The following is a 144,179-nucleotide window of genomic DNA, read 5'->3' as shown; positions in this document are numbered from 1 at the left end:
AAGTGCAAGGCCCTGAGTTCAAGTCCCAGTACTACCAATATGTAAATAATAAAGTCACTATAGAGTGACAGGAAAATCAAGAGATGATATTTTTAACACATAATTAAGAGAAGTTTAATAGCCAGAACAGACACATATGAGCATGGGCGCACTCAAGCACACATACAGATCAATTCAAAAGAAAAATGTACAAAACATTAGTTACTTCACCAAAATGGCCAATAAGCCTCTGCAAAACTTTCTACCTTTACTAGTATTCTGAACAAAGTAGTCTTCTTTTTTTGTGGTGCTGGAGACCAACCTAGAGCCTCCAGCATTTTAAGCACACGTTCTGCCACAGCGCTACATCCGAGCCCTACAAATTTCAAGTTACAGTCGTTTCATACCATACCGGTAAAACACTTGAAATCTGACAGTATCAAGTACTGCTGGAATTTTGGGCATCCCTTCTGTTGATGCTGCAGTTTGGCATCATCCGGTGAAATTACTTACACCTCCTGTGACCCTGCAATTCCACTACTAGGTGGACAGTACCCTGGAGACTCCGCCTGTCACAACAGGAGACAAGACAGACGCGCTGAGGGCACCGCTTAAAACCGCCACGGTCGCTAAGAGCAGAATGACAAATTGTGTTCCAGTCTCTAAATGCAATCCCAAGAGCAACGAATAAATTCCACTACACAACAACATGGCTGAACCTCAGCCTAATGCTGAACCTAAAATACCAGCTGCAGAAGACACACTGCAGGTTTACAGTTTTAAAACATGCAAGCTTTATATATATATATATCATTATTTATTTGGTGAGAGGGTGATGTTTAAACTCAGAGCCTTGTACTTGCTAGGCAGGTATTCTACCACGTGAGCCATGCCCTAAAACATGCAAATATGTATGTATGTACTTACTCATTTTTGGCAGTACTGGAGTTTGAACACAAGACCTTGTGCTTGGTTATGCAGGCGCTCTACTGCCATAGCCATGTGTCCAACCTGGAATATTTTTATATATTAAAAAAATGAAAGCGACAGGCTGGGCATGTGGCTTACGTGGTGAGGCCCTTGTCTGTCCCCCATGGCAAATGTTTTTCATTAGAGAGCAAAAGCTATGTTTTTGGAAAACTGCTGGTGACTCTGGCATCCAGTGTGAAACAGTGGCGCTGAAAGTCCCTGCAGCCTAATGGAAAGAGTCCTGCTCTTTACCGCAGCCCCTGTGCTCTCTGGGTCTGGACTACATCAGCGCCTGAGTCTCACCTCTGCTGCCAAGTAAATGGCTAATAGGCCAACCCTGGCTGTCTTGGCTTAAGAATGGAGCTGATGAGCCCAAGTCAGGGGTTCAGGCCCCTGTGGGCCAGTTGACTTGGCTATTTCATACTCACGCTGTATCACTATCCTACAAATGTCACAAGAGGGAGTGGACAAAGGAATAATTGATCTATCAACTCTATGAGAAAATCAACTAAGCCCATCACTCTGCTCAGTGTATAAATCACCGCCTGGCTATTCAGACGCAGTTGTGAAAATGTCAGCTCACTCTTCTGAGACCACCCAGGCCACGGCTGAGGACTCAAGGAACCTACTTGATAACCTTCAGGTTTTGCTGAACGCGATCACATAATGAAGAGTAAATGCCTTCCACTCATCCTTAGCTAGAAGTCAGAACTGAATTCCCTACAATGCCCCGTCCAGACCTTGCTGTCCTATACACAGGGGCCTACTCTGGGAACTTGACCTCTGTCACATGCCCAAAATTCCTCCTATGAAGATCTGTAGAAGGAACTGGACAGATGTTTTCTTTAATCTTCACTGGTGAAGACAAATCTATGGAATGTAGAACTTCAAGAGTTTTCTGTTTGTTTTTTGTTTAGGCAAATAACATGAATTCAGCAGTGTTTCCTCTGGTCCCAAGAACTGCTTGAGGTTAAACTGACCACCCCCCCCACAACAAAAATTATTTCTAAGCCTATAAGATTTGATTATAAGCCCTGTTCTTATTTTATATTCTGAGCAGTTTATCTGTGTTCCAGCAAAGCCACAGGCGTACATAGTCTTTTGCAATTTGTTAGGCAGCTATTTTTTGGGTTTTTGTTTTGTTTTTTGGCAGAACTGGGGATTGAACTCAGGTGTCATGCTCTACTACTTGAGTCACTCCACCAGCCCTGTTTTGTGTTGGGTATTTTGGAGATAGGGTTTTTACAAACTATTTGCCCAGGCTGGCTTGGAATGATGATTCTCCTAATCTCTGCTAAGATACAGGAGTGAGCCACCTCAGTCATGGGCCACTCTGCCAGCTAGGCAGCTGTTTTTTCTAAAGGGAGGAGTGTATAATAAGAAATTGTTTGGCAACTAGTTAATTGCGTGCTGTCTCTAAGAGGTCACAGCTCACTGGGGTGTCAGTTAGCTTTTTGTTCCCAAAGATCCTCGCATTCAGATGTGTTCCTCAGCCTGGCAGTAAAGCTGAGAACAAAAGAAACTTTCCTCGTGGATCAGGAGACTCCTGCAAGTCACTAAAGCTGAGGGTGGAGAAGTAGAAAGCAAGAACCTGTTATATTTTAATAACTAAATCTAATTCTGTGCTGCTCAGAGGGGGAGAATACTATATAACCCACCAAAGTGCTCAGCCATGAAAAGCTTCCTGGAGCCAACACCTGAGAAGGCTGACACATGTCACATGGCCATTAATGACTAACTGCTAAGTGAGTGATGGAGGTGATAAGTGTTCACAGGCAGAGTGAAAGCTTTGGGCCAGCATGACAGGGAAAACTGCCTGACCAAGGGGACACAGCAGGGCTCAGAAGGACATGGAGGGAAGGAAGCCCAGAGGGGAGGACACAGAGGCAGGAGCGCAGGAAACAAGGGTCCAGCTAAGTGAGAAAACCCAAACCCTGACACAGGAAAAGGTACAGCCTCAAAAAATATTTGTGAAAGCCTCAAAGAGAGATTTCAAAAGAAAAACAAACTGGTTAAAAATCTCAGAGAAACCATGTGGAGTGATGTGGTACATTCTGAATTACACAAACGAGCTAAATTTAGCTGGCTATTTCTGAAGTACAGATGGGAAAACCAAAATGTGAGAGAGAGAAATCATTAAAAATTATCCTTGGAAAATAATGCCTTCATGTGAAGCATCAGCTAGAACCAAAGTTAATTTAAATACCTGTATTTTTAAAAAACAGTGGTGAAACAAGGACAAGAAAGAAACCAAAAAGTTCTTAGGAAAATGGAAAATGAAGGAGTGTTGCACAATGAAGCTTCACACCCACGATGTCACGGAGGGGACATGTGAAGGCCAGCTTGCATTTTAAAAGATGCCCCTTGCATTTATGATAAGGAGCAAAATGGGCCAAAAACAGACATGCGCATCCTCAGGAGGCCAGAGCGGAAGGGAGCCATAGCAGACCTCCAGCTGGACAGCTGCAGCGTGGGAACGGCCTGTGACATGGCGAGGGGTGTGCAGAGACCTTAGACTCGGAGCAGATGTGCCAAACTCTGCTCTTCTAAAACAGGATGTGCTGTGGTGCTCAGAGAAACTTTTGAGAAGGGATTCAGAAAGACTAGTGCCACAAATAAGTCTTCAAAGGCAACAATTTCTGGCACATTCCATGTAGGTCTTCTACAGAAAAATGCCACCAACAAAACCACTCTGTAAGGCAGGAAAAGGACACAAGTGGAGCCCTTCTCACCTGACAGGCTCTGTGCTCATGATATCTTGGAGAGGCCTTCACTGACAAGCCTCTCTAAGGTGTCCCCACAAGCATCTGTCTCTCAGCATGGGAACGAGGAGAGCCGTGCTCCTCTTTGGGTGCCCAGTGGCTAGCAGGCGGGGCATGGAAAAGCCACTCAGAACAAACTCCTTGAGTGAAGGAAGAGACGCATTCCAGACACAAAGGGAAGGATTAGCTTTTAACACTATGAAAGCACAAAGTGCAAGTTACTTATAAAAGAAACTATGGGTTGGATAGTGGTGGAGCGTCTGCCTAGCACGCATGAGGCCCCAAGTTCCATCCCCAGCACTGAAAAAAGAAAATTGCAAAAGAAAGTCAGAGGGGGCTGTATGTATTACATGCCTGAGATTGAATATGATTTTATACTTGTTTTCTTTTTTAGCTACATTTTTTTCTGCTATTTTTAAGTCCAAAAATCTTAGCCTTCTCTCCTTACTATTAGTTGTTTTGAAGCCAGGAAATACAGCCATTTTAACTATCAGTCCAGTCAAAACAACCCAAGACAGGTATTCTCAAGAGAATAAACAACTAAGTGCAAATTCAAAACCCAAACAATAAAAAAATCAGGATCGTCACATGTTGTCCTTTTATGTGTTTTGTGTTAAAAATATGGTCTCATGGAAATAAAGTTATTAGTTCTCAAGTTAAATTTGAAATAGAAGCATCTACTACAAACCCCTTTTTAACTTCTTCTTAGCCAGTTCTTCAAGTATCACAAAAGGATTTTTCCAAAGCTAATTAAGAACACATTTTTTTAAAGATTAAACATGGCTGAAGAGAGAAGTCCAAAATTTACCACCTCCTTCACAAGGAAGAAAAGTAGCAGGTGTCCAGCTGCATTTTCAGGTCAGTGACAGAGAACACTGGAAATCAGGAGAGACTGGATCTTGTGAGATCCAGAGACGTGGGACAACAGCATAGAAAGACAAAATAGCCCACCATCTGCCACCCTGGCTCCACAGTCAGGAACTGAGCTAGTATCTGAGATTAGACAGTTCTAGGGGCCAGAAACCCTCACATGTTCCCATCTCTGTGACTCCACAGACACTCTACTGCACTGGCTTAGGGGCAGCTGCCTTGAGAACTACCTTGGTATAGCAGAGTAACTGTGACCTAAGCCCACTTGGTGTCCTGCTCTGTAGGGGACAGTTGCTATGACAAGGAGGGTAATAGAGGGCACTTCTCTTAAGAACCAGGAGATCAGGGGGCACTTGCCCTCCAAGACCAGGGCATGGTCAGCTGTCTATGACTCCCACAGTGCCAGAAGGCTGGTGCCCTTATAGTTCCTGCCACCCCTATGGCAGGCTCAGGTGCTACAGTTCTTGCTGCTACCTCACCCACAGGGGTAAGCTGAGGAGACCCTTTTTTTTTTTTTCTTGGTGGGACTGGGTTTGAACTCAGAGCTTCACACTTGCAAAGCAGGCACTCTACTGTTTGAGACACACCTCCAGTCCATTTTACTCTATTTGGCCAGGCTGGCCTTAACCTCAATCCTCCCAATCTCAGCCTCCCAAATACCTTAGATTACAGGTGTGAGCCACTGGCACCCAGCATTGAGGGAGTCTTGACCAGTTCAGTGGCTACAGCTGTCCCCTGTCCCTGGACATGCACTAGAGGGCAGCTGGGAGCACTGAGGGCAACTTTGCCCAGTGTGTCAGCTCCTATTAGCTCCCAGGCAGGTACTATACCTGAAAGAGTCGGGGGAGGGAGAGAAACTCAGGCTTAGCCCTGGCCCAGGGCCAAAGAAGGCCTCAAGAGGAACTTTGCTAGGCTCTAGTCTGGGCCTGAACCTGTGCAGGTATTGTCACCAAAATGTCAGAGAGGAGCACCATGGTTCCTTCTGCCACATTTCTGTGGTTCCTTCTGCCCTGCCTGCCTCTGATCTGACCACACACTGCTTGTGAGGCTTGTGTATGAGCTCCACAAGAGAGATGCAGTTCTTACCACCACCTTTCCAAGTACATGATTCGGAGTACCACAAACCAGTCAGAGGTCAAGTGCTTCAAGCCCCTTATCAGTGCTGGGGCAATAGGGCTGGAGACCCTTCTAACAGTACCTGAAGAAACCCTCACTACCCAACAGGAGCCACCACTCCATTGCAGGAGTAGCCACAGAGTGAACACTCATAAACTGCTGTCTATACCACACCTTCCTGAACTGCTAGAGTGTCTCCACACTTGCATGGCCCACAGAGAAGAGTAAGTCTCTCCAACTCCACATTACACACTATGCTCAAACTCACTAATGACAGCCAAAGAAGCTATAAGGAGACTGCATATCAAAAATGATATTCCAAGACACAACTTCGTGAGGGAGCCACTTACTATAAGAGGGCCACCCCAAAAGTGATAGAGATATCAGAGTCAACAGATGCACAAATCTCAATGTAGGAGCACAATATGAAATACAAGGTAATATGAGATCTCCAGAAGTATATAAAAACTCTCTAGCACAGGAATCCCCTCTCAAAAAACACTAAGATGGAAAAATACCTGATAAACTGTTAAAGGAAATTGAGACGACAACACAGGATATGAATGAGAAGTTCAACAAAAAGATACTGATTTTGTTTTTTTTTTCTTTTATTCATATGTGCATACAATGTTTGGGTCATTTCTCCCCCCTTCCCCCAACACCTCCCTTACCTACCCCACCCCCAAAAGATACTGATTTTAAAAAAGAAGTAGAAATGTTGGAAATGAGGCATTCAATAAATCCCATAAAAATATAGCCAGGCGCAGGTGGTTCTTGCCTATAATCCTAGCTACTCAGGAGTCAGGGATCAGGAGGATCATGGCTCAAAGCCAGTCCAGGCAAATAATTCTGCAAGACCCTATCTCGAAAAAAATCCATCACAAAAAAGGGGCTGGTGGAGTGACTCAAGGTGTAGGCCCTGGATTCCAGTACTGAAAAAAAAAAAAAAAAAATATATATATATATATATATATATATGAAAACCTCAACAAACCAGATCAAGCTTTAGAAGGACTCTCTCAACTTGAAAGCAAAGCATTTGAAGTATCCCATCTACAGAAAGAGAGAGAGAGGAGAGGGAAAGAGCGAGAGAAAGAAAGAGGGAAAGAGGGACAGGGGGGAGAGGGAGAGAGAAGGAATGGGATAAGGAGAGAGAAGGAATGGGATAAGGGGAGAGAGGGAGAAGGGAGAAAGGGGGAGAGAGAGAGGGAGGGAAGGGAAGAGAAGAAGGAAGGAAGGAAGGAAGGAAGGAAGAAAGGAAGGAAGGAAGGAAGGAAGGACATCTGCATTTTCAAAGTGTCTGAAGGTAAGGAAAAATAAAGGTATGTTAAGAAAACCCAATTGCGGGGGGCGGGGGGAGGTAGCCCAAACAATGTATACACATGTGAGTAGATGTAAAAACAATAAAAATTTAAAAAAAGAAAACCTAATAAATGAAATAATACCAGAAACATTCCCTAATCTTGAGAAAGATATGGGCCTCCATATATAGGAACCATATAGAACCCTAAATAGATCCAACCAGAAAATATCTTCACCATGACATGTTATAGTCATGGTGAAGACCAAAGCACCAAAGAAAAATTCTAAAACCTATAAGAGAAAAGTTCTAAGTTACATTTAAGGATATTCCTATTAGATTGACAGATTTATTAGCACAAACCTTATGGGCCAGGAATTAAATGATGTATTCAAAGCCCTGAAACAGAATAACTGCCAAAAAGAAATACTATACCAGTAAGGCTATTCTTCAGAAATGAAGTAGAAATAAAGACCCAAGTCCTTTCAAAATATGCTTAAGGGAGTCCTGCACTCAGAAGTGAAGAAAGAAAACTATCATCATGAAATCATGTGAAAGTATAAACCCCACTCGAAGAACAGATACACAAAAGATAAATCGAAAAGAAACATTATCAATCACAAACATCAATTAAAAAAAAAAAACAAAGAATATTCAAAACAAATAGAAGATAATCAATGAAATGACAGGAATAAGTCCTTACCTATCAATTATAGTCTTGAATGTATGTTAACTAAATTCTCCAGTAAAAATACAGAATGGCTTAGTGGAAAGCAACAACAATATGCTGCCTATAAGAAATTCACTTCAAGGTGGGTGTGGTGGTACATGCATGTATCCCCAGCTACTTGGAGGCTGAGGTAGGAGGATGCCAAGTTCAAGGCCAGTCTGGGCAATTTAGCAAGATCTTGTCTCAAAATAAATAGGTCTAGGAATATAGCTCAGTAGTGGAGCACTTGCATAGCAAGTTTATGGCCCTGGGCTCACTCAGCAGTACAAGATAGGAAAGAAAGAGGACTGGCAGAGTGTTTCAAGTGGTAGAGCACCTGCCTAGCAAGTGTGAGTTCCTGAGTTCAAACCCCAGTATTACCAAGAAAAGAAGGAAGAAAGGAAGGGAGGGAGGGAAGGAAAATAAATTTACTTTACCAGTAAAGACACTGAAAGTGAAAGGGTAGAAAATGATACTCCAAGCAAATGGAAACCTAAAGCAACTAAGAATACCTGTATCTTACAAAATAGGTTAAGGCAAAAATTATAAGAGGAAACAAAGATCACTATATAATAATTAAGTGATCAATTCAACAAAAATATGTAATTATTGTAAATCTATACACATGCAATGTCAGAGCACCCAATTTATAAAACAAATACTATTAGATCTAAGGGGAGAGATAGGCTCCAATAAAATGATGGGGTGGGGGGAGGCTTCAACATCTACTTTCATCAATGGCAGATCATCCAGACTGAAAAAAATTAACAAAGAAGCATCAGATTTAAACTATACTATAGATCAAGTAGATTTAACAGACTTTTATAGAATATTCCATCTGACAGCTGAAGAATACACATTCTTTTCTTCAGTACATGGAGCCTTTTTTAGAACAGACCATATATTAGGCCACAAAATTTTTATTAGTGTAAATTAATTATACAAAGGAGTTCATTCTATCCATAGATGCATGCCATGTACTTTGATCAAATTCACCCCCTCTATTATATTCTTTCTACTCTATTATATTCTTTCTACTATCACCAATGCTCCTCAAGCTACTCCATAAAATAGAAAGGGAAGAAATGCTACCAAACTTATTCTATGAAGCCAGTATTACCCTGACACCAAAACTGGACAAGACCACAACCATAAAAGTAAATTATAGACCAATTTTCCTGATGAATATAGATGTAAAAATTCTCAATAAAAATACTTGCAAACCAAATAAAACAACACATTAAAAAGATCATACACCATGATCATGTTGGTTTCATTGCATAGATGCAAGGATGGTGCAATAAATGAAAATCAATAAACATAGTAGAGCACCTAAATAGAATCAAGAACAAAACCTACATGATCTCAAAAGATGCAGAAAAAAACCTTTGACAAAACTCAACATCCTTTCATGATAAAAGCTCTGAAGAAAGTAGGAATCGAAGAAATGTATCTTAAAATAATATGAAAAACCTGTAGCCAACATCATACTAAATGAGAAAAACCCAAAACCATTTTCTCTAAAGTCAGGAATGACACAAGGGTGTCCACTCGCCCTACACTTACTCAATATAAAGCTTGAATTCCTTGCCAGAGCAATGAGGCTAGAAAAAGAAATAAAAGGGATATAAATAGGAAAGGGAGAAGCCAAATTATCCCTATTTGCAGATTATGTGATCCTATACTTAAAAGATCCTAAAGACTCCACCAAAGAACTCCTGATAAACACATTTGACTAAGTAGCAGGATTCAAAATCAACACAAAAATCTGTAGCTTTTCTACATTATCAATAACAAGCTGAAAAAGAACTCAGGAAAACAATCCCATTCACAATAGTCACAAAAAATACCTAACCTTAATTAAGGAGGTGAAAGACCTCTACAATTATAAGTATAAAACAGAAAATATAAAAGAAAGAAATTGAAGAAGACACTAGAAGATGGAAAGACCTTTCATGTTCACGGATCGGCAGCAAAAAGCCAGCCTGTGAAAATGGCTACACTACCAAAAGCCACCTAAATATTCAATGAAATTCCCAGTATCATTCTTCACAGAAATAGAAAGATCAATCCTAAACTTCATATAGAAGCATAAAAGATCTGAAATAGCAAAAGAAATTCTGAGCAAAAAGAGCAGCACTGGAGGTATCTCTATATCAGAGACATAGTAACAAAACCAGCATGGTACTGGAGGTAAAAAACAAAATAGACATGTAGACGAATGGAACCAATGGAATAGAATAGAAGACCCAGAAATAAATACACACAGCTACAGCCATCTAATTTTTGACAAGAAGGAAAAAAACATATGTTGGAGAAAAGATAATTCTTCAATAAATGATGCTGGGAAAACTGGATATCCATATATAGAAGACTAAAACTGGACCCCTATCCTCACGCTATATAGAAATCAATTCAAACTGGATCAAAGATCTTAATGTAAGAACAAAAGTTTGAAACTACTAGATGAAAACATGGGAAAAACACTTGAAGATGTAGGCACAGACTACTGTTTTCTGAGTAGTACTCTGATGGCATAGAATAGGAGCAAGAGACAAGTAGTATTGCATCAAATTTAAAAACTTCTGTACATCAAAGGATCTGTACATCTTCTCAAAAGAAGGAGTACAAATGTTCAATAAACACATGAAGAAATGCTTGACATCCTTAACCATAAAAGGAAATGCAAATCAAAATGACACTGAGAGTCCATTCCCCTCAGTATAGATATCATCAAGAAAACAAATGACAAATGCTGGTGAGAATACAGGGAATAGGAAACCTTTACACATTGTTGTAACCCTTATAAACTAATGTAAATGAGTGCAACTACTATGGAAATCAGTATGAAGGCTTCCTCAAAAAACTAAAAATAGGGCTGGCAGAGTGGCTCAAGTGGTAGAGTGCCTACCTAGCAAGCATGAGACCCTGACTTCAAGCCCCAGTACAGTCAAAAACAAACAAACTAAACTAAAATAGACCTACTTTACGACTTGGCTCTACCACTCCCAGGCATATATCCCAAGGAGTGTAAGTCAGCACACAATAGCTATTCACAACAAAGCTATGGAATCAGCCTAGGTGCCCAATAACTGATGAATGGATACTGAAAATGTGATATATACATACATATATATATTATATTCAGTAGTAAGACAAAAATTATGACATTTGCATGAAAATGGATGGAACTGGAGATCATAAGATAAGTCAGGCTCAAGAAGCCAAATATTACATGTAATATTATATGAAAGTAATACCATTCACAAATATTACATATTTGAGCTCATATGCAAAATCTAGACCAACAATAATAATAATAAGACATCAGCATAAAAGGGGGACTATCTGACAAGGGGAGCCAGAGGGAGTAGGGAGGGGATAAACTTGATTGAAGCAATATGTATTATATATGTATTACATACTTATCATATAAAATTATACTACATTGTTGTTTTTGAGACAGGTTTCACTATATCACTCAGGCTGGCCTCAAACTCATCCTTCCCCTGCTTCTGCCTCCCAAGTTCTGGGATTATAGGCATACACCAAGTCCAGTTAAAGCAAGTCCTAAATTAAAAAAAAAAACCAAAATCATATCCTGTATATTTTCTAATCACAGTGGAATAAAACTAGAAGCCAACAGCAAAAGAAATTTTAGAAATTACACAAATGTATGGAGAATGAATAGCACTCTTTTTGAACAAACAGTGGGTCATCAAGACAGCCAAAAGGGAAATTTAAATTTTTCTTGAAACAAATTAAATGAAAATAACAACATACCCAAACTGGTGTGATATGGCAAAAGCAGTAGTAAGAAGGAAATTTTTAGAAATAAGTGCCCATATCAAAAAAAGAGATTTCAAATAATAATAATAATAAAAACCCTCAGGATACATCACAAGGACTTAGAAGGTCAAGAAAAAACCAAATGCAAAATCAGTAGAAAAAAAGAAATAAAGATCAGGGTAGAAGAAAACAAAATAGAGATTTAAAAAAACCAATAAAACAAAGAGTTGCTTCTTTGAAATGTCAAACAAAATCAACAAACCTTTAACTAGGCTGACCAAGGGGAGGTAAAAAGAGAATATACCTGAGTTGACACCAGTGACTCATGCCTGTAATCCTAGCTACTAGGAAGGTAAAGATCAGGAGGATCAAGGTTCAAGGCCAGCTCAGGCAAATAGTTCTCCAGACCTTATCTTGAAAAAACCCTTCACAAGAAAGGACTGGTGAAGTGGTTCAAGCAGCAAGGTGGAATATATAGACAGTAGAGTGTTTTTCAGTCATAAAGAAGAATGAATTATATCATTTGCAGGAAAATGGATGGAACCAGAGATCATCATGTCAAGCAAAATAAGCCAAACTCAGAAAGACAAGTATCATGTTTTCTCTCACATGTGGAATCTTGATTTTTTTTCTAAAGACATGAAATAGAAGGGAGACTGTTTTGGGAGAGGAGGGCGGAGGCAGGAATAAGAAAGCAATGGAGGATGTATATTACCAAAGAACATTATATACATTTATAAAAATATTATAAGGAGTTGGGCACCAGCGGCTAGTACTCAGAAGACAGAGATTAGAAAAACTGTGGTTCAAAGCCAGCCTGGGCAAATAAAGGATCCCAAGAGCCTATCTCAAAAATACCCAACACAAAAAGGGCTTGAAGAGTGGCTCAAGTGGTAGAGTACCTGACTAGCAAGTGTGAGACTCTGGGTTCAAACTCCAGTAACTCTCCGTCAAAAAAAATATATATATATATATACCTCATATGAAACCATCATCTTGTATAATTAATATACACTAATAAAAAATAGGAGAAAAACTTCAAGACATTAGTATAGATGATTTTCTGGATAGGACCCCAAAAGCACAGGAAACAAAAGCAAAAATTAACAAATGGGATTATAACAAGCTAAAAAATTTCTACTCAGCAAAGAAAACAATCAACAGAGTAAAGAGACAACTTACTCAGTGGGAGAAAATATTTGGCACTATTCATCTGATAGAGAATATATCCTGAATATAAAAAAACTAAAAAAGGAGGTAACCAAGAAATCCAGTTAAAAGAAAGACCAAAAAAAAAAAAAAATCAAATCACCTAAATAGGCATTTCTCAAAAGAAGAAATACAAATGGCTAACAAAATCATAGCAAAATACTATAATTAGCTATCAGGAAACTGCTATTAAAAAAAAGAGATACCATTTTTAGGATTTCTGTAAGTGGAGTCACACAGAATATACTATCATGCCTGGTTTCTTTTTTTCAGCATGTTTTCCAGCATTGTTATTAGATGTATCAGTAGTTCATTCTTTGTTTGACTACACCACAATTTATATATTCTCCTACTGAAGTCCATTGGGATGTCTCCAGCCTGGACCTATCATGAATAAAGCTACTATGGTTTGGGAAAACAAGTTTTTTAATTTTTCCTAGGAGTAGAAATTGTAATTTCACAGGCAGATGTATGTTTGATTTTTATGTAAAATTGCAAACACTTTCCAAAGTGGATATGTTACGCAGTATACTACCTTCAGTGACCTGGCTGCATTTCTAGCCATTCCTAATCTTGTTTATCTGAGGACTTGGATGCCTGAAGGCCAGAAGTTCCTTTGCAGATGGGTTAGCCAGAACCAGTTGGATGGTTGTCAGAGTGACTGCCAGATGACTTCTAAATTCATTAGAATCCAATTTCCATACTAAGTGACATACTAACAGCTGCCATGGTAGGAAGCAGCAGACCATAAAAGGAGAAAAAAGCAAAGGGCTGCATTGTGGGGAAATCACCATCTACTCCTTTCTTTTATTAGCCTAGCCTCTTTTTCATTTCTTTACCTGGTATCTTCACCTGCCCCCCTCCAACAGGTGCAGAAGTTGACTTTTCTCTATTCTTTTGCCTTATATAAACTTATGCTGTTAGTATTCAACTTCAGTTTCTCTTTCTGGCTTTTTTTTTTTTTTTTTTTTTTTGGCAATACTGGGGTTTGAACTCAGAGCCACGTTCTTGCTAGGCAGGCACTCTTACCACTTGAGCTACTCCACCAGCCCTTTTTTTGTGTTGGGCATTTTTGAAACAGGGTCTTGTGAACTATTTGCCTGGGCTGGCTTTGAACAATGAATCTCCTGATCTCTGCCTCCTGAGTAGCAAGAATTACAGGTGTGAGCCCCTAGCACCCGGCTTCTTTCTAGCTTCTTGACACCAAAAGATTCACTTCGGAGGTCTCTCCCCTATGGGGAACAACAATTTGTGGGTAACAGATATACAACCTTTTACATTTCCACTAGCAATGAATGAGAGTTCCAGTTGCTCACTGCCTTACCAACATTTGAGATTGTCATTGTTTTTAATTTTAGCCATTTTAATGGGTGTGTAGTGCTATTTCATTGTGGTTTTAATTTGCATCTTCCTGATGACTAATGATGTTGGGCACCTTTTCATGTGATATATATCTTTGTGAAATGTCTAAGACTTTTTGCCCATTTTTTTTCAAAAATGGGCTATCTTTCCTATGAAATTGTAGAGCCCTTTATCTTTGTGGATACAAGTTCTCTCTTAGCTATGTTTTGCCACCATCTTCTTCTAGGGTGGATCACTTATTTTTCTTAATGGTGTTTTCGATAACTGGAAATACTTAATTTTGAAGAATACTAATTTATAATTTTTTCTTTTATGATTATTACCTTTTTTTTGGAGGAGGGACTGGGGCTTGAATTCAGGGATTTGAGCTTACAAAGCCCTGTGTTCAAAACCCTAGTCCCAGAGCTGGGGTAGAGCGCTGGCTTAGCAAGCACATGGCCCTGAGTTCAAACCCCAGTACTGTCAAAAAAAAAAAAAATCATCTCTCAAAAAAAGAGTATAAGCAAAAATTAATGATTAATGAATGATTAATAAGATACAAATTTTGAATGCAATCATCCAAGTAACACTTCCTTTTCTGAATACAAGGGGCTCTGGAGACAACTAACCAAATTTTAAAGCTATTCTTTTCTACTATGTAGCAATTATTATGGCTAGAAACAGAGCTTAATGGACAAAAACAAGACTTTAGTAATTCAAGGAACATCCTAATTCTTGAAGTGAATAAGTGAACTATTGCAATATCTTGTAGTCCCTCAGCAATAATCATGCCTTGGATAAAGATCATTGGCTATGACACTGCCATTGTACAAAGCTTGAAATACCCCATACCCATCACAGCATATCCCAGCAGCAGTGATTCAGTCTACACTTGAAATACTTGCTATTTAGTTAAGTGCAATCAACTCAAATTGAAAGAATTATAAAATCATGACAAATCCCACAGAAAAAAGCAAAAGCGAGCGAGCTGTGTGTACGTGTATTAGAGTACGATGAGGGTCCCAGAAGGAAAATCTAGTTTGAGGTTTTTCAGTACTGTGGCCTTTTCCTTCTTCCATTTAAAGACAGACAGATAATGCCTAATAGCAATGTCGCCAGGCCTGGAAAAGTATCACTGATGCCAGAGTGAATAAAAATAAACACAAAAGGGCTGGATCCTAGACATCACGTCTGTGGATTATTCACGCTCACTTCCAGGGCCTCTCCCTGACACAGCTGTGAAGTAGGCAGAATTTATCTTTAGACTTCCCTGCTTCCTCTTCCCGGTCTTGGTCGTCTCTCACCCTGTCCTCAATGTTCACCCTGTCCAGGATGGCACCACCCCCAGTCCTGTCCTCCTTGGAATGTGTCTTGTCCCTAAAGCAGTGTTTCTTCTTCTCCTCTGTTTACTTCTCCACAACCTTCAATAAAGTTCAAGTTAATGAGAGGTTAAGGTTTGGTGGAGTGGCTTAAGTGGTAGAGTGCCTGTTTAGCAAGCATGAGGCCCTGAGTTCAAACCCTACTACCACGGGACTGGGGAGTGGGGAGGAAGGGAAGAGAGGTTGGGGCAGGAAGATTGCTTGAGGTCATGAATTCAAGAGCAACATGGACACATGACAGTGAGACCCCACCCTCATCTCTCTCTCTCTCTCTCTCTCTTTTTTTTTTTTTTTTTTTTTGTGGTACTGGGGTTTGGACTCAGGGCCTACAACTTGAGCCACTCTACCAGCCCTTTTTTGTGATGGATTGTTTTTTGATTTTTTTTTGGTTTTTTTTGAGATAGGTCTCATGAACTATTTTGCCAGGGCTGACTTCAAACCATGATCCTCCTGATCTCTGCCTCTGTGAGCCCCCAGCACCTGGCTCCACCCAATGTCAAAAAAGGGTTACAGTTCTCTTCTCATGTAATCAATGGGGAGGAAAAGAATATAAATTAATTCATACTGGCATGCACATAAGTAATATTTATTCCTTTCATATGGGCTGGCATTCTAAAAGTTTGTTAAGTTAAATGAATGTTTACTATAGGATATTGAACAAGAAACATTTGGGGAAGTCTGCGTTTCCTTAAACTATCTATATTAGTTGGTTTTCTGTTACTATAATGAAATGACTGAGGCTGAGCTCACTACTTTATTTAGAAAGAGGTTTATTAACTCACAGTTCTGGAGGTCGAGGGGTACGGTACCAGCATCAACTTGACTCTTGTGAGGACTTTATGGTGGGTGGTGTCCCAAGGGTGGGAGAGTGTGCGAAAGGGGAGGTCACTTGGCCACATGGAAGCCAAAGATCCTGCTCCTTTATAGCAACCTTTTCTCAAGAACTAACTAGGGTGTCATAGAATTACCTTAATCCCTTCTAGGACAGGCCCCTAGTAACTTAAAAACCTCCCACTAGGCTGCCTCTCTTCAAGGTCCCACTACCCCAGTCTCATAACATTGAGGACCACACTCCAACACATGTACCCTTGGGGGACACACCTAACCGATATCCACATCATAGTACCATCCAATTGCCAGCAGGATGGTAGAATTCTTCACAGGACCAGGTCGTGTCCCTTCTAAGGGAGGTGAAGTCACTAGCAACACTGACCCTTCACCAAAGAGCTAGAAAAAAACTGTGGCAGATACATAGATTTTTTTTAACTACTGAAAAGTGAAATCTGAAATCTAAATCTAAAAAGTCAGATATAATTCTAATTCTTAGTTTCCTTTTCTCAATATATTAATTTATTTAGTTAGTTTTGATGATACTGGGGTTTGAACTCAGGGCCTTGCACTTGCTAGGCAGTGTTCTACTACTTTGAGCTGTGCTACCAGCCCACTCTTATCTCAATAGTAAATAAAACTGAGTGATCAACAAAACTGCCAAGACCATTTGACAGGAGAAGGACAATCTTTTAAGAAAGAGTGCTGGGAAAACTGAATATCCACATGAATGAAACTGGACACTTACCTTACACCATATATAAAAATTGGCTCAAAATGGATCAAAGATTTAAATGTAAAAGCTAAAACTATGAAATTCTTAGAAGAAAACACAGGCAGAAAGCTGCAGAACACTGGTTTGACAATGAATTCTTAGACATAACCTCAAAAGCACAGGCAGCAAAAGGAAAATAAATATAAATAAACTGGACTTTGTCAAAATATAAAACTTTGGCATATCAATACTATCAAGAGTAAAACAGCAAGAAGATATTTGCAAGTCACATATCTGAGTGGTTTAATATCCAGAATATTAAAGAACTACTATAATTCAACTACAAAAAAATCCCCACTCAGTTAAAAAATGGGCCAAGCACTACAATAGATACTTCTCCAAATAAGATATATAAATGTCTAATAAACACATGAAAAAATGATTAATATCACTAGTCATTAGGGAAATACAAATCAAAAACCACAAATGGATACCACTTCACACCCATTAGGATGGCTATGATCAACAAAACAGAAAATAAGTGTTGGAAAACTGGTGGAGAAATTAGAATTCGTGTGCATTGCTAGTGGAGATGTAAAATGGTGTGGCCACTATGCAATACAGTATGGCAGATGTTCAAAAGTTAAACATTGTTTAAACCTCAGCCTAATGTTGCCACAATTCCATTTTTAAGTATATACCCTAAAGAACTGAAACCAGGAGACTGGCGCTGGTGACTCACAGCTGTAATCCTAGCTACTCAGGAGGCAGAGATCAGGAGGATTGCAACTCAAAGCCAGCCTGGGCAAATAGTTTGCAAGCCCCTATCTTGAATATATCCAACATAAAAAAAGACTGGGGAGTGGTAGAATACCTACCTAACAAGGATGAGGCCCTGAGTTCAAGCCCCAGTACCACTAAAGAAAAAGAAGTCATGGCCACTGCATGGCAGACCCATGTGTATTATGTCCAAGCACAAGTCTGAGGAAAGCTTTTCTCCTCTTAGAATAACTGGCCCCAGTCTTCTTGCCCTCTCTGCAGTGGACAACCAGATTCAGTGCATATGACCACCACTCTCTCCTTGCCCTTCATCTCAATTAGGGCCTGAATTGGCTCCTGTCCTTGCTGTGCCTGTGTAACCCAGTTATAATTGTAATTTCTCATTCACTGATCCCCCTTACTGTTGTCATTGGCTATAAGTCCTTGGCTGTCTTTGTTGTAGTCAGAGTTGAGCCCTATTGCTTCCCTTTTTTTTTTTTTCTGGTGGGACTGGGGTTTGAACTTGTACTTGCAAAGCAGGTGCTCTACTGCTTGAGCCACACCTCTTGTTCCTTTTCTCTGGTTATTTTAGAGATAAGGTCTGTAGAACTGTTTTCCTGGGCTTCTCTTGAACCTCCATCCTCCCCATCTCAACCTCCTAAGTAGCTAGGACTACAGGTGTGAGCCACAAACACCAAACTTCTTAAAAAAAATTATTTTTCAGTACTGGGGTTTGAACTTAGGGCCTTGAGCTTGCCAGGTAGGTGCTCTACCACCAGCCTTTTCTTCTTTTAATTATTTTCATGCTAGGGTAATCATGTAGCCTGGACCAAGAGCCTCTTAATTTATGCTTCCTATGTAACTGAGACAATAAGCACGAGCCACAGTTTTTTGTTTGGTTGGGTTTTTGGTGGTACTGGGGCTTGAATTCAAGGCCCTATGCTTGCTAGGCATGCACTCTACCACTTGAGTCACTCCGCCAATCCCATATTGTGTTTTATTGATTGAGATAGGATGTTGTGAACTTTTTTGCCCACATTGGCCTGGAACCTTAAACCTCCCAATCTCCACCTCCTGGGTACCTAGGATTATAAGCATGAGCCACCAGCCCAGCTCTTACTGTAATAGTCCTGGATAAAGTCTTCCTTACTATTTTAATAAGTGTCAAATTAATTTTTTCTTTAACACATCTCAACTTTTCAAACCTTGGAAATTAAAAAAAATTTTAGCATTTCAAAAGCAGCAGTCCCAAGGTACAAAGTAACCAGTAATTTATTCATTCATCAAAGCATGCTGTGGTAAACAAAACCCAACAGTCTTCACCCATAGGAGCCCATAGCTTTGTTACATAAAGGTAGAAAAATCTGAGCTGTCTTAGTGGAATGAGAAAGAAATCATTCATGATGATTTAAAGAGCAATGGTGAGGCTTGAAATGTTGCAAGCAATCTAAACCCCAGACCTCTTACTGTCTCCCCCAGTCTATCCCACACTAACCACACACGCGTGCACGCGCATGCACACACACACACACACACACATCTGATACTCTGTGAACCAGGGGAAACACAGCAGACATTATCCACATTCCTTTCCCACTCTGTGGGAGTCTGCAGCCTGCTCTGAGGGACTGGAGTTGCTGCCGACACTGTGGGTGACAAGATGCTGGTGCTATGCAACTCTTCTGCACCTAGCAGAGAAAATGCCCAGTCGGGCTTGGGGTGTGTGTCTGTGTGACTCACTGGAGAAGCTGTCTCCTTGGTAGGAAATGCAGGGCAGCCTCTCTGAATTCCATTTAGGTAAATTAAGGGGTAGAAAGCCACTTGCAGAAGCAGGAAGAAAAAGGCCAGGATTTAACCCTGGGCACATGGCTGCTGCTTTCTACAAACACATCCTAAAGGAAACAATTTATTCCCTTCAAACAGCCTTTGCCCCCCTGTCAAGGTGTCCCAGGGAAGCACAGTGGATCATTGACAGAAACTTAACTGCCCTTGGTCAGGTCACACCTACCCTCTGGAGCAGAGTCTGCCATGTCTAGAGACCTTTGTTTCCTTAGGGGGGCTTCACACTTAGCATCAGCAGACCTGTGTTGGCCCAGGGCCACTTGGGTTTCCAGAGCAATGTGGGGGTGACTGGATGGGGTAGCTAGGCCGTTTATCGTCATAAACTTTATTACTGACTTTCTAACTTTGGTTATAGGCCTCACAATTCATTTGTTTTGAAGTGGCAGTGGTATTTAGTTTTTTAAGTGACAATTATTTTATTCATCAAGTTTTCTAAGTAACACACACCAAAAAAAAAGCTTTCATTTTCACAAAAGTACTGTTGGCTACCTGGGGATTTTCTGACTAGCAATCAGCTAACAAGTATTCATTCCCTCCCCTACCAAATTCTAATTTAATACTCATCCTGTATGTTTGTTTGTTTTTTAAGAACTAAGTTGTTTTCACTGATCACAAGAAAATGCTTTTAAGTAAATTCTTAATTTTTAAAAATGCCTAATTCGGGCAAGGATGTAGCTCATGGCACAAGTGCTGGCCTGGCAGGCGCACATCCTGGGTTCAGTCCACAGCCCTGCAGAAGCCTAATTCAGACATAGCCTTAATGGTGTTCCTTCTGCTCTGTTATCCAAGACATTCTTCCGAAGTGACATGAACCTCCATACTCATCTGTAGCAAAACCACGCCAACACAATGAGTCAGCCAAAATGAAAATGTGACATGACACACTAAATGACTTCCATTTTTGGACCCAAATTTCCATGACAGTGATTTTAACCAGACTATTTGACAAGGCATAAAGATGTATTTCAAAATGAGGAAGTCTTTTCCTTAGTTATGTGGATGACACCCTATGATTCCTCATTCCCAATTGACTGCCCAAGGTTATCTGTCTTTGTGCATCTAATGGGTTTTTCCCCTTGAACATTATTTTCAGATGAATAGTAATTTAATCAAATGTTCCCCTCTGTGTAAAAAAAAAAAAAAACAAAAACCAACAAAAACAAAACCAGGGCTTGATATGGGCTAAGTCTATTTTAATTAATTACATTAGTTTTCTTTTCTTTTCTTTTCTTTTTTAAAGAAAACATATTAAGTAAAGCTTCAGAGAAGATATTTTGGAAAAGCCTGTTCCCAGGGACTTCGGTGTTTTCTCATTAACTTTTTTTAAAACTCACACTCTTAGTTTTCTCTTGTGTTATAAATTAGCTGAAAAACAGGTCTGGTTTTAATTCCCAAGGTCAGCTCGAATTCCTAATGGACTCTCAGTCAGAGAACCTCAGACAGGAGGCTGTCTTGCCTACTGACTGCACCCAAGGTGGAGAGGAAAAGCTAGCTCAGAAGAGCATATTAGGGAACAATGACAGGTCCAGCAGGCTTATTGAGTCAGGCATCAATAGGGTCTAGATCCTGACTGATCCTAATAAAGTCCTGGTAGGAAAATTACATCTGGTATTGGTTTACCTGATTCTGAGCTTTATGAAAACTGGCTTTAGATCAACAATGTCCCTGGAAATTTTGCATCAAAATTTGTGGCACCTATGTCATAAAAGACAGAGGAAGGCTATGGGAATGTCATAGATTAGGAAGACATAACAACCTTGTCCTGGATTAAATAAAAAAGTGTTGTAAAGAAAAACATTAGATCAATAGATTCCATTCAATTGGAACATGGATTATATAACAGATGTGTTGCATCGATGTTAACTTTGCTTTTATTTATTTTATGTATTTATTTATTTATTTATTTTGGTGGGAATGGGGTTTGAACTCAGGGCTTCATGGTTGCAAAGCAGGCGTTCTACCACTTGAGTCACACCTCCAGTCTGTTTTTGTTCTGGGTATTCTGGAGATGGGATTTCAAGAACTATTTGCTTGGGCTGGCCTCCAACTTTGATCCTCTTGATCCCAGCCTCCCAAGTAGCTAGGATTAAATTTACTTTAGTTGTTTACTGTACTGGTGTAATAAGAGAATATCCCTATGCTTAAGAAATATACACTGCAGCATTTGGAGGTAAAGAACCACGGTGTATGCCATGGAATTTCAAATGGTTGAGAAAATGGAATATACCCCAGTCCTGTGGAAAAAGAAACGTTGTGTGAAGTTGGGAGATGTAGCTCAGTTGTAGAGGGCCTGCCCAGCATGTGTGAGGCCCTGGGTTTGATCCCACCACAGAAAAAGCAAGACAAAACAATAAAACAGAGAGAGAAATAGTGTGTGTAAGGAGGGAATGAGTAAATGGAGAAACAAGCTAAAGCTGGGTAGAAGTCATGCCAGGTATTTTTTGTACTATTCTTATTTTTGAAACTTTTCTATAAATACAAAATTTTCAAATACAAACTTAAAATCAGTGACACATGATTTTAAGAAAGGAACACCGATTGATGGCTAAATAATTCTTTTTGGTTTTATTTTCTTTGCTTTTTAAGACAGGGTCTTGCTTTGTAGCCCAAGCTGGCCTGAAACTCGAGATCCTTCTGCTCAGCCCCCTGAGTGTTGAAATTCTGTAATTCCAAGAACCACCATGCCTAGCAAGGCTGTTTTGTTTTGTTTTGTTTTTAAATGCTTTTGAGACCTATCACTTTTGCAAATTGATAATTCTAGGATAGTTTCCTCAAGGGTCACTGTCAAAATCTCTTACAATCATATCTATCCTTTATTGTACATTTTCATCGCTATATTAGACTGGGTTATCCAGAGAGGCTGAACCAACACTCTAGCCCACCCCACACCACACACACTCTGACTGATGTTAAAGGAGTGCACTCACATGATGGTGAGGCTGATAAGTCTGACGACTGATGGGCCAACCAGCGGCTGGGAATTCAGGGCAGAGTGGATATTGGAGTCTGACTCCCTGAGGGAGCACTGGAGACTCAGTCAAGGTTTCTGTGCTACAGTTTGAGCAGAACTCCTTCTAGCTCAATCTCTGCTCCCAGGACGAGGCCCACTTGTTGTCAAGGGTCATCTACTTGACCCACTGTCTACTGAGGGAAATGATGCATCTAGAGAATATTTCAAAGCAATATATTGACTGGTGTTTAACCAAACAACTGGGCACCAGTGGCTTAGCCAAGTGATACAGAAAATTAACCATCACAGTGCCAAAAACAAGGCATGGTGAAGGCCCTGTGGGAAAAAGGAGCTCATACCACAATGTTCCTTGTTGTCAAGGAAAGTAAACTCCTGAGACAAACCAGGAAGTAACTACAGAACCAACAGAAATGACAGAGTGAAAGCCTCCCTGCCAAGGGGCTGACCACCAGGGTCAGAGCTGGTGAGGAGGGTCCAGAAAGGGTGGGGCCTGGAGACAAAGGAGTAGGCAGAATTCTTTCTTTTTTTCCTTCTTTTCTTCCTCCCTTCCTTCCTCTCTTCCTCCCTCCCTCCTTCCCTCCCTCTCTCCTTCTTTCCTTCCTCTCTCCCTCTCCCTCCTTAAACAACATAATGACATCTCAGTAAGCAGCATTGCATTGTGGGGCTTGATGCTCTGCTCACTGAGCATCCTGGGCTAATAAATCCAGCAGATTTACCACAGGAGCTCTCTTACTATAAAGGGCTACAGGACTGAAACCCTGCTTGACAGTTTTCTAACTGTCTTAAATATTTAAATATGTGGGAAACTTTTTGCCTTTAATATGACTGCCACATAATCCAATTTTCTAACTCAGTATTTTTTACTCAGTACAAGTTTTCAGACCTTTGAAACTTCATTAAGGACCTATTATTTTATGACTTTGGCGTGGTTTTCTTAATTGACGACTTAAGCATAATTTAAAAAGAGATTTTGATCACTAGATGTAATTACCAAAAAAGTTAACTACTGACATTATTTCATTTTACTTAAATACAACTTTTAAAAATAATGACTCCCAGATGGATAGGAAATTGCCACTAGAACAGCTGGAGTTGAAAGAAGATATGTAATGAAGGAAGCCATTTTTAAGGCTCAGTTTAATTCATGTTAACTTTCCAAATTGCATTTTTAAACTCCATCTTAAAATATCAGGAAATGTTTTGGAATCATAGGTCTTTGGATTTTTTTTTTTTTTTTGTCTTTCTTCCACAAGAGAGATAAAAATTTGTATCTGCACTGGCAATATCAAACTCCCATTAAAATCTGGAACAACTTAGAATCAGTCAACAGGACTCATTGAGAAGCCTTCCTGTTACTTTTGCCCACAAGGCACTTGGGCTACACAGTGCCTCATTTATATTCAAGAATTTATTCACTCAACAATCAATTTGTTATGTGCCTAGTAGGTGCTAAACTGTAAATTAAGTGTGTTGTACTGAAATGAGTTAAGAAAACCTTCTAAAACTGGGTAAATATGTGGAGCTTTCTGGGAGGTTTCTTTCATATGACGGTCCTAAGGTCACAATCACAATAGCCAGGCCTCATGGGATTCAGAAAGTGGCATCTTTCAGATACAAAGGCTGCATTTGACACTTTGATAACACTCTCCTTAAAATTCTCTTTCCCCTCGGCTTTTCTCATACTATCTCCCCTGGCTCTCACTTCCCTGGCTTCCCTCTCTCTGCCCATTCCTCCCTCCCCCAGGAGGAGACTATCACTAATGCTGTTGACATCACCATCTGCCCCAGACCCTACCTCAGGTCAGACCTCTCTTCTGCATGACGCCCAGGGGAGCTGGGGTCTCACTTCTCAGAAATCTCCTGAATGTCCCAAAGACATCTCAAAGGCACCAAGTCCAAAGCAGAACATGTTAAGAGCCCCGCTTTGCTCCCTCCATCTGTCAACTCCCCCCACCACGACAGTCATGATCCATCTACTTCTGGAATTCCCCCTAATAACCCCCACCCTCTCTTTCACAGCCCAAGATCACAAATACCTAGGTGGCCACCAGAGTTTTGAATTCTGCCTTGTAAATATTTCTTGATGCCTCTCACCTTTTCTATCCTGGGCCATCGTTCAGGACCTCTGCCTCCCCGGTTGGGTTACTCCCATCACCTGACACTGCTCTAACTCCAGCTGCAGCTCCTTACAATCATGTCTCTGCACTAAGGGGTCTTGTCCTTTCACTGGCTCCTGATCACTGTCAGGGCTGAGTTCTGACATACATGTAAAAGATGGTGTGTTGGGGGGTGCAAGTGTATATTATAGCATAAGCACTGGATCTCAAGATAGGCCCCCAGCTACTTCTTGAGGCAAGACAATATAGAGTTTGGATGCGCAGACTGGAGTTTGAATGCCTTGATTTACACTTCAAATTTGTAATCTATGTTTATGTGACCTTGAAGCGATTACTTAATCTGTTAATGCCTCACTGTCTGTATTGATTATCTAACACAGCATAATAAATTACCTCAAAACTTAGTACCTTAAAATAATTACATGTATTATTTCCCAAGTGTGTGTTTGTGTGTGTGTTTGTGTGTGTGTGTGTGTGTTCTGTTTGTTGAGTCAGGAATGTGTAAGCAGTTTAGCCAGGCAGTTCGGGCTCAGGATCACTCATGAATGTGGTCAAGGCTGAGACTGCATCATCTAAAGGCTTCACTGGGGTTAGAAGATCTTTCCAAAATGGCTTCAGTTCCTCAATGGCTCTTGGCAGAATGGCTTAATTTCTTACCACGTGGGTCTCTCCCCAAGGTTGCTTTTTCTAAAGTGAATGATCCAAGACAGGGACTGCAAAGGAGGAAACCTTAATGCCTTTTATGGCCTAGTTTCAGAAGTCACAACATGTCACTTCTGCCATATCCTATTAAGTAGAAGAAAGCCATTTAGTCCAGCCTGCACTCAAGTGGAAAGGAATTAAGAGCTATGTCTTAAAGAGAAAAAATATCAGAGAATTTGTGGACATATCTTAATGTTACCACAATGTCATCCTCTGTAGAAGGGAAATACAAATAGTAATCACTTCACCGAGTGAAGTGAGGATTAAATGAGCCAAAACATGCTAAGTGTTTAGAATGGTGGATGGCACACGGTGAGAATTAAGTACTAGCCACTGTATCATTTCTCTCTCTCTCATCAACTCCCCTTAGAAATTTTGTCTCCAATCTTTCTGAATGACTTGTCTTTCCTGAATTATGCAAACACCTTTGTGTATGGTCCTCTGCTCTGCCTTCCTTGAAGGTGCTTCCTCTAACCCTGTTGTCCTTCCCTGACCTTCCCAGAATCTCTCAGGCTGGACTAAGTGCTCTACAGAGAACATCCTGGGCTCCCTCCGGCACACACCACATTCACCTGTCTTTTTCCTCCTCTACATCCTGGTGGCAGTTCAAAGACAGAAGCAGGAGCTCCTTCCCTTGTGATTTCTTAGAACCTCAAGCTTATTTCTGTTTGTGTATCATCATGTTGTAATCGTCGACATCCCCCTATGATGCTGACAGGGACGATGCATATTCAACCTCCAGCTTAAGTATAATCCCTAGAACACAATGAATGGCCAACAGATATTGTGCTGAACAAACAGGTAAGTATCTAAAACTTCAGAACATGTAAAGGACAGGAGAAAGAGGAAAATCACAAAAAATCAACAGAACAGATCAAATAAATTGTGATTATCCTCAGGTAATCTGTGGCCACACCATGTTACTGCCATACAGTCTCTACCCAGAATGCTCAGAATCCCAGTTTCTCAGAATCTGCTTCTCTCTCCACCACTAACTAATTAGTTTGATGGTAAATTTATAAGATTATCACATCACTATGTTTATAAACTATAAGATGCCCTAAAACTCTGGGAAAAATAAAGCCTGTTCATTGTCTATAACTCACAAGGCCAAGGCATAGAAAATTTCCTATATATTTAAGTACATTTTCACAATGTTCTGCTCAAAAGCTGGATTATTTTACTATTAATGCCTTTAAATGTAGTTATTAAAACAAAGTACTGAGAGCCAAACATAAAAAGTTTGCCTATGAATTCAGTGATGGCCAAAAGTTGGAATATGACTCAGACCAAAAAAAAAAAACAAATCATTTTTAAAACAAGCACAGAGTGCACCTTAACCTAAAACCTATTTTCAACAGCAGGTCAGACATGTGGCCAACCAACTGAATCACAATGTTGTGACCAACCACTCAGGCATGGTACACTGATAACGCGGGAATGAACAGAGACCTGAAATATGAAGATGCTTATGTGTGCATTTGTTTCTAGTACTGGAACTGAACTCTGGGTTTCACACAGGCTAGACAAGTGCTCTACCACTTGACCTCTGCCCCCAGCACTTACAAGTGCTTTCTTTTTAATTTCTTTGTGCACTTCTTTTTCAAGTCTTGCTGTACAGCCTGGGCAAATCTCAAACTTGTGATCCTCTTGCTTCAGCTTTCCATGGGATTACAGGTGTGTACTATCACACTTGGCTAGAAATCTTTTTCTTAAAGTCCCATGGTAGCTTCACCAAACTTTTGGGTTGAACTTGACCCACTCTGTAAGTGTTCCTGTTCTCCTGAGGTTGGATTTCTTTCCACTTTTTAGCGATGCTGGGGTTTGAACTCAGGGCTTTGCACTTGCTAGACAGGCCCTTAACACTTGAGCCACTCTGCCAGCTCTCTCCACTTTTTGAAAGATGTCTTTATAATGAATTTGTGGTAGCTTTCAAAAGACAAAGTTAAACATGACAATGTTAGACTGAGAGACAGTAGGGTAAATATTTTTGGATGAAGCACCCTATCTGGTGTCCACTCAAAAAACACCTTGTAGATAGTCACCTGTGTAATCTACCTTCTTCAAGGCAGGTCCAGGATGTGGAGGGAGAGTGCAGAAATCTGGACACGAGAGCCTCTGCTACCATCACCCAGTGTAAGACAAAGGAGCATTAGTGCAGGTGACCTCAGCACCCTTCCACGTGTGTTTATTCTGTGGCTGATACGGACTTTATTTTGAGGAGTGCAGCAGTAGCTCCTGTGCCCTCTAGCAGTGTTTCCTCTGAGTCTTGGTCTGTTTGGGCTGCTTCTAGTGAAATACCATAAACTGGAGTCTTATAAATAATAAATATTTACTTCTCACAATTCTGAAGGCTGGGAACTGCAAGATCAAAGTGCTGTTGACTCATTCCACTTGTTAAAAGTCCCCTTTCTGGTTCATAGCTGGCACCTTCTAGCTGCATCCTCATGTTGTGGAAGGAGACAAAAGTGTTCTGCTGGTGCCTTTTATGAGGGCACTAATCCATTCATGAGGGCTGTGACCTTCTGACCTAACCCCCTTCCAAATGTCCCACCTCCAAAAGCCCATCATTGTGGGAATTAGGATTTCAACATAGTGAATTTTGGAGAGGATGCAAACATTCACACCCCAGCCCTAAGAAAATGGAAGCAAGCAAAGGTCTCTAAACTCTGGGGCTGGAGGCAAGCCTGAATGACAAGGGCCCAGGAGGTCTCTGCTGCTGACCTTGTCATGAAGAGACACCAAGCAGGTCAGTGTCAGAGAAAAGCATTTCAGAATCAGAAGAGACTTAACTACAGGCAGGCATAATTTCGACTCTTCTCTGCTTCTCTGTCAGGTCATGAGTCATAGGCCATCTGGGCCACCACCTTAATTTTATAGGCAAAGCAACAGGATAAATAATTTACCAAGCCTCACACAGTATTCAGTGCCAGATGGAATGCTACACTGTTAATTCCTAACTGTCCTTCTAACCAGCCCTGGGACAGAAGGCAAGGTCTCTTGCAGTCGAATTCTAGACTTGTTTCACTGTCAACACTGAATATGTTTTTCTGGGCTTTGTCACTAAGAAGACAATCCAAATTAAAAAGGGAAATTTCAGATAAGCTAACATTTTCTCTTAGAAGAATGAGTGGTTTTGAGTTTTTTGGGGTCTTTTTTGGTTTTGGTTTTTGATGGTACTTGAGTTTGAACTCAGGGCCTCACACTTGTTAGATAAACACTACCACTTGAGCTACTCCACAGTCCTTTTCATGTGTTATGCATGTGCATGTATGTGTGTGCTGAGCATTTTTGAGATAGAGTCTCACTTTTCACCCCTAGGCTGGCCTCCAACCATGATTCTCCTGACTTCTACCTCCTAAGTAGCTAGGATTACAGGTATGAGCCACCATGGCCCAGTTGGTTTTAAGTATTGAAAGTTAGCAAGAAGCTATTTCAATTAACCTGAGAACATTTTCAGTAGCCAATTTTACAATGAGCTAAGGAACAACTAACAAGGCATTTGAGTGTATGGACTTTATGTTAGAAAACATGACATGAATTACAATGCATAAAATTTAAAACTGAGTCAATAGAAACCATTAGTTAAGTGATGAAAGAAGAAAAGTGGATGGCATAGATTCTTGGAGACTTGTTCAGACATGGATTCACTTCTATCACACTTTGGGCTTGAGGGGTTAGAAATTTACTCAGTTTTAAAGAGTAAAAGGAAATGGTGGTTCACACCTGTTATCCTATTTACCTGGGAGGCTGAGATCAGGAGGACTGCAGTTCGAGGTCAGCCCTAGCAAATAGTTCTTGAGACCCCATTTCCAAAACAACCAGAGCAAAATGGACTGGAGGTGTGGCTCAAGTCCTTGGAGTGTCTACTTTGCAAGCACGAAGCCCTGAGTTCAACCCCCAGTCTCACAAAAAAATAGAGAGTGAAAGGGAAAGCAAGTCAGACCCCAGCAAGTGAAGCTACAGTTCCTCCTGTCACTCACAGGGCGAGGGAACAGCTCAGATGACTGCAGAGTGACAGGGTCTGAATCATTCCATTGTCACTTATTTCATTTAAAAGGTATCTTTTTTAATTTGTAAAAGTAATATTCCTATTTTGTAGAAAGCATGAAAAGTGGGAAAATAGAAAGAAAAGCATCCATGCCTTTATATCCAAATAATCTGCTAATATTTGGATGTTTTTCATTCTTTTCATTCTTCTTCTCCAAATAATGTGACATTTTTATATAATTAAATGTCATGTTTACAAATATTAGCCTCCTTCTTAAATTCCATAGTGCTATGAATATTTTCTTCTGTCACTTAAAATTATTTGCAAGTTTTTAAATGGCTGTCAGATAGCACAACCATCCCCTAACTAATGTAACAATTTTCTGGTTCACAAATGCTATATTTAGCACTATAGTCAATATATTTGTATATAAATAATTGTCCATATTTCTGATTATTTCCTACAGAGAGGAGACCAAGAGTTGAAGAAGTAGGTTAGCATTTGAATGATTTGACTCCTTTTTTTAAATACATAAAAATTTAATTTCTTTATCAAGCACCATCACAACCATTAAGGATATAATTAAAAAATAAATAACACCTATCCATGATATAAAAAAAGAAAAGTTCAACATGAAAAGACAAAATATTCTTTCTTGTTTCCAAAAAGGAATGCTGTGAATTACCGCCTATCTTTCTAGAAATATTACTTGTATCTAAACCCATCTAAAAGCACGGGTTTCTTTTATTCCTTATAAAATAAGTGCTTCATCAGCACACATGCAGACACACAAACAGGATGAACAACACATCTATTTGGCAGGATTTTTTCACTTATGTTTTCTAGACTCTGATACATAACCATAAATACATACTCATATAATGTGCTCTTTTTGGTGGCCATCTGGTAATCCATCCTGCACATGTACCATGACTTATTTTGATGAACATCATCTAGATTTTCCTGCTTTTTTAAAATATTAAAAACAATGGATAACAATCTTCTTTGCACATATTCATGGAATGCTAAGAGGTAAAACTGCAAGATGAAAAGGCTACATTTTCAAACCCCAGTTTTTGCCACAGCTCTAGCAAAGGGTTGTTGTCATTAACGCCACTGTACCTGCAGCCAACAATGCACAAAAGAAGCCCATTCTCGCCAGGCGCAGGTGGCTCACGCCTGTAACCCTAGCTACTCAGGAGGCAGAGATCAGAAGGATCGTGTTTCAAAGCCAGCCTGGGCAAATAGTTCCCAAGACCCTATCTCCAAAAAACCATTCACAAAAAAAAAAAAAAGTGTTGGCTGAGTAACTTAAGTGGTAAAAGCACCTGCTTAGCAAGTGTGAGGCTGAGTTCTAAACCTTAGCACCATTAAAAAAGAAAAAAGCCCATTCTTTTTGCTCTTGCATCTGAACACCAAATATTGTTTTAAAACATTAATCCCTCCTGAATTTAATCTGCAAATTCAATAAAATGCCACCATGATTATTTTCTGAACTTGAAAATTAAATTCAGCTTCTTTAATGAAAATAAGTACCAATGAGAAAGAGGAGGAACAAGTAACAGGTACAAACAGGTAGTTCACATAAAATATAAACTATTTGGCCAACAAATATGAAAAACTGCTGTGCATCAAAGATACACAGGCTGGCCTGTGACCCCAGCCTCCGCCCCTGACAAATGCCCCTGACTTTCCTGAACCTCGGAATCCACTGACCACCCAGGTCACAAGGGAGAGTATCAGTGTTTCCACTTGATGAGGAAACTGAGGCAGGAGTTTGAGTGAAACAACAAGGTCTCAGGACTAGGAGTGGGAAGCCAGGAACTTGGAGCCCATGGCCCTAAGCTCTCTGCCATCCAGCTCCCAGCCTCCCCTCTGGCACACCCCAGCCCAGCCCACTGTCCCCCACTCTTCCTTGGCCTGTGTGGCCCCAGGCCCCTCTTGGTCTCTCTTGACCTGGCTATCTATGCAATCTTCCCTGTGCCACTGATTGCCCTCTGTGCCCCACCCACAGGTTTGTAAGACCTGGATGGTGTAGGACTTTGGGGATGCCAGCGTCCACCCATCTCCATCCTCCTACTGTGGTTGCCCATGCTCTCACTCCCCACTCTGGTCCCCTCCTACCTCTGTCCTCTCTGTGCAGACAAACTTGCCCCTTAATCCAGTGGACTCCATCAACTTTCTGGTGCACAGACTCCTTCATACCTGCACCAATCCCAGCTCATTTCAAATTTTTTTTGGTCGTACTAGGATTTGAAGGGCCTTGTGTTGCTAGGCAGGTAGGTGCTCTATCACTTGAAACACATTGTCAGCCCTTTTTTCTTTGGTTACATTTATTTATTTATTTTTACGACATTGGGGTTTGAACTCAGGGCCTCAGGCTTGCTAGGCAGGTGCTTTTATTGCATGAGTCATTCTGCCAACCTGCTTTGGTTACTTTTGAGATGGGGTCTCAAGTTTATGCCTGGGCAGATCTGGACCATGATCCTCCTGTTTGTGCTTCCTTGAGTAGGTGGAGTGAAGGACATGACACTGTGCCCAGCCATTAGTTGAGATGGGGTCTCACAAACTTTTTACCTGGGCTGGACTTGAACCTTGATCCTCCCAATCTCTGCCTCCTAAATAGCTCAGATTATAGGTTAAGCCACTGCACCTGGCTTATTTCAACTTCTGGGATACAAAGTCTTCCTGTGGTTTGGACAAATCCCATATCTCAGTTTAACCTTATCTCACCCCACTCCATGGCTCTTCTCCTAATGGTTGAGCCCTTGATAATGACCGGCACAGCCATTATCACCCTCCTCACTCAACACATCCTTCTCTGCCTTATCTCTGAGTACACACTCAGGCGTGCGCGCGCACACAAACACACACACACACACACACACACACACACACACACACACACACACACAAGACCACCCAAGGCCCTATTACCTCTGGCTGTTTCTGGGGATTCCTCTTTCTCTTTCACTCTCTAGTTTCCTCTTTTCCTGACTGTGGTGTTTCCTGTTACCTCTGGCTGTTTCTGGGGATTCCTCTTTCTCTTTCACTCTCTCGTTTCCTCTTTTCCTGACTGTGGTGTTTCGGTGCAACCCCCTCCCTCAGATATATCACAGACCTCCTGGGCTCCCCACCATTGTTGTTCCCTCTTCCACATCCAGGCACAGCTCCACAGGTTCCTCAACTCCACTGGGAGACTGACCCCGCATTCCACATCTTCCTTAAACTGTGACCTCCACCATGGCTCCACATGGGAAACAGAAACATCCAGTCTTCCTTAGCAATTCCTTCCCTTAGCAACTCTCCCTGTATTATCATTATTTCCACAGCCACAGAGAGAGCCACAGGTTCTCTACTCCTTTGGGCTCTTTTTTGTTTTTTGGATTTTTTTTTTTTTTTTTTGTGAGACTGGGGTTTGAACCCAGGGCTTTCTGCTTCCTACTTGCAAAGCAGGCACTCTACTGCTTGAGTCGCACCTCCAGTCCATTTTATTCTGGTTATTTAGGAGATGGGGCTTCAAATCACGATACTTCTGATCTCTGCCTCCCAAGTAGCTAGGATTACAGGCATGAGCCACTAGCACCTGACCTCCCTTAGATTCTTTGAAATCCAACTCTATGCCTTCTTCATTAGCACTCCTTTGTATAGTCACCTTCAAAGTCTCTCCTGAACACAAAGGGAACCTTGGGTCCTTGTACACAGGACAGCTCCCCAACTCTCCACATGGCCCTTCTCATCTCACCAGTTCCTAACTCTGGGTACCAGCAACACTTACGCACTGCAGGCCCCCAACACCACAGTTTCCTTTGCCCCAATTTGCCTATGTTGTTTGATCCTCTGGACAACCCTTAATCCTTTGTTCACTTGGAAAAACACACACTTTCCCTTCAAACTGAGTTTAAGGTTCACATACCAATGGAAAAAAACGTGTCCAAGTTATAGAACTGGGGTGACCTGGGGGAGTAGACCTCACTTATCTGGTGCCCCTGCCATAAGGCTTGTGGCTACCACCTCCCACACAACCTTCTGAAGATGGGCAGTGGAGAAACAGGAAAAAAAAGGAATGGTGAGAGGCCAGTCCTGGGTGGGCAGCTCGGGGTTCCCACACACCAGCCTGAAACCCCCCAACTCCAACTGGGAGCTGACAAAGCCCTGTAGCCCTCATCCCAGGATCTCCTCTGAAGCAGGAGGACTTCTTCTAGAGCAGACCCCAGCTTGGTTCTGCCATCACAGGGACCCCAGCCCTATCAGCACCCACAGCAGAACCAGAGCAGACCCAGCAGGGCAGGGCTGGAGGAGGTACCCCAGGATCCTGAGCAAATGAGGCCCCGCCCCTCACAATTTAAGATTCTCATGACGTCTGTCCAGGTAACCTTCAGGGAAGGTTTACCCTCCCAGTACCAGGGCCAAAGCACCTGTCACCACTGCAGCTGCATCTCTGCAAGTGATCAATTCACAGGCTTCATTGCTCATCAGTAAAAGAAGGGGGGCCCTCACTCTGCTGCTTTAATTTTGATTGGATTGTTAGTGAGTTTGAATTTGTTTTCACATAATTATTTGCAATTTGTTTTTCCCGTTCAGAAAATTATCTCTGTGTTCTTTATGCACCAGGCATTCTTTTTCAGTAATTTTGATATCCTATTATCTCTCATTATCATCTTTTTATGTAAATTGAAAGAAATATTATCTTTTAGAACTTTCTAAAGAAAATTTAATGAATCAACAAAATAAATTGTAGGTGTTTCATGCCTATAATCCTAGCTACATAAGAGACAGAGATCAGGAGGTTTGAAGCCAGCTGAGGCAAATAGTTCACGAGACCCTGTCTCAAAAAAAAACCCTTCACATAAAAAGGCTGGTGGAGTGGCTCAAGGTGTAGGCCCTGAGTTCAAACCCCAGTTCTGAAAAAAAAAAAAAATGTAGGTCTGGCTTAAGCAATAGAGCACCTGTTTTGCAAGCTTGAAGCCTAAATTCAAACCCCATTCCCGCACATAAATAAAATAAAATAAATTGTTAAACCTGTCACAAAAGTGTTTGAAATAAGCCAAGCACTGGTTCATGCCTGTAATCCTAGCCACTCAGGAGGCAGAGATCAGAAGGATCAAGTTTCAAAGTCAGCTTGAGGCAAATAGTTTAGAGAAAATACCCATCACAAAAAAGCCTGGTGGAGTGGTTCAAGTGGTAAGAGTGCCTGCCCAGAGTGTGAGGCCCTGAGCTCAAACCTCAGTACAGCCAAAAAAAAAAAAAAAAAAAGTTTGAGGTAATTATGAAATGACCAATTTTTTTTTGTCAAATAAGTAATATATTGAATACTTCAGTCTCAAACCACAATTTTTGGTTTGTTCTTTTTGTTTTTGAGACAGGGTCTCCCCCATTTAATTCAGGCTGGCCTGGAACTTGCTATGTAACTCAGGCCAACCTCAAACTCGAAATCCTCCTGTCTCTGCCTCTTGAGTGCTGGGATTTCAGGCATGCTCCACCACACCCAGCTTGAAACCACAATTTTTATCTTAACAGATTTCAATAGTTTGTCCATCAGTAGGTGATTTGTGATTAGAAAAGAAAATACATAGCACCATCTAGAGGTCAAAAGAAATATTTTCATATATTTTTCATTGATTCAATTCTGTAGTATTAAAACCAAAATATCAAGTCAATATGTTTTAGATTCACAAAAATTGCCTGGGTAAATTTATATCAGAATTTTAATAGCTCTCTCATATAGTATAAAACTTTTATTTATTTATATTTATTAGGATCTATTCATTGTGGCAATTCCAGATAGGCTTATATTGTACCTTGGTTAAATCTCCCCTACTGTCTCTTCCCCTCAGTTCCCTCTCTGCCGCATTTAGAGCACTTGCAAGAAGTTTCATCGTTCTAGTTCATGTAAGTATATAAAGTCCATCAACCATATTCCCTCACCTTCATCTCCTTTGTTACCCTCTCTCCTCCCAAGGATAAAACTTTTAATTTTTTAACGTTTTGATTTATCATACATTGGTAATACAAGAGGATTTCATTGTGATAATTGCACAACATGTGTACTTGAGTAAGCTCACCCTCCATTATATTTCCATCCCTCCCTTCCTTGTTCTCCTTCTTTCAAGCAGTGTCTGATGGGTTTTATGCTGTCTTCATATGTATATCTGCAGCAGACTTCCATCCTCTTCACCCCTCAGTCTCCTTTCCTTTCCCCTCCTCCTCCCACTGACCCCCTCCCCAGACAGCGGCCCATGTACATTCATGACCCATTATCCTTATTGTTGTCGTTGTCATCATCGCTTTGGGTCTAGGTTCCACAAATGAGTGAGAATATGCAATGTTTGCCCTTTTTAGTTTGGCTTACCTCTCTCAGCATAATGGCCTCCAGCTCCATCCATTTTTGCAAATGACATAACTTCATTTTTCTTTATGACTGGTGTGTGTGAATATTTTATCCATTCATCAGTTGTCAAGCATCTCCACTGATCCCCCACTTTGGGTCATTGTGAACAGAGCTGAAATAAACATAGCTTTGCAGGTATCTCTCTAATATATTTATTTACACTCCTTCAGATAGATGCCCAAGAATGGTATGGTGGGGTCATAAGGCAGTTCTACTTTTAGTTTTATGAGGACCTTCCATACTGATTTCCCAGGGGTTGCTCTAATTCACAACAGTGCATCACACATTAACAGTGTATGAGGGCTCCTTTTCCCACATCCTCACCAGCATTTCTTGTTGTTTTCTTGAGTAATCTTTTTCCTTTCTTTCTTTCTTTTTGGTGGTACTGGGGGTTGAACTCAGGGCCTCATGCTTGCTACACAGGTGCTCTACCACATGAGCCACTCCACCAGCCCGTTGTTTGTTTTCTTGATAGTGGCCATTCTGTCTGGGGTGAGATGGACCTTAGTGTAGCTTTGACTTGCATTTCCTTTATAGCCAAGGATGTTGAACATTGCTTCATGGATTTATTAGCCATTTGTAGTTCTTCTTCTGAGAACTATCCAATTCATTTGCCCATTAATTAATTGTATTATTTGTTCTTCTGCTATCTAGTTTTTTGAGCTCTTTGTTTACTCTGGGTATTAATCCCTTATCTGTTGAATAACTGGGGAAGATTTTCTCCCATTCTGCAGGAGTATAAAACTTTTTAGATGAATTTGTCATAGAAGCTTCAAGAATTTTTGAAGATTAATATTTCATATTAATCTAGGCCATTTTTTCATGCCAGGACCTTCTAGGGGATCAACTATTTTCTTTGGTATTCTTTAAGAAAATCAGCAACATTATCTTAAATCTAAAACTAGGACCATAGATGCCATGCTTACTAATATTATCATATATTGTATAAATATTACATACTGTGTATACCAAAAACATTCTAGCTGCAGGGCTTTGTGGACAGATGTGTAGAAACTATAGTCATAAAAATAATTCTTCTGTGCTTAGATATACAAGATTGCTCCGAGTTCTAACTTCAGGAAAAGGGACAGTAGCCACAGAAATTTCCAGTTGTGGCATCCTGAATCTACTTAGAGTTGAAGAGAAATCTAACCTACGCAGAGGTGTGAAGTCTGTGGGTGTCCTGTCACTGTTAACCTGTGATTTATTATAGCAGCTATCTCCACACCTATGTTAATGAGCTTTTCCTCCTCACAGCCCCTTTTGGAACTGCATTATTTTAATTTTTATTGCTCAATTGTTCTGTGTTTTTCAATTTCATCATGCTTTGACTTCTAATTCAATTGTAAACTCTCCAGGTGAAACTGCGAATTGGGTCTATCCTCTTAGGTCTATTCTCCCTAACCCCGAGGGATACCACAATGTGAACTATGTGGCAGCACCTTGCTGGTAACTATGAAGATGTAATTCCTGTGGCAGAGATGAGTACAAGGTGCAGTGGAGGTCAGCAGACAAACATTCAACAATTGTCCTGATAACGTTCACAGAGTGTTGCCTCAGACCTGAGTTTCCCTTGAGCAATGGACCTTAGATTTAAAAGAAAAAACAAACCAAACCAAATCCTTTGTGAGACTTCCTTAAATTTGTATGGTCTCCAACTTCTAATTCATAGTTTGGGAATGGATTCTCCTTGGGGAATTCCATAATCTTAATTTGTTTTTAACAGAGAAGAGGAAACAAAGAACTGAAGTGTGTCCCCAAGTGTTTATTCTGAAAAAATTTCAAACATCCACCCCCTATGTTTAATTGTTACGAACATTCTCCTTTATCTAACCATATTCCTGAGCACTGGAAATAAATGGCAGATAATCATGACACGTTGCCCCCGAATACTTCCTAAAGCATCATTTAAGAGCAAGGATACATTTCCCTTCTCAACCTCAATGTCACTGTCACAACTAAGAAAATTAATAATAATGCCCTGCTATCTACCATCCAGCTCCAATCCAATGTCTGTAATTATTCCAAAGTTGTCCCTTATAGCTGCTTTTGTATTTAAAAAAAAAAAAAGACCCAGGATCCATTTAATATTTACACATTGTATATCAGTATATTGTCTTTGAAGCTCTCATTTAATGGGCACTTACAATAAACCAAATTACAGACTATTTATTTTCATAAGAAAATTTGAAATAGTTTTGTTTGTAATGTAGAATGGTGATGACATACAGTACTTATCTCTAAATATTCTGATGTATTTTAATTATTACAGTCACAGAGCCTTTTACTTACTAGGGAATAACATACAGCTGTGAAGTAAACAAAACGTGGTGTGCGTTCCACAGCTCAATGGACTTGGAGCAGCGCTCAGTCAACCCCGTGTTATGTGTTTAAATCTGTGTTTGCTCTGCCGAGTATTTCTCTGCCTTAGTTTTGTGAAATGCCCAAAAAGCAAGGTAAAAGTGAATGTGCTTGGTCTGAGGGTGTAGTTCCTTGCAAAAGCGCTTTTCTTGGCGTCCTGGGTTTGATCTGTGCTGGGGGGGTGGGAGGGGGCAATGAACGTGCTTGATTGAAGTTCTAAAGTGAAAATTTTAGATTTGTTAAAAGGCAGCCTGTCTTTAGCGGAAGTTGGGCGGTGTGATGGAGAAAATGAGTCAAGCATCCACAGTACAGCACTGAGCCCTGTGCATCCTGAGCGTGCGCGGTTTTCCTCCCTGGTGGTCTCCTTGGGAACAGACCTGCGGGTATCAGCGGTATTCAACACATCCACTTTTTGTTTTAACATTTTACATGGATTTTGATTTACTATCAAGGAGCGTTTTAATTTAGCATTTGTCTTGTTTGGCTACAGGAAATAAAGTGAGTCAGTACAAACTATCATGCTCAGCATCCAGAAGTTTCTTTTCTCTTTTTTAGGTCACAAAATTTTGAGATTCCAGAATCCCATAAAGAAATAAACATAGATGTCAATAATATTTTAACCTTTGTGAGCTGTGAAAACTTATCTCTAATAAGATATAGAGTGAATATTCCCGTGGAGGTGATACCATGTAAGAATTTCGGCCTAATTTGGGTGTATTTTTTATCAGTATTATTTGGGCAGGTAAGTCATTTATGTCATTTATTGTGCTAAAATGTTCTCTCATTTTTTTTTATCAGTCTCCTTTAGAATCTAAGACACATATTTGCCAAAGAACTGTTTTAGGAAAGATTTCTCAAGAGAATGACTTTTACCATGACTATAATTTCCATGATATGTAAGTGAAAGTTCATCTCAAGTGACTCGTAGTATCCACGGTAAATATTAGTTGTAGTAACCTTGCACAGAAATGTATAGTCCTGCCTTCTGGTAGTTAGCTGAATCTGTTTACTATTAATCTACCTTAGTAGCCATCCACAAGGTAAATAATGAAGTCACTCACCTTATTCAAACTTTTCTAATACATTATGATATCTTTTTGGTTTTCTACAGGGGAAAAGAATTTAAACCTGAATTCAAAGAAATTTCTGCCAATACCTTCCTTTAACAGCACACATCCATCTAGAAGAGCAACTTGTGGTCACTAGTTTTTATAAAATGGCCAGTGTTTTAAAGGCTAGAGTTGATAATATTGAATTTTTAACCCCCACATACCGAGAAAGTCAAAGGCAATTCTCTGGCACGGGCTATCTTCCCAAGTACGAAGTGTGGCAGGTTTGCTCAGAGTTAGCTGAGGCTTGGGTGTCAGTCTTGTCTAGTCCTGCAGGTTTGCTTGTCAGAAATTTGGCTTGGTTATGCAGCTATTTTTCCAACCAGTCAACACTGTGATTACTAAAACATTACCTTCAACGAGGTTTTTATCACCAGCAATAAAGCATTTTTTTTTTCAAATTAACACTTCACTATGGTTTGGATACAGCTTATATGTGTCCACTCTCGTCCACCCCAATGGTTCGTGTGTTGAAGGCTTGGATCCCAGGTGGTGGTATGTGAACATTTAAGAGTTGGGGCTTTCTGGGAGGTCCCTGTGTCCATAGGGGCCCTTGGAAGAGATTAGGTAGTTCTCATGGGGTCCCTTGGTAGTTTTTTCTAGAAGGTTATAAAAAAAAAAAAAAAGAAAGAAAGAAAGAAAATGAAAATTTTAAAAAAGCAAGCGTGGCTCCACCTAACTCTCTCTGGCTTCCTTTTTGGCAGTGTATTTCTTTCTTCCACACATGCTCCCCACCTCTGTCAACTACTGTTGCCATCCACCATTAGGTGACAGAGCCAAGGGGGGGCATCTTTGCCATTTGGACTTTCTGCATCCAAAACTGTAAACTAAATAAACCTTTTTTTCTTCAAAGTAACCTGCTTCAGGCATTTCATTATAGTGATGATAAATGAACTAATGCACATGTCTTCAGAAATACTTTAAATATAGAGCACAAAGACCAATAAAAGACCAATTTTCCTTACTAATCCTGTGGAAGAGCCTCAACATTTTTATTTATTTTTCGGTGGGACTGGAGTTTGAACACAGGGCTTCACATTTGGAAAGCAGGTACTCTGCTGCTTGAGCCAACCTCCAGTCTATTTTGCTGTGGTTACTTTGGAGATGAGGTCCTGCAAACTATTTGACCAAACTGGCCTTGAACCACAATCCTCCAGATCTCAGCCTCCCAAGTAGCTAGGACTGCAGGTGTCAGCCAGTGGCACCCAGCCATTTTTTTTTGTTGTTTTTTGTTTTAGCAAAACATTGTACTCAACAACAATAGCAAAAATAATAACTTTTCCTTCTGATAGGCTAGGATATCAATGCCATAAGAACAGGACCATCAACTGTTTGGATCACTACTTTATCCACAGTGCTGGCATAAAGTAGGCATTCAACAAATATTTACTAAGTGGGTACGTGGAATGTTCCAGCCACAGTTTACTTACTCATCTCTGAGAAGATGAGGGACCACTAGCAGACCACGAAATGAGTGCTTTCTGATCCACAGAGCTATTACCCGAGACATCGCCAGCAATCAAACAGAAACAACACATCTGAAACTGAACCCAACAGGACTTGAAGGCACAAGCAGGATGGAAAGCAGATGGCTTACATGGGCAGTCCACATACTCTACCACACTACTGCTCCTTATTCAGCTTTCAACTATTGGACTGTGGGGACTTCCCTCTGACCAGGGCTGAGGCCAGAAAACCACCTAAACCTACTAGGTGGCAGTGCCAAACACAGCTAGCCAAGGGTTCTCTTGCTCTATTTGGATGGAAATCATAACTAGGCCAGGACAACTTCCCTCATGTTAGCAACCCTAGGCTCTTGAATGCCAGTGGCTTATGGGCTGGGCTTATAAACATGGAGATTTACAGAAAATTAGGCCATGAGAGCTAGGGGCTAATTGCTCTAGGAATGAAAAGCCAGAGATGTATAGCCTTAGGTGCTCAGTTTGAGCAAGCGCTGGGTCTTCAAAGCCAGAGGCTTAGGCTCTTGGATCTGAGAACACGAGGCTTGTGGCTCCAAGCTGTTAAAGCCAGAGACTTATAGCTGCAGGTGCCCAGGTCAGAGCTTATTCCTCTGATTGTTGATTGCCAGTAGCTGTGCCCTCAGCAGCTAATGTTGCATCTCCTGAGCTCCAGGTGTCAGGACCCACAGCTCCTAACCCTTGACAGCTCTCGGGAACTCTTCCAGCGAATGTGGCTTGCAGTCTTAGCTCTTTGTAGTCTCTGCCTTCCACAGTCTCACTAGCTATCAATCTTTGCTCCCAGCTGCTCTCTGGAACTCTCAGCCACCTTCTTGTTGCTGCTGCTATTTTCCTTTCTGCTGTTGGGGCTGGAAGCTGCAGGGTCTTGCTTGCTCTTCAAACAACCAGCCCAGCCTGCTCTACCTGTGAGAAAGACCACAAGTAGGCAAACAGACCATTCAGAAATGCTTTCTTGAGTCTAATAATAGTGGGGGATAGTACACAGAAGTGTTCCAGACTGATCCTGCAAGACTGAGATATAGCCTGCTTAAATAGCTAGAAAGGGGGCATGGAACTCTTGTTCTCAGATTGTAATTCTATCCATCATAGTCTTGCATTTGTATGTTGCAAACTTCACACATACACATGTGCACCAATCACAAGCCTCACTTAGGAACTAATCATAAGCTTCACATTGCACCATCATAGGTTTTTTTGCTCCCCCTCCTGTCCTGACTGAGAATAGTGACAGAGGGAACAGGGTCATCTAGAGTTCACCAAGGCCTGTCTTGCTTGGAGTTGAATCTTCCAAAGCTGGTGCAAGTTGCCTGGAGTCATCATGGCTGAAGCATGACCTCCTGAAGCAGGAGTTGTGGCTTCAGCAGCAGCCACGATTGCAGTGGTCCTTGAAGCTGGAGTGGTGTTTCCTCAGAGTGATGATGGAATGCTCAAAACACTTGGACTTCACAGAGGGCAATATGGCTAGTTGCCAAAAATGGGGTTGCTTGACTGTCAGCTCCCAGGTCAAGGAAGCCAGCTATCATTCAAAGGGCAAAATAGCCCACTCCTGACAGTTTTGCTCATTCACAGAAAAGGAATGTTAAAAGTTAAAGATCTGAGACATTGCCATTCTTAACAGTACTAACAATGTGTAACCCCAGCCAAATACTTTAAGGAAGCATTGTGTCCCTCTGATCTGTCTCAGAGGGATTTGTCTTACCAGGTATTAAGAACTACTTTCAAGGTCTTTGGTGCACTACCAATGATCCTTGTGTCACCATGGGCCGATGCCCTGGGTGGTATTACCAGTATTGTACAAGCAAGTCATACCTAAAGTCTCCTTTCTGCCTGGGTGCCCCTGATGCCAAGATTCACATCTTTGACCTAGGATAGAAGAAGGAAAAAGTGGATGAGTTCCCACTCTGGCCACACAGTGTCTGATGAACATGAGCGGCTCTCCTCTGAAGTCCCAAAGGCTGCCAGTATTGGTGCCAAAAGAACACATGATAAAACGTTGTTAAAGAGATTACTCCCACATTCTAGTATGGCTCCGGTCTTTCTCCACCATCCACTTCATCAAGATGTTGTCCTATGCTGGGGTTGACAGGCTCTAGACAGGTATGCAGGTGCCTTTGGAAACTCTAGCCAGGGATCATATTGGCCAGGTCATCACATCCATCTGCACACGGAACATGTGATTGAGGCCCTAGGAAGGGCCAAGTTCACATTCCCTGGCCACAAGAAGATCCATGTCTCAAAGATGGGGGCTTTACCAAGTTTGATGCAGATGAATGTGAAGACACAGTGGCTGAGAAGCAGCTCATTCCCAATGTCTGTAGTATCAAATATATCCCCAAACACTGCCACTGGTCAAGTGGTGTGAGGGCTTCTGTTGTGCTGCCCCTTCCTTATTGATACTCACCAAGAAATCCTTTCTAAAAAATTGTTTTCAAGCCTTAATAACTAACACCTCTTTCTATCATAAGAGTAGATAAGTAGATCAATGGAATAAAACAGATAGCTTAGAATAAGCTTATATTTATGTAAATATTTGATGTATTGCAGAAGCAACATTATAAATCAATGTGAAAAGGGTAGATTCATAAAAAAAATCTTATTTGTGGCAAGGGGATATACATGTTGCAATAAATTTAGATCTGCACCGCACACCCAAACAGAAATTATTTCCAGGGTAACCAAGGACCCAACTATGGAAAAACTGCTTGAAATCTCTTAGAACACATGATAAACTTGAGGACATTATTTTAAATGAATTAAGCTAGTCAAAAAAGAACAACTACTGTATTTTTCCATCATATGAGGTATCTAGAGTAGTCAGATTCGAAGAGATAGAAGTAGACTGGTAGTTGTCTGAGGCCTGGGAGGGAGGGCAAATGGCCAATTGTTTAATGAGTAGTTTCAGTATTAGGGAAGATGAAGAAGTTCTAGAGCTAGGTGGTGGCGATAGCTGCACAACAATGTGAATGTACCTAATGCCTCTGCATTGCATACTTAAAATAGTTATGGTGGTAACTTTTATGTGACATATATTTTATCCCATTTAAAAAACGCTCATAGAAGACAATGTAGACTATGTCTTCCATTTTGTCAATATGGCATGGTTAGTTACACAGCATCTTCCAGTGATAACTAAAAATGTATGTTAAGCATTGTAAATATTCTTTAAAACAAAATCACTGAAAAGAGGGTAAATCCTGGACCAAAATCTAAACAAAAAGTGGAAACTTCTAGGGGATTGCAAGAAAAGTGCTTAGAAGTTTGAGGAGAAATAAAAAGCCCATTCTTTTCTGGCAGAACTGGGGTTTGACCTCTGGGCCTCATGCTTGTTAGGCAGGTGCTCTACCACTTGAGCTATACCCCCAGCCCTTTTTTACTTTTTGTTGTTTTTCAGTTGAGTCTTGCTTCCCCCCCACCCGAGGCAGGCCTCAGACTGCAATCCTCCTACCTACAGCCTCCAGTGTAGCTGGAATCACAGATGCATTACTACCATGTTTGTCTTACTGATTGAGATGGGGGCTCTCACTGAGATGGGAGGCCCAGGATGGCCTTGAACCATAATCCTGCTGATCTCTACTTCTTGAGTAGCTGAGAATACAGGTGTGAGTCACTGCTCCTGACTCAAACTATAGTTTGAGTCCTAGATTGGTAAAATGCTAAGTACCTGGAAAATAAGTAGGAATACTCTTTGAAAGGACTGACTTCTATCTGACACCTCACAGAATCCCCACAAATAATTATCCAAAGAAAATGAGTGGCTTACAGTTAAAAACAAACAATTAAAAACAATAACACACACACACATACACACAAAACAAGCATTCAAAAACAAGGCACCATAAGTCAGAACCAGAAGAAGAAAAAGCTGCCAGCACCAGACAGCAGAAAAAGACTTGCAGAGATTGTTATTAAAAGGAGTAGTCTGGATGGTCTAAGATGCAGAAGAGAAGTAGTAAATATACTAGTAATATATAGGTGAATGCTGGTTATACAAAATAACAAGAAAAATATATGGAGCAAAATTTGAAAACGTAGAAATAAAGTCCCAGCAACAGAAACAGAAGTCAGGAGTAAGATATATAGAACCAAAGTGTCCTAAGGTTCCTATGTTACAGCAGTGGGAGCAGTGTTGCTCAGCCTGGGACTTTGATAAGTCAATAATAAATGTTGAAAATACCAGAAACCACCAAAAATAGAAACAGCACACTTTGAGTTACAAACAAAAGGGGAAACATAGAAAGGTTATTCCCCAAACCTCAATCAATCCAAAGGTATTCAATAAAGAAGGGGAAAGAAATTAGACAAATAGAAATCACAAAATAAGATAACAGTTAAAACTAAACATATGAGAAATTATATTAAATAAATACTCCGGTGCTGGAAGTGTGGCTCAAGTGGTTGAGCGCCTGCCTAGCAAACGTGAGGCTCTGAGTTCAAACCCCAGTACTGCAGCCTGGCACTGGTGACTCCTGTGTGTAATACTAGCTACTCAGGAGGTAGAGATCAGGAGAATGTATAGCAGTTCGAAGCCAGCCCCAGGGCAAATAGTTCTTGAGACCCTATCTTGAAAATATCCAATACAAAACAGGGCTGGTGGAGTGGCTCAAGTGGTAGAGCACCTGCTTAGCCAGTGTGAGACCCTGAGTTCAAACGCTAGTGCAGCCCCTCCCAAAAAACAAAACAAAAACAAAAATCCAGTACCACATAAATAAAGAGTAGATAAATAAAAATAAGTAAATAAATATTCTAGTTTCCTGGTAAGAGTGCCAGACTAGATAAAATATCAAATCTAATGACATTCTCTTTATAAGAAAGACATCCAAAAAATAGATAGAAGAGTTTGGAACTGTGGAAAACTATGTATGCCAAGAAAATACTGACCAAAATATAGTTAATATGATATATTAATATCAGATGAAACAAACTTTAAGGCAAAAAATTACTACATATAAAAAGGGTCAAAATTTTCACAAAGGAAACTCCACTTGTAGATGCCTTACTAGGCAAATTCTAACAAATATACCAGAAGTAAATTATTCCAGGGGTGGGTATGACTCAGTGATAGGACATACGCTTGCCATGCACAAACCTGGGGTTCAGTCTCCAGCACTAACCCTAGAATTTTTTTTTTTTAAAGGAGCCAGGTGCCAGTGGCTCACGCTTATAATCGTAGCTACCTGAGAGGCAGCGATCAGGATCAAGATTTGAAGCCAGGCCAGGCAAACAGTTCACGGGACTATCTTGAAAACACTCAACACTAAAAAGGACTAGTGGAGTGGCTCAAGTGGTGGAGCGCCTGCCTAGCAAGTAAGTTCAAACCCTAGCACCACCAAAAAAAGAGAAAAGAAAATAGAGATAGAATTCCAAACTGTTCTAGCTTAGCATATTAGTGAAAACTTTATGAAAAAAAAAAATAGGACAATTACAGGTCAACCTCATTCATAAACATAGGTGCAAATATTGTAAGTAAAATAATAGCAACCAAATCAAGCAACATATAAAGGAAAATTTAACAAGATCAAGTTTGGTTGATTTCAGAAACCCAAAGTTGGTTTCACATTTAAAAAAAATGAAACAATGTAGTTTATTACATTAACACATTAAGGCGAAAAATCATATAAGTATCTCAAAAGATGGAGAAAAAAGCAATTGATACAATTTAACATCTATTACTTTTAAAAATCTAAGCATACTAGAAACTGAAAGGAATACCTGTTTAACATGGCATTGAAACTCTTAAACCAGTGAAAGAGGACAAGGCAAAATATATGTAAGAAATGGATACAATGAAACAAAGCTATCATTCTTTGAAAATGATATGCAGATAATCCAAAATAATTACTACTCTCTTAACAATAGGTTACTAGATAGAAAAAGCAATACAGTCCATGGCCATACCACCTTGAAGAAGCCTAATATCAGAGGCCAAACAGAGTTGGGCCTGGTTAGTGCTTGGAAGGGAGAAAAATCTACATACAAAATTAATTTTTCCTTTATACTAATAATTATAAGATAAAATTTTAAAAATTTTGCCTCTTGCAATGGCATAAAAATATAAAAATTTGGAAATAAACTAACATTAAATGTGTAAGACATTTATAATACCATTGACAAAAAAATCAAGTCAGGCTTGATGGCATATACCTGTAATCCCAGCTACTTAGGAGGTAAAGGCAGAAGGATTAAATTCAAGAGCAGCCCAGGCAAAGGCAGTAAGATGATATATTAAAAGCAAAATACAAACAAAAGGGTTGAGGGCATGGCCAAAAGGTAGAGAGCTTCCCAAGTGTGAAGCCTGGGGTTCAATCCCCTGTACTAACAGAAAGAGAGAAAGAGAGAGAGAGAGAGAGAGAGGAAGAAAGAAAGGGAAAGAAGAGGGAAGGAGGGAGGGAGGAAGGGAGGGAGAGAGAAAAAAAGAAAGAAAGAGAGAAAGGAAGGAAGGGAAGGAGGAAGGGAGGAGGAGGAAGGAAGGAAGGAGGGAAAAAGAAGGGAGGGAGGGAGGGAGGAAGAAGGGAGGAAGAAAGGAAGTAGGGAGGGAGGGAAAGAAGGAGAGGAAGGAAGGAGGGAGGGAGGGAAAGAAGGGGAAACAGGAAGGTAGGAACAAAGGCAGGAAGGAGGATCAAAAGACCTTAAATCTACAGGCATTGGAAGACTGTACTTAGTAAAGGTGTTGATCTCCACTGCTGACATGACAATGTACCTGGTACAGAACTTGTTCCCCATAGAACACAATTAGAAGACTGGACAAAAGATATGAAATGACTGTTTTCAAGCTACTGTGACAACAGGAGAGGAGAGCTTGTGATCTTTGAGAGAAGGAAAGTAAATAAAGTAAGGCTTATGTTTGCCCAGGCTTCCTGTGCAGTGGCAACTTTGAGCCTACAGCACAGGAAGGAAAACAGGCACATCACAGTGGTCTCCCTATAGTAAGGACACAGAGTCAGAATTTTGAGGGCTTTTGGTCCCAAAAGCTTTCTGAAGCTGTGACAATATACTTGAGAAAATCAACTTAACAGAGGAGAGGTTTATTTGGGTTGGTGGTTTCAGAGGTTTCAGTTCATGGTTGGTTGGCTCCATTGCTTTGGGCCTAAGGAGAGGCAAAGCCTTACGGTGGAGAGCTTGTGGTGACACAGAGACTTGTCTGATGGCCGACAAGAAGCAGAGAGAGAAGGAGGGAAGGGCAGGGTCCCAATACACCCTTTGAAGGTGACCTACTTCCTCCAAACAGGCTCTACTTCTAGAAGTTCCACCTCCAAATATAGTTCTGTCAGCTGGGGACCAAGCGTCAAGACTTGAGCCTTTGGGGGACACTCCAGATTCAAACTGTAATAGGGGCAAGAGACCAGAGAGGAGAAAGCTTTGAAAACAAAGAGTTCCCAAAAACTGTGCAGGAGACTGAATAACAAGTAAGTCAGACTCCACAGGCTAGGCAAAAGAATAACTGCCAGAGGCTGTTAGTTGAATAATTTTCAGAACACTCAGAGGCTAAGAGATGTTCAAATTCTACCTAGCCAGAATAGAAACCTCATTGAGACATAGGGCAATCCATACAAAGTTTACTGAAGTGAGACTAGCTCCATTATAGGCAATTCTAGACATCTAACAAAGTTTAAAAGTAATCCTTGAGGCCAGGTGTGGTTGTGCATACCTGTAATCCCAGTCCTTGGGAGGCTAATACAGGAAGATCACAAGTTGGAGGCCAGCCTGAGCTATATAGGGAGTTCCACGATAGCTTAGGCTATAAAGCAAGATCCTGTTCCAAAATAACAAAACAAACAAACAAAATAAAATAATCTTGGAAACTATCAAGCTGGTCCACAACTAACCTAACTACTAATTTTTGTGTTGAGACAAACCAGAACTCTTTGAAAATACAACAAAATAAAAATACTCAACAATAGCACATTCAATACAAAGCTACTAGCTATAGAAAAAATCAGCAAATTATAAAACCAGAAAAGGACCTTAAAACCATATATGTAAATATATTTTAATAGCTAATAATCTATCATATATAATGTCCAACTAAGTCTTTGACTTAACGTCAGCGCAAATGTCACTGGATGAGAGATGACACTCTTTCAGAACAGTATCATGACAATAAAGATGGAGTAAAGTAATGGATCCACAATATATTTCACACTGGACTGGGGTAAGGGGATGACAAGATGGGTTGCGATGTCCTCCCTCACTTTATAAGTTCAGTTCCACACCTCATACTGAACAGTGAACTTCAGGTCAAAAGTCCTCACAGAACTCCACAGAAGTCTCATCCAAATGCTGTGAAACTTCTGGATACGATTATGCTAAAAAAAAAAAACCATTTCTTTTCCCTAAATATACATTATGAAATCTGTTTCTGGTGATACAGGGATTGTCATTCCCAAGCACCTTTTCTAGATCCCGGTGAGTCCCTCCTACCTCCAATGACAAGAATGAAATGAATAATAATCAGAGCAGTGGTTCTCAGATGTGCTCTGATGCTGGCATCTTCAGCCTCACCTGGGAATTTATCAGAAACAGCCATTCTTGGACTGCACCCCACACCTAATCCATCAGAAACTCTGGGAGTGGGTTCTAGCAGTCCATGTTTTACCAAGCCCTCCAGATAATTCTGATGCTTATACAAGTTCAAGACCTTCAGCTGGGCGCCAGTGGCTCACACCTGTAATCCTAGCGCCTCAGGAAGCAGAGATCAGGAGGACTGAGGTTCGTAGCCAACCCCAGGCAACTGGTTCAAGAGACTCTATCTGGAAAAAACACATCACAAAAAGGGCTGGTGGAGTGGCTCAAGGCATAGGTCCTTAGTTCAAGCCCTAGTACTGTTAAAAAAAAAAAAAAAGACCTTCTGAATTGGAAAATATTCATGTATTTATTACTGGCATTAACTTCATGAGGGAATTCTGCAAACAAATATGTGGAACAAGCCAATACAGGCCATCTGAGCCTCTTTAGACAATGTGCACAGGTAGCTTTCACAATCAGCCCTGCCCTCTCTTTGTGATGCTATGGCAAGAAGCAAAAGAGAAGCGGAAAAGAGAAAGAAAGAACCACCCCTTTTCTTCTTCCTTTCCCACTCCTTGTTTTTCTAAGACACAGTCTCACTATGTAGCCTAGGGTAGCCTCAACCTGGGATTACAGGTATAAGCCACCACTCCCAGCTTTCCTCTCTCTCTCTCTCTCTCCTTCCCTCTCTTCCTTCCTTAGTGTTTAATAACTTATATCTGAAGTTGATATTTGAAGTTTTCACTTTCTGATTTTCCAAAATATGTATCCTCTACTCCCTTCTACTGAGGTGTTGATATAGGAGTGTGGTGGGCAAGCACATCCATAATGTGAAAACTTCCTGGGATCTCAGTCTTCTTCCATTCCCCACTCTCTCTCCTCACCTATCAATTATCTTTGTCTCTTGTCAATGCAGGAGGAACCATAAGGATCACCAAAATTATCTTTTGTCCCCCAAAACCTTCTAACATGAACCTTTGACCTAGTACCAGGCTGGAGATGTGGGCTCTGTTCTCGAGGTTTTATTGTAATTTACTACCCAAAAGATACAATCAGTGAAAAGCACTAGACTAAAAGTAATCAAGTGTTACATGATGTGACAGAGACTCAGGACTAGGGAATTTGGAGAGCATGAGCTGGATTTGCCACTCATTTTCACCATTACCTTCTTTGCTTGGAGCTTTTGGGGCCAGATGGTTCAGGCTGCCATTAGGTACTTACATTCCACTCCTGAATTTGCACAAAAAATGCAGAAGGGAAGAGTAAGAGCAATTACTTTGTGAAATACAAAGTATTACACAAAGTTACAGGTGACTTAGGGGTAAGGTAATCTAAAGAAAAAACAAGCATAGCCTGGAGCCAATGTTCAACTTGTGACTATTTCATGTTCTCCATCCCTTTCTTACTGCCTGACTCTCAGTTGTTTTGCTTCTTCTTTGTTCTCTCAGTGGTAAATAAATAGGAAGGGGAAATGGTAAGCAAAATTTTAGTGCAATTTGTCTTGTACTCTTTAGCAATAAGTTTAGTGGTGAGGAAATGTAAATATATGGATGTGAATTCCAAAACACATAAATTGGGAAGACCAGGGTAAGAGTGGAGTACCTGAACATTTCTGTTAAAGGGGGAAAATAATATTTATATTCAGCATAAGTGTTTTTGGAGGGACACACATTAGGACTCCTTGAAAACAGGAACTGGGTGACTGCTAAGCAGGGGGAGAAAGGAATTTAGGGCTGTGGGTGTAGCTCAGTGGTAGAGTGCTTGCCCAGCATGCACAAGGCCCTGGGTTCAATCCTCATCATTGCAAAAGGAGTTTTCACTGGATACTCTTTGAATTTTGAGCTATATGTTTGTATGACCTTAAAAATAAATTAAAAAATTTTACGTTTGGGTTAAGAAGAGATTTAAGAATCTCAATCCTTTCTTCTAAGAGGCATGATGACATAATATAGCATTGTTTTTGGAGTTTAAGGAAACCTGGTCTTGCTATTTAGTCATTTTGTGACCTTGGCCAAGTTTCTTAAGTTAGCTGAATATCAGTTTTGGCATTAATAAAATCGGTATAACAAAAGCTGCTTTGTGAGAATTAGACTTCATTTAAAACTGCCTTGTACTAACTAAATGGCAGTCATTATTTGTAGGTTCAATTTTCCCTGCTCTCCATTACTACCAATTATGAGCTGGATGTTGATTAAAGGAAACCGGAGTCATGAACTGGGTCTAAGAGAGTATTAATTTACATATACCAACTAACTACCAGCGAGGGAAAACCAATCATTTTTTGAAAAATGTTTTAATTCAGGTACTATTTGAATCTTCAGGTGCAAAAGTCCAAGGGTTGTTTAAGGCTTCTTCAGGACTATCCCAAGAGGTACAGCAGTCAAATGCATCCGATGATGGCCAATTCCACAGAACACTTTCATATTGGTTCTGCCTTCCTTGGTTTCACTCCTTTTCTCCTACCCCCGTTCCTTGGAACTGCTCTCCCTAATAGACTAATAGCACATATGCCTTTTGCCCCAGGCTGTGCTTTCTGGGGAAACCCAAATTAAAACTGGGACCTGTCTAAGTCCATTGAGACAGTCTGGGACTACAGGTGCCCTGCCTTGGGCCATACTTGACTACTAACATCTGCATCCCTCCCTCTGTAAGAGGACTTTCTTTGTCACCCTCAACTAACATTTTCTTCCATTCTGTGGATTGTCTTTCATTTTCTTGATGTTGTACAGTAGTCTTCCTTTATTCATGGTTTGCTTTCCAAGGTTTCAGTTACCCATGATCAACTACAGTCCAAAAAAAATTAAATGGAAAATTCCAGAAATAAACAATTCATTAAGGTTCAAATCGCATCATTATGAGCAGTGTGATGAAATCTCATGCTGCCCCACTCCATCCTGCCCTGGAAGTGAATTGTCCCTTTGTCCGGTATACCCACACTGCATGTATTTCCTGCCTGCTGGTTACTTAATTGCCCTCCGTTATCAGATCCACAGTCTTGGTATCACAGTGCTATATGCTCAAGGAAGTCATAGTTTATTTAATAACGACCCCAAAGTGCAAGAGTAGTGATGCTGGCAATTTGGATCTGTCGGAGACAACCTGTAAAGTGTTGTCTCTATACCAAATACAGGATTCAGTACTAACTGGTGTTTGAAGCATTCACTGGGGATCTTGGACCATATCTCCAAAGAAGGAGGGACTGCTGTAGTTTGTAATGCAAAAATTTTTAATTTTATTGAACCCAATGTATCAAATTTATTTATTTTATCACTTTTGCTTGGGAGATTTTGATATTATATCTAGAAAACCATTGCCTAACCCAAGATTATAGGATGTACTCTTATGTTTTCTTCTAGAAGTTTTATTTTTCATTTAGGTTATGATCTAGTTATTTTTTGTTTAGGTTATGATCCATTTCTTCTTTTCTCCTCCTCCTCTTCTTTTTCTTTTTGTGGTACTGGGGATCAAACCCAAGACCTCGTGATGCTAAGTGGTGCTCTACCATGAAGCTATAACCCTGACCCTTAGGATAGTTGAGGTGTCCAATTTCATTCTTTTGCATATGGATGTCTAGCTGTCTTAGCAACGATTGTTGAAAAGACCATTTTTCTCCACTGAATTGTTTTGGCACCCTTAAGAAAATTAATTGACCATAAATAGAAGGGTTTATTTCTGTACCCTCCATTTTATTCCATTTATTACATCTAGCCATATGCCAATACCATACTATCTTAATTACTTTAGTTTTGTAACAAGTTTACATAAAAGGAAAATTCTTCAGCAGACACTTTGTCTAAATCAATTCTGACCCCATCAACCCTAAGATAATAATGTCAGATCTCACAGCTTAAGAGCTCATTGCCATAAAAGCTGCTTTCCACTGCAGATGCCAATCCCAAGTTCCAGAATGTAATCTGTATTTCTGACTAACGAGCTATAATTTGGGTTCCCACAATACCCCCTCCTTGTGTTCGAAAAAATTTGCTAGGATAGCTCACAGAACTCGGGGAAATGCTTCACTTAGGTTTAGTGGCTTATTATAAAGTATATTACAAAGGATGCACATGTACAGGCAGATGAAGTGGTATATACGGTGTATTAGACTTTGCACCATTTAAGAGTGTGTGTGTGTGTGTGTGTGTGTGTGCAGGGGTTATTTTAGTTCCTAGTTCTTGGCTTCTAGGCCCATGGTGAGGCCAAACATCTTATCTGTGGGAGCATGTGGCAAGAGCTACTCACCTCATGGTAGACAGGAAGCAGAGAGAGAAGGGCCCAGGATCAGGTACAGCCCTTAAGGATAAGACCTCAGTGACTTATTTCCTCTAGTGAGGCCCAACTTCCTAAAGTTTCCAAAATAGCTACCAAAATTACACCATCAGCTGGGGACGAAGCATTCAATACATTAGCTTGTGGGGAACATTTCATATTCAAATCATAGAGCCATGTCTGGAAGTTTCCTGATTCCAAGAACCAGTGGATTTAGGATAGGAAGTTTTTGACTGTCCAAAGGTTTTACAGGGCTTGACCTCAAGTCCCCTTCTCCTATTTCCTGGAGTTTGGTAGGTGCCAACCCTCTACTCCTCTAATCATTTGATTGTTCTTGTGACTAGCACCATCCTGAGGCCACCCAGGGGTCCCACCCTGATTTATCTCATTAATGTAAACCCAGGTATGGGCCAAAGGGTATTAGGAATAGATAATCCAAACACATAGGAAACTCCAAGGGTTTTAGGAACATTATACAAGAAAAATATCTAACAAAAGATACTTCTATCCATTTGTCATTCAGGAGATTGTAAAGAATTTAGGAGCTCTGTGTCAGGAACTCGGGACAAAGACCAAAAAATATATACAATTAGCTTTTTGTGTCCACAGGTTCTACATCCTGGAATTCAACAAAATACAAGTCAAAAAAAATTTTTAATTGTGTCTGTACTACATATGTATAGACTTTTTTTTCTTGGCATTATACCCTAAATAATATAGTACAAGTATTTACATAATATGTATATTATATTTGGTGTTGTAAATGCTCTAGAGATGATTTGAAGTATACTGGAGAATGTGCATAAGTTGTATAGAAAAACTGCTACATTTAAAGTAAATACTACATCATTTATACAAGAAATGAGCAGTCATGGATTTTGGTATCTAAGGGACACTTGGAACCAATGCCCCTCTGATACCAAGGGATGACTGTATTTCATTTTGTTTGGTTGTTGAGACAGGTTCTTACTAGGTGACCCGCTGGCTTCTAATCCTCCTGCTTCAGAGTTCCAAGTACTGGAATTATAGGTGTGAACCACCATACCCAGAAAATGAGTTCTTATTATACAAGTTGAAATTGGGAAGTATAAGTCCTCTAACTTTGAGCGACTCTTTCAATATTGTTTTTGCTGTCAACTTTTTTTTTTTTTTTTTTTTTTTTGCAGTACTGTGGTTTGAATGAGGACCTTGTGCTTTCTGGGCAGGCACTTTACCACTTAAGCCACTCTGCCACTCAACTTTTGTCTTTCAAGTTGTACATTTTGGATTTTCTTTAAGAAATCCTTTCTGCTAGGTGCTGGTGGTTCACACCTGTAATCCTAGCTATAATCCTATCAAGGGTTAGAAGCCAGTTCTGGGCAAACAGTTCTCAAGACCCTATCTCAAAAAATCCATCACAAAAAAAAAAAGGGCTGGCAGAGTGGCTCAAGTGGTAAGAATGCCTGCCTAGCAAGCTTGAGGCCCTGAGTTCAAACCCTAGTGCTGCCAAAAAAAAAAAAATTCTCTCTGATTCCAAAGCTATAAATTTTTTCCTATATGTTTGTAATAATTAATCTTGATTGTGAACTTGATTGGATGAGAAGCACCTAGGAGATAAGAAAGCATACCTCTAGGGGTTGAATTTCCAGAGATGATTAGCTCATTAAGGTTCTGACCTAATGAATGGTATAATCCACTGATGGATTCAAAATGTGAATAGACTATTGGAAGGTCTATTGGCAGACTGGAAAGGGGGCCTGGTTGAAGGAAGAGGGTCAATGAGGACATGTCTATCTTGCCCTTGCCTCTTGCTGTTTCTGATCTCTGCTTCCTAGCCACCATGATGTGAACAGTTATGCTCCTCCACACCTTTCCTGCCATAATGAACTAACACTTTTGAAACTATGAGCCCAAAATAATTTTTTCCTCCTTTAAGTTCTTTCTGTCTGGTGTTTTGGTCACAGAAACACAAAAGTAATTAATATGGAAAACTGGTATGAGAGAAGAGGGGTTGTTGATGTGACAAAACCTAACCGTGTGATTCTGAGGTGTTTGGAACTGTTTTATGGGAGGAATTTGGAGAAGTTTGAAGAAGTGGGGTAGACGAAGCCTAGAATACTGTTAGCAGAGCTTAATGGGAGATTCTGGTGGAAGCTCTGAAAACTAGAATGTCAATAGGAATGTGGATGGTGAAGGTTTCAGATGGGAATGAGGACTCTGTTGAGAACTGGATTAGAGGACATTTGTGTTACATTGTGGAATTCTGTGTCCTGAGACTTTGTGGGAGGCTGTTTAAAGGTGATAGACTGCTTAATCTGGTGGATGAAATTTTAAGGCAGTCTAGCATTCATGCTGTGACAAGTTTATTGCTAGCTGCTGTTAAGTAATAACTTAACAGTAAAAAGGTGGCAAAAAAACAGAGTGGGAAGGTTTGTGCCCAGAAAACTAGCATGTGTAAAGTTGGGGGTCAAGGAAGGTGTTGCTTCTGAGAAGATTAGGGCTATTAAAAAGAAGTCAGGGCTAGAATCAGTGGCTCAAACTTGTAATTCTACTCCAGAGGTAAAGATTAGGAGAATCACAGTTAGAGGCCAGCCTGGGCAAAAAGTTCATGAGACCCCAGACCAGTAGCTGTGAGGCAAACTAGAATTAGGGAAAGTTCCAGGACACTTGGAATGTTCAGGTTGAACATTCTCCTCTTTCCCTGAGCCTTCTTTTTAATTGCAAATGTGTGTAGGTTATTCATACCCTGGCTCTGGGACAACTTAAACCACCTCCACTTAGCCCAGGGACAACACATGCTCCTCTCCACTCACCTATTATTGGTGGTTAGGAATCACCAGGTTCTTCCCTTCCTATAAGTTAGTGAAAAATTTAAAAGCACCGAGAAAGGAGAAAGACTCTGCTTCTAGCTTCCACCTGGTCCCATCAAGCCCCTTTTGGAATTCCCCTCCCTAATTTTTAATAAACTCCATCATAGCCATGTGTCCTGTCATGGATTCTTCCATGTGGGACACAAAGAACTTGGAAATCTTCTGGTCAGAGACTGCATCATTGCCATTAACAGCTGGACACAGTGGTGTGCACCTGTCATCCCAGCTACGTGGGGAAGCATGGATAAAGAATACTGTGGTCCAGGCCAGTCTGGGCATAAAGTGAGATCCTATGTTGAAAATAACCAAAGCAAAGAGGGCTGGCAGTGTGGCTCAACTGGTGGGTGCCTACCTAGCAAGCATGAGGCCCTGAGTTCAAACCCCAGGAAGAAAAAAAAAAAACCAAGTTCTTTGAATCAGTACAATAAGAAAGATGCCTGAGGACATCTCAGGAATTGGCCAGATTCCACCTGTTGTGGGCTAAAGGAAAGTTTTTCCATTGTGAAGAGAGCACCCCTGCTGGGTCCTAAGGAACTATTACCTCTTATTCAACCATCCAGGCACTCAGAGGCCACTGCAGCCATGGCCCAAAGGGGCCTGACTACTGCTCAAGCTGGCAGCAAACCTTTGTGTTACCCACATCATGCTGTTTTTTCAGGTGCTTCTGATGCCAGGCCTGGCAGTATAGGATACAATGTTTACCCTGCTGGGTTTTGGTGTTGCTTTGGTCCCTTCTTCCTATCTTTGCCCCATTCTTCTCTTTTGGAATGGGAACATTCATTCTGTGCTACTGTATCTTGAGAATATGTAACTTGTTTTTGATTTTGCAGGGACTCACAGCTAAGTTTTACCTGAGTCTCAGAGGAGATTTTGAACTTGGACTTTTGAAAAGTGTATGGGTACTCATGAGGAGGGATTGAATAGATTTTGCATTATGAGATGGACATAGTCCCCCCTTTTGGGGGCCAGGAGTGGAATGTTATGCTTTAAGGACATTGTGTTTAGTTGTCAAGTTGACAATGGGTGGACTTGTGATGGGTTTTTTTTTCTTTTTTTGCGGTCCTGGGGATTGAACTCAGGGCCTTGCCCTTGTTAGGCAGATGCTGTACCACTTGAGCTATACCTCCAGCCCTGTGATGGATAATCTTGATTGTCAGCTTTGATTGGATTGAGAAATGCCTAAATTAGTGAAGTGTACCTCTGGGAGTGTGAGGGCATTTCCAGAGATGATTGGATTATGTGAGCTCCAACCCAATGAATGGTTTAATTCACCTATGAACTCAAAATCCGAATGTGAGGTTGTAGAACTGTGGAAAGTAGGGACTATTGAGAGGAAGTAGGTCCCTAAGGGCATTTCCTTAGGAGCTAAATATTGCCCTGGTCCCTTTCTGTTAACTGTTCCACTCTGTTTCATGTCTGCCATGATGTGAACAGTCTCCTACTCCACATGCTCTTGCCACCATGATGGTCCACCTCAAAATGGTCCAAAAACACAGAGTGAGTGACCATGGACTGATCCTTCTGAAAAATTGAACCAAAATAAATCTTTTCTCCATTTCAGGAAGTAAGGAGCTGATATCGTTTTTTTTTCTTTTGTTTTTTGGTGGAACTGGGGTTTAAACTCAGGGCTTCATGCTTGCAAAGCAGGTGCTCTACCACGAGTCACATCTCCAGTCCATTTGCCCTGTTATTTTGGAGCTGAAGTCACATGAACTATTTGCCTGGACAACAATTCTCCTGAACAGCAATTCTCCTGATCCCACCCTCCCAAGTAGCTAGGATTACTGTCATGCTTTTACATTGTATTAAGATTTCTTCTAAAATCTATTCTTTCTCCCACTGATCTGCAAAGTAATCTTGTGTATCAGTCTACTTTTCATTACTGTAACGAAATACTAGAAGCAAGCTAACTTTATAAAGAAAATAGGTTTTCTAGTAGTGCTGGTTACACCTGTAATCCTAGCCACACAGGAAGAGTGAATAGGAGGACTGCAGTCCAGGCTGGCCCAGCATAAAAGTGAGACCCTATTCAAAAAGTAACAAAAGCAAAAAGGGCTGGTGGCATGGTTCAAGTGGTAGAGTGCCTGTCTAGTAACCACAAGGCCTTGAATTCAAACCCTAGTACCACCAAAAAATAAAAAAGAAAGAACGAAACTAGGTTTACTTATTTCACAGTTTGGGAGGCTCAAGTGCAGAGCACCAGCATTGACTCAATTCTGGTGATAGCCTTCTTGCTGGCAGAGTCCTGAGGTAGTATATGACATCACATGGCAAGAGACAGGAAGTATATGTGAATATCTATTTATATGGTGTCTGTCTGTCTTATAGAGTGAGGAGGACTCAATCATGCAGGCTTTACTCTGATGATCTAATCTAATCCTAAGTACTTTCCAAAGTCCCCGCCTGTAAACAACAAGGTTGGATTAAATTTCTGCTTTCTTAATGCCATTAACACATGACTTTGGAGGTTAAACATCTTCATGAGTTCAGAGAGACAAATCATACTCAAGCTATAGCAGCCCAGTACAAATCAAGTTTCCAAGTACATGGAGATCTGCCTACATTTCCTATTTTGTTTGATCCTTTTTGTTTTTCTATCCTTGAACCAGCACCACACTGCCTTACTTTAGCAAAGTATTCTGGTAAGGCAAAGCTCCCCATCTTGTTCTTTCTGGCTCTCTCTTTCTCTATCTCTCTCTCTTTTTGTTGTCTGTTTTTTTGTGTTACTAGGGTTTGAACTCAGGGCCTCACACTGGCAAGGAAGGTGCTCTACTGCTTGAGACACTCTGCCAGCTCTTGGGATTTACATCCATTTAGATCTTGTCTCCATCCTGGTTTTTAATAGTCTTATTCCTTACTTAAGTAAATGCATTCACCCATTAGTGTCAGCCAGAAATCTGGAAGTTATCCTTGATTCATCGATTTCTCCCACGTTTTTTGTTGCCAACAACACAGTAATTTGTAAAGAAAATAGGTTTACTTTGACTCATGGTTCTAGAGATGTCCTTCTTGATGGTAGAATCCTAAGGTGGTGTGGGGTATCCTGTGGCATCACAGGCCATAGACATGCTTGCCAACAAGGGAGCATGCTTGCGTATGGGCATATATATGTGTGTCTATCTTTTTTTTCTTATTAAGCCACCAGGACTCAATCTCAATTGTGGGGGCTTTGCCCTAATGATTTACCTAATGATTTGTCACTTCCCAGAGGCCCCACCTCAGTCCCCACAGTTGAATTAAGTTTCTACTGTGTGAATACCACACAATGAGGATTAAATTTCAACACGTGAAAACTTCGGGACACTCAAGTCATATCTGAGTCACAGTACCTTACCACCAAATCCTATTGATTCTGTCTCCTTACCTATTGATTCTATCTCTTTAAATATCTCTTCTATCAGTTCATGATTTCCCCTCTAAGTCTTATCTATCAATCCCCTAATCCATTCCCCCCATTACCTCCTAACTAGTTTCCTCAGATACATATTATTTGTGTGCCATCACTGACTTTATTATGTACACAGTACCAGAATCACCTTTGAAAAATACAAGTGACTGTGTCAGTTTCCTGCTTAAACATATACACCAAAAGCAAGCAATTGAAAAAGTTCAATGGCTTCCCAATGCCTTCAGAATAAAGACCACATAATAGAGCCTGTGGAATCTGGATCTTGCCTCTCTACAATATAGCCATGTCACCTTTCCTTTTGATACTTCAAAAGGCACATCTGTAGCCCCAGCTGCAAGGGAGGCACAGTACAGGATTGAAGTTTCAGGCCAGCCAAGGCGAAAGTGTGTGACTCTATCTCAAACACAAACTAAAAGCACAAGGACTAGGAGTATGGCTCAAGCACTAGAGTGCCTGCCTAGCGAGTTTGAGGCCCTGAGTTTAATTCTCAGTGCTGCTTCCACACCCAGAAAAAAATAAAAAGTACCAATTCGGTGCTGTTCACTCTGCCTAAACCACCTTCTTCTCTTAGTTAACTAAGGAGTATACTTAGCCAACTTCTCATGTTTCATGTTTTAGCTTTGGTATTTCTGTTTGTTTTTGTTGTTTTTCTTTCTGCTAGTACTTGGGGGTTTGAACTCAGGACTCCACACTTGCTAGGCAAGTATTCTACCACTTGAACCACTCCACCAACCCTGTTTTGTGTTGGGTATTTTCCAGATAGGGTCTCTCAAACTTTTCCCCATTTGCTCGGGGCTGGCTTTGAGCCACAATCCTCCTGATGTCTGCCTCCTGGAGTAGCTAGTATTACAGGCATGAATCACCAGTGCCTGGCTAGCTTTGATATTCCTAAAACCCTTTTTGACCCTCCAAATTAGGTTATGTAATCCCTGCTTGAATGCTCCCATAATATCCCATTGCTGAGTACTTCTCAGCAATGCTTTTTCTCCCTAGTGCTGAAGATAGAACCCAGGGCCTCATGGATGCCAGACAAGCAGTCTACCATTGACCTACACCCAGCCCCTAGTATCAAGTACTTCTTCCTAAACTCAGTGTGTTTGTAAATACTTATATAATGTTAATGTTGGTCTCTTTTTTCTTTTTTCGAGGTTCTGAGGTTTGAACTGAGGGCCTATACACCTTGAGCCATACCACCAGCCCTTTTTTGTGATGGTTTTTTTTTCAAGATAGGGTCTCACAAACTATTTGAACTATTTGATCAGGCTGGTTTCATACTGTGATCCTCCTGATCTCTGCCTCCTGTAGCCCAGTCTGGATTCAAACTTTGGATGGAATTATAGGCATTCACCACCATACTTAGTTTTTGTTTGCTTGATTTAAAGACAGAGTCTTGCTCTGTAGCTCAGGCTGGCCTTGAACTCACAATCTTCTTGCCTCAAACTCCCCAGTGCTGGGATTACAGTTGTGAATCATCATGCTTGGCTTTCCTCTTTATTATAGTTCCCAGGAGGGTGAACTATATCTCATACTCCTCTTTGTATTTCTAGTTCCTAGCATCTTGCTTGACACAAAGTAAGATCTTAATGTTCAGTGAATGATCAGTTCACTAAATGAATGATGACTGAATAGTGAATTTGGGATATGATAGGGGGTGTAACATGAAGCTCTAGTTCTTGGGTAGACACTATGGACATTCTCTCTTGAGAGGAAGATTAGAAATTAACATGTGGAACATTCGTTTTACAGAACCAAGAGAGCTTATTTTATTATTCTTTATTGCTCCCTTTGCTTGAGTTTCTGCTTAAAACTAAGCTCAGAGAGCTGGTGGAGTAGCTCAAGTGGTAAGAGCACCTGCCTCGAAAGAATAAGGCCCTGAGTTCAAACCTCAGTACTGCCAAAAGGAAAAAAAGAAAGAAAAAAGAGCACCAGGCTCAGGTGGCTCACGCCTGTAATCCTAGCTACTCAGGAGGCAGAGATCAGGAAGATCGTAGTTCGAAGCCTATTGAGACCCTATCTTAAAACAAAACATCACAAAAAGGACTGGTGGAGTGGCTCAAGGTGTAGGCCCAGACTTAAAATCCTAGTATGGCAAAAACAAACAACCAAAACCCTAAGCTCAGGATTTTGGCATACACACCAGTAAAACACAGAAGAAAGATATTGTGTCTCTACTTTTTGGATGAAAACTTGAGGTTCAGTGATTAAAACTACTGTTTATCATCTCAAGGCAGTTTGGGTGGCCTTTGAGTCATGATGATGCCATGTTTACTGTATTTGACATCGAAGTCAGGCCACTACTTGGAATTGTTTTTATAATTAGGTAAGACTTGTGATTAGATAGTCTGACAGTGAAAAATCATTCCAAATCCCCAAAATGTTTCAAACCGGATGTTAGCTGAATGCCGTAATTGTTCCTTTGTAAACAGTGTTCTCCAGGTAGGGAAACTTGCCTCAAAACAATTATAATTACAGAGAACTAAATTATGAAAACAAAAGTTTTTTTATGTACCAGATTTCCAAGTCATTATGGCATTTCAAATGCCATAAAAGTGCAACTCTCCTATGAAAGTTATTACAATATAGAGATATTCTATTTTTGTAATTTATCTTTTCTTTGGTCACTCTTTTTTTTTTTTTTTATGTTCACATTTTTATTTAGTTTTGTGGCTGGGGATCACCAGGGTCTCATGCACACTAAGATGATGCTCTCTCTCCACTGAGCTACACCCTCAGCCCACCCCAGCTCTTGTAACACAGTTTCTCCACAATGTCATGAATTTTCCTTTAAACATTATGTTCTAGTTAGATATGTGACTAATACCATCTTCCTCACTGAGTGGCCAGCCTGTCACCATTTCCCCTAAGTGCAGGGTGGTTCTAAAGCATGATCTTTTCATGACACTCCCAGCGGTGTCTGGGAGTGATCTCACAATCTAGTCAAGTGGGAGTTGAGCAAAATTTTGGGACTTGAAGTAGGCTGATTTCATTTTCTGCTTTAATCACAGTCATCTCAGTTGAGACTGCTGGTCATTCTAACCAAAAAATAATGGAATCTGCCAAAATGTTTATGTAATAGAACTTATTTCTATGGAAACAGAAAGTAAACGACTGAACAAACATTTTTAAATAGAAGAATCATAAATATGTGACTAAGAAAAGGTCCTCTTCAAATTGTACCTCACATCGGTCCAATTATTTGAAAAAAAAAATCAAAACTATTTTTGAACCAGTTTTTTTTTAACAGTACTGGACTTGAACTCGAAGCCTTTACCTTGAACCACTCTGCCAGCCCTATTTTTGTGAAGGGTTTTTTGAGATAGGGTCTCATGAACTATTTGTCTGGGCTGGCTTCGAACCCTCCTGATCGCTGCTTCCTGGGTAACTAGGATTATAGGCCTGAGCCACCGGCACCTGGCTTGAAACAGCTCTTTCTGGTTTAAACTTTAAAATTAGTGTGGATATAATATTTTGTATAGCATTTTTTTTTTCTTTTACATGCTCAATATAGCAAAATGCATATGAATTATTAGGAAGTAACAATAAAATAACTAACCTCAACTGAAAATTTTTATAGAGAATTTATTATATGCCCAACCACTTTAAATAGTAGAAAGGGGGAATTAAAAATATGAATTAAGAATTTAGCAAATAATTGGAAAGTTAAGACTAGCATACATAATTATATAGTGAAAAAACCCAGCAACCTCCATAGTCAGACTTAGTAAGGATGTGGAGAAACAAGCAATTTAAAATATTGTTTCTGAGGAGGTAAGTTGTTATAAAAAAATTTTTTTGGACTGAATTGAGAATTCAATTCATGTGATTTTTTTTTCACCCAAAATGCAGATAAAAGTTTTATAAGAATTTTGCCAGGGCTACTTTTTGCTTTTAATTTTTTCATGTGAATTTTCAGACATATACAAAAATAGCAGAATATATCTTTTTTGTATCATCAAGCCACACTAATAGTTTCCTTTTATTATTTATTTATTCTATTCTTTCTATCTCTCTTTTTTTTTTTTTTGACTGTGGCAGGGATTGAATCCATGTTAGGCAAGTGCTGTACTACTGAGTTACATCCCTAGCTCTAAGAGTTTTATTTATTTTTCATAAACCACCGAGAAAGAATCAAAGTGACCAATTTAAAACTGTATTACATGCTTTTTTATTGGAACTTTTAACATTTAGTAAAAGAGTTCTTTTATTTACTTGGACAGGGATTGTTATATCTAATACTGTGGAAACATTAAGAGGAAAGTATGAATGAAATATATTGGTTAAGGTATATATACACATACACACATATTTTTTGAGACAGGATATTGCTATGTAGCCCATGCCAACCTCAAATGTGAGATCCTCCTGTTTCAGGCTCCTTAGTGCTAGGACTATATACACCACTATGCCCTGCTTGGTAAAGGTATTATTATTATTATCATACAGTAAAAGTGATAGTAAAGTTTATCAGGAGAGGAATAACTGCCAATAGATTAAGGGGGTCATAGCTAGAGAATGAGAATAACTAGTAAATGTATTCTTAAAAAATTTTTTGAAGCTGGGTGCCGGGTAGCTCATATTTGTAATCCTAGCTACTTGGGAGGCTGAGATCAGGAACATTGAGGTTTGAGGCCAGCCTGCAGAAATAGTTCTTGAGACCCCATCTCCAAAATACCCAGAGCAAAATGGACTGGAGGTGTGGCTTAAGCAGTAGAGTGCCTGCTTTACAAATGTGAATTCCTGAATTCAGACCCCAGTCCCATCAAAAAAACCAACCAACCAAACAAACAAAAAAACCCCAAAAAACCTTTGTGCTGGGGCTTGAACCCACTGTCTCATGCATGGTAAGGATATGCTCTACACCCCCTAGTTCCTGTTTAAGGGATAGTTTAACTTTTCATTGAATCTAGCATTGCTGAATCATTTCTCAACTCAATCACTGTTATACATATTTTCCACATAATGCAATCAAGAATACTGGTGATGCAGCATTTCTTATAAGAATCTATAAGCAAAAATCATACAAATGGTTCCATTAAACCAGAAGCTGAGATGGTCACCTGACTACCTCATTGCCAAGTAAGCCAAATGTCAAAGAAGGGGTTACTACACTGGCTAGAGTGATTGATTTTGACTATTAAGGAGAAATTGGGTTCCAACAGTACAGTGGGAGCATGGAGTATGTCTGGAATGCAAGAGCTTTCTGGGGTAGCTCTTAGAGCTCCTCTGTTTTGTGATTCTATAATTTTGTTTCACTGGCAAATTATAAAACGTACAGTGCTTGGGAAACAGAGCTGTATGTTTAAGATTAGTGGTGTGTACATGGGTGCTTATTTTTACTTAGGCCTTGTGTGGATGCTATTACCCTCATTGATATTTAAATGTATGACTCAATAGTTAAGTAAAGCCGGAAGTAGAGGCAAACACCTATAATCCCAGCACTTGAGAGCCTGAGGCAAGAGAACCTCCTGTCTGAGACCAACCTGGGCTACATCAGGATGGAGAGACCCTATCTGTAAAGAAAAAAAAAAGTAACCCTTATTTAAATCTCACAAACGAGAGAAAATCTAATTTCTGGTGAAGATCTATGGTGTTAAATTCTTTGAATACTATTCCTTAAGAATAAAGTACTTTGTAATAAGAGCTGCTAGCCATATGACTGTAAATTACTTAAGGTTTCCAAATCTGTGAAATGGGTACAAATGCTACTTAGGTCAGCTATTTTGGAAATGCGAGCTCAGGGGAAAGTCACCTTTTTCTTTCCTAACCAAGGCTTCTCAACCTCGCAGTCCGACAATTCAGGTCAGGGCGTTCTTTATCTTTGCTGCGAGGCGCTGGCTTCCGCCCATCTCCGCCAGCTGGAGACAGCACCACGTCTGCCCCAGATGAGAACGCTCCAACGTCACTGCCGCGGAGAACCTGTTCTAATCCCATGCTCACCCTGTAAGGGTCTGAGGGAGAAGTAACAGTCCCGATGGAGCAAAACTCAGGGTCCCAGCTCAGTTTCTATGAAGTAGGAACTGACTCGGGAACTGGGAAGGACGCCGTCCGTGAGCTGCTAGTGGGTTCCGCAGGTCCTAATGAATAGGTTGGAGCGTGAGGAGAGGGACCCCAAAAGGGGACAAAAGAAGAACGCCAGCTTCGGGCTCTGGGAACCCGAGGAGCCCACTGTGGCACCGCTTGCGCTGCTTAGCCTACCCTTGGGCCGACTTCATTCACAAAAATCTAGACAGCGACGCCGCGAGACACGAGCTACAGAAAGCTCACCTGGAGCACAGGCTTCGGCTCCACGCGCGGCGCGCTGACGTGACAAGACCCCGCCCCTCTTCCCCTAGTCCCGCCCCTCGACCTCTAGCTCCGCCCCGCGCCCCGGAGCCCCGCGCGGGCGCTCGGCCTCCGCGTGCGCGCGGCCCTGCGTGAGGGGAGGGGGCGGGGTGGAGGCGTCGATCCTGCCACGTCTGTGCCGTGGTTCCCGGCTGTGGCGCGGGCGGTGCAGGAGGAGGTGGGGCTGGCGCTGCAGCCGGATCCGGATCCGGTGCGGTGCAGCCCGGAGGGGGACTGCCGGGGGAGCGTCGACTGCTGGGCCACGGCAGGTGAGGACGGACCGGGGGCTGGGAATCGGGGCCGGCCTCTGGGGTGCGTCCTGGGGCCTGCGTCAGGATTGTGGCACCCCGAAGCCGCTCTTTGGGGAGAAGGGGGCGGGCGTTCTTGTGGCCGCCGGGTGCACATGGGTGGCGAGCGGCCACGAGCAAGTGGAACCGGCGCTGGAACAACGCTCCAGTCCGTGGGTTTTGGACAGCTCGAGCGCCCAGGCTCCCCTCTCCCGGCGCTGGCAGTGACCATCACGTCTTCCCCAGGGACTGGGGGCATCTTTATCTTCTCTGGGCTGTGTCATTTCTACTGTAAGGAAGCTGATGGTTATGGAAGCCAAACTCTTAAAATTTTTCATGTAAAACGGAACGGGCGATTGTGGGATTCGTTTTGTTAGGATAATCACTCATGAATGGATCCAAGAATGGGTCTCAGGAAATTTTGATGTTTTAGATTTGCGAAATAGGGTAGACAGAGCTACCTGTCATGTGCCTTGACGCAAAGCCTGACATTTGTTGAGTGTCCTGTTGTAGAGCTCCAGGTGGGAAGACAAGAGGATTCAAGTTCAAGTTCACTCATTTCATTTCATCTGTTACCTGGAGAAAAGTCTTGGAAAACCTCTGTGCTCTACCTTCTTGATCAGTAGACTGGGAATACTGCTAGATGTTAAACATCAATTAAACTATGAAAAAATTCTTTTGAAAATCCCATCAGTGAGTGAAATATCCTTTAGATTCAAATTAGTCAGATTGCTGAAATTGACTTAAAGTGTATAGATAAATCCTAATGCACAGATCCCTCCTCCCCCATTCATCATGTACTGAATTAGCTGTCCACTTACCTATCTAGTGAGAGACTTGGCCTTAGGTTATGTTTTTTTAAATTCGAGTATCAGTTTTGTAAGTTTTTTTGGCAGTACAGAGGTTTGAACTCAGGGCCTCACACTTGTAGGTACTCTACCACTTGAACCACCCCACCAGCCCTTTTTGTGTATGTTGGGTAGTTTTGAAATAGGGTCTTTCAAACTACTTCCCTGGGGCTGGCTTCTAATCTCAATCCTGATCTTGGCCTCCTGAGTAGCTAGGTTTACAGGTGTGAGCCACCAGCACCCGGCCAGTTTTGTAAATCTTAATCTTCAGAGTATACTCCTGTTGCTTTCAGTGTTTCCTAGAAATGGCTCCACTTCATTTGTATGCAATCTGATATAAAGGTTGGGGAACTGAATCATTGGTTGTTCATTCACTAGGGTTTACTGGGCTAGGGCTAGGCAATATATTGCCCTTGTAAATACATGCTAATTTAGCAGTTAAAAAAAAAACTGGGACTATAGGAGGACTTGCTTGTTTTTTTGTTTTTTTTTAGTTCACATAACCAAATTTCAAGGAATGGAGGTGACCTTAAGTTACAGCAGGATAAAGGATCTTAAAACCATTAAAACTTTTTCTCCACGTCTACTAATTTTATTTTTTTATGGGGTTTTTGAGACAGTGTCTGGATATGTATTCCAGGCTGGCCTCCTGTCTCGGCCATCCAAGTATGGGGATTATAAATGTGCTCCAGGGCCCTGGTTTATGATTTTTTTTTTTTTTTTTTTTTGCAGTACTGGGGTTTCAATTTAGGGCCTTAAACTTGCTAGCCAGGCGCTTGACTGCTTAGTCATTTGGCCACCTCTGTTTTTGTGTGTTGAGTATTTTTGAGATAGCCTCTGGTGAACTGTTAGCCCCAGGTTGGCCTCCAACTTTGATTCTCCTTATTTCTGCCTCCCGAGTAGCTAGATTATACAGGCTTGAACCACAAGTGTCCAGCTGTGATTAGGTTTTTGATGAGGCTTGAATTCCATCAGCCTAAATCACATCTTCAGTTTCATGACCAGAAGTTTAGGGCTCTTCATCATGTGTTCCATTTCGTAAATGGTATTAAAGAGTTTTATTGACTATTTTGGATCTTTTACTGTGGTCATGGTTGTGAAGCTTAGAAACTGATTTAAATTGACTCTCGTTACTGGAAAGTTGTGATAGTGTCATTTGTTTACATTTATTTCTCCTCTCTCCAACCTTTGTTTCGTGTCTGTGTAGATAGTGTGCTTTGCACCCACTGCCTTTGGACATGGCTGGCTGACCGATGGAATGTGGGTGGAAATGATACTGTGCCAGTATAAGCAGAGGCTTTTAACAGTTCTTTCCTCTTTCAGCTTGCCCCTAGCTTCAGAGAGAATGGCTTGTCATAGGGATCCAAGGCTTCTTCAGCATGGACTGTTCACTGGTTTATTACAAAGGATACAAAGGTTGCAGAGATGGAGGTTTGTGGGAAGGGATGCACCTTCATGCCCTCTCAGGTGTGCCACCCTCCAGGAACCTTCACATGTGCATAGGGAAGCTCCAGTGTTTACTTTTTAAAATTAAAGACCATAACTATGAGATTCAGCTTCAAATAAATACGGAATTTGGTATAGTAAAACTTCCTGGTTTTGCAGTATCTGGGGGCACCTTAAGATGCTAAAATATTTTTCTTTTGTAAGTCAAAGTTCCCTATTTAGTTCTTTTCTAAAATCCTCTGGAAACATGATAAATAGCATGATGCTTTACCTTTCCCAGCATGTTAGAAGCCAGCATAATTTTGCCATTTGAGGGCAATGAGATGTAAAGCAAGCCTTAAATACAGCTATGTTTTGTCAAATAGCTCCTAAAAAACTTAAAAATGTTTTATTATATAATAATATATTTAACATAAATATATTAAATATTATACATGTATATGTTGACAGGGTCTTGCTATGGAACTTGCCATGTAACCCAGGCTGGTCTTGTGATCCTCCTGAGTGCTGGGATCTATAGGCATGCACCACACCCGGTTACAATCCTTTTAGAATGGGAGGGGAGGGGCTTGGGCAGGATGGGGTGAGTGAAAAGCAAGTATGTATGTGGTCTCTGGAGCTGAGCATTACAGGTGGTTTGGAGGTAGGGAGTTTTAAGATTCAGTACCATTTTTTGGCTTTTATATTTAATGTACACATTTTATTGATATTGAGCTTACTTGAATGCCTGAAAAACAACATACCCATCTTTGGAGTATGATTATACATCAAGGCCTCAGGGGTCCGCTTATCATGGACAAATACTAAAATGCATGCCCTAAAATTAACCTATGAAAATCTGTTCAGCGTGGATGGTAAGCTAAGTGATTTAAGTGATTGTGGTGTTTTTTTTTTTTTTTTTTGTGGTACTGGTCCTTGAACGTTGGGCTACACCTTGAGCCTTTTTTTGTGACGGGTGTTTTCGAGATGGGGTCTCACGAACTATTTGTCCAGCTGGCTTCAAATCTCAATCCTCCAGTCTCTGCCACCTGCGTAGCGAGGATTACAGGCTTGAGCCATTGGTGCCTGGGAGTGATTGTTTTAACCATCACGATTTATATATTTTTAATGTTGTTTGCTCTGAATCCTTTCTGAAAGAAAACAAAACCCTCAGTATCCTACGTAATAAAACTACGTTTTTATCCTTGACTATCCCAGAATGCTAACTTTTGTCACTCTTAATAGTCCCTTTACCCAGCAAAGTGCCCGATTCAGGATAAAAGGTGAAAATTAGTAAGAATTTATCAAATGAATTTTAAATTTGTCACTTACTGGAATATATCTTACTGAGTAGTTGCAGTGTGCCAGGTGCTGTTAGTGATTGCCTGACACTTGTTCTTTTTGTCCTTCTAATAATTGAGTCTCGTTTTACAAATGAGGAAACAAGACTAAGAGCTTACTTACCTTAGCCAAGATCACACAGCTGACATTGAACCTAACACTTGTTCAGTACCTACTATGTGGCAGGCATGGTTGAAAGAACTTTACACATTACTAATTCATCTACTTCAATAATCTTACAGGTGTTATCACCTCCATTTTAATGGATGAGGAGTGAAGGTTCAGATAGTAACATGCCCAAGCTCACAAAATTAATGGAGCCAGGAAAGAGCATGAGCTTTTTAGTAATCCATTAGTACGCATGCCTTTTCTATATCCTTTTTTTTTTGGTGACTGGTGTTTAAACTCAGGGCTTTGCACTTTCAAAGCAGGTGCTCTACTGCTTGAGCCACACCTCCTATATATAGTTGGTTTGGAGCAGGGGTCTCCTGAACTATTTGCCTGGGCTGGCCTTGAACTTTGATCCTCCCAATCGTAGCTTCCGCAGTGGCGAGGATTACATACTAGCTGTAAACCACCGATGCCCCACAAGTAATGTTTTTTGTTATCACTGGGACTGGAGTTTGAATTCAAGGTGAGTGCTTGCAAAGCAAGCGATCTACCACTTGAGCCACACCACCAGTCCTACTTTTCTCTTTGTGGTTGTAGCATCTGATATTAGATTCTGTGTAGGCTAAAATAAAATAGCTTGCATGACTCTTACAGGTCAGTTTATATGAAGAGATTAACTTATCAATTATAATAGTTTTTCTATTATTAAATAAACTACCTTAATGTTTAAAATTTTATTTTAGACCTTACTGGAAAGATGAAACCTGATGAAACTCCTATGTTTGACCCAAGTCTACTCAAAGAAGTGGACTGGAGTCAGAATACAGCTACATTTTCTCCAGCCATTTCTCCAACACATCCTGGAGAAGGCTTGGTTTTGAGACCTCTTTGTACTGCTGACTTAAACAGAGGTATGGACTCATTTTAGTTTGCAAATCCTGATTAGAATTATATTGTTTTCTCCATGAACATTATGATGCTGATAATTTTTTTTAAAATTTGATCTTTGTACTATTTTTTGTACTTCAGTTTTTAAAATGACTGAGATACTCAATTCCAATGAATGTGTATCATGGCTAAGACCAAATATTACTGTCAGGTATTTCACATGACTTAAACACAACAATATGCCTTCCAAAACGATTTCTCATAAACAATCGTGAAGTTACCATGTAAACAACACACAAGCAAGAGCCTCTTCTCTAAGAAGTTGGGTGGGAAATGAGGGCAAAGTTAATTTCCTTTGGATAAATTGAAATGATTTTGTCTGTTTCTATATATTTCTTTTATTAACATCTAAATGTTCCAAAATAACTTCCTTAAATGTTGTTATTATTTCTCAGTTTTCTTTTGGGTAGAAAATCTGAAGAAACTAATTTTGGTCAGATAATCTTACGAAAGTTAAGACTCTCAAAGTTCTAAATGTGTTTTTCACATTAAAGAAATTAACTGAGAATTTAAAAAATTACAGACTCGACAATATATTATTTATATTTTATTATATAAATACTATATTTGGTCACACTGAGAATTTTGCACTCTGAACCAAATCATGTATTTGGGAGAATTTGGAATCCCTTGCAATGAACACAATATTGAAAAATGTATTTACTAACTCTAAAGAGTTAGTTATAGCTACTGAATTTTAAGGTCTGCACTATTCTAAAAATCTTACATAGGCAAAAACATGAGTGAAACCTATTCTTTGTTGTAGTGATTATAGAAAGAATAAGGTTTGTTTAATCTTTTTGAATAATAAAGCAATTAAAAGATGATTATGAAAAGTTTTAGAGAAATAACTTCTCATATCCCACCAGGTTGCTTCTTTTCATACTTATCTTCTTTTTGTTCTTCTCATGACTTGAAATCTTTTTCAAAACTAGGTTTTTTTAAGGTATTGGGTCAGCTGACAGAGACTGGAGTTGTCAACCCTGAGCAATTTATGAGTAAGTACTATAGCTTATTTTCCCTGAATGAAGAGACAAAAGGAAATTAATTTTTATTTAGAGCTGTTAATATTTGCTTCTATTTTTGTTCAAATAGTTGGAAGTTATTCAAGTAACAGATGAATCATTTTCTTAACTAAATGTTTAACATAGCTGAGTTGTTTTAGAATCCAAATGTAGTAATTACTTTGTTTTGCAAAATAACCTGACTGTAGCATAGCAGGTACTATATGTAGGAGGCTACTCTAGAGATTTTTCATTGTTGCACTTCTTTCCATGTGGTTTTAGTGGTCACAGAAATTTCATCACCAGATAAAAAATGCATGAGCATATGATCAGACTTTAAAGTTTAACCTTTTGCTCTTACATTGAAATTTTAGGTTAGCAGGTATCTTATAGTTATATGACTCCTTTTGGCCACATATGAGAAAATGGGCATGCAGAGAGACCTACAGTCTTACCCAGAAGCATAGGTAGTTGTTAGTAATGAAAGGATTAGAATCCTGAACCTCAGCAAGTCCTCTACCACTGCCTTTTCCTGTCTTCTGCAATTCTTTAATCTCTGACCCTGCTGAGAATGAAGACCATCCTTCTCCATTTCTTACTGCTTATTTTTCTTCCTTGAATGTATTTCTCCTTCCTACTTTTGGCCTATGTAGAATATGACAAAATGAACAGTATGAGAGTCATTAGGCTTGTTTCTTTAACGCCCGAATTTCTCTTGGCATGCATATCAGATCAGAGGAGAAACTGTACTTTTTAAATGATAAGTACTAATCATTTGAGGTGAAAGTATCTTTAGTCCTGTTTGTTAAGTGACTTTGGAAAAATTTCTAGGAAATGGAGACATATTTTTCACATTTGTAAGGTGCTTTTGAATCAAACCAAAACAATGATTCTGTTTCTAAAAGAGAAGCTATGTAATCATGAAACACTTGAATCACAAAGGGAAAACGAAAACTGTTTTGTCAAAATATTTTGAAACCAAGACTATAAATTACAGGATGTAAATGTACTCTTGTTAAGTTTTGTTTTGTTCTTTTGAGAATCTGTTGAGAGTAAAGGTTAAAAAAATGTAGTTAAAGTAACTAAGTAATGAAAATATTTAAGTTTTAATTAATCATAGGAATAGCAACATGTAAAATTTATCTGATTGTGTTCATCTAAAATAACTCTTAGCAGTTTTATATTGCTAGTAGATTACTTTAAACTCATGGACTATAGCCCAATCAATATGGACTATAGATCAAGAATTTGAAATATTAGCAAATTCTATTCTTAGTCAGTTTTAAGAATGTAATGATTTTAGAAATGGGAAAGTAAATTAGTATGGTAAATAGCTTTATTCAGCAATAAGCTCAGCCAATCCTAGTATTTTTGGGGCACCTAATAAAATCAAATGTCTATCATGTAACACTTTTGTTTTCCAATTTCCACAGAATCTTTTGAGCATATGAAGCAATCTGGGGACTATTATGTCACAGTTGTGGAAGATGTGACCCTAGGACAGATTGTTGCTACAGCAACTCTGATAATAGAACATAAGTTCATCCATTCCTGTGCTAAGGTATGTGGCCACATTAATGCTTATGAGAATAATAGGTGTTTTCACACTGTATCCTCACTGCTTTTCATTGACTTGGAGAAATCGCTTAGTAACAGGAACTTTTTCTGAGAACTATAAAAGGAAAACATTATTACTAATACTAATAGTATGAATAATCTGCTACAATTGTCTTGCAATAAAGCTACGTTTGGTAGCTTTATTTTTCACAGAAAACACAGGTATCGTGCAATTTGGCAGTTATGCTAAGGATCCTTAATATTACATTTTTTCAAAAAACAGTACTTTACCAGTTTTCAAGTGATAACTTGCAGAATACTAATCTGTTCAAATTGACCCTTTTAATGCTTGTAGTGTACTTTCATCCTCATGAACTCACATGAAATAGTAAAAACAAAAAACACCCTATGTAATTCAATGAAAGATAGGAATACTTAGAAATGTATTCTGTAGTTTATGAATTTGGGGTTTTTTTCACCATACTTAGGCACTGAAGCCATACCCCTAGCCTTTTTTTTTTTTGCTGGTATTGGGGTTTGAACTAGGGCTTCATGCTTGCTAGGCAGGAGCTTTACCACCTGAGCCACTCTGCCCGCCCTGTTTTGTGTTGGGTATTTTTGAGAGAGGGTCTCTCAAACTATTTGCTGTGGTCTGCTTTGAATATTCTCTTGATGTCTGCCTTCTGAGTAGCTAGGATTATAGGTGAGCCACGGGCTCCACTTCATTTCACAAAACCAGTGATTAAAACAATTTCACTTAAGACATGCAACTGCCTTTCCCAACCTGTATTCATTTTTAAGTGGAGACTGCTAGGCTATCACTTAGGTTCTTGGGCTTCCTGGGTACCTAGGAAGAATACTAGGGCCGGCATTTACACAACCACTGGTGCTGGAAAAAGGAACCTTCCCGAGCACTACCGCCAGTCAGAGCCTAAACCTCTGATCTACACTCAGAATTTTTCTTAGTACTTTGTACACTAGGATATTTTTACTATACTTCAACAAAATGTCCAAATCTGTATTCCTAACATGGTGAACTAGGAACAATAGTCATCTGACCCAGATGCTTTACAGTCATACACTGTAACTTGCTTGAAATTTTTAATTAGCCCGTCAGTCACATGACTTTTGCTTCTGGCTCTCACTTGTTTTTGGTTTTCTTTTTTGGGGTACTGGTGCTTGAACTCACCTTGAACCACTCCACCAACCCTTTCTTGTTTTTTTTTTTTTTTCCTTTTTTCTGAGATAGGGTCTCACAGCTATTTGCCTATGCTGGCTTTGAACCGTGATCCTCCTGATCTTTGCCTCCTGAATAGCTAGGATTACAGACGTGAGCGGAGCCATCCTTGCCCAGCAGTCACATGACCTTTGCTTCTGGCTCTTCATTATTTGTTACTCTCAGCATTCACTGCACCTTTCTTTTTTCATCCCTTTTCACCTGCTGGGGCCAGCCCACATTATCCACTTTTGCTTTAGATAGGGTTTCTAGCTTCTTTGCCAGCCTGAGCCAAAAGGCCCTCTAGAAAGAATCCTGTCCTGACCTTTAAATAGTGAATCTCCTTTCTCTACCTCTTAGTAGGTAGCACACCTCCACACTCAGCCCATTGGTAGGGTTTCTGCAGTAGAAATTGGAAAACTTTATGCAGTGTCTGAAATAAACTGCTATTAAGCATACCATTTATGACAAGATTACATTTTGGTGGTATGGATTGTGAGATTTGCTTCAAAATGGAGTAGAGAAGTTGAGGATATAGCTAAAAAAAAAAAAAAAATGGTGATGATTCATTATACTTCCCTGATACTATGTTTAAAAAGTATATTGTTTGCATCTGTTTTCTGTGAAGCTCAAGTTTACACAACAATACTAAATGCTCAGTCCTTAAACACTCACTGCACCTATTTTCAGAGAGGAAGAGTGGAAGACGTTGTTGTTAGTGATGAATGCAGAGGAAAGCAGCTTGGCAAATTGTAAGTAAGCAGAAATGAGGCAGCTCTGGGCAAATTAGATGCTCTTTGTGTTTCAGGTTTTTTTTTTTTTTTTTTGCAGCACTGGGGTTTGAACTCGGTCTCATGCTTGCTAGGTAGGCAGTCTACCACTTGAGCCACACCGCCAGTTCAGAGTAGCTTCTTCCCCTGATACTTGTTTTAGAAGTTTTTGTTGTTTTCTTGTTGTGGTAGAGATCTCAGTACCCAGGGCCCTGTACATGGCAAGTGCTCCCCCACTGAGCTATACCCCCAGGTCAAGACACTTGTTTAAAAGTTTTAATGCTCAAAGTTCTTCATGAGCTTCCTTAATTATGAAATTCTTATTCTATACATTAGACTGACTTTTCTTTCTTTTAATATACTTTTAAGTTTTATTTATATATTTATAATCTTTTTAATTTTATACTTAATTTTTTTTTTTTTTTTTTTTTTGCAGTACTGGGGCTTGAACTCAGGGCCTACACTTTGAACCACTCCACCAGCCCTTTTTTGTGAAGAGTTTTTTTGAGATGGGGTCTAGTGAACTATTTGCCCAGGCTGACTTCGAACTGCGATCCTTCTGATCTCTGCCTCCTGAGTAACTAGGATTACAGTCGTGAGCCACTGGCACTTACTGACTTTAATGAAAAAACAAAAACAAAAACACTATTATGTTACATACCTCAGTTGAAAATTGAAAGTATACTCCCTTACCAAGAATAACATGTTTAGGTTAACTTTTTTTTTATTAATTTATTTTGTGGTACTGGAGGTTGTGCTCAAGCTGCATCACCACTTGAGCCATACCCTCACCCCGTTTTGCATTGGTTATTTTTTGGGATAGGGTTCCACCTTTTCCCTGGGCCAGCTTGGACTGAGATTCTATCTGTGTTTCCCTGTGTAGCGAGGATAGCAGGTGTGTACAACCATGCCCAGCCATTGCTTGAGATGGGTTCTCAAGAACTTTTTTGCCCAGGCAAAAAGTCCTGATCTTTACCTGCCTCCATCATTAACTTAACTTTTAACAGTAATATTCTAATACTAATAGGAAACAAGCTAAATCTTAATCTAGTCTATAGAACAGAATATTTTATTATAATCTCTGAGTTTTAAGGAATCTGCTCAGTAAATACTAAGCACTAACAATGTACTAACTGTATGCTAGGTATGTGGAATATATAGATAAACAAAATAGACCAACAGCTATTATTCTAGTCCATTTAACTTAAGTCATACCTTTTATCATTTTATAACTTCAATCAAGATCTTTGGTTTTCAAAATGGTAAGATTTCTTTAGTCTGTTAAAATGTAAGAAAACCCTTCAGTAAGTTGGTTTTTTATCCCCCAAGGCAGCTAGATCACATTTTCATATAGGGTTTTGTTTTTTTAAGGATCTGTAAAGATGTACACTGTTTTGCTTTGTGTCCACATCATTAGACTGATCTTAAGTTAATCCTTATTTCCAAATATTAAAGTAGGTTTAAATATTAGACAACAAAGTTTTTATATATCCATTTTATGTGAGAATGTTGACTACTCTAGTTTGAATGGATTTAGAACAAAGACTTTTTCCTTACAGTGCTGGGGTGGATGGAAACCAGGGTCTTGAACTCCCTAGGCAACTACTCCACTCTTGAGCCACATCCCCAGCCACTGGGACAATGCCTGGCTGGAAAATAATTTTGGCTTTTTAAACAAAAGTTGATAATCTTTAAAACTCTTAAAAAAAAGGTTTAGGGTGAGTTTAGTATTTGTTCTATTTACTTAGGAGCTGAAAATTTAAAGTATATTTAAAACTAAGTAAAAATACTTTGGTATTTAAATGCTTGTCAACTTATAATTTAAATACTTAAGTGAATGCACTGGAAAGGACCATGAGCTAAACCTTGTAATAAAAATGAGTTTATTTTTATGTAATAATAATTCATATTGTTACTAAGGTCCATTTTAATTGGTATGTATTATCTCCTCATCCTTCTCTTTTTAAAATTTCAGATTATTATCGACTCTTACTTTGCTAAGCAAGAAACTGAACTGTTACAAGATTACTCTTGAATGTCTACCACAAAATGTTGGTTTCTATAAAAAGTTTGGATATACAGTGTCTGAAGAAAACTACATGTGTCGGAGGTTCCTTAAGTAAAAATCTCTTAAGAAAGAATTGTCAAGGGAGAAAATACTACAAGGCTTTACTCTTCCTAGAGTTACAACATTTGTTGCTGCAACCCAATGACCTCCATAAATACTGGACTAAAAAAACATTGTAATACAAGTTATAATGGCATTAGAGAATTACTTGGGGCTGTGAGTTTAGATTACAAATGAATATTATAAAGGGGCTGATTTTTAACCAAAGAAATATATTTTTAACTTGAATCTTTTCTTGCATTGTATTTTTCTAAAGTCTGGCTTCATTCTTGGTAGTCAAATGTATGGGTAGTAAGGAGTTGTATGTCTATTTGTGCTGCTCATTTAAAAAAAAAAGTATATGTTGAATAAGGCTGTTTCTTATGTTCATAAAATTAGGTATTTTTATTTCAAAGGAACATTTAAATACACAGGAGTGTATCATATTAATTAGATGAAATGAACTGTTATAAATATACATTTATGCATCTAACTTGTTGATCCTACTGGCAAACAACCTGGGCAGCCTTTTTTAAAGATACAGAAAAAATGAAAATTAACTTTAAAAATGTGACAAAATGCAAAGTAGAATGATTTAAATGTTTTACTAAAAGTTGTATAATTGTATGTAAAGTATCATCGTCTCATCTATCTATCTAGCAAATACAATAGGGCATCTAAGGTACTTTTAAACAGTGAGTGAATAACTGTCTTTCTTTTCCTGGGCATCTGAAGTCTCTCTTCTGAGTCATTTTTATGACAAATAGATCACAAATTGAGATATTTAAAAATGCATGGTGCTGCATTTGTCACACCCCTAGAATGTTGACAGGAGCCTTTCTATTCAGTGTGATCACAGAGGCTCTATTATTCTGGTCACTGTCCTGGTTGATTTTATTTATTTTAATGAATTTTTTTAAGTTGAAGAATTAGGTACTTTATTAATGGTTCTAATCTTTTGCATTCCATGTTAAATTAAACATGTTCATATGCAGAGTCTTCTGTCAGACTCCTGTCTGTACTCTTCTTGAGTCTTCCACTAAACTATCAGGTTAAGTTATGCTTCATAACATCTTAGTGCTGTGTACTCTTTGTAAAATGAACGGAGAAAGGACCACATAGTCCTCATCTTTTTGATTCTGACCACTTCAACTGGATTTTAGATTTTCTTCCAATTCAGCTAAAGTTGGCTTTCCAAAACAAAAGAAATGCTTTGCCAATCAAGGGTGGAATACCTACCTGCTGACAGCCTAGACACACAAACACATGAACTTACCTGTCTGTAATGAAAGCAACACAGTTATTTTTTGTATTTTCAGAGTAAGTCTTAATAAGAATTCTTGTAATTAAAACCTGTGCTAAATAAGCTTAGTAAAAAGGGAAAACTTCATGCTTTATCATACTCGCCACTGAACTATTTCAGGTAAAATTGTCTATACAGTTGGCATCTTAATAATGCCTTTATGGTTGTGTTCTTAAGATCTTCTCTTGAATCTCCTCTATAAGAAACCAGAGTTCTACATAATATTTAAAACTGAAGAAAAAGTAATCTCTTATTTTTGGAAGATACTCTTTTGTGGTTCTCAATACTGAAAGTTCATTTACCCTTTTGAATCTGTGGGAGTAAACCAGACAAACTTTTTGTTTAAGTTTTGAGGCATAAGCAGTTATGAATGAGCTTTTCAATCTTTTTGAGGTATAATGGCACAAGAGTTTTAATACAACCACAATCTTCACAAAATATTTTAATACTTTGTGCCTAGGCTAGCAGCATCAGCATCTTACACTGTGACATTCCTTTACATACATAAGCATTTTATCCAAGTACAAATGTTAAAAGCAGAGTAACGTAAGCAATTATGTATACAGAGGTAAATAGACACTATACGTTATTTTTCTTGAATCATTTTATGCTGCATAGTAAATTGCAATTACATGTCAGTATGTTACTGATTTATAGAATACACTTTGAACTGTGAGGTATGGCAGCTCCCTCAGAGAGAGAGAGAGAGAGAGAGCTTAACATGTAAACCTGAATATTTTGAGTGAGTGATTTTTTTTTTTTTTTAGCTGCCATGGATGGGAAAGACAAAGAAAATCCAGCACTCAGACCCTAGAAACTTATTTTTCTAAATCAATTTAAAAAAAAAAAACACTTTCTACTAAGTCTCAGCTATTTCTTACCATTTCCTTATTGGAGCATTGTTGCATGGACAAAGGTTACATAAATATTGAAGTGAAGCTATGTTTGTTAATAGGATTATGAGATCCTGATAAATACATCTCAATTTTATAACTCAAGATTGCAGTTAAATATTTCTAATTCACTTGAATTACCATGGAAATAAGACAATTAGGAACCTTATATATATATATATATATAATTCTTTTTTTTTTAACAAAGGACATGCTTAACATTTCTGACATTACTTCTAAACTCATATTAAGCACAAAATCTCCCCCAAATGAATATTCTGCTCAAAATGTTAAGTGGTTGAAAGTTAGTAGCAAAAGCTATCACGCTTTTTAACATTTCCACCACAGAGTAGATAAAAAATATTGTTTAAACATCTAATAGATAAGAACTTAACAAGAGTCAATTAACTGAAATTGGAGGATGAGAACACTGCCATTCCAGCTTGAGTATTTTCAATACTGAAGTTCCAAAGTAAAGAGTTTCCCTATGCTTTGATACAATTTTACTGTAAATACTATGCCCACATTACCTATTTAATGTTAAAATTGTGGGTCACTCACACATTATGCAAATCCTCTCAAAAATAAATCATGATTGATGAAGTTTTTCCTAGTTGGCGATATCACAAAATATAACTGGAAATAAAAGAACCACAGAAATGGGACCAAGTAGAATAAAGAACAGGAAGAGTTACCATAAGAACTAGTTGAACAGTAAGGATTAAACAGATTGAAGAAAAATGAAACTTGCAATGTTAACATATGAAGGAATAATAAATCTCATGTTTTGTCCCTATTAATATTATACTCAAGATGATGGCAGTCCCTAGTATTTCAGGAACTGTCTTGTGTATACAGTGCTCGGCAGGCACTTTAAGTGAGAACATAAAAATGATAAGTGTTTAGAAAAAGTGAAAAATTAGGAGCTAAAAATTATCAATAGCCAAATCTGTATTTTTGGCCAGGCTACTAGATACATATTTTTATGATGTTAACTTTTACAAAACCTCAAATATCTCATTTTTAAGAGCCAAATTTACTTTTATGATTATTTTAAGCAGAGTTTCTGCTGAATGAAGCATCACAGATTGTGATTTGGTTGCAAGAAATCTTTGCTGACCATCCAATATTGATGTACATACAGGAAAGCTGTGGTATCTGGTTCTTTACCAACTATAAGTTTTGAACACAAATCAATCTGGACTCTACTAGACCACTACACCAAATGACCTAATCACACAATAGAATACTGTTCTATCCACAATGGGATTAACAATACATTGTTTTAAGGGTGGTTAAGATACAAGGGAAATCAGAGGAGGGATACCACAGGGCCAGTAAGAATTAACCCTTAACAGAGTAATTCTAATTAATTTTCACTCTCCCACTATGCTGGATAAAAGAGCTTTCTCTGTATTATCCCAACCATAAGGAGGAAAGCAAAGCAAGCAACTTGGTGGAGTCAGTTATCTTGCATAGTGCCTCTTGGTACAAAGAGAACGTATGGATGTCATTTCCATCAGTAAAGCACCTCTAGAGAGGACTGAGAAAAGTGAGATACAAAGTAGTTTTGTTTGTGCTACCCTAAACTCATCAACTATAAAAAGTTAAAAATACAACTCTATTCCCTTACATCATACTTAAAATAGCAAAAATGTTTTTCTTAGAACAACTTTTATACATATAAATAAAAACACAGAGAACTAAAGATCCATAAAGTGACTTTGCTAATGCAAATTTGGGGGAAATTTGGATTAACTCAATGTAAAAAACTAATTATAATGCTAATTTAAAATGTTCCAAAGCCACCCACAAATCACTTTCCCCAATAAATGCAACTTTAAAGAAAAGCTTATTGTCTTATTTGAGCTGGAACAACCTCACAGAATCATTAGGACAATATAAAGAAGTAAATGTTTCATATTCCAAATAATTTAGTAATGCTTCTTCAAATCTTACACTTTCAGTTTAAACTAATTTAATTTTTAGAAACAAAAGAAATTACAGAAAAATGTTAAGAACTTTTTACTGTTCTACATACTAATTTAGAGGTCATGAGGATTTAGGTTCTTTTTAATAATGCAAGGCACTTTTTTTGTGTTTCATTTAGAAAAAAAAATAGTGCTACACTGGCTTATTCTATTTAGAACCATTTTGGACAAAGGTAAAAAGGGCTAAGCTAGGCAAACTCTGAAAAGAACAAATACAACATTTGCTTTAAAAAAAAAAAAGTCATTTGAAAAATCAAACACTATCCTTGCTTTTGAGCATCTGGTACTATAAAGCAAAACATCTATCTTTGATCATTAAACCTTTTTTCCCCAATACAGAAAGAACACATTAGGAATGTAATTGGAAAGGAAGTATTAATTGTATTAAATTAATAAAGTGAGGATAGTTGGCTAATGTCATGATCTGTAGATTATTAATAAGGGATCAGGAAGTTTAAAAAATAAAATGCTAATTAAGTTACTGAATTACACCCAAAAAATGGCAGATACCTACTTTTGTTAATGTTTCTGTAAGAGGCTCCATCATAAAACTGAACTGTAAAATTATTTTTAAAATGTAATATATAGAACACAATGAATTTTTAGCAAACTTTAGGAAATTCTTTGTTATAAATTACCCAAAATTTATAAGCAAATCCCCCTAACTTGCATTTTGTTTAAAGTAATAACTTTGTATCATACGAATAAATTTCAAGTATGAAAAGTGCATTATTGCAATAATACCTTTACAAGTCCAAAATTCTCTGTTTTATAATAAAACTGTAAGGTGTTTTAAAAAAAACAAAACAAAACAAAAAACCTAAAACCATCAGCAAGTGCCATCTATTACAGGAGTCCAACATCTTGAAATGTTGCTCAACAAGTTGCAGAGAAACATGTCTGAAGCAACATATAATTGAAAATAAACTACTTGCATTTTTACCATTTTACATTATCAGCTCTGGTGTTTTCTCTTTTCCAGATACAATTCACACCATCTATAACGCTTCTCAAGTCAGCCGTTCTGCGCAGCTGCCACTTGCATGCTTCCAAAATCATCTTCTTCTTCATGTGTTCTCTTCAAACTGCCTAAAAGTTATTGTGAGCATAACATAAAATGACAACTTATATAAATTCATCTCAGAATATTATGGCCAGTAAGAATCTGTTTTCATAAAGTGATAGTACGTATGCACAATAATATTCATGATTGAATTTATAGAAAACTCTGGTAAATTATTTTGTTGTAGATTGCCCAAGTAACTTTTTTGTCTTCAAGACAGTATGTTCCCTTCTTAGAATTAAATAATGTCTTAAGTATTGCATTTAATAAACATTAATTTTTAAAGTAGTGTGAAAATAAAACCTTTGAAAAGCAAATGGTACAAAAAGCTTGGTTACCAACCAACTTTTTGCTTATTAGGCAACGTAAACATGTGGCTTAAGACACAAAATTTAAGAAATTAATCATACCTATAAATGTGTAAATTAGCCATATTAGACAAAATAATCATGTTATTTTATTTACTTTCACAGATACTGTTATGAAGAGGAGCAGCTGAAAATATTTTCCTACTGAAGCTATGGTTTTATTATCAACAAGTCTAGGGTTGGGAGCGCATAGCAGATAAAGACCAGAGATTTTTATCTATTCTTTACACCACAGTCTGTTAGCAGAATCAAGCCTATTTATAGGCCATAGTTACACTCAGGAAATCTGAGTCTCAATGGAGGAAAACTTTAGGGAATAGTTAAACTGGCAGAGTCTGCCGTGACTTTTGCCTAATGATATAGCCTCAGACCTGTGCCTAAGGGCTCTTAATAATACTGTTAATTCAGAGGGCAGATTCTGATGTGATTCTGATGTTTCATTACCAGATTAATAAAATACGAATAAAAATGTGGTACAGTGGAATAAGGGGGGATGAAAATATCCTAGCCTTAAAGCTAAACACAGATTCTGTGATTTGAGCTTCAGCTGAAGTACAACACTTCTATGGCAACTCCAAATGATGGGTTAGAGGAAAAGTGCACGAATCATCACGGTCTCCTGAGGACATGACATCTGAACTACATTTTCAAGAATAGGGAGACTGAGTATGATGCACTTTAGGTGGGAAAAACAGACACAGAGGAAAACCATCAGTAGTTCAGTTTTACGGAATGCAGATATAAAGTAGGTCACTGAGACACAAACTGAAAAATCAGAAGGGTCTTGCTACCAGTGGTAATCCACATATTCCTTCTGTAGGAATGAAGTCAGCGAAGGCTTTGGCAAAGCAAAAATATCATTACAAATAACTTCATAAAAATAAGTCTGGCTACAATGTATAGAATGAAACAAGTTTGGATAAAAGGTCAATGTGGACCTGAACTACACTGGGATTAAGGGTATCATTAAAACAAGACAAAACAAAAAAACACTGAGGAAACATACCCTATAGGATTTACAAAGTGGTTAGATAGAGATAGCAAAGTTAAGAAAAGAGTAAACGATAATTAGCAAGTTGAGCCTAAGAATGAATGTATGGCCTTAGCACTGTAGACAGTATAGCAGAGAGATCAGAACCTGTGGACAAAAATCAGGTTTGTAACCTGTTCTTACTACTTAATAAGGCTGTTGGTTCAAAGAAGATTGAAATTAACTATAGTGCAGAAAAACTAAGTAAATAAAGTAATGCCACCAGTGCTCTAGTAGACAGAAAAAAGATAAAAGAGGGTTTTGAGCTGGTGGAATGGCTCAAGTGGTATGGTGTCTGCCTAGCAAGTGTGAAGCTAAGTTCAAACTCTGGTACCACAAAAAACCAAATCCAAATAAGGCTAGGCAAGACCTTGGAAAAGGAAGATAAAAGATTTTGAAAGCTTCTTTGAACTATTATCTTAGGAAATGAGGGGGTTTTGGGGAGTTTCTAAAACAGAAATGGAGAAGAGATCAAAATACTGGCAGCAAAAGAAAAACTGAGGTAGTTCACACTTGTCACCCTCTTGAACTTGAAATTAGCTTTTATTAACCATCTTTTATTTATTTTTTTTTTTTTTGCTTTACTGGGGCTTGAACTCAGGGCCTTCACATTGAGCCACTCTACCAGCCCTATTTTTGTGAAGGGTTTTTCAAGATAGGGCCTCGCAAACTGTTTGCCCAAGCTGGCTTTGAACCATGATCCTCCTGATCTCTGCCTCCTGAGTAGCTAGGATTATAGGTGTGAGCTACCGGCGCCCGTTTACCATCTTTTATTTCGAAGAAGATCAACCAAGTTTATCCAGACTCCTCTTATTGAATCTTTACAACAAAATTGTACTACTTAAGAAACCTAGAACTAAACCAAGTAGATATCTGATCTTCGAACCACTATATTCTAATTGTCTGTGTATAGTGGTATACACACAGAAGCTCACTATAATACATACTTATTCACAAAAAATTAATCCTTTTGGCTGGGCACTGGTGGCTCATAACCTTATAATCCTAGCTACTTGGGAGGCTGAGCTCAGGAAGATAGTGGTTAGGTCAGAGTGGCCAAACAGTTCACAAGAACCCCAACTCCAAAATAATCAGAATAAAATGGACTTGAGGTGTGGCTTCAACTGTAGAGCCCAGCAAGTGGAAAGCCCTGAGTTCAAACTTCAGTCCCACCGCCTGCTCCTCAAAATTTAATCCTTCTGAAATTATTTTAACTCAATAGTTTACCAAAAGTTTTCTGAACAGTTTAGTGTTCAGTATAATGTATACAAATAATAGATGCTTTCCCATTTTTTTTTTAACCATTACCTTCCTCCCAAACTTTTTCAAAAGAGAAAAAACTCTTACCTGTGGTACCAGAATGAACAGATAAGGACCTTTCTATTTGGAGCGGTGACATCATCTGTATTGTTAATTTTGCTAAGTAGATGGCTTCATATTCCTAGAAAATATTTTAATTAACCTAGATACACATTTGTATTCTTTGATACCAAAAAGAATGATTGATTTGTGTATTACTGATATTCTTGGTTTATAATGAAAAGGCTGGCACCACATTGTTGTAACAGAAATAGAGATTTAAAGTTCCTTTCATAAGTGCCAACTACTGATAACTATAAACCAAATCACTTCAGTTCACACTAGTGTGTCTCACACTAAACTGCCAGTCACTATGTATCTTCTGCCACTGGGCATTAGTTGTAGCAATCTCCAATTCCTTCATCTGTTAAAAGCAACAATGACAACAAAACAACCAAAACTTAAACTGGCAATCTTATTAAATGTTTATGATAATAAAATGAGTAAGTCAGTAAAAATAAATGTTATACTGTTGTAAAATATTTTTAAAAATCAGAATAAGTCATTTAATCCATTCAAGTATATATTTGTTTTTGTAATTCCTTACAAAACAGTAAGCCCCTGATTCCATTTAAAGGTGGAAGAGTAAGGGCATTTCCATTCCTTTTTCATTTCTGAAAACAAGAACATTAATTGATAAAACGAGGGAGTATCAATAACCCTGAAAAGAAATGTAAGGAATGGATTACCAAATAGGTCAGAATAGTGGTTATCTTCACAAAAGAAGAAGAGAGAGTTGTGCTTGGTAAGGCGCATAAGGGGTACTTCTGGAGCCAGGTACTAATGGCTCACACTGTTAATTCAAGCTACTTGGGAGACTGAGATTGGGAGGATTACAATTCAAGGCCAGCCCAACCCTCCCCCCACAAGAAGTTTGTGAGACCCCATCTCAATGGGGAAAAAAACAAACTGGGTGTGGTGGTGCAATCTATCATCCCAGTGATAGTGGGAAGCATAAAATAGGTGGATCATAGTCCAGGCCAGTCTGGGCAAAAAGTGAGATCTTATTTCAAAAATAACCAGAACAAGAAGGGATGGAGGTATGGCTCAAGTGGTAGAGCATCTGCCTCCTAGCAAGCATGAAGTCCTGATTCACACCCCAAAAAAACAAACAAAAAACCAAAAGTGCTTTTGAGGTCCTGACAAATATTCAAATTCTTGACCTGGGTAATGGTTACATGGGTGTTTGTTTATATTTCATGTATTGTCTATATGTGTAATATATTTCACAACATTTTTTTTTTGCCAAGATTGGTGGAGCACACTTGTAATCCCAGCACTCAGGAAAGTGAGGCAGGAGGATCTCAAGTTCCTGTATAGCCTGGGCTACATAAGAAGACCCTATCTCCAAAAGAATAGTTTTTGTAAAAAATGGCACAGAAGAGGCCTGCCTCCACAGCTATCTGAGGCAGAGTAGGTCAGGTGGTGGTCTTCTAAAAATGGTGGCAGACTTAAGAGTCCAGCCCATGAGTGGTATGACAGTCAGGAAGTGTGAGTGGGCTGCAGGAGGCAGGGAATATCAAGGAAAAAGTGAACACCGACACATGCCATTTTTGTGAGAGGCAAGGTATAGTATAGAAAGGTGGAGGAGAAACTTGAGTTGCATGTAACCAAGCATCTGCTAATCTTGTCAACTAAAAGTAAAGGCTAACCCATTAATCCTAAGGCCTGGCTATACATGAGAATCATCTAAGGAACAGTAGCCACACATTGATTCTGGACTTCCCAGCCTTCACAACTTTGAGAAATAAATGTGTTTTTTAAAGGCACCCAGCCGAGGGTATTTTGTTATGTCAACCCAACCTAAGACAATAGTGTATCTGAAATTAGTTCAAAGAAGGGATAAAAGGACTCATGGAAGAAATAGGACAAAAGAAGAGACATTTGAACTCAATAAAGAAATGGAAGACAGGAAAAAAAAAATAAGGAAAACAGACCATACCATGAGATTCTGGCAAAATTATCAATTTTGCCAGATTGTTCTGCTTGGCACACAGATAATGCTATATATTTCCTCCTATTTGAGAAAATAAACATAACCCCCCTCTTAACTCTAGTTCTCCCACCAGATACTATTTAATGTGTTTTTCCCTTAAGGCTAAGTTCCTAGAATTATCTATTCTTGCTATTCAAATTCCTCTCTATTTTTCCTTGAACAATCTGCAATTATGCTTATCTTCCCTGCTCCATAATAATTTTTTCAAGGACACCAATGACTTCATGATCTTTGACAGTAGATCACTCCCTCCTTCTTCAAACACTGTCTTCACCTGACATATAGAAATCAGACCATCCTAATTTTCTCCCTACTTCACTGGCTGTCCCTTACCAATCCCTTCTGCTAATCCATCTCCCTAGCCTCCACATTTCTGAGTGCATTAGGTTTCTGCCTTTGAGATAGTCTATTCACTATTACTCCCCTAGTGATCTCACCCAGTATCAGAGTTTTAATAACATCTACAAACTGGCAATATATGTATAGGATTCTGTCTCTTTAATTCTACTTGTATGTAACTGCCATTTCTTTATAGCCCTCTCAAGCTAAACTGATCAAAGCCACTCTTGGGGACTGGAGGTACAGCCATGCAGTAGGTCACTTGGCCCAGCACATGCAAGGTCATCAGTTTGATTCCCAGCACCACAAAAAACAACAACAAAAACAAAAAAACCCTCTTGATTTTACCCTTATCAAATCACCTCCTCATGTATCACAGGCAATTCATCTTGCAGCTGTTCAGGTAAAAGACTTAGCTCCATCTTTATGTCCTCCCTTACAGAACCTGTACTCAATCCAGTATCAAGTCTTGTCAGCTATACCTTCAAAACAACCTAGAACCTCATCTCCTGCTACCACTTTGGTTCAAGCCCATAATCCCTTGCCTATATTATAGGAAAAGCCTCGTTTTACTTGCTTCTATCCTTACCCTCAATTTTCTCGATAGTCTACACTAAACACAGTAACCAGATGTCATCCCTTTACTTAAAAGTCAAAAGCTTTACAATAGCCTTACAATAGCATATAAAGGCCTATAAATGTGCCCCCTTACCTCTTAAGATCTCATCCGTTTCTATCCCATTTGCTTGCTTTGTTCCTTGAAAACACTACAAATGCTCCCAACTTGAGGCACTTGCACTTACTTTATTTCCTTCACCTAGATTGCCTCCCCCCAGTATGTACAGGATTTCTTCAGTTGTGACTGCCCTTTAAAGTTAATTCTTATCCCATCCTCCTTACAGTCTTATTTTTTCATGTATTCATTGCCTACTGTATTGTTTGTTATCTTATTTCCCTGCTGTAAGTTTCACAAAGGCAGGAACTTCTGTCTACTTTGTTCTCTGCTTTATTGCCAGTACCTAGAATAGCGCCAAGTTAGTATTTCAAATACAGCTGGGTGTGCTGGTGTATGTCTGTAGTTTCAGCTACTTGGGAGACTGAAGCAGGACTGCTGGAGTCTAGGAGTTTTGAGGTCCCCCTGGGCAGCACAGCAAGACCTTATCTTAGAAGAGACAAATAAACAAGCAAATAAAACATGAGACACAGAAGACAAGCTTAAAGAAACAAAGAATGAAGTTGGAAATAATTAAAGAGAAAATGGAAGATATGATACAAAAAACAAATATAAACTCCATCCCTGAGGAGAGAAGGAACTAGAAAGTGAAATAGAATACCAACACCAACAACAAAAAAGCCAAACACATAATAGAAAACTCCCCCAAAAGGAAGAAAAGCTAAAATCTGCAAGTGAAAAGAGCACACAATGATTTAAAAATTGATATAAAAAAATTAATAACAGTCTGGGGTTGAACTCAGGGCCTGACACATGATAAGAATGTACTCTGCCACTAAGCTATATCCCCTATCCCAAGATATATCTTGATAAACATCATTCTATTATAAATCAAGTACTTTAAAGAGAAAACTTCAAAAATTAATCGGTCTTCAGTGTTCTCTAGAACACCTTTCTAGAGAGTATGTTAGATGTACATGAGGGAAAAAGTATTAAAAACCTTATATTTTCTACTATGCACAGTCTTGTACTGTAGTTCCCATGAATTATTCTTAGAAACAGTGCTCAAAAAAAAAACCTCTAGGGAGCTGGACAAAATTAGGTACGAACAACTGGAGAATATGGTTCAGAATAGAATGCAAATATTCTAACCTGTAACTATAAATATAAAACATAGCAAAGGTACAATTATGAGAAATATAGGAGGCAATATAAGATGATTCTACGTTGGTCAATACTACTTAAATCTGTACCTAGCTGGAGATGTAATTCAGTGCTAGGATGTTTGTCTATCATGTGTGAGGCCCTAGATTTACTCCCCAGCACTACAAAAAATAAACATGCAAGATAAACAAGCAATAACCCTCAAACTATAGCAAGAAGTTAAAAAAAGGATGCATCTGAAACAGAAGCCACACATAATGCAAAATAAAATGAAAGATAAAAGTGTATCTGTCATTTTTAGTAAATGAAAATGGGATAAAGGCATCTATTAGAAGATGCTGACACTAGGTCAAATAGCAAAATGCAACCATAGAACATTCAGAAATGCATCTAACACAGAGTTAGAAAGAAAAGGAATGAGAAAACTCACAAAGGCAAATGCAAGCAAACAAAAATGTATAGTTTTTTCATGTACAGTTAATTTCAAGGGAAAATAAATAAAAGGAAAATAAACATCTAGAGTAAGTACCAAACTTGAATTTTTTATCTATCAAATAATATAGCAACAAAGCAAAGCAGTACAACAAAAAAACTAGAGGAAATAAAAGTGAAACAAATATAATATAGTAATAGATTTTAATTCACCTCGCTCAGCCCAAGACAGATCAAGTAGACAAATATATCAAACTCTAGCCCCTGAAAAGAAAATACATCTTCTTTTCAAGCGTCCATGAAGTATTCATAAAAATAAGTATGTATTAAAGCACAAAGATAAAAGTTCAAGTAAAAATATTAGGCATAATTCTCTGATCATAATGTAATAAAACTAAGTATGAACAAAAATATAAGTGAAAAACCCCATCACTTATGTAGCTTAAAAAAACCTCTTAAGCATGTTAAAAAAAAAATCAAAACTAAAGCCACAGAATATCAAACTATCACAAATAAATGTACTCCATGACGGAAGTTGTGGACATGACTAACAGAAGGCAAAGCAGGTAATTCATAGTCTTGAATTCTTGAAAGAATGAAAAGAAACTAGCTTTCACAAAGAACAGCAGCAGAAACAATAAAACCCAAGGAAAACAAGATAAGCAGAAAGTAGAGGACAGCACGATTACACGGATAAACAAGAGAAAGCACACAAAATCAGAAACAAGAATGGAAAAATAACCATATAATCAGAAGATATTTTTCTTAACTTTATGTAGCTTTATTAATAAATGCATGATTATATAGGATAAAACCATCCAAAGTGACCTAAGAAAAATCAAACCATTCAAACAAATGGTAAAGTTGTCAAAGAACTGGTCCAATCTCAAAATACATGAACAAATGAAATAATGTCTGACTTAAATGAAACTTCAAGGTCAATGATTTCACAGGTTCATATACTAATGCATCAAGAAGTACATAACTCTAACTTTAATCATAAAAAACAAGCTAATATCATTTATTTAACTGATTCAAAAATCCTGAAAATAGTATTAGCAAACAGAATTCAGCAACATATTAAGAAAATAGTTTAGCTGGGCGCTGGTGACTCACACCTATAATCCTAGCTACTAAGGAGGCAGACATCAGAAGGATCATGGTTTGAAGCCAACCCGGGCAAATAGTTTGTGAGACCCTATCTCAAAAAAAGCCATCATAAAAAAGGGCTGGTGGAGCGACTCAAGGTGTAGGTCCTGAGTTCAAACCCTAGGACTGCAAAAACAAAACAAAATGGTCTACCGTAACCAAAAGAAAGATTCGCTATTTCAAAATTCAGTACAAAGACATAATAATGCAATTCACCATACTAATGGTGCAAAGGAGTAAAACTACATACTTATTCCATAAACACTAGGAAAAAAAAAAAGCTTAAAAAACCCCCAGCATCTATTCTTGATAAAAGCTCTTTAACAGAGGGATAGAAACACACACACACACACACACACACACACAGTGCAATAGTAAAAGTATTAACATGAAAGTCAAGAATGGTTATAAACACTATCACTATTTCTTATCACTGTTCTGATAACACAGTAAAAATTAAATTAGGAAAGTGGCAAAGTTATCGTCCTTTGGTATTTGGAGATAGGATCTTGCTATGTAGCCCACGCTGGCCTCAAATTCATAATTCTCCTGCCTCATCCTCCAGAATACTGGGATTTATAGGTGTGTGCCTAGCTGAAGGTGTCAATTCTTTTTCAACTATGAATAAAGAGATGGCATTGTTTAAAATGCACCTAGACTCCTTCCAGTAATTCACACCAAATAAGAACTCACCAGAAAATTCTAGAAAGAACATTGGTAAAGGGATCTTGAGCTATAAGTTATTTCTATAAAATCATAATACTTAAAACTGTTTAAACTGGGCATGGCAGCAGTGTTTGTTGTCCTATCTACTCAGGAGGCTGAAGCAGAAGAATTGCTTGCGTTCAGGAGTTTGGTAACACAATGCGACCCTGTCCCCAAAAACCTATTTATACAAATATAGCAATAAACAGATCAATGAAAGAGTGGCTGGTAGAGTGGCTCAAGTGATTGAGTGCCTGCCTAGCAAGTCTAGTAAGCCCTGAATTCAAGCCTAGTATTGCCAAAAAAAAAAAAAAAGAATACAAAGTTCAGAAACAGAACGAAGTGCAGATGAGCAGATAAAAGAATTTGGTAAATAATAAAAACAGCATTGTTATTGGTTGTCTTCAGAAGGCCTATGTATTAAAGACTTGAATCTTTGAGGTGGCGCTAATGGGAGGAGGTAGAACCTTTGAGAGGGGACTAGTGGGAGGTTTTACTTCCCACTAGGAAGGAATTGGGCTTAATTTCTTTCCCCTCAAGTGAATTTTAGGTACCCAGCTCTTTCCTCTTTCTCTTTGCTTCCTGGATTGTGATGCAAATAGTTTCATCCCACCAATATGTTACCAGGAGGCCACACCACAGGCCCCCCAAAATGGGACCAATTTATCACAGACTAGAATCTTTAAAACTGTGAGCCACAATAAGCCCTTTGTCTTTATAAGCTGATTATGACAAAATACCTGAGAAAGTGATTGTAAGCTAAAACAGACATTTCAAATTAGTGAGCTTCCTTAATATGCAAAGTTTCCCTAATATACAAAGAGCTCCTACAAAACCAATGAGGTAAAAACCAACAACCTGACACAAAAGTAAATAATAATAATCTAAGCATGGGAAAAGTAGTCTAAACTCATTCAAAGGAAAGCAAACTAAAATGTTTTACCACTTGATGACAATGATCAAAACATTTGATAAAACATTTGTGGCTACTGGTATTGACTACGGTAGGCAGAAACAGGCATTCCTTGTTTCCTAATGGGTGTAATTTTATATTTCATTTCATTCTTTTTAGAGGTAATTTAGCAATAGCTATTAAATTTCAAATGTGTTCTACCCCAGTAATTCCATTTCAATCAATTACCTTACAGAATATTCATACATGAACAAAGTTATACCTATCAGGATATCTTTCTGATATAGTTTATAATCATAAAAGGCTAGATTAGATAGAAACAATCTAAAAGGTTCATGAATAATGAGCTGGTCATATAAAACTGTGATATATATATATATATATATATATATATATGGTCATGCTCTGCTTAATGACAAAAATATGTTCTGAGAACTGTATGGTTAGGTGATTTCATTGTATCACTATCACAGTTTACTTACACAGCTTAGATGGTATAGCCTACTATACACCCAAGCCATATGGTTTGTGTGCGTGTGTGCAGTATAGCCTAATCTTCAAGGTCATGATGAACAAAACAAGATTAAATCAAAGATAACTGAAAACTATGCAAATAAGAGATGCCAAATCTTAAACTATTTGACAGACATGTGCATACATTTTACAGTAAACTATGGCAAAAGAGTAGGTTCATACCAGCATCACCACAAACAAGAGTAAATGGGTTGCACTACAATGTTTTGATGGCTATAAGTCATTGGCAGTAAGAATCTTTCAGCTCCATTATAGTCAAGTCTTATGGCACCACCATCATCAAGTTATACAATTAACTGGCAGCATGGCTCATATGGTAGAATGCTTGCCTAGAAAATGTGAGGCCCTGAGTTCAAACCCCTATGCTGCCCCCCTCCACCAAAAAAGGAGATGTACTTTACATTATACTCTTAGGCATTACTTAAAATTTTCTCTCTGTCTCTTTTGTTTTTGTTTTTTGTTTTTTTTTGGTGGGACTGGCATTTGAATTCAGGGCTTTACTCTTGCAAAGCAGGTGCTCTACACTTGAGCCACCACCTCCAGTCCCTTTTACTCTGGTTATTTTGGAGATGGAGACTCAAGGACTATCTGCCCAGGCAGGCCTCAAACCTGGATCCTCCTGATCTCAGCCTCCTAAGTAGCTAGGATTACAGGTGTGAGAAAGAACCTGGTTGAATTTAAATTTCTTAACCATGAGCATATATTATTCTTTCAAATATAAAATTTTGCTTAAAAACAATGAACATTTTTATATAAGGCAAAACACAAAGAAATTTATAGTTTGTGCATCTTCCAGGCATCAACATGGAAAAAATGAAATGTATAGGATACAAAAGGCTGATATAGTCAGTACATAGACTTAATATCCTTTATCCAAAATGCTTGGAACCAGAAATACTTTAGATTTCAAAGATTTTTTGATTTCAGAATATTTGCAAAGGCTTTTATTGGTTGAGCATTCCTAATTCTGAATATCAGCACTCCAGAAGCTTTGGTTATTCCAATGCTAGCGATTTCTGATTTCTAAACTAGAGATATACAACCTGTATTTAGAATGAAAACACTCTCATGTTCTGTGTATGGACAAACTAGCGAAAAAAGGCCAGGTGATGCACACTTGTAATTCCAGTTACTCAGGAGGTAAAGACAGAGAGATCATGGACTGAAGCAGGCCTGGGCAAAAGTATAAGGTCTTATCTGAAAAACAAACTGAAAGCAAAAGGACAGTGTATGGCTTACCCAGTAAGCATGAGGCTCTGAGTTCAATCCCCAGAGCCACAAAAGAAAAAAAAAAAAAAAGTAATAGAGAAAGAGAAGCCATCAATTTTTCCATCTTAGATTTAACAACATTCCTTTTTCTTTTTTTTCTGGGTAGCAACTTAAAAAAATACTTTTGAACAGAGATACAAACTTGAATAATCATCAGATTAATCAGATTATGGAGACATTAAGTATTTACAGAGTGAATTCTACACCTAAGCTATACAGACAAAAGATTTTTGACACTTTATACTCTTGACTGCCTTAAAAAGAAAGAGGTGAGAAGTTAGGTACCTGAAGCTGATGGACAAATCCAGCATTAGGATTAATACAAAATCTCCTTTCTTGGACATAAGCAAATGCATCTCTGAAAACAGAGGAAGAAAGTTAATGCAATGGCATTAATTATTATTTCATGAATTAATCTCAGGTTTACCAGAATTAATCAAGTAGGAACTTACCTAAGTACATCAGTGCATTTTAAATATTTTTCAATTAAATAAAACATTTGAACTAAAAAAAAATTTCTTGGGTTGGTGGATTGGCTCAAGTAGAACACCTGCCTAGCAAGCTTGAGGTCCTGAGCTCAAGCCCCAGTACAGGGGAAAATAAATCTTTAAGAACTGATAATTTTAAGTAAACTTTTCTATTTGGGATTGAAATAAAAGCTGTTAATGATGACAGGATTTCTAATTCTTACAAGACAGAGAAAGGTAATACTGTACACTAGCTTGGTTTTTGCTTTACTTCAAGTCAAGAAGGTCATAAGCCCCCACTCTCTTAAAAAAAAAAAAACCCTAAGTACTATGCTTGGAGAAGATGATTTTTGATAAGAAACACTATCTTGAATTATGCATAGATGCACCAGACAAGTCCTAGGTAGTTTTTCACTCAACTATTAATAAAGGAAAATATGACACATAAGCCCTTTTTTTGTCCAAGAGTTTCTAAACTGAGACTAACCAATTCCTTAGAGGCAAGAAAGTAGATGTCTATGGGTTAAATTCACCTATAATGTTACCTTGATCTCTCAAAATAATAATAGCACTAGCTCCATAAACCACAAAAATAAATACTAGCCTAAACAAATCTATGTCATAGCTAAATAAACTGGGTTAAGAGATTATAGCCATTGGATTAACCTGCCTACATGAAAAAGCAAGGAATGTATCTTTAAACTCCCAACCATGTCTACTAAACTTCAGGTTAATGAGAATTTAAATGGTTGCTAGGTTTCAGAGTACATTCTTACCTATATTTCATTCCAAATGTTTCCATAATGTATGCAATAACAAAGGCAGCACTGAAGACAGAGAAAAAAGTTAGAAACCACAACACACTAATTACATGTTAGAGAAAGAAAGATTATCTTTGACTTCATACCTTCTGGAGATCCCTGCATTTCCATGGACAAGAACTTTTCCTGAAAAAAAAAACCAAACAAACCAAAAAACAAAAAGCAAAAACAAGAAATAGTTACTCTCAAAGGAAAACACTTGAGTTAGCAATTGAAATACACTTAAATCATGTATCAAACCACAGATATTTTATATCATATATATACCACTTGGATATTTAATAATTTTCAATAAAATAAATAGATTTTTAAAGATAACTGAAGTTTTCAGAGAAACTGAAAATAGTTCTATGGAGATTTTTAAAAGCCTATCTAAAGAAAAAAGCTGGGAAAAACACAAATCTGGACTAGTCTATTATATATGACTACCATTTCCATATAAAAAAAACATTAAATAAAAGCAACACTACATACCTCCATTTTGTAAACTCCCATCAATAAATTCTTTAGTCTAAAGGCAAAAAACAATGTGTTATAATAATAAACTATATAGATTAACATAAACATAAAATACAGTAAAAACAATTTCTTGTTAATTTACATGAACAAAAATTGTCTTAATTCAAGAATTCCTGCAGGTATGCAGGTACAAGCCTATAATCCCAGTACTTGGGAGGCTGAGGCCGAAGGATTGTGTGTTCAAGACCAGCCTGGGCTACATGGTCATGACCCACTCTCAAAAACAAACAAATAAGAATTCCAATATTCTACAAATACAATTACAAATTTAAAAATATACAGAAGTTAAAATTTAATTTGAAAGTTTCTACAAAATAATTCATCTCCTTTAAAAAAAAAATCCTACAATCTTCAGTCATAACAAAGTAAATGTAGTAAGGTTTAGAACGATATTAAAGAGGTCAAAATCATAAACAAAATTTAAATAATATTAAAATATTCATACCTACCATAGGGAAAAAGCGTATTATATTTTCAACTGGATTATCTGCAATATCCAAGACTAAATATCTGAAAATAGAATATTCTGCGATAAGCACAGTTTTAGATTAAATTGTTTTAAGTACATAACTTTGACTATTCCTTAATAACCATGGAAAAGAATACAAAATAATTTTCAAAGTATCACATTTCCAAGAACTGGATCATATAGTCTATATTGTTTAAGAGCACAGTACTTAAAGACTTAGGTAACATGTAACATTATCTGGTATCTTAGTATTAAAAAATCCATCTGGTTAAAACAAAAATCACAAGCAATTAAGAAACCTTCAAAGTGGACCAGATAATAAAGACAAAAAGTGCCTATAATCCTTACTCTTACTCTATTTCTGTTTACTTTTTTTTTTTTTTAGTGCTGGAGTTTGAACTCAGGACCTATGCCTTGAGCTACTCCACCAGCCCTTTTTTGTAATGGGTATTTTTCGAGATAGTGTCTTGAGAACTATTTGCCTGAGCTGGCTTCGAATAGTGATCCTCCTGATCTCTGCCTCCTGAGTAGCTAGGATTACAGGCATGAACCACCAGTGCCTGGCTTCTATTAACTTTCTTAAGACCAGAAGACTGTTCTCTAAGTGGCCTGTGTGTAATGCCCTCCCATAAACCCACAGAGGATACACCAAAGGAATCCAACACACATACATACATATCACACTATCCCCCCACTGGATCTGGATCTCCCCATTTATATTGCCAGCACTGATACTGCAGCAAGTTTGTTCACACACTTCTGTGTGCCAAAAAAATCCTAAAAAAATTTTAAAAAGAAAAGTATTTCTTTCAGAATTAAAAAAAATCTGGAATGGAGGTGTGGTTCAAGTGATAAAGCACTTTCTTTCAAATGTGAGACCCTGAGTTCAAACCCCAGTATCACACACACACACAAAAAAGTCCCAGTGTGATGGATGGCAAATGACTATGCCAGTAGTGTTTGAATAGTTCCAATTACTCCAAAGGCGGAGGCAGGAGTATAGACTGAGCCAGGAGTTTGGGGGAAGCCTAAGCAACATAGCTAGACCCCTTAAGACTTTTCTAATAGCATAAGTTATAGACAATGACACAATGAAAAATAGATTCTTCCACCATCCTACACCCTTAATTTTCCTTCTCAGAAACAAGTGTGGCAAGTTTCTAGTCTGCTGGTCCAAGAATTTTTAATGCTTATGTAAGAATGTAAATACTTGTTCTGGATAATTTTTAAAACATTGGGAGTATACATCTGGTTCTGTACCCTACTTTATTCATGTAATAAATCATGGAGAATGTGGCAAATCAACACGTATAGACATATTTCATTCTTTTTCATGGTTACATACTATATTTGTGGAAATTTATAGGTTGCATTCATTTTTATAAAAAATAAACCCAGAGCATTAAAACATTTTTAACAGATGCTTTTATATAGATACAGAGTAACTCTAGAAAGCATTAATAGCAGGTGTCTTTTCCCAGGAAAGAAGTGAGGTGGCTTATTTACCCATTTACCTTTGTATCATGTACAAAATACTCTTTAATTTAAAAATGAATTTAAAGTAAAGAATATTAAAATATTAGATGTTCAGCTGTACTTATCACAAGTTGAGAAAGTCAAAACTACATGAAACACCATTTTTTACTCCACAACACTGGGAAAATTAAGCTTTACGATTCTGTCTTGAAGAAGGACCAAGGGACGAGTCACTCTCATACACCTGATAGTGGGAATTTGAACTGATACAACTCATTGGAGGGCAGTCTGCAACATCTATCAAAATGCAAAATGCTCATATTCTTAGATCCAGCAGCTCTACTCCTAGGTGAATGTTGGGGCCTTGCCTAGTGTGGCTTAGGCCTGGCCTGAGGAGAACACCATGTCACATCAATTGGGAGCCTACTTTTCAGGATACATTCTTTTAAGCTCCTAGAAATTTGTATTATGAACATATTTGAAATAAATTTTATTTTAAATAATATGTACCGTATGGCCCATCTTATAAACAAAAATAATAAAAAACTATAATTCATGCTTGCTATTCTTAAAATTTTTAAATAAATCATAGCAATAATTCTTACCTAAATAATTGTTGAAAGTTTGGTTTAATAAAATTTGCTTCAATATTTTGTCGTATGCAAATTATATGGGTTATTCCATGTTTCTGTAGTATAGGTAGCTATAAAAAATGGGGGAAGTAAAGAGAAACAGTTTAAATTCAAAACATCAGCTTACTGTAACAGATGTCTAAAATACACAAGACTCACATCTGAGCCTTAAGTACAGAGGATTAAAGCTACTTCCATACTGATTTTCCTGGAGTGATCAGTAAGATAGTTCTATGATTCATGAGTAACACACGAACTATTCTCTAAAGGCTAACACAGCTATTTTATTTTATTTACTTATTTGTTTTTTTGGGTGTTCCTGGGTTTATTGAAAATATTACATCTCAGTAGAAAGATTTAAATAGCTCCACATGGTGTTTTGAAATTCATCCCAACTGTGGGCTGAGTGACTTGCAGGTTGGAGAGACTGCCAAAGTCCAAAAGCTTCAGCATTTCCTTAGTGTCAGGGTCAACTTCAATGATCTCCTGATCCAGGGCTGAGACCTCCAGGGCATAGTTGTCTCTCCTCTCTTTCTCCTCCTCCTGCAGCTTGATGGAGATACCGCTCATGGGACCTCTCTGGATCAGCTTCATATGATGCGTGACATAGCCGTTGATCTTGTTGCAGAGCTTCTTGCTAGGGATGATGGAGATCTCCTCACATGCACTTGCTGGTGTGAAAGTCATTGCCCAGGCGCCTAACAAGGTTTTTTAAAAGCTGTAATTCTAGAGCTTGATGAGACCTGAAAGACAACCTAGGCCAGTCCCTGGTGGCTCATGCCTGTAATCCTAGTGACTCAGAAGGCAGAGATCAGGAGGATCCTGGTTCAAAGCCAGCCTGGACAAATAGTTTACAAGACCCTATCTTGAAAACACCCATGGCGGGGGTTGTGGGGGGCTGAGGAAATGGGCTGGTGCTGGTGGAGTGACTTAAGGTGTAGTCCCTGAGTTCAAGCCCCAGCACTGAAAAAAAAAAAAAAGACAATCTACTTGGGAAACAGTACTGTGCAGTGGTTAAAAGCATGGGGTTTAGCATCATGAGATCCTACACTAGAAATCCTGTGCTCTGAGGCTCAATTTTGTCATATGAGAATGGGGAAAACACTACTTATTAACTTAGTGGTTGTGACAATTACTAAGATAATAATTAAAAAATGGGTAATATAGGTAAGTTCAATAATTAGTGTTCAGTAAATGAGTAAATCATACTGGCATGAAGATCAGAATTAATAACCTTGAATTTTCCATGATGTCTATATTCCACATATTTAATTCTCACTCTCTGCATCAAATAGTCCAGAACAGTATTAATAATTTGTAAGAGAAGTCAAAGGATAATTTATATGTGTTATGAACTGAATGCTCATGCCCCCCCTCCAAATTCTTAAGTTGAACCCTGAAGGTTGGGCCTTTGGGAAGTTTATTAAACCAAACTTGGTCTAAATGAGGTCATGAGAGGAAACGCCATGAGAGATTAGGACCCTTACAAGAAAAACAAGAGATAAGAACTTGGCTTGCTTTATTGGACATGTGAGGATACAGTAGGTAGACACTGATAATCAAGCCAAAAGGGGACTATCACTAGAACTGGATTATGGTGACAACCTGATCTCAAGACTCCCCAGTGTCCACAATTGTGATAGCCAAACTCAGGTATTTTAATAGCCCGAATTAAGTAGGAAATTTTGGTTTCCAAAAGTTTTAAATGTCATTTTCTACAGCAAACTGTCTATGTCAGCACAGATTAAATTATCTTTGTATTTTCTGAGTACATCCTGAGTAAGGAGGAGGAGGTAAGGGTTTGGTAGGATTAGTAATTAGCCAATGTTCTAAATTCACATTTATGTCAACCTCCAAAATTAAGCTGGGTGTGATGGCACAGGCCTGTGATTCCAGCTACCCTGGAGGTGGAGGTGAGTTCAAGGCTAGCCCAGGAAAGTTAGTAAGGCCCTGTCTCAAAAACAAAACACAAAATAAAATGGTTGGGGTCATGGCAAGTGGTAGAACACTTGCCTATCATGTGCAAGGCACTAGGTTCACTCTGTACCAACACCTCCCCCCCAAAAAATTAATTCAACATTTATTCCTTCATTTATACTTGCTAATCTAGATAGAATGTTCACATCTCATATTATTGTGAGAAACTGCAAATGAAACTTCTAAAAAATATTAATGAGCTTTGAAGGCACATTAGATTAAGTAGAGCAAATCTTATCAAAATGAAACTCTGACAACAACCAGAATATTTTGTACTTTCCAATGGATTTGCTTACATAAAGGAAATTATGATCTATAACTATATATAACATAAACATAATAAAAATTATATAAAATAAACTTATCCCTTTTAGTTAAACTGTACTTGAATGCAGTAAGAGAGATACTTAAGTAAATGAATTTTCTTTATCTCCATTATTATTTGTTGTTGTTAAAAGGTATATTTTTTGGATGATGATATGGAAAGAAGTTTGGGCTGTATTATGGTGACTCAGTGTAGAAAATATAAAATACTCCATATAAGCTATTTATTTTTCAGTCAAATAAGATGGTGAAACTGTGAATGAGCTTTGAGCTAGTGAAGTGGCTTAAGTGGTACAGCACTTGCCTACCAAGCACAAGACCCTGAGTACAAACCCCAGCACTGACACCCCCCACCACTACCACAAAGAAAGGAACAAACAATCAGCAGCTTTGAGGAGACAGTGCAGTGGGAATTTAAAAAGCAAATTGTTTACAATCATCTTGAAAGTCAGTATTTGGCAAGTGCTACATGCTTTGGCAGTAACTTTTTTTACATTTGTCTTTTACAGAGTAAGTCACATCTACATTTATATTATCTGCTTTACTATTTCCCTGTGAATTTTTACCAACTCCTTGTTTCCAACCCAGTGGTCAGCCATCCAAATAACTGAGGTTACTTTAGTCATGCCTCAACCATCAAAAAACCTTCCGGTTTCAAGATGAATGACTCTTTTTAAAAACTCCAAATCACTTAAAATTCCAAGTACAAATTATATCAATGGAGATATCAGATACTACCTGAGTATATTGACCTCTCAACAAGCAGAAAATTGGAAAAAGATTTTTTTATATGATGTTTCACATTATAGTGCAAAAAGAATTAGTACTATTGTCGTAATTGATAAAGCTGTATCTTCTAGGAGTGGCAAAAACATTGCTCTGTACAGTAGATGAGATCTTTCCATTTCCACTACAAAAGTCTATTACAGTATGACTACATGGGATTTGCATAGTACAATGCTTTCCAACCTGAAGGACTCACACCTCAAGTCTGGAAAAACAGAAAAAAATTTTAAAATGAGTAGCTTTCAGTTAAAAAGCACACACTCTTATCCTTGATAGAGAAAGGTTAACTTGTATTTCCATATAGTTCAGAAGCTATGCCTAACAATTATAGATATCTAATACTTTACAGAGTAAATAAGGTCATTTTGATTGGCAAATCTTTCAAATACATGGATTCCAGGAGAAAAATAAATTACAAAACTTATAATTTATGGTAAAACACTTGAGAAGTACTACTGGTATAGTAAAATTGGAAAAGAGAATTGGGTGTGGTGGCTTATACCTGTAATCCTAGCTATTCAGGAGGCTGAGACCAGGGGGCCAGCCCAAGCAAAAAGTTAGTGAGATTCCTCCTCAACAAATAAGCCAAGAATAATGGTGTGGTACACGCCTGCAATCCCAGCTATGTGGGAAATAGATGAGACCCTATCAAAAATAACTAAAGCAAAAAAAAGGGCTGGGGGCAGATCAAGTGGTACAGGGCCTTCCTGGGCACAACTGCAAGGCCCTGAGCCTAAACCCCAATACTGTCAAAAGAAAAACACCTGATAAAAATTATTTGTCAAAAATGAACAAAATATTAAGATAAAATAAAACTGGAAAAGAAGTAGGCATTATGGAATGACAATTACTGTGAACACATAGGATTTGTGAATATGCTCTAAAATAAAACTCTTACTACTAAAAACCTTACCTGAGAAAACTGGTTACTAAAGTCTCTTGGAGAACTTAACCTAAAGTTCATACCTTGCTTCTCATAGCAGAAGAATATGGGCCTAAAAACAGTCCAGGTAAAATTTCCTAAAAAACAAAATATATGTATATATTTATGATCAGCAACTTAAACCTATACCAAATATATGCTATCTAACTGGATTTGTGGAACTTTTTCTGTTACCGTTATCGTAATTTGCTTGAAAGTTTGTTATGTAGGAAGCATTTCCTAGGCGCACTGACAAATGATTGGAAAGAAAAATGGAGGTGTGTTTTATAATTATCAAGTGAGACATTCTAAGTTTACATATAGTTCTGAAAAGTCCGCTATCTAAACTTCTACAGTGCTTTTAATAAGGTTTTGACAGAATAAGTACCTTGTACTATTGCCTTTTCAATTAATAAGACTTCTCTAACTGTACTTCTATTGTCTGCTATAGTCTAGAAATAAAACAGGCATAAAGAAAATTCTCCCTTTGCAAATACACACAACCTTATTCAGCCAAATCAAAAGCAGTACAAACTGATGGAGTGGCTCAAGTGGTAGAGCACATGCCTCAAGTGTGAGGCCCGAGTTCAAACCCCAGTGCCACCCTCCCCCCAAAAAAAGAAGGAAAAGAAAAACAGCACAAAAGCTGAGAGTGGTAGTGCATGCTTATAATCCTAACACATGGGAAGCTGAGGCAGGAGGATCTTGAGTTTAAGCTAGCCTGGGGCTATAGTGAGCTTCAAGAAAAAAGCAAACCTTTCCCCAAAACAAAGAGAACAAATCACAACAGGATGACAAATATTACCTTTAGTAAAAAGAACTAATTATAACTATTTGCAATGGCATGGATTTCTCTTGGTAATCTCTCATCATCTCTGCACTTCCCATAGTACCAAGTAATGTCTGATATGAGCTCATGTGTCTTTAAATGGGGGTTTTTATTAAACCCCCATTTTTATTGCCTTTGTGACAGGAGACCTTTACAAGTTAAGGAATTTCTAGAAATTAGGACAGTGCTTGATCCTGAAGCTAGCAGAGCTGACTGCAGATGGTAAGGAATGCAAAAAAGGAACGAATTAATTCCAAACTGGAAGTATTCAACTCACTCTTGTGGATGACTTAGGCTATGAATGTCAATTGGAAATCAGGTACAAAAATGAACAACTACTTAAAAGTCAGATTTACTTTACAATCAATTCTTTGGAATTTAAACTGGACAGAGAAAGCAATGCTTTCAAAAGGAATGCAGATAAAATATCCCATTTTTTTCAGATGAGGAAAAAGAAAGTGACTCCTTAGGCACAAACATGCAGTATTCCTGAATCTAATCAAAGAAAGAAAAATAATTCATTTCTCATATTAAAAAAAATTGATACATGAAAGTTTCCATATCTTTGGAGTACCTACACCATGTGATGCTGTGCTATCTACACACATTGTGTAATGTTCAAGTTAGGGTAAGTGTATCTATAATTCTTAACCTAAATATTTAAGACAGTTCATTCTTAAAATAATGATAAACCTACAGCTCATGACCCTACAGGTCTCAAATCCTTTGTAAAATTAGGTTATGTTATTTAATAATAATGACGTGGGGTTGCCTTGAACTAATAAAAGGCAGTCATACCTGCATCTCTCGTCTCATAGGGTAGGTCCACTCCTTAAAAAAAAAACAAAAGAATAAAAGTAAGTAACATGAAAAATGTCATAATGATGTGACGTACAAGAATATGGGATTTAAAAAATTATTACACTATACTTTTTTTTTTGATTCCTAGGAGTTGAACGCAGGGCCTTGGACATACTATGCAAATGCTTTATCACTGAGTTATAGCCCCAGCAAAAAAATTATATATTTTAAGAACATTTTCTAAAGCTAGGGGTATAGCTGAGTGTATGTCAACCACGTATGAGGCCCTGGGTTCAGTACCTGGTACCACAAAAATAAAATAACAAAATTTTAAAAATACACGAAACAGTAAATATGCTTGGTGACAGAAATCAGTTTATTGTTTGCCTGTTGTTGGGTGGAATGGGGTAGGAAATGGCCAGAAATGGATGTGAGACACTTTTCTATATTGATAAAAATGCTCTTTTCATCTTGATATAGCAGTTGCTAACGTATATTTATCAAAACTCATTCAGTAATACATTATCTGTGCATTGCACTCCATAAAATTTACCTTTGCAAGAATGGAATCAAGAAAGGAATAATTCAAAGTAGCAAGGTAAAATAACTCAAGAATATGTGCTAAGACCGGCACTGGAGGCTCATGCCTATAATCCTAGTTACTTGTGAAGATAGTGGTTGAGATTGTGAAGTTGTGAAAATAGTGGTTGAAGGCGAAACTGGGCAAATAGTCTGTAAGACCCATCTCTAAAATAACCAGAGCAAAATGGACTGGAGGTATGGTCAAGTGGTAGTACAACGCCTGCTTTGCAAATGTGAAGTCCTGAGTTCAAACTCCAGTCCCGTTTAAAAAAAAAAAAAAAAAAGATGGGTTAGGACAAAAATCACCTTTTAAGAACAAAGAATAAAATAAAAGACACTTTCACACAAAAACAGACTCAGTACCAGAAAAGCTTATTAAAGAAACTTTTAAAAGATGCTCTTTGAAGAAAATGTACTATCATTGTGTCTATTTCATATTTCTATTTTCAGAACAAAGAATCCTGATTTTGAGTCCAGGTAAACTGAATCCAGAGTACATGCTCTTAATCACTACACTTATATAGTCTTTCACTGTGAAGAGGAACTTTATGGCAAAACATATTTAAATAAAGATTAACTGCACAAAAGCTCAGTAATATTTCAGGAGGAGTAACGAACTGGAATAAAACCATATAATTTGTAAGCCAGATGAAGGGGAAATGTAACCCAACTGGATGTTTTCCTACTTCTTTTTATTATGTTACTCTTTTTAATATAGAGATTTTTTTTAAAAACTTAAACCAAAGGCCTTGTCTTTTCAGTCATGGGGCCCTTAATACTGAGCACAGTGCCTTACACAGAACGCCGACACAACAGATGTGCATAATGCAGAGCTTTTCTATGGAACTTTTTGCCTTTTTCTTTGTCTTATCTTCCTGAAGCAAACTGTTATAAAGTTATGAAAAAGAAAAGCAATTAAAGAAAAGAAATATGTACTTCCGAGCTTACCTAAAATGAAATCATTAAACCGTGTGGGATAAAAGAAACAAAGCAGGGGAACACATGTAGATGGATGGTGCACAAATATTCTGGGGAATACTTGTGTAGGGAAGGGAGACTTTCTCCCTTCCAACTGAGGATATGATAAATAAAGCTATGAAATAAAATGGCAATGGGCAGGTGATCAGCAGAAAAGGCATGCAAATTTATTACGTGCACACGTAAACACCAGTGAGATTTAGAAGCTTAGACCAGGTGAGCTGGCATGTACCTGTAACCCCAGCCTGGGTAACATAGCAAGACCCTGTCTAAACCCTGTCCCTTAGAGAGAGGAAGAGAGGGCCTAGGGGAGGAGGTGGGGAGGAAGAAAGAGGGGGAGGTAGGAACTTAGAAAAGTAAATACTGAGAAAGATAAATGGGCCTTAGAACAGATGGTAGTTAATGACAAAAGTTTGTCTGGGTGTGGTGTTGACTTCTGCTCTCCTATGTATAAATTAATCTTCCATTGTTGATTAAACCCCCTAAGAGGGAACTGAGCTCCTTTTGGAGGACTTTTCTGCAGGCAGTAAGGGGGGTTCAAAAAAAGCGTCTCCTCACAACTGCCATTTTTCAAGTGCCTCAAGTTCAAAGTAATCAATATACTAAAGGTACATATTTCTGAGTGGCATTTCCTGAACTCTTCAACTTCACAATGTGCTGGAAGAAACTCAAAGCCCCAGAACAAAAAAATTTTTTCCAGGACTGTGTATTTTTCCAAAAGATTATATTAGCAAATACGAAAATATAGGATAAAAATGCTAATTATACTTAAATTTTTAAGCAAAATCAGGTACTCCAAAGAAACTTCAATCTTCCCATAAGGTTGTAGGCAGAAGAACATGAAGGACTGTTTCTGTATTTATACAAATACAGAAATTAACTACAGGAGCAAAAGGCAAGCCATATAGTAGGAGAGAATGGGACATTATCCCTATTCACAGGACAGATAAGATTCAGGCCCTTGACCCTGTGGTCTTGCAAACCATGAGCAAAAATAAACCTCTTTTCTTTAGAACTTACCCAGTCTGTGGTATTGAGTTATTGGCAAAAGAAAACGGACTACAACATCCAAATATGATACTGACCTGCAGAACAAACCTTGAACCTGTCCTGTCTACTGATCCACCTTTACCATACTGGATCAGTATTTTAAAGGTTATAATTCCTGCTCAGTCTTATTCTAGGAGACAGTTACCTGTCTCAACATGTCTCTCAATGCCTAATTCTTCTCTTAATCATACTTTTTTTCCCCTTCCCTGCGGTGCTAAGGCTTGAACCCAGGGCTTCATGCATACTATAGGCAAGCACTTAACCACTGAGCTACACCCCCATCCCATTATACTCATTCTTTTTTTTTTTTTTAAAGTCAGGGTCTCGCTATGTAGCCCAGGCTGGCTCGAACTCATGATCCTCCTGCCTCAGTCTCCTGAGAGTTGGGATTACATATGTATGTAACTACACCTGGATTTCTGTTACACTCATTCTCATGCTGCTCCAAAATCCATCCCTTTTGAGACTGTAGTACTAACGTAAACTCTCTTTTAAATTACTATTGTAGTTAATGACTAGAATCACTTTCTTGAGCCTTACTGATTACCCAAGCAGCCCAACCATATTTATTAAATGAAAAGCAAGCCAGATAAGCCAAAATACCTCTAGTTATGAGACGCACCCTACTTCTGATAGAAATAATTCGTGAGTGAAAATTCTTTAATCACTGACATGAGCTAAAACATCATTCAAGATCTCTCTTCTTAAAAATATCAAATAACATGAGTTTTAAAACTGAAGGATTGAAAACAATCTCACAAAAATATTCAATGACTTCAAATAAATGTACCAATGAAGAGTATAGATAAAGTGAAAATTTAATTCTTATCAGAACAAGTGAATTAACACATTTAACTTTTAGAAATTTCAAGACAGATACACATTTTATATAGCTGGGGATTTAATTTTTAATAAAAATTTAAAAATTGGTATTATAAGCCTTTCTTTTTTTTCCTCATTTTTTGTTTTGGTTTGGTTTTTTTCAGGAGTAGAGGGGGAATGCTGACTTGTGCTGCAACATTTCATAGAATAGAAAAACTGGTATTATAATCTCTTTGGTAGTTCTACCAAATTAGGCAGAACTTTTCAGAATAAGTCCTTTTTTTTTGTTTCCATATCTAGCTGAGCTTGTGCTTAAACCAAAGGACAAAAGGAGATTTTTCCACTAAAATAAAAATAATAAGAGTTGCGAGGACATGGAGAGGAAGAAGAGGATTCATTCAAGTAAGAGGCTTCTAAATCAGTGATTTTTAAACCTGGCTGCACATTAGTATCATCTACACCCATTCAGACCAAGTAAGTCAGAATCAGTGGTGTGGGGCCCAAGCATGGGTATTTTTAAAAGCTCTTTGGGTGATTCTACTCTATAGCCAGGACTGAAGAGTACCACTTTAAATCAAAGAGCTTAGAAGAGGGATTTTTTAGTCAGAAATAATAGATATATTTTGTTTGGGAACCAAAAGAATAACATTGAAATTGTTGAACAACAATCGAGGTACATTGATTTTTTTAATTATAACACCAATCTAAATAGAAAACTAATTTATTTAAAAATGTGCATTATAGAGCCAAGTGTGCTGGCTCATGCCTGTACTCCCACCTAAGTTGGAGGCAGAGACTGGGAGGATCATAGTTTCAGACCAGCCTAAGGGGAAAGTCTAGGAGATCCCATTTCCACAAGCCAGGCATGGTAATTAGTGGGCACTTGTGATCCAAGCTAAAAAAAACCTGATATTATAAGGCAGGCTTGATGGTCATGCCTGTAATCCCAGCACTCAGAAGCAGAGGCAGGAGGATCTCAAATTCAAGGCCTATTTGGTCTACAAAGAGAGACCATGCCACAAAAAATCAACACCTGGGAATTACAGGTCAGTGATAGAGTACTTACCTTGCCCTGAGATCAATTTCTAGTACACACACACACACACACACACACACACAAAATGATTATTACAAGCTCTGTTTTTGTCTTCCTTCACATATGAAAGTCTACTGGTATCTTGACACAAGTAAGATTCTACTATCAAAATCAATCAAGAATCTTCATTACTTCAATATACATTTATTAATTTTATGCTATATGCCAGACACTATGTGTATTGGCAAATCAGACAGGAACTGATACAACTAAGTCCTCTTATGAAAGAGTTAGCCTACCATGGAAAGCAGACAATGACTAAAAATTGTATAAATGGCAACTTTTATAAAGGTAGGTATAAAAGTACCAAATGCTAAAGTACTTGTGGGATTAAACTAGTCTGGGAGCAAGGAGAAGGGTAAGAGTTGGCAAAAACAGGGAAAGCTTTTCTAAGCCCAATTAAGTAGTTAACTAGGTGAAGGGTGCTGGAAGCCATGGCAGAAGATAGGACAAAAATTAAAGCACTCCAGGAATTAAGAAGCAAGTCCTAGGCACACAGGGAAGAGAGTATGGGCAAAGAGCTGCTCATAAGGGTAGAGAGAGAGAGGCAGATGCCAGATCACACAAGACCTGAAGACAGTATTAAGGGTTTTAACTTAAAACAATGGAGAATCATAGAAAAATTTTAGAGAAGTGACAATCTTTTTGGCAAAGTGAGTGAACTGTATAGCTAATACGTCCTCTATGAAGAATGCCCAACCAGCATTTCAATTATTCTGGAAGCAATATTCTTGGAGAGGCAGCAGAACTACCAAACTATCAGACCGATCACACTGATCATTAAAAGCATTCACCCAAATCTCTGCTTGAATTTCGTTTTTACCAAAGGAAGATTTGGATTGTATTTTGGCTCTTCTTATGTGGAATCAAACAGTACTGGCTGTTCACCCTAAACTACAAGACCATCTGATGCTACACATCTCACTGGAAATTAGAAAATTAACATTATTCCATTAGTCAGTTTATTATGATTAGCTATATCCCCTGTTAAATGGTTTATTATATGGCCTCCATTTAAGTTTTGTCAGCCCAGGAAGCACCCTCCATCTGTGGAAATGCCCTTAAGGTTATGGTGGGAGCACTACCAGTTGTAAACTTTACACCCCTCAGCAAGGAATATGAGTTAGACAGGTCCTCTCAATATATTCATCCTTTCCTGGCTATGGTGTCTATGGTGTCTGAATCACATGACCTAAACTGAGTCAATCTTCTAGCTTTTAAACTCTTTCAACTTCCATAAGCAAGTATTTTAAGGCTATGACCTCAGAACTACTGATGGCCGAGAGAAAGAAAAGTGGAGATTCAGACTGGAATTCATGTAACCAGAGGAAGTTATGATGCAGCATAACACCTGGGTTTTAACTCCCTGAGATTTGCTTATATTACTACTTTTCAGTAGTTACTTTTTTTTTTTTTTTTCCTTGCTTGCTTATGCTAGTCTGAGTTGTTTTTTATTACTTGGAACCAAGAGATCAAACATTCAGTGCTACAAAATAAGGCCTTCAGTTGGCTTTCAGGGGACAATATTGTATTATTATTCAACTAGGCTTTAAGCATTACCTGACTTAGAAATAAGCAGTGCAAGAAAAAAGAAAATTCATCATTAACTAAACTCCCCAACTCCACAGATGACTAGTCTCTACTAGGATCAAGTAGCTAGAGGCCAGGGGATATCAGAGGATGCTCTGAAGTCAGCCACTCACCTAAAGCTTACTCCTTTCTTCATTCAAAAGTAACACACCCTAAACATCAGGTAGGCCTGGTGCTAGGAGTTTACACAGGTAATCTCTTAAATTTAACAAGACAAAGAGCTGCACCCTAGACATCTCATAGTGCAAAAACTTAAGAATTTCACACAGAAATTCTCTGTCAGAGCAGAAACTGGTAGTTTATGCAGGTAATCTTTCTAATTTAACGAGACAAAGACCAAAATCCAGGAACCTATAGCAGGGGCCAAACAGACTTGAGGGTAAGAGTTCCTCAATAAATACACCAACTCTAAAACCTGAATCATCATTCTTACTCTACCTGCTTTCAATCTATTGAAAGTGTATTCCTTTTCCACTAAACTTTACTTTGGCTGTATCTTTGCATTTTACTTCAACTCTTTTCCTGCTGAACACAAGAACTGAGGTATTTTTCCGGTAATTTCTTTGTCCCTATAGTACAAAATATGAAATATTTGGTTCTTAGCCTGGTTCCTGTCACAGAACTCAGCTTTGTCTGATAGGGGCATTTTTTTGTTATTCATAATGAACCACTTTTAATCACATTAAGTTTAGGGTACTAGTGATTTAGGGTAGGTCTGTTTACCAGAAAGACCAGGTGATTAAAGGATTAGAATTTAAAGCTTCATCCACTGACTTCTGGGAATAGGGGTGAGGTGGGGGTGGGAGGGAGTTGAAGATTAAGTTTTGTAAATTTTTTTTTTTTTTTTGCCACACTGGGGTTTGAGCTCAGGGCCTCATGCTGGTGAGGTAGGTGCTCTTACTGCTTGAGCCACTCTACCAACCCCATCCCCCATAGCTTGCCCAATGTACCTCTTCTTTCTGGTTATCTGCATTCTGTGTAACATGCTTTATAATAAACTGGTAAACTCATTTCTGAGTTCTGTGAGCCAGACTAGCAGATTAACACTACTAGCCATTGACATCTGAAGTGTGGAGAAGTGACAGTCTTATGAGATTGAACCGCTGACTTGGGCAATCCAACTAATTCTCGTAGTGACAGATGGAATGGAATTATGGGACACCCAGTTGGTGTCCACTGGAGGAATGCTTGATGTAAGAGGAAACCTCGACTTACTGATAGAAAAACAGGGTCTGTTTTCATATATTCTCAGTAAGAATTTTTGTAGAGATTAGACATACTACATACACAATAAAAGACCAAATGCAAAGTTTCAGGAAACTTTAAGCTAGAATTTAAAAATTAGGAAGGGAAAGATTGAGGTGTATTAGAACAACGAATCAAGTTCAGGATTCCAGTGCCCTCCTGTGTCTTGCAGTACAGCATTAGCTTGAGGAAAAACTTATTCTAACTGCAATTTCTTGAAAATGAACTGGGAACGCTCTATGTTATTTCTAAGGTTGCTTACACTACAAAAATTACTGAATTATTTTGACGACGTTAACAGCATACTCCTGGTTGGGGGCGTGGCTCAAATGTAGAGTATCTGGCTAACAAGCACTAAGATCCTGTGTTCAAATCCTAGTACTGCCAAAAAAAAGAGAAAATGTATAAATTAATTTTTCTTATTTACGATTCTACTTTAAAAATATATACAAGTCTCACATTATTACCACAAAGGAGCCCTTCAGATAAAAAAATGTAAACCCCAAATGAAGATATTCAATAAAATATTTAGAATAAACTGAATAGTCTCCTAAAAAGGGGGGCTTAGTTTTCCCAATAAGATACTTAAAACTACAAAGTTTAGACCTCGTTCTTGGTCCTATTAAAGAAAGCATAACTGAGTATTCTTGTCCCGTTCCTAATTTAGTCTACAGGGAACTCTAACTTAATAGTTTCCAACACCATAAAATATTTGCAGCAGACGAAAAAAACTCCCTGTACAAAAGTTAGGCAAAAGAAACAAGGTGAAGTAAAAAAAACGAATCAAAACTCCAGGAGGCCGAGGTATAAAGAATTTTGCTCTCAATATTAACTTTCTCCCAAAAGGCAAGATTTCTGATTAAAAAATTCATATTAGAATGAACTAGCTTTGTTACAGCATTTCTTTTTTTGCCTAAAAGCAAACAACAACAACAACAACAAACTTCGGGGCGTTACTGGAGGGCGCACTCGCAAGTTCAGGCCCCAGTCTCCCCCACATGTGGGGCCATGTGTCTCACGAGCGGATGGTCGTCAACCTGAGATGAAAAGCTACTTCGGCTCCGAGCGCTCTGAAAATCAAAGGCGACCCTCAGGCCAGGTGGCCCCCAACGCGAAGGCAGAGGGTCACCCCAGGAACTGCAGGCTCGTGCCGGAGTAAGGAGAGAGCCGGGCGCCAGGTTCCGCCCCGAGGTCCCGGGATGCCCTCGACGGGCAGCGGGGCTCCGACCAGCCGAGGCGGAGCTGCGACGGGGGCCCAGGGTCACCCCCTCGGCCGCAGGCACCACGGAAGGCCTGCGCGTGGCAGCGCGGGAGCCTCACCTCCGCGTCGTCTTTGCACTGTGGGAGGGAGGGAAACTCCAGCTTCACGTCCTCCATGGTCTGGACCTGCGGGCTGGTGGGTGGGGTGGGGAGCGATCCAACCGGCCCGACCCTCGGGCTGGCAGTGGCAGCAAAAGGAAGGAGGGCCGGTGGATGAAGCTGGCGAGCGGGCGGCGAGCTTACAACGAACACACGCACACTAGAGGATCCCAGCGACTCCGGTGGTGACGGCGGAGACAGCGGGGAAGAGGAGGGTTCGGCAGCTCGTACCCGGCCGCCATGCTGCTGCCGTCTCCCTCCGCCGAGTCTCCGCGCCCCTCAGGCAGTCCAGCCTCCGGCACTGGCACTAGCCCTACAACCGTCCCCCTCCTTCCTCCTGCTGCCTCACACACGCCGGCCCAGCCAATCCCAACCCACGCTCGCCTTCGGCCCGCCCCCCCCCCGCCGCCGCCAGGTGTCAGCGCGCCGCCGCCCCGCCCCTACGCTAGAGCGCAGGCGCGGGGGGCAGAGCCTCGACCGGAGCAGAAGGGGGTGGGGCTGCGGCGGGAGAGGGAGAAAGGAGGTCTTAGTGAAGGCAGTGGAGGGCCTGAGGGCGCAGATACCATTTTCAGTGTGACAGCAAACAGGCAAAATATCCTCCACAACAGAAACTGACGTCCCCGCTCAAAATTCTGTGTAATCTGTGAAGTTATGACCCAAACCGCAGGAAGAGTTAAGATGCATGTTACTACACGGAAATGACACACCCATCCCTTTGAACAAGAAACCGAAGCACCAGACCTCTAAGAATACTTGGGATAAAATTCAGTCTAGATTACTTAGAAAATTTCAAGATAATAACAGGAAAAAGTCATCAGAAACGGAACTGATAACTTACTCATTAAATTCAACACTATACTCAAGATTTCTCCCTTTGTATTACAATTTCCACATAACAATGAATTACCAAGTACCTTCTTAAAAAAGTAGTTCGCATTAGGGTATTGTTAATAAAGGCTAATACATACTTTCTCTGGGCCCGGGAAGATACTATTATTATTCTGTGTTTAAACAGATGAAAAAACTCAAATTAACAAGCGGGAGAAACCACATTCAAAAGAATTCTACATCAAACTGATTCTTAAAAAAGTAACAAAACAAAAACCCAGCAGCACAATAGTAAAAAAGCATTATCTAAATGCAAATTATAATAGACGAAAATGAAAGAGTCACAATGGGTATTTGACTTAGACCTCTCTTCACATTCTATACTTTTTAATATTGTCATATGTAATGCATGGCCAACACTCACAGAACTGTTCAGAAATGCGAGAACCAGATGGCCAGCTCAAGCACTCCATGTTCTCTAACACTAAACAATTCTCCACATTTAAAACTTAAAATACACAACAAAAATTATTATAAAAGGCACAGAATGCTCTACTAGTATGCTTTTAATTTGAAGAATGATTGTAAAATTAGCCAGGTCATATATAATTGGGTCTTTGGTTTTGATGAAACTGAAGTTGAGTGTCTTTTTTCCCACAGTACCTTTAATTATAAAATAGTCTCTACTGATGCACAATGAGGATTCCTTTATGTAACTCATTAAAACTGTTATTGCCATGAATGAAATTAGAAAGAATTGTTTGTAGGTTACAGAACTTTTGTTTCGAATATTCCTGACATCAACATTACTTAGCTTGTTATCTATAGATAATTTAGAGTCCAAGGGTGAGCTTGGGGAAAAAAATCTCCTTATATTATAGTATATGCAAAATTGTGTATGTATGTAAGAGGATTTTTCTGGGAAAGTATCAAGACCATACATTCTCAAAAGGGAACTATTGTCTCACATAAGGCAAGAAACCAGTCACATTTACTAACTATTAAATATTACTTTTAATTTTATTTAAATATAACCTTAAAAGGTTATGAATGTGCACATACTTTTTCAATTAACTATCAAATATCCTAATCACAGGAAGTGAAGAGTAGGTAAATACTTTCTGGAAGAATATATAGAGAAATCCTCATACATCTATGGCATATAGTAAGATGATTTTATGAACTTCAAGTGTGGGGATTATTTTAATATAAAATTTAAAACCTACTATCTTAAACTACAACTTCATATGGGTTATCTACAAGTAAACAGTTTACTTGCTAAAGAACCAAAACTTAGAAAACACAAGAATATATGTAGGAGAACTAAAGTAAACAGATTTTATTCAACTTTTTAAGATGAAGAAAACAAATGATATAAAATAAGTCATAAGAAACGCTGCTTGTACTACTATCTCAAACCATTTTGAATGTTTTACAAAATGCTCACAGAAAATATGAAAAACTTCAACAACTTTTGTAACTTCTGCTGCAACAAATGCAACATTAACATACCAATTTCTTCTGTACCAGTTTTAGAGGTTAAATTACTGAATTACAAACTTTTTATGATACTCTTACATATTTTTATTTATACTTTTAATGAGATCAATGCCAATACATACATTATTTTCCTTAACTTTATTTTTACATTAAGCCAATGCCTGTCACACAGCCATCAAAAACCTTACAGAAAATTACACAGGTTTATAGTCCAATTTAGACTCCAGCTTCTTAGAATCAGCCACTTTTCTGACTGCTTTCATGAAATCTTCCTGAACTACAAAATCATGATCAGCACGAATTGCAAACATCCCTGCAGAAAAGAAAACAACATGATTGCTATATATCATAAGTGTTTATTATAAGAAAAGCAAGCCAGGAACAGTGGTATATGCCTGCAGCCCCAGCAACTCAGGAGACTGAGGCAGAAGAATCAAGAGTTTGAGGCCAGTCTGGAAAGCACAGTGAAATCCCACTTCAAAAAATTAAACAAAAAAACCCCCACAGAAATAACGTAACTCTATGGAATAAATGTGAAGCCTAGATGTACTACTTCTGAGCCAGTAGCTTTGTTCAATTAATTTTGATAGCTGTGATACGCATTATTTTCCAAACCAAAATCTGATGAGACAATTACCTAAATATTTAAAATCTGGCTTGCATAGTCCCGGTACCCAATGGTAGCGCTTAATAAAAACAAAAATCAAAACCAAAACACCTAAAACTATCAACAAGTCATACACATTTTAAGCAGTGAGTCCCTAGAAAAAGGAAGTACATTTATGAAAAAAATTAAAAAAAAAAAAAACCTGGGTTAGGGATGTGGTTCAGTGGGAGACAGCATGCAAAAGGTCCTGGTTTTAACCTCCCCCAGCACTACAAAAAACAAAACAGCAACAAAAAAATCACTTCCACAAAATTTGAAAATCATTCCTTGCTAATAGCCAAAGGCCTAAAGAATGGGGAATTACAGAAAACCAACAGCGGGTTTTAACAAAAAAAAGTCAGAACCATATTTATATATTACAATTTACCTTATTTATGTGTAATCTGATTTTTTTATGACTGAGAATATTAAATATCAAATATTCAAGTTTTCACAACTTAATTTTTCTTGTAATTCTTTTTCCTTTTTGCAGTGGTGGGAATCAAACACAGGGCCTTGCACATATTAGATGGCAGGCACTCTACCACCAGGCAACAATCCCAGCCCTTTCAAATTTTTGACAAATTACTCGTTAAATATTACTTGAAAAGGGAATAAAAGCTTTTTGTTTCTTTTTTAACATTGGTTGTGTCATGGGTAGAGGTCCCAAATTTTATGACAATCCTACATTCATGATAAACTAAAGCTGGCAAGGTATCATTATCTACTAATTAAATGAATCCTACTAACATTTCCATTGAGGATCTGCTTGCACTGAATTTTTACTTACATGAAATGAGGGGGTTGAAATGGAAGATTTCAAGGGTTACTTCCTATCTTTCCTTTCTAGATTTCTACATGAGGAGTCTGGAAATAGCCATTCTATGTTGTCCTAGAAATCAGGTGAATGGGAATGACTGATGTTTTAATACTGAAGTTCCAAAACTTGTTTAGAAGGCTATAACTAGATTAGGTAAGTCATCTTCATAAACCATATGCATATGACTGTTTTCAAATCACCATTTAGTGAATGAGCAAATCTACAAAGAGGTACATTCTAATCCAAAAAGGATGAAAATGTCAAGACTTAAATGGAAAAGGCAAGTATAACTGAGTCACATGCATTTTAACTTATAGAAAGATATGTTAACAAAAAAGGTTTGAAGTCTAATAAAAAGAAAACCAAACAATTTTCCTTTAATTTCAGATGTGAATGTTTAAGTTAAAATTTTAATCCACATAAAAGCTTTTTATTGGGAATAATGTAAGATAATTTTTAAAAAATATTCATATTAAAACCACAATGAGACATTACCCCACCCCTAAGAATGGCTATTATCAGAAAGACTAAAGGTAACAAGTGCTGGTAAGGATGTGGAAAGGAGGGAATACTTGGCACACTGTAAGTGGGAACTTTAGTGCAGTTATTTTGGAAAACAGTATGAAGATTCCCCCAAAAATTAAAAATAGGGGCTGGTGGAATGACTCAAGTGGTAGACTGCCTGCTTAACAAGTGTGAGGCCCTGTGTTCAAACCTAGTTCTACCAAAAATAAATAATTAAAAATTTAAGAAATACTAAAAATAGAACTACCACAAGATCCAGCAATCCTAGTACTGGGTATATATCCAAAGGAAATGGAATCAGTACATCAAAAAGACATCTATATTCCCATGCTTATTGTACCACTACTAACAACAGCCAAGAAATGGAAACAATCTAAATGCCCATCTGCTGATGAATGTTCAAAGAAAATGTGGTAAATACACACAGGGAAACACTATTCGGCCATTAAAAAAAAGAAAATCCTGCCATTTGTGTAACACAGATGGAAGTAGAGATCATTATGTTAAGTGAAATAAGTCAGGCACAGAAACACAAGTACTGCTTGATCTCACTCATGTGGAACACAAAACAGTCTATCTCCTAAATGTTATAAACAGGATGATGATAACTAGAGGTTGGGGAGCACAGGAGGGAAGGATAGCCAAAGCTTGATCAATGAGTACTAAGTTACAATTAAACACAATAAAAAGTTTTTGTGTACTATTACACACTAGATGACTATAGATAACTATGTATTTCAGAAAGCTAGAACAAAGGATTCTGAATGTTTTCACCATGAAGAAATAATGTTTTAGTAGATAAACATGATCTAAATAGTATTCAATATATACATATATCAAAGCATCACATGGGACCCTATTAATATAAGCAATTTTATGTTTTTATCTATCGGTTTTAAAACCCTTTCTTTTTAATGTGAAAGAAAAAAAGAAATGTATCAAAATTTGATAGCAGCAGCCTTTAGGATCACAGCACTGCTTTTGATTTCAATTTCACTTAAACTATCTTCTGATAATAATTCGGGCTGGTATAGATCTTGGAAACACAATGTGCAATTAATTACTCTAAGTAGTTCAAATCATATGATAGTTTACTTCTTAATATTGAAGTTAGTAACTACAAAACTACTGCAGAAATTTATTGTTTGGATTTGCAAGAATTCTGAATAGAAGACAAACACTGAATGACTCTCAGTAAGGTTTCAAAACCACTGGACACCAAAAGTAAAAATAGTATCACAAAATTCAGAGAATAATATGCGAAAGTTTCATTTACCCAAGTTACATGATCACAGAATTTATAAATCAATCTTTCAAAGCTTACTGCTCACAGACTAGAATCAGGAAATAGGCATGTCCATTTTATGGTAGCTATCTCTGGTGCTGGCCCGTTCTAATTCCAGCTCAGGTATGACAGACCATTCTGTCAAGCCTCAGACTTTCTGCAGTGGCCAGTGTCCTATCACATGCCTTTCTATATTCTGCCTGTAAGCATACAAAGTACTAAGGAGTTCACAGCCACAGTGGCAAATCTCACCCAGCTGGGGAGAAGTGCTGGAAAATAAGTGTTATAGTCTCCCATCTTGCTGCCAGGTAGCCCTGAAAAGCACTCTGTATGTTTCTCTGGAGTCTCCTCGAATTCAAAATTCCCTTGTCTACAGCAGCTACCTTAATAGTGCATCCTTATGGGTTATTAGCTTTTCCTCGTTCCATCTCACTGTACTTCTGTATTTTGCTTCCTGAACTCAGTTTTCAAAAGAGCAACATACAAGGCCCAGATTTGGCTTATGGACAAATTCAAAACAGTTTTAGCAAATTTAAAAACTCAAAAATCAACAGTAAAAATGTATTTTACACACTTACCTGCTTCAGTACAAACATTTCTCAGGTCTGCTCCATTAAAGCCATCTGAAAGCTTCACAATTGCTTCATAATCTGTTTAGGAAATAAAACAAAATAAAACAAAACAGGAAATTGGTAAAAAGAAAATAATAATAAATTTTTTAAAAATAAAACTTTTTTTTGATTTATGCCCACATGAAAAATTTTTTTTTCTTTCATTTTTCTTTTATTATTCATATGTGCATACAAGGCTTGGTTCATTTCTCCCCCCTGCCCCCACCCCCTCCCTTACCACCCACTCCGCCCCCTCCCTCTCACCCCCCTCAATAGCCAGCAGAAACTATTTTGCCCTTATTTCTAATTTTGTTGTAGAGAGAGTATAAGCAATAATAGGAAGGAACAAGGGTTTTTGCTGGTTGAGATAAGGATAGCTATACAGGGCATTGACTCACATTGATTTCCTGTGCGTGGGTGTTACCTTCTAGGTTAATTCTTTTTGATCTAACCTTTTCTCTAGTACCTGTTCCCCTTTTCCTATTGGCCTCAGTTGCTTTAAGGTATCTGCTTTAGTTTCTCTGCGTTAAGGGCAACAAATGCTAGCTAGTTTTTTAGGTGTCTTACCTATCCTCACCCCTTCCTTGTGTGCTCTCGCTTTTATCATGTGCTCATAGTCCAATCCCCTTGTTGTGTTTGCCCTTGATCTAATGTCCACATATGAGGGAGAACATACGATTTTTGGTCTTTTGGGCCAGGCTAACCTCACTCAGAATGATGTTCTCCAATTCCATCCATTTACCAGCGAATGATAACATTTCGTTCTTCTTCATGGCTGCATAAAATTCCATTGTGTATAGATACCACATTTTCTTAATCCATTCGTCAGTGCTGGGGCATCTTGGCTGTTTCCATAACTTGGCTATTGTGAATAGTGCCGCAATAAACATGGATGTGCAGGTGCCTCTGGAGTAACAGTCTTTTGGGTATATCCCCAAGAGTGGTATTGCTGGATCAAATGGTAGATCGATGTCCAGCTTTTTAAGTAGCCTCCAAATTTTTTTCCAGTGTGGTTGTACTAGTCTACATTCCCACCAACAGTGTAAGAGGGTTCCTTTTTCCCCGCATCCTCGCCAACACCTGTTGTTGGTGGTGTTGCTGATGATGGCTATTCTAACAGGGGTGAGGTGGAATCTTAGTGTGGTTTTAATTTGCATTTCCTTTATTGCTAGAGATGGTGAGCATTTTTTCATGTGTTTTCTGGCCATTTGAATTTCTTCTTTTGAGAAAGTTCTGTTTAGTTCACGTGCCCATTTCTTTATTGGTTCATTAGTTTTGGGAGAATTTAGTTTTTTAAGTTCCCTGTATATTCTGGTTATCAGTCCTTTGTCTGATGTATAGTTGGCAAATATTTTCTCCCACTCTGTGGGTGTTCTCTTCAGTTTAGAGACCATTTCTTTTGATGAACAGAAGCTTTTTAGTTTTATGAGGTCCCATTTATCTATGCTATCTCTTAGTTGCTGTGCTGCTGGGGTTTCATTGAGAAAGTTCTTACCTATACCTACTAACTCCAGAGTAGTTCCTACTCTTTCTTGTATCAACTTAAGAGTTTGGGGTCTTATATTAAGATCCTTGATCCATTTTGAGTTAATCTTGGTATAGGGTGATATACATGGATCTAGTTTCAGTTTTTTGCAGACTGCTAACCAGTTTTCCCAGCAGTTTTTGTTGAAGAGGCTGTTATTTCTCCATCGTACATTTTTAGCTCCTTTGTCAAAGATAAGTTGCTTATAGTTGTGTGGCTTCATATCTGGATCCTCTATTCTGTTCCACTGGTCTTCATGTCTGTTTTTGTGCCAGTACCATGCTGTTTTTATTGTTACTGCTTTGTAATATAGTTTGAAGTCAGGTATTGTGATACCTCCTGCATTGTTCTTTTGACTGAGTATTGCCTTGGCTATTCGTGGCCTCTTGTGTTTCCATATAAATTCAACAGTAGATTTTTCAATCTCTTTAATGAATGTCATTGGAATTTTGATGGGAATTGCATTAAACATGTAGATTACTTTGGGGAGTATCGACATTTTTACTATGTTGATTCTACCAATCCATGAGCATGGGAGATCTCTCCACTTTCTATAGTCTTCCTCAATCTCTTTCTTCAGAAGTGTATAGTTTTCCTTGTAGAGGTCTTTCACATCTTTTGTTAGGTTTACACCTAGGTATGTGATTTTTTTTTGAGGCTATTGTAAAGGGAATTGTTTTCATACATTCTTTTTCCGTTTGCTCATTGTTAGTGTATAGAAATGCTAATGATTTTTCTATGTTGATTTTATATCCTGCTACCTTGCTATAGCTATTGATGATGTCTAGAAGCTTCTGAGTAGAGTTTTTTGGGTCTTTAAGGTATAGGATCATGTTGTCTGCAAATAGGGATATTTTGACAGTTTCTTTACCTATTTGTATTCCTTTTATTCCTTCTTCTTGCCTAATTGCTCTGGCTAGGAATTCCAGTACTATGTTGAATAGGAGTGGAGATAGTGGGCATCCTTGTCTGGTTCCTGATTTTAGAGGGAATGGTTTCAGTTTTTCTCCGTTAAGTATAATGCTGGCTGTAGGTTTGTCATATAGAGCTTTTATAATGTTGAGGAACTTTCCTTCTATTCCTAGTTTTCTTAGAGCTTTTATCATGAAATGATGTTGGATCTTATCAAAGGCTTTTTCTGCATCTATTGAGATGATCAAGTGGTTTTTGTCTTTGCTTCTGTTAATGTGGTTTATTACGTTTATTGATTTTTGTATGTTGAACCACCCCTGCATCCCTGGGATGAAGCCTACTTGGTCGTGGTGAATAATCTTTTTGATGTGTTGCTGAATTCGGTTTGCCATTATTTTGTTGAGGATTTTTGCATCAATGTTCATTAAGGAGATTGGCCTATAGTTCTCCTTTTTGGAGGTGTCTTTGCCTGGTTTTGGGATAAGTGTAATACTGGCTTCATAAAATGTGTTTGGCAGTTTTCCTTCCCTTTCTATTTCGTGGAACAGTTTAAAGAGGGTTGGTATCAGTTCTTCTTTAAAGGTCTGATAGAATTCAGCAGAGAATCCATCAGGTCCTGGACTTTTCTTTTTGGGGAGACTCTTGATTGCTGCTTCAGTTGAAAAATTTTAATGCAATGGCTTACTTTGAATTTGATTAGCTATTCAATACCTCCATTAATATTTTACAATATTTTTACAATATTCGCAACTGAAAACTAAAAATTCTTGTTAAGTAAACCAGCATCAAGCAGAAACAGACATACTTCTGAAACTTTAAAATCAGGAAGCATCATTAATATTTGAAAGCATCTTATCTGGGTTTTTGTGTTTTTGTTTTGGCAGCATTGGGGTTGAACTTAGTGCCCTGAGCATTCTACCACTTGAGCAACACCCCCAGTCCTTTTGCTTTTTAGTTTGTTTTCTAGATAGGGTCTCAAGCTACCTTTGCCTAGGCTGGTGTCAAACTGTGATCCTATGACCTCTGCTTCCTGAGTAGCTGTGACCAAGGCATGTATCACCATGCCAGTCTTGTTGAGATTGGGTATGGATAAATTTTGCATGGGCTGACCTCAAATAGCAATCTTCCAGTTTCCTTAACCTGTTTTTATGCCCTGAAACAACTAAGTAACTGTCAAGCTATGACTCATTAAAACTTTAATCTGAATAAATCTGTAATATTCAAAACCATCTAAAGGACTGAGGGTATAGCTCAGTGGTTGAATGCTTGCCTAGCATTCAAGAAGCTCTGGGTTCAATCCCCAGCACCACAAAAAACAAAAACAACAAAGAAACCTAATTATAACAATGGAATTTACTTTAATCACATAAGCAAAATATAAAATAAACCAAAAGCAGCCATTACACAAAATTTTATCACATGGAATTTTTAAATGCTATTGAAAAATAGCAGGCATTGGCTAGCTTTTCTGGATTTCTGTATAAGCTCTAAATAGTATTAGATCCTAGTATAAAAGTAATAGCTAATGATCTCTCTACCCACTCACATGATAGATATGAAGAGCTGTAGGTTTGGGAATGGAAGTCATGGATTTGATGTAGAATAGTAAGAAAAAAAAGAGCATGGGTTACTACACTTTGAAATACTCTTTGTCAGGCAATATAGGGTAGGTCAATCTCTATTTGAAACCATATAGATATTCATTAATCAGAGTTTCCTGAAAGCAGGGATTTCCAAGGGTACCAAAATATCTGAAACCCACAAAGAGCACAGTATTTGTAGAGAAAACTATAAATTGACATCTTTTGTTTGGATCAGACTTTTTAGCTAAAATCTCTCAAACAAGATGAAAAGCAATAATAAACTATTTGTAGTTATTTTATAACATTAAGTTCTAAAAGGTTTTCAAAGCTGCCTGCCAATTATACTAGATTCCCCTAGTCCAGAGGTCAGCACACATTTTATGTAATAGCCAGACAGTAAATATTTTTGCTTTGCAGGTCATATGGTCTCTGTCAAAACTACTCAACTCTGCTGTGACAATAGGAAACCAGCCCTAAACAATATATAAATGTGCTACAACATAACTTCATTTACAAAAACAGAATGCACACAGAATTTGGCTCATTTCCTTGACTTGCTACCTTCTACCCTAGTCCATTCCCTTACTTACATAGACAACTAATTTATACTTTTTCTTCTGTCCCCAGCTCTCTAACAATACTTTCCCATTTTCACTCTGAATGTGTGTTTCTATTTCTCTGAGAAAATAGAAACATTCATAAGAAAAATTCCAAAGGCCTATTATATATGAAAACCTGTTCTTATCAGATCTATATATTCTTTCAAGCATTCTAGTAAGTGAAAAGTATGCTCATACACAGGACAACTCCTCTTCAACTCAAGTGCACTGTCAAGTTTCCTTCTCTTGTAGATCATTACTAGCAGCATTTTTAAAAAGTATCAAAAACACTTCCATCTTAAAGAAAACCCTGCCAAATTCTTCTCTCCATTCCCCTTCCTTTACTTTCATAATACATCCAGTCTCATCATTTTATAAAAACTTCATTAATTACACCTCAATAATTCTGGGGGTTGGAGGAAGAAAAAGACTTTGCTACCATCTTTGACCAAGACACCTGCATTACTAAATAACCTCCTAACTAAACCTCATTTCTATTCTTACCCCTTTACAGTTTGTTTTCAAAATGCTATCAAAATAATATAAATGAATTCTGAACTATTCATATATAAAATGATATAATGCTAACTAGGATTTACTTTTCTAAAGATCCAAGAGGGAAAGTAAAAGGAGGAAGAGAGGTTACATATGAAACAAGATTGGCCAAGAATAATTATTGAAACTGAAGTGGGTCATCAGTAAAAACTACCTGAATATTCCTTTATATATTGTTTTGAATTTTGTTCCTGAAAGTATATATTCAGAAAAAACAAAATCCAACCTTCAAATTAACTTAAATATGTATCTTATTAATAACTACCCAGAAATAAAAATTGGTATGAGTAATTTTTCTAAACATGGTACTCTGGCTGTATAATCTTAAGAAAAATAAATATTGAAGCCAGAGGATAAGTACATGGGTTAGAAATTCATTATACTCTTCATGTGTTTCTAATTGTCTATTATAAAAGGCTAAAAATAACAAAAAGTGAGATCAAAGTACATTATATGTATGTGTGGAAATATTACAATGAAACCCCTACATACAGTTAATATAGGCTAATAAAAAGTAAAAAGTGAGATATGCTGTTTACAATCCTTCAAAGGCATCCACATTACTAAAAGTAAAAGCCCACAAGAAAGTTAAAAAAAATATATAAATAAAAGCTAAAGTTCCTACATTATGATTACAAGGCTTATACAATCTGGTCACCATTACTTTTAGGACTTCTCCTGTTACTACCTGCTGTTCCATTTACTCTGCCACAGACATCCTGACCTCTTTTAGCTCCTGAATGTGCCAGGCACTCACCTGCTTTAGGGCTTTCTAACTTGCTGCTGCTTTTACGTGAAATGATCCTCCCCAACATTCATGTCTAGTTTCTTCATTGTTTTAAGTCTTTGCTTAAAAATAACCTCCTTTGCTGGGCCTTCCATGTGCTATCCCTCCCAACTTGCTCCTGGCATTTCTTATCCCTCTTTCTTGCTTTAGTTTTCTCCACAGCACATATCACCACTTAATATGATACATATTTTACTTTATTTGTCTTTCCAAAAGCAGGAATTTGTCTCATTTGTTGCTATATCATTCCCAACACTTACAATTCCTAGCATACAGTAATCCTCAGTAAATATTTACTGAATTAAAACCCACATTTGCCTAATTTAAAACTAGGTTTAGTAGGTCATCAGTAATACCCAATAGTATTTTGCTTTATTTATCAGATGTAAATACAAATAAAATAGGTTACCTCCTTACCTATTTCACCGTGTTTTGTAATGGGACCTGCGTGGATTTTCAATATATCTAATCTTGCTTGTTCGTTTGGTAAATCAATATCTGAAAATAAGAAATTATTCCAGTTACTTTTTTTTTTCTTTTTAAATAAAGTAGATGTAAGGGGATGTATAAAGAGGAAAACAAACAGACAAAGGAAAATGAATAGGTGAAGAACTTGAACTCACGTATTTTCCTATCTAGTCTTCCTGGACGCAACAAAGCAGGATCCAGTGTGTCTGGTCTGTTTGTAGCCATGATCATTTTAACTCTATGCAGAGTATCAAATCCATCCATTTGATTCAGCAACTAAGAATATTAAAAATTGACAGATTTTATAAAATATTCTGACCTCCTGGAAAATAGATAGCACATACCTTTTATATGCCTAATACCATCAAATGTACTGCCTACAGCTAGATATTTGAGCTTTAACATGGTCATTTGATGGAATTCTATTTTTTTTCTCTTATGATACACACACTGTATCTATATCTATCTCTCTGTAAAGATACATATACATATATACATGTAACACATTTATTTCTAGGGGGTGGTGCTGGGGATCAAACCCAGAACCTCTCATATGCTAGGCAAATGCTCTACTACTGAGCTATACCCCTAGCTCTCTCAGGATACACTTTCCATAAAATTCCAAGATAGGTTATATACCTTTTTATGGCTATCGAGTAAGTTTAATGCATTTGAAGGTTTTCATATAGGTAAGAATTATGAAACTAAATCTGGGTCTAATTTCCAATGTCCAAAATTTTTTCATACAATTATTTTTTAAAATACAATTTAATGTATAAAATGCTTATATGTCAGACATAACATACACATTAAGATATGTGGATACAAAGATTTTTCTACAAATTTGATAAAACCATAAAGCAATCTTTTCAATCAATTCTATTGTACGTAGAAATACTCCAAGACATCAAAAACACTTCTTTTGATTCCTAAAATTTTCTCAAACAAATGTTGAAAACCTTACTGATTTAACAAACAATTTTTGTGTGTATGTATGAATATTCTGTTTTATTAGCTTTATTAGGACATTTGGTGAGTATTAAGACTGTCAGTAGTAAATGAGTTATAAATATGTCTGAAGTCCCGAATCTCTCTCTTTCCTCTCACTTTATGCTAAGACTGAGACGTAACTGAGATAGTTTTGAAAATTGAAGACAGACGATGGGATAGAAAAATATACTTAAAGCCTTTCCCCACATTTCTCTTTTCCACATTCCAAAATTCTGTAAAAGTGATGGCAAGATCCCAAATACATGTATTTATTTATTTATTTCTCTTTTGGCAGTGCAGAGGTTTAAAATCAAGTCCTTACACCTGCTAGGCAGGCACTCTACCAGATAAGTCATACTCCCAGCTCTTTGTGCTTTGGTTATTTTTCAGGTAGAATCTTGTGTTTTTACCCAGGGTCAATCTCAGATTCTCCTCCCACGTGGGTGGGATCATAAGTACACATCACCATACCCTTGTTGTTGATTAACATGGGGTCTTGCTAACTTTTTGTCCAGGCTGGCCTGGAACTGTGATCCTCTTGATCTCTGCCTCCAGAATAGCAGAGATAACAGGCATGAGCCACTGTTCTGGCTACATTTCCCCACTTTTGCAAATAGAAACTAGGTAGCATAGGTATGCATTGTCAAGTTCTTACTATAGTGTATGAAAATCACTTTTCATATATTGTAGGTCTGCTCAAAAGATATGCGATATCTTAAATTATAAAGTCTCTTAGATACTTTAAGCCAGGCACTGGTGGCTCACGCCTGAAATCCTAGCTACTCAGGAGGCTGAGATCAAGAGGATCACTCAAATAAATAGTTCATGAGAGCCCATCTCCAAAATAACCAAAACAAAATGGACAGGAGGTATGGGTCAAGTGGCAGAGTGCCTACTTTGCAAACATTAAGACCTGAGTTCAAACTCCAGTCCTGCCAAAAAAAACCTTAAATTGAAGGACTACCTCAAGTGACAGAGTCCTTGGCTAGCATAGTTTTTTTCATTTAACTTGTAATGTCATTAGCTAGCAGGCATATTGTTAGATTAGCTAGCATTATTTTATTTTTTGAGATGGGGGTCTCACTGTGTAGCCTAGTCTGGCCTTGAACTGGCAGTCCTTCTGCCTTCAGCCTCCCAACTGCTGGGATTACAGATCGGATGCACAATTCCTACCCCAGCCTAGTTATATTTTAAAGAATTAGTTAGCTGAGGATGTGGCTTAATGGGAAAAAGCTCAATATACAATTTAATATTCTGAATAGCTGATTTGCTAAAAAAAAAAAAAAAAAAGAATAGTACAGATATACACCAAATAGAATTTTGTAGATAACAGTATTTTGGTATTTTGGAGTGACTGTTTTCTGTTTTTTCCATTAACTGATACATTAAACACATAAAAACTGCACATTTACAGGTTACCACATGATATTTCAATGCACGTATACATTGTATAATATTTAAATCAGATTAAGCATACCTATCTCCTCAAATAATTACTTTTTTTTTTTCTTTTTCCTCCTGGTACTGGGGGTTCAATTCAAGCCCTCATGAATTGCTTGCTAGGCAAGCACTCAATCACTGGAGCCATGTCCTAAGTTCTTTTTGCATTGTTTATTTTTTGGGATAGGGTCTCATGTTTTTGGGCTAGCTGGTCTAGACCACGAGCCTCCCACATAACTGAGATGACAGGCGAGCATCACCATGTCCAACTATTAGGGTCTGGGTTGATCTGGAATGGTGTTCCTACTCTTCCTCACATGCAGCTGGAATTACAAGAGTGAGCCACGGCACCTGACCAAACATTTATCATTTATTTATGGTGAAAACATTCAGAATCCTTTTATCTATCTTTCTGTTATCTAGATACACTAACGTGCAATAGCACAGTAAAACTTTTTGCTCCTATTTAATGTAATTTAGTGTCCACTAATCAGCCATCTTTCCCTCCTCCTTAGTACTCATCATTTTCTTATTAAGGACCATTAATACAGAAATGTATGCATTCCTGTCAATATTTTCAAATCTCATATTTAAGTCTTCATCTAAACTGTTTGTATGTATTTTGACCTCCAAATATACAATGTTCAGTTCTCCACTTAATAAATCCTCTACCAAATATTACCTCCATTAAAGTTCTCTGAATCTCTCTGTCAGCTGAAGTACCTTCAGAAAACCGACGACCACCTGAAATAGTAGATTTATAAATGTATATACATTTACTCTTTTTCTTCTACCCATTAGTTAAAAAAGACAATGTAATCTGGGGTTAAATATTAAGATGAAAATTAAATGTTAAGCATTATACTGACCAGGTTAGAAATGATTGTGGTTATTTCTCATTTTGTCAATGCCAAAGGTTATTTGCTAAAATTAGTTAAATCTTTTACAAGTAACATCCAATTCACTATATTATCTACTTCATACAAATTACATTTCAGGTTAAGGGGAAACATTCATTTTGACTTTTCAAAAACTTCCTCTAACACTTTCAAAAAAATTAAAATAAAATTTAAAAGGTGTTCTTCTTACCAATAGCATCTATTTCATCCATAAAAATGATGCATGGCTGATGGTCCCTGGCATAATTAAACATTTCTCTTATCAAACGAGCACTTTCACCAATGTACTTGTCTACAATAGAACTAGATACAACCTGATCAAAGGAAAAACATTAAGGTAAATATATGATAATTCAAGTAAAATTTAATTCAACAACTACAAAAGAAACTCCCCTTTACCTTTAAGAAATTGCAGTCCAACTGGCTAGCAACAGCTCGTGCTAAGAGTGTTTTTCCTGTGCCTAGGAATGACAAAAGTCCTAATTAGATGGAAAGTAGAACAAATTTCCAAAAGCCTTTTAAGAATGTAATTCTTTGGCTAATAAAATTTTACAAAATTGAAGATAAGTCCTCAATAGAATTTTCATTTAAAGTTCCAATGTACTTTTACTCTCAATATTAAAACTTTTAAGTTTTACTCGAATTAGGTTCGTATTTTTTAACTGACAACTGTATACATTCAAACTGTAACACAGATACATGTATACATTGTGGAATGATAAACCAAAAAACTAATTGACATACCCATCACCTCATATCTGTGGTGAGCACATTTAAAGACTACTCTCTTAGCAATTTTGAAGTATCTTATACACTATTAACTTTAGCCACCATGTCATACAAATAAATTACTACAACTTATTTTTCCTGTCTAACTAAACTTTGTACCCTTCACCTAACATCTTGGCTACCTATCTGCTGCCTCCATCTTTACCCCCTTCTCCAGCCTCTAGCAGCTATTCTACTCTCTACTTTCATCTATACCTGACTTATTTTACTTAATATTCTCTAGATTCATCCATGTTGTCATAAATGATAGAATTTCCCCCATTTTAAAGGCTAAATTATTTTCCATTGTATATATAACCACATTTTCTTTTTCCATTTATCGGTTGATGGGCATTTATGTTGTTTCCATATCTTGGTTATTGTGGATAGTGTTGCTGAACAAGGAAGGGCAGCTATTTCTTTGACATATTAATTTCAATTCCCTTGGATATACCCCAAATAAAAATGATGGATCTCATAGTAGTTCTATTTTTAATTGTCTAAGAAACTCCATACTGTTTTCTATAATGGCTACATCAATTTACATTCCCATTAACAGTGTACAAGGGTTCCCTTTTGTCCCTATTCTTGCCAATACTTGTTACTCATTTCATTCATTCGTTTTTTTGTTATAGCCATTCTAATAGGTAAGTGTCTTGTCTAATAGGTAAGGTAATGTCTTGTTTGCCTTATAATTTTATTTTAGTCACACTGAAACTTTAGAAATAGATCAAATGCTACTTGTAACATGGATGAGAGAAATTTTAATATAATAAAACAAAATACTCTGGTTTCTTCTGAATACTGAATAGCCCTTTCACGTATGAATGACATTTTTAACATAAACCATTGGTTATTTGGAAACAACTGGATCAGTGAATTATGCAAGTCTCCCAAATGTCAACATTATGTAATATTTTAAAAACAAATCTATTGATACCACTACCCATGCTATCAGAAAAATCTTTAAGAATTAGCATATTGGAAAGTTTCAAGCCCACACTGTCATATGTAAGTTTTCAAAAATTCTAATCTTCACTTGACAGCTCAAATTTTTAACTAGCAAGAGATGTTTTCTTTGACATGACAGGCTTGCTTTGATCATTTAGGAAAAAAATATGTGCTAAATAACAAGTAAGCATTCTGAATAACCATAACTAAGCACCAATAAGCACAAGTAGTCTGAATGCTCATAGACTGCTAAACTGTCCTCTGAGCAATAACACAATGCTTTTTCTAAAGACAACTATATTTTCAACATGCAGAAGTCCTTTATATCTTTTTCCATTTCATCACACAGAACAAAAAAACATTTTCAAGGATTAAGATTTAATAAAATTAACACTTTTCACTATTTCACTAACATTTTAAAGTAAAACTGGCATTTCTTTTTTTTTATATACTGTAAGTATGCAGCAGTCAAGAACATGCCATGGTGCTAGGCAATTTTACCCACATTGCTTTTGTACCATCAGTGCAGACTCAACACTGAAAGAGCCAAATAACATCTTAGTTTCATGACAGTAGGTTTGCTTTGCAGATTCTATGAAAGTATCTCAAGGACACCCATATCTATGAGCCACATTTTAAGGGATAGGGCATTATAATCACATAGCTTGTGATTACGGTAAAATAGTATGATGCTGTTTGTATCATGAGGCACAAATGGACTAAGTATGCCAGAGGGAGCAGTAAATACACATTTCTTACCCAATTCTCACTCTCAACAGAGTAGAGCTTGGAATTGACCACATTTATTTCCCATCTTGTTTTTTAATTCCTTAATTCACTCATTTATTTATGGGGCAGAAATAATTCAATACTAACCCGGTGGTCCATATAACAAACAGCCTTTTGGAGGTATTATTCCAACACGCTGGAATAACTCTGGGTTTGTAAGAGGTAATTCTATAACCTAGAAAAGAAATTGTATGCTTCTTAAAAAGTTAGTAAAGGTTTTAGTAGGTTTATAAGAAATATGAGTCTACTACCAGTATAGTTAGGTATACCATTATAATCCATAAGATATCTAGGATATAAGATCTTAAGTCTAAAATAGTTTAAATAATGATTATTTTAAAAAAACATACACTTAATTATACAGTGGCATATAATTTGTCAAAACATATTTGAAATGTACACATCTATATATTTATCAGATGTACACTGCACTTCAATGAAAAATTATACTATAAAAATCAGCAAAGGAAAAAAAGATCTATAATAGTTTGCTTGTGGGAAACGACACAAGATAATTGCAAAATAAGGAATAGATCTGATGTTATAATTGCCACTAAGAGAAAAGGTATATAAATTTTTCATCTGTTGACAATGCATTGTAACAGCCTCAAGAGAACAATATATTCTACTCCAAGTGTCCAAAACTGGTTCACGTAAAAAAAAATGGAGAATAGAAAAATTGAATACCTGACTATCTAACTTAAATTACTCACAGTACCAATTACTTGAGATAAACTTTTATGGAATAACTATGTCCATAAGGTGTGATTAGGACAAACTGAAAGTGTGAAAAATCAATATTCTAAAGTATCTGCAAATGAAGTGTGTGTGTGTGTGTGTGTTTAAGAGAGCGTGAAACACAGACACACTCAGAGATTCTTTCTGCTTCTGTGAAGAAGCGATGCAGCAAATCACTGCAGAAAGCAAGGTTTCACAGTTCCATGAAGTACCTGTTCTTCCCTTTGATGCCCTTTCATTAAATAGAAGGTGAGTATAGGCTTTTATTTTATACTTAGGCCAGTGCTTTCGCATGTACTGTCAAAGAAAAATTTGGATTCGCAATTGCCTGGAATGCTTATTTAACTACTAATTCCTATGCACCATTCCCAATCTACTTCATCAAAATCAAAGAGCCTGCATTTTTAATAAATGTTTCAGAAAAATTTAATGTGCTGAAGTCTAAGAACTCCTGGCACAGGGCTTAAATCATATGCTAGAAGCTTCTCCAAACATTCTCATTTATTCCTAAATATTTATGCTTACATTAGTACAAAATTACAGGACAATGTAATTTGCTTTACAGATAATTGTCAAGAAGCAAGCTGTGATCTGATGTGAGGAAACCCTAATTTGTCTCTTCACTTAAAAGCTTAAAAAATTTAAGTCTACAGCTAGTATTTAATATACAGCTAGTATATTTAATGCTGTCAGTAGTATTCTCCTTAAATGTCAACAAACAGCATTAACAAAATAAGATATTTAATGCAAAGGTAACTTTATTGCCAAGTGAGAAATTTAACATTAAAGAGTTTAAAGAAAAACGTGTTTTCCAAAGTGCTTTAATCCAACTACACTATTATGACAATCAAAACCATGGAAGGCAAAGGCACCAGATGATATAAATTATTTTTAGCCTCATCTACCTTCTTTGCTACAAAATGAGCAAGATTTTTCTAACACCAAGTATCTCCAAATTTACAAAACCAATAATTCTCATAGCTAGAAATTCAGTGGATTCTTCACTCAGGAAGAGTATTTAAAGCACAACAGTTAGTGCTACTATTGGAACAAAAACTAATTTTTCATCCTGATTCTCCCTTTAGGTACTTTAAAACCAGCACTATTCATTAGTAAGTCAGAGATCAAAGTGTATGATACCAACCTCTCTTAATTCCCGAATCTGTTCTGACAGCCCTCCGATCTCAGAATAAGAAACATTCCCAGGATCCTCATGAGACATGTTGTAAACCAATGGATCCACCTCTCTTGGCAAATATCTAGAATGAAAAAAGTAGGCATTTTTCTTTCACAAGACACATTTCCTCTCAGCATATAGATTAGAGTATTTATGACTTGCTTATGCAAGCATCTATAAGTAACCTCATACAGATGCTTAATTAATCAGAAATAAGGAAAAGGTAAGAAGTGGCAAAATCTCCAATGGTTTTAAGAGCATGTGTTTTCGATAAAACCTTCCCTGTGTAAAAATAGAAGGCAAAATAAATAGGATAAGAAACCTACCTCATGATCGTTAATGTAGTCATATCCAAAGCAACTCTCGTTCCTGGCTTCAGCTTACTTTTGTCAAGCTAGTTTTGTAAAACAAAAGGCATTACAAAACATTTATAAAGAGAAATAATAAAAAGCTTAATAATTATAATCCAAGTGCACATTCTTACCTTTCAGAGAGGACACAAATATAAATTCCATGCCAATAAAAGCTAACAAAAGTACTGAAGTTATTTCCATCTCCCCCATAAAAGGATGCCCTTTTGTGCAATCTCAGTGTGAAATGTGAAATCACTGATACATAAGGTTTCAAGTAGCAATGGCTTTGTTTCTGAAGGAATAGATTTTGGAATTTTACTTTCAAAGGCTCACTACCCAATACAGTGTTGCTCATTATTTTGATTCAGGCTCTATAGTAGTCTTTGGGACTTGGTACCAAAGCACTCATAGAAAAATACCTTAGTGAACATTTTAGGGGACAGAAAGGAAGGCATTTTAAAAGTATACTCATTAGTTTTATTTTGTAAAGTACAACTTTTGGAAAGAGAATGCATGCGACATTATCATATTAGGGGAAATGTACTGTTTACCCAGAGATTTTTATTAAAATCATAAGGGGGGAACCTCCCCAACACATAAGGCCTTTGCTACATGCCAGATCTTATTCTAAGCTCATTAAAAATTAGGTTGAATCATACGAAGTATTTTACAGGCATGCTCAAGCACAGTAACTTTATTGCCTAGAATTGCACATTCTAACTCAAGTTTCACCTTCTATTCAGAATATTACTTTCCAAAAATAAAGTTTTTTTTTGATAGTTTTAAAAAACTGTGTACTGAGTAGGGTTTGGTGGTACATATCTATAATCCCAGCATTCAGGAGGGTGAAGCAAGAGGATCATGAGTTCAAGGCCATCTGGGACTACATAGCAAGATACTGTCTCAAATCCACCCCCCCCCCACACCAAACCTGACATAACTCAGGAAAATACTCAGAAAAATTCCTCCACTGATTTCACAAGATTGCACCACCTAAGGATACTTCCTAAAGAATAGAACAGTACATAAATTGATTTCAGACGCTGCATTCTAAGCTATTGGCTGCTATTTTTCTGATGACTGCTAAATGAAATTCAGAGTTATTTCAATTTGCCCAGTCAAATCTAAACATCATAGAAAACTAACTTAGGTTATTTAAGTCTATAAATGTAAAATATAAATAACTGATAGTGCCTAACATTTTAAGTCCTTTAAAAAAAAAGACATTAGAAAATATTTATTTTTTTTTTTATAAAATTCTTTGATTTCTAAGTATGCAGATCTGTTTGAGGCACTGTAATACAGTAGGAAGTAGGAAATGCTGGATCAAAGCCCATGATCCAAATTTGCTATGTCTGGACAAACCACTCAGGAGTTATGGGCACAGTGCCTAACTTGCTTACTCCAAGAATTAAACAAAATAACTCACATGAAAGCACTTTTGTCAATTATAAAGCACTACACAAATGTAAAGTATTACCTGTCGACGACAACCCACAACATATCTTGGCCCATTTGTAGCTTTAACAATGACTACAAAAAGAAAAAAGGACAAATTGAAAAATATGAAGTTTAAAAACAAGTATATCCACATCAATGGAGGATTTAGTTTTATTTCTGTCCTCCAAGAAGACAATAGTTAAAATAACTTAGCTTATGCAAGAATATCATCTTCCTGAATTACTGTTACTAAAATAGTAAGAATTTCAAAAGTTGGGGGGGGGGAAGACTTTTTCCTTTATAATTAACAGGTTAATCCACTTACATTTTTCTTCAGTTAATTGTTTGAGCACTTCACCCACAATCTAAGAAAGAAAGAAAGCATTACTTTTTGCCAACAGTTAAAAAAGCCAATTACCATCACCCCTTATACTCCAAATTCTATCACCTACCTGTCCAACACTTTGTAGGGCCTTCAGATCATTTTCAGACTTTTCATACTGCTTGGTAAGTTCTTTTAATTGTTCCCTTACTGAAATACAATTTGAACATTTTAAGCAATAATCTTAGTGTGTTAAAAATTACAAATCTAATTTAAGCTTACTTAAGTCTAGTTCACATTATGTACGTTTCATATCCACAAATCAAACCTTCAAAAGAAAAAACAGGCAATCTGTCATGAGTAGGTGACATATTTAAAAAAAAGAAGTGTTACAAAGTACCATATTTTTATTTTCTGGATTGGGAACACTTACTTGTTTAAGCACATTTTAAGTTACATTTGTAACAGATAATGAGATCCTGTCATTTTCGGATTTGCTACTACAAATGCAAATAACCAAACCACCACTCTTCAACTAACTACCTGGATCACTCTGCTTGCCTACCCTAAATAAAGTGAACAAATGCAGTTTTACACAGAATCTTAGGACTGTGGACTCTCATTGAATGGAACCACTAGGGCTTTTCGATGAAGGTGCACTATGAAAAGAAGTAAACAAACGCCCGGGGTGCGCAGGAACCTTGGTTCCGTACATGAGACACGAGACAGGCAGTCACGGTCATTGGATCCTGCTCTCCTAAACTCACTCCAGGAACTCGTCGCCTTGGCGGGGCCGCATCCCTCCTTAGCCCGCTGGACTCGGCGCCCTCCCCACTCCGCGTCCCGGGATTCCAACCCTGCTCTCCTTGCGCTGGAAACATCCCTTCTTCAAGCCTCCTCTAGTCCTGTTCCACTCCCATTTCGGAACCGCGACTGTTCCCTTATGTCATCCGGAGTGAGCCTGGGTCATTCCCACGCCCGACGGGGTGCTGCACCCCAAGGCTCAGGACTGAATGACAAAGCGCCTTCTCCCTGGACTGAGGCCTGCCCCATCACCGGGCTCGGCCAAAGGCCTCCGCTTTGTCAGAGGCAGAAGTAAGTCCAGGCACAAGATGATGCGGAAATAAAGGCGCACTCACGCTCCTTAAGACGGCCGTCGATTTCCTTGTGTTCCAGCAGTTTCTTGCGGTAGTCCTGAAGCGCCTTATCTCTAGGGTCCGCCATGATGAGAAGCCGTCGCTCATAGGGGATGCTGGGAATGGCCATGGTAGCTCGGGCGGGGGAAGGGGTGGAGCGAGGGGGTAGAACCCGCCTAGAGGGGCGGGTTCATGTATGGCCACGCCCCTTCCGGTCGGCCCTGCCTCTCTGCTCCACTTCTACTTCTGTGCGTATAGTTCAGCTAGAGCGCCAGCTTGCGCGAAAGGAAGACTCTGGCACAGCGTCCCCTGCGGGCCAGGCTGCATAAAGCAAGGCGCGATTACCCAGAGGTCTCTATTAGTAAGTCACTACTTCCCTGGAACCGCGAAAAGTTCTGTAATAAACTGAGAAAGGAGTGGAATAAGGAATGTACAATACTTCAAAATAGATCCGAATGGCCTATCGGTGTAATATAGATACAGCCTTTTGGTATATCCCATGCAGGTGCGGAAGGCAATTTCAGTCAGTGAATGGGGTTCTGATTGGCTCGTGATCTGCTGGGGGATTAAAAATAATGATTTCAGACTGTAATAGATACTCTGGTGAAAACAAAATACAGTGATAATGTAGAGGAAGAAGGAAAGGATTAATTTAGATCAGATAACAGAGACGGCGCCATCCGTGCACCGAAGTTGAGAACCCTCTGAACGACAAGTGCAAGGCCCGGAGGTGAAAGAGAGCTCGGCTCACTTTTGGAAGAGACCAGAAGAGGTGACATAGAGATGTGGGGCACAGCACAAATGAAGATGAAGTAGGCTGAGCACGAACTGTGAGGTCGGCTAGAACGTTCAAATTCCTGTGATTCACGAAATTTTGCTTAACTTTTCTATATCTTTGTAAAAGCAGCATGATAACTGTACATATTTAATAGAGCTGTCATGAGTATTAAAAAAGACAACATGCCTAAAGCTGTTAACCCAACACAAAGGCACATAATAAGCACTCAATAGTGTCCTAATTTTTAATTGTTGCTTTGGAGCTGGGGATATAGCTTGGTGATAGAGCTTATTAATTTAACTAATAAATAAAAACGTGTATATCCTACACTCTACAAATATGTGAAAATTTATGTAAATTAGTGATCAAATATGATGGAATTATATCTTTAGATTAAGAATAAATCTTATGGGTATTGTGTGAATATTCTATTCTATTTTTCTGAATATGACTGGGTCTCATAGTAGACAATAAACAAAGAAGATGACTTGAGCAGGGAAAGTCCTTCTTCCATTAAGTTACCCTTACTCTGGTCAAACTAGTCAGTCCATACCAAAATATGTCACTTCTGACATCAAGAAGTAAAGACAAGAGGATGAGGAAGAGAAAAAAAAGACAGCTCAGTTTGGTTCAATTTAACAAATATATCTGAGCACATACTGGCATGTTATTTTAATATTACTCTCATTAATATTTTAAACTTCCTTGACCCTTAGTCATTTATTCTCACCCACTTGGCAAAATTCTAAATTCAGATGAATTTTATTTTTGCCCATGTCTACACTAGCCCCTTTACTTTTTTATGTATGAAAGTGTCGCTGATTTGTAATCATATGTTTATAAATGTGATTAAATGTTTAGTGTCTTTTCAACCAGTAGACTAAGGCCAAGAACTTACACAAAAACTGGGACTATTTATTGCTCATGATTACATCCCTGAAATAGAAGATATATATTAATTAAAATATATTCTATCAATTAATACACAAACAATATATTACTATATTAACAGATTAATAATTATAATTATTATTAATAATTAATAGACAACTTAATTAGATTTATATATGTAAAATGAATGAATTAATTAATATGTCAAGCACTGTGATAGGTAAGCAGAAAAAAACCTTAAATGTTTCCAGTACTCAAAGAATGTACATTATTGGAGTAGAAAAGATATGAAAATGGGGTAATCTTAGTATATTTTGGAGTTACTAAAAGTTATAAATAAATAATATTATCTCAGCATAATAAAAAATGATGAGATAAATTTGGACTTTCATAAGTCATGTAAAAGTAGTCTCCTTGTCTACTCTCCTATTCTTTAGCACTGATGGGTGCAGTGGTGTTTGAATATGCACCCAAATTTTCTTGGTACTTTCCACTGTAAGAAGTAGATCCTAATTCCTCGGCCCTGGAATAATGACCTCTCCTTGATGATTAGAATAAAGTGGACGTGACAGTGCACAAGTGTTGAGACTACGTCATAAGAAGAATGGAGGCTTCCTCCTTACTCTCTGGGAGCACTCCCTCTGTGGGAAGCCAGCTGCCACAACATGAGTATACATCAGCAGATCTATGAAAAGATCCATATGACAAGAACAGACAGCAAGGAACTGAGGCCTCCTGCCAACAGGCATGTGTGCGCTGCCTTGGCAGCAGATCATCCAGCCTAGGTTGACATCAGATGACTGCAGACCTGATTGCGACAGCATGAGACTGAGTCACACAATCCAGTTCAACAGCTCCTAAATTTCTGGTCCATAAAAGCTGAGCTGATAAATGTTTGCTGTCTTAAGCAGTAAGTTTTGGGATAATTTGTTACACCATGATAAATAACTAATATAACAGGAACAGCTTTCTTTCTAGAGAGAAATTGGCAAACAGTATTGAGATTCCCAAATAGCTACAACTTTTGGCCACACGTAAACCATGACCCTTGAGGTATTTTTATTTTTTAAAGACAGGATCTATAAATGTTGGCTAGGTTCTTCTCAAACTTATGACTCTCCTATCTCAACCTCCTTAGTAGCAGGAAATAGTGGCAACTATAAGTGTGTGCCACCATGGCCAGCAGACCGCCAAGTTTGTAGAAATATGTAGTCCAACTACCTACCAAAATGCACTTAATTGGATGTGTCTGTGGCTAAGCAGTAAGATGTTGAGGTAGTAATAGAAGTTTGAGTTCCTAGGCTTCGGGGAAGTACTCTTCTTTTAACCAAAGTAATATATAAAGATAGTTTTAAAATAGTACAAAGATTAGATTGAAAAAGAAGAGCAAGGTGTGTGGGCATGCCTGTAATCCCAGTACTCCGGAGGCTCAAGGAGTCAGAATTGTAGGCCAGCCTGCACTATATCGGAAGACCCTGTCTCAGAAGGAGGAGAAGGAGGAGAAGAAGAAAAACAAAGAAAGAAAAAGAAGGATCCACTACCCTACTCTACTCTAATTCTAGGTCCCATTTTCCGATTTTGAAAACATGTTTTTCATCTATATGTATCTCCATATTTTTAAATGGTAGGTTTATACTGCCATTCCTTGATACATTAATTTTAGGATTTATCTTTAGACTTCCCAATTAAGAAGATAAAAATATATAATTCCAAACTCCCACTTTCCCTACTTTCATTCTCCATACATAAAATAGACACAAGTTTTGGTTAAATTACTAGCAGTATCAGTATACTGGGGACCTATGTATGTCACAAAATATACTATATGGTTACATTTGCTTTATTGAACTTCCTGGAATAACAGGTTGCCTCATTTTTTTTAAGTCTGTAGTTTTGTTTTGTTAAATCATTGATTCTTCTGAACTTTTAGATACAATTGTAAAATTACTCTGAATAGTGTTTTTCAGAAAGTCAGTCATATCCAGGATTCTATCTACAGATACTGCTCCTGGAGTCTCCTTCTTTTTGCTAACCTGGGCTCTCCACGTCTAGGGCACAGCTCTCTTCTCATAGCTTCACTGACTCCTCTTGTGTGTTATCTTCTCTTTCCTGGTAGCCCACTCTACTCTTTTTTGTTTTACACCTTTGTTTAGTTGAACCATATCCTTTGAGTAGTTTTCTGAGAAAGGATTTAAAAATGCATAGTGAGACCTTGTATATCTAAAAATAATTTTTAAATATTTTTTTTTTGAGAGAGAAAGAAAGAGAGAAAGTCTTCCTATGTAGCTCAGGCTGGTCTCACAATCATAATCCTCAGCCTCCTGAAATGCTGGAATTACAGGAGTGCACCACCATGCCTGACTTAAAAATGTCTTCAATCTACTTTCACACTTTATTAATAATTTGTCTATAATTTCTCTCATAACTTTGAAAGCCTTAGTTCATTGTCCTGTAACTTACCATGCTTGTAGAGTATTCTTCTGGTTCTTAATTCTTTGTAAGGGAAACAGGTTTTTGGTCTTTCTGAAGGCTTTATCTCTTTTGTTAGGAGAATTTTCTACCCCCTGAACTGGGCACTCAGTAGACACTATCCACCTAGAGTCATCCTTCAATTAGTTCTCTCTTTAATTAGTTCTAAGATTATTTCCTCTTCTCTGCCTTTGTGTTTCTTTCAGTGGTCCTTTTATTAGTCAATTTCTGTTTTTTAATTAATCCTTTATTTTTCCATCTCTTCTTACCTAATTTCTACCTCTTTGTCTTTTTATTCCACTATCTAGGAGACTTACTCAATATTTCTATTGAAACTTTCTATTTTTGTTATCATATACTTAATTTCCAAGAATTTTTTCTTGTTCTTTGGTTGTTACTTTTTGTAAATCCTTATCTTTGAGGATGTTGATTATAACTTTTAGTTTGCTCTTTCTTCCCTCAAAGTTTTTTTTTTTCTACATGCTTTGCTCTACTTCATGTTGGTAGACTTCCTCATGAGACTTGGTTTTCTGATCAAGAGTGAATGAAGTAATAAAAAGGCAGTGAAATTAAGCTGGGCGACAGTGGCTCATGCCTGTAATCCTAACTACTTAGAAAGTGGAGATTGGGAGAATTGCGGTTGGAGGTCAGCCTAGGAAAAAAGTTCATGAGATTCCATTTCAAGCAAAAAGTTAAGCATGGTGGTATGTGTGTGTCATCCAGCTACATGGGAAGTATAAATAGGAAGATCATGGTCCAGCCTGACCCAGTCATAAATGCAAGACCCGATCTGAAAACTAACTAAAGCAGAGAGGAGTGGGCATGTGGCTCAAGTGGTAGAGTGCCTGCCTAGCAAGTGTGAGGTCCTGAGTTCAAACTCCAGTACCACCAAAAAAAAAAAAAAAGGTGAAATTAATAGTGAGTGGCAGTCATCTAACCACTTTGTTGTTTTGATGCCATTGTGTATTTTAAGAAGAATTAAACAATCGCTCTTAATTTTGTATTTATTTGTTTATTTGAGACAGGGTCTTACTTTGTAGCCCAGGATGGTCTCAAACTGGCAATCCTCCCGCCTTAGCCTACTGAGTGCCGGAACAACCATTAGGCTACAATCTAATCTACAATTAGAATGGGGGAGGGTGATTGGGCATGATGCAGTGATTATGTCTATGGTCTCTGGAGCTGAGTATTATAAGTGATCTGAAGGGAGGTAAGGGAGGAGTTTTAATATTTAGCTGGGAGGGGCTTCATAAAATCCTGGGTTTCTTTTCCATTTCATAACTCTCTCTCTTTACACTGAACTATGCTGAGTCTAGAGTCTGAATTTGTAGCCACTCTTGACTTAATAATCCTGACCTTGAAATGCTTTCTAAATGAGTTCAGATAAATTTAATCTTTTTCTAGTGAATCAACTGGTAGTTGAACCCCTACTTTTTCATCAGTTTTCCCACATCCACATCTTTCATGACTTTTCAAATTTTATTTTGTTCTCCATCCAAAATTATTTCCATCCAAAATGATTGCTTGACCTCTAAGCTTATAGCATTTGTTTGAATGTGTTTGTTTAAGCAACACATTGCCCTGTGACATCTCACACTGTCATTATCTTTTTCAGGTTTGTTAATTAGTTAATTTATCTGTACACTCATTAATTCACTCAGAAGTCATCTTCTGAAACGTACAAACACTGCAAAGTGCTGAGGAACTTGAAAATACCAGGGCAAGTTTCTTTACCCATCTGTTGAATGAGGAAAACCTACATATAAAATGATATATTTGATTCCCTGGGCAAAAACGTGAGACCCTATCTGAAATTGTATTTAAATACAATTATGTGAGCTTATGGAACCAAAGAAGAGGATCCTAATTCAACCACAGAGGAAGGGTTAGGGAAAACTTCAAGCAGGTAGCAGGGCCTGAGCTGAACCCTATAGCAGACCTGCCAAAGTGAGGGTGATAGGTTAGGACAGGGGAGAAAACATTTAAAGAACGGAAACTCATTTTGGCTGAACAAAGATGTAGAGGCTGGAGACACTAAGGCAAATATGGGGAATTGTTAGCAGTTCAATAATTTTAAGACTAGAGAGGTGTGGGAAATGAAGCTGGAGTAGATGGAGCCAGATCATGGGGGACCCTGAATGTCATACCAAGAGTCTTGAACTTAATTTTCCAGACAGCTGGGAGCAGTGAAGATTTTAAAAAGAAGTGTCATCTAGTCAGACTTACAGTTTTGAGAAACCAACCAGGTGTGGAGTCTGTTTTTTGATGGGTAGGAACAAGCCTACAAGCTTGTAGGAAATGAGGAAATAAATCAGGTGACAGATAATAAAGACTGGAACTAGATACTTGGTCATGAAGATGGAAAGGAGAGTAATTGAAGATATGTGCGAAGGGCAGACTGGCAGGCCTGGTGTATCAACAGATTGTGGGAAGTGAAAGAGAAACAGAAAAGCAGGATAGCTCCTGCTTTCTAGATGCTTGGATGTAGATGGGGTGTGACCAAATGTTTCTGAGAAAACCAGATGGATGTGTCCAATGGACAGTTGAATATTGAAGGTCAAGGAAGAGTTCTGAACTAGAAATGTAGATTTGGGAGTCTCAGTTGAAGAGGAGATATTTAAAATCATGAGACTGAGTGATTTTCTCCAGGGAAGTTTGTCAACACTGAACAAAGATGGAATCCTATGGATAATAACATCCTTGAGGTAGGCTGAGAAAAAGCTCATGAAGACATGGTTAAATAATGTCAGAAAGTGAAAGGAAAACAGGACATGGTGATACCTGCCTGTGATCCCAGCACTCAGGAGGTTGGGCTCCATA

General features: G+C 38.2%; 3 protein-coding genes across 4 annotated transcripts; 1 reads left to right on the top strand and 2 right to left on the bottom strand.

Annotated features, from left to right (window-relative positions):
- Positions 1–66,144: 66,144 nt before the first annotated feature.
- On the top strand, positions 66,145–77,897 carry Gnpnat1 (glucosamine-phosphate N-acetyltransferase 1). Its single transcript, XM_020172172.2, has 6 exons — positions 66,145–66,303; positions 70,790–70,957; positions 71,930–71,992; positions 73,432–73,559; positions 75,462–75,523; positions 77,517–77,897. Exons 2-6 carry the CDS (start codon positions 70,804–70,806, stop codon positions 77,662–77,664), a joined length of 555 nt encoding a protein of 184 aa, XP_020027761.1. The 5' UTR covers positions 66,145–66,303; positions 70,790–70,803; the 3' UTR covers positions 77,665–77,897.
- A 1,640-nt stretch (positions 77,898–79,537) lies between these two features.
- Positions 79,538–113,936, bottom strand: Styx (serine/threonine/tyrosine interacting protein). Of its 2 annotated transcripts, XM_020160059.2 has the most exons (11): positions 113,536–113,936; positions 104,850–104,882; positions 103,267–103,320; positions 99,187–99,284; positions 97,086–97,146; positions 96,592–96,628; positions 96,204–96,243; positions 96,073–96,123; positions 95,115–95,187; positions 85,644–85,737; positions 79,538–82,924 (listed from the first exon to the last, which is right to left on the bottom strand). In XM_020160059.2, the coding sequence occupies exons 1-11, from the start codon at positions 113,590–113,592 to the stop codon at positions 82,851–82,853; spliced, it is 672 nt and encodes a 223-aa protein (XP_020015648.1). In that variant the 5' UTR covers positions 113,593–113,936; the 3' UTR covers positions 79,538–82,850. The 2 variants fall into 2 exon arrangements, with proteins under 2 accessions (XP_020015648.1, XP_073924055.1); XM_074067954.1 differs by lacking the exons at positions 79,538–82,924; positions 85,644–85,737 and adding an exon at positions 85,748–94,769.
- Positions 113,937–115,726: 1,790 nt separating this feature from the next.
- On the bottom strand, positions 115,727–137,384 carry Psmc6 (proteasome 26S subunit, ATPase 6). The gene is made up of 14 exons (XM_020160058.2): positions 137,225–137,384; positions 136,216–136,295; positions 136,089–136,128; positions 135,804–135,856; positions 134,297–134,364; positions 133,938–134,052; positions 132,143–132,230; positions 129,947–130,008; positions 129,738–129,861; positions 129,331–129,392; positions 126,374–126,494; positions 126,168–126,248; positions 119,757–119,828; positions 115,727–116,215 (listed from the first exon to the last, which is right to left on the bottom strand). Exons 1-14 carry the CDS (start codon positions 137,349–137,351, stop codon positions 116,097–116,099), a joined length of 1,212 nt encoding a protein of 403 aa, XP_020015647.1. The 5' UTR covers positions 137,352–137,384; the 3' UTR covers positions 115,727–116,096.
- Between the last annotated feature and the right edge of the window lie 6,795 nt (positions 137,385–144,179).

Source organism: Castor canadensis, chromosome 3 (assembly GCF_047511655.1).
Source record: "Castor canadensis chromosome 3, mCasCan1.hap1v2, whole genome shotgun sequence".
NCBI lineage: Eukaryota > Metazoa > Chordata > Mammalia > Rodentia > Castoridae > Castor > Castor canadensis.
Note: the sequence above shows the minus strand (reverse complement) of the source record. Positions and strands in the feature narration are given on the sequence as shown.

Coding starts and splice junctions, on each gene's coding strand:
- Styx (XM_020160059.2), bottom strand. CDS start 113,592: ATGGAGGACGTGAAGCTGGAGTTTCCCTCCCTCCCACAGTGCAAAGAC. Junction 96,124..96,203: donor AATGCAGGGATCTCCAGAAG/GTATGAAGTCAA, acceptor CTCTGTCTTCAG/TGCTGCCTTTGTTATTGCAT. Junction 85,738..95,114: donor GATTTGTCCATCAGCTTCAG/GTACCTAACTTC, acceptor AATATTTTCTAG/GAATATGAAGCCATCTACTT.
- Gnpnat1 (XM_020172172.2), top strand. CDS start 70,804: ATGAAACCTGATGAAACTCCTATGTTTGACCCAAGTCTACTCAAAGAA. Junction 70,958..71,929: donor TACTGCTGACTTAAACAGAG/GTATGGACTCAT, acceptor TTTCAAAACTAG/GTTTTTTTAAGGTATTGGGT. Junction 73,560..75,461: donor TCATCCATTCCTGTGCTAAG/GTATGTGGCCAC, acceptor ACCTATTTTCAG/AGAGGAAGAGTGGAAGACGT.
- Psmc6 (XM_020160058.2), bottom strand. CDS start 137,351: ATGGCCATTCCCAGCATCCCCTATGAGCGACGGCTTCTCATCATGGCG. Junction 136,129..136,215: donor CCCTACAAAGTGTTGGACAG/GTAGGTGATAGA, acceptor TTTCTTTCTTAG/ATTGTGGGTGAAGTGCTCAA. Junction 135,857..136,088: donor ACAATTAACTGAAGAAAAAT/GTAAGTGGATTA, acceptor TTCTTTTTGTAG/TCATTGTTAAAGCTACAAAT.